This window comes from Megalobrama amblycephala, linkage group LG5, assembly GCF_018812025.1.
Source record: "Megalobrama amblycephala isolate DHTTF-2021 linkage group LG5, ASM1881202v1, whole genome shotgun sequence".
NCBI lineage: Eukaryota > Metazoa > Chordata > Actinopteri > Cypriniformes > Xenocyprididae > Megalobrama > Megalobrama amblycephala.
In genome coordinates this window covers 14,629,929-14,774,107 of record NC_063048.1, presented here as the reverse complement: position 1 = coordinate 14,774,107, position 144,179 = coordinate 14,629,929, and the positions used below count along the sequence as shown (strand labels likewise).

The following is a 144,179-nucleotide window of genomic DNA, read 5'->3' as shown; positions in this document are numbered from 1 at the left end:
ATTAACAATTAATTGCTTACATTAACACCACAATTATTTAAAAAAAGACCTATAATGCCCCTTTTACAAGATGTAATATAAGTCTCTGGTGGCCCCAGAATGTGTCTGTGAAGTTTTGGCTCAAAATACCCCACAGATAATTTATTATAGCTCAAATTTGCCCCTCTTTGGGTGTGCGCAAAAACACACTCTTTATATGTGTGTGTCCCTTTAAATACAAATGAGCTGCTGCTCCCGGCCCCCTTTCCAAAAGAAGGCAGAGCTTTAACAGCTTGCGCTTCCTTTGCTCAACAACAACAAAACTGGAGAATCTCATGCAGCCAAAATGACGATTGTCAGTAACGGTGTTCAGCCTTACATACAAATTTGTGACCCGATCTGGCGAAATGAGTCGGAAGTCGCAACGTTCTATTTTAAGATATGGGCCGATAATGTGGAAAAACAATGAAAAAATCGATTTTTTTTTTTAAGCTAATTTCAAAGAACAGACTTTCAAAAATAATCTCCCAAAGTTTCGTAGTCCAGATAATTGAGTAAAGGTATTTAAATGGCTATTAAATTTGACATGGTTTTACTAAATTCGCTGGAAATGAACTTCTCAACTCCTCTCGTCACGTATGAGCATTTCCCGGTATCCCCTGAAACGTCATTATCTCTGCTCTACAAATATGGTGTTACACGTTGTATAGAACCAATCAAAAAGCTTAGAAATGTGAACACACTGACCTAAACGCTGATTTTTAACAATGGGAAGCCCCGTTTCGACTGACAGGCACGCGATCGGTCCAGCCATCCTCCTGTCAGACTAACGCGCCTTATAAAATAAAACTCCCATTTGCGTGTCTCTCTTTAAAAGCCAATAAAAATTGAATCCATATAGGTAGCACAAAAATTCTTTTTGCATACAAAACCAAAGACTTTAAACTTTCATATAAAGCCTCCAACATGCTTCTGTTGCGTTGTTTTCACCCTCTAATGAGTCTGAGTAATATGCGTTTACAACAAAAATAGCACAGCAGCTAACTGAATACAAGTATATTTCACGTGCTCATAACTTCATGAAAAATGCACAGATCATAAAAATCGCACATCAATATTTAAAGCAGATTCTCAAGATTAAAATGAATCCAAAATCAATATAATATATTGCGTTGATCACAAGATATTACTCACGGAATGATTTAACATACTTGGCTAAAAGCATGTCTCTCATCTCTCCGGGATGCAGTAGGCTATGTATTCAATGTTCCCGGACCCATCCATGTTCGTTTTCCAACGTGGAATAACACAAAATAGATATCATTTTAAAGCTTAGAATCTCATCTTTTTAATGCATCTAACCATTTTGAAAAACTCCTAACGAGTGCTGACTGAGAAGCACCTCTAAACCGGAGTTTACCGCCCGTTGGCGCCACCTAGCTGCGGAAAAAATGAACAACAATTTTTCAAACTATTCTTTATAATATCACCACGAAATTTGAACCAGATGCAGCTCACATATAGGAGAGCATCACCAAAAAAGATTTTTTTTAGCGATCTTATTGTGTTTCTGAGTTATTCCATGTCAAATAAAAAAAAGAAAATATATTTTTTTAAAATTATATATATTTTTTGTCTTTTATCAGCTGTTTCTCAGCAAGAAAATGTCCAAATGTAATGTAATTTATATTTTCTTAAAATTTAAAATGTTTTGTATCAAATGATACCTACCTTTTGACTCTCCTTGCTAGAGTTTTGGAGTTATGAGTCTTTACTTTTGTGTGTGTCGCTCAGAAAAAAATAATAAAAAAGAACTCTAAAAAAAGCCTTCAGGTCTTAAAGGGTTAATTCAAATAAATACTTTAAAATATTTGAGCTTCAGCCTGGTTTAATAGCATTTATATATATATATATATATATATATATATATATATATATATATATATATATATATATATATATATATATATAAATGTCTTTGGTCAAATTAAGCTGTAAAATAAATAGTTTATCCCTTTAAATGCAATGGATTTTGAAAGATAACAAAAAAACGGGCAAAAAACTTTAAAAGCGATTTTCTCAGGTTTTCAATTGGAAAAAGAGGGCAGACGACCATAATTAAAATGGGTATATCTTTAAAACCATTCAAGGTATGACTTTGACTAGGATATCATTTTAAAGCTTATTATCTCATTTTTCCATTGATACCAAAATCTCAATTTTGAAATTTGGGTCACTGTGACTCATTTTGCTGGATCAGGTCACATTTATGTAGTTGCTGTGAGGTTGATTCAACTCATCAACTAGCATGTGCCGTCATGTTAATCTTTTGTGTAAATCCAGCGTTGAATTGACCCTCATTTGTGAAGCAGTCTGGCATAAAATGACGGCATGGTAACAACACTCTACTACCCAACATGGCCTCACCCCCTTTGTAGCGTGTTATCGGGGGCAGAGTTTATGCAAATTTTGGAGTTTGTGATGTCATCAACTCGGGAAGAAGCTCGTTGTAGTCCCTAACAGGTGTTTGTTGTAGTCCTTAAACAGAGAATTCTTTAAAAGAAAATATCTCCCGTTGCACTGAACTTTGAGCATGGTAACTTTACAGATGTTGTTTATGCTCAAGACATCAACATTACACACTAGCTAAAGTTAAAAAAAGTGAAATCATAATCAAGCACCCCTTTACACATAATAATAATAATAATAATAATACATTTTCATAAATAAAAATTCAAGATTTTCTATTATCAATCATGATTTAAATGAAAGATTAATTGCTTACCGTCACTGCATCTTACAGTGACCGCATCTGTAATTAGACATGGCCTTCAAGACAGAGGTAAGTCACTGGATAATGCATTACAATTAAAATGCAAGGCGTGAAATGCTCTGGCACAAAAGGACCTTTGAGTAACCAGCCTCACTGTAATTTTCGCTTAATTAGTCGAACACGTCCCGGAGTCAGAAACCAGGACGACAAAACATTGAGAGTGCCTCTCGATGAAATTTTTCTGGCATGCGAAAGTCTGCCACATTAATTCTTTCCACCCTTGGGCAATAAAGGGGGTCATGCCCAGTTTGTTATTAGCAGTCATGTTGCAGATGCTCAAAGACGTCTCAAGACTGGATGCTCAAAATGAAAAAGAAAAAAACAGACAAGAAACATGCACACACAGACACACACAGACAAGCAAATGTGTGACTAAATTTCTCATTAACAGATTAATTACAGAAGTTAAAGCGTCTGCCTCTTGTCAGGTTGTTATAAAACAGGAGAAGACTCTAAGGAACTTCTGCAAAATGAAGAGCTGGTGACTGCGAAATCTGCCCACAGGAGGATGATATTACGCATCTTGGCAGCGGATCAATACGTCCCTGCCTGGTAGACCCTGGCCATCGAGTTTTCAGCATAGAATTCGCCCAGCAAAAGCCACTGTAATGAGCTGAGCCATCTATTGGGCTCCTCCAAATTACCCCGCTGAGGTTCGTCTAGGGAATTAAACGGGAGAAGGAAGATGCCCCAAGGCAGAATTATGCTTGTTGGAACTCTCAATCACCACACATTACCATCTAATAACGCAACCCCGGTCTCCCGAGAGCCACAGAAATGTGCCATTGCTCAGCAATTAAGCTCTGAGTTGCATACTGTTGACACATAGCTGTTGTTTTTCCCCCAATTTTGCCACCTCATTCCCTAGTGTCCTTTTCCCCCTCCGCTCCATGTCAAGACCTCAAGGTAGCCTCTGAATGGGACAATTTGGACCATTCTGTCCCCCTAAAAAAATATATATTGTTGCACTTTTGACTCTTCACTTTACTTAATCATTCTCCAGCCTGCTGAGAAAGCATCAAGTTAGTTTGTAATATAGTGGAGCCTTTGAAGCCTCAGTTTTGCCCAGGAGGTTGGTTTAAGATAGCTTACTAAGACAACAGCATCCCAAATATCATTGTTTTTCATGCAACCACCTCACCCAAGCAAAAATGTAACATTTCAACTCATTTTCTCCAAAAATAATCTTCCATTCATTCACTTAAGAACTCATATAGCTGCATAAAGAAACACAGGGGACCGCGGAGTACGTCTGCACTGCATTTGATGATTCTGCCTCAAGGCTTTAGTTCCCATCAGAGAAGATGTTAGGAAATGCTAGTGAGCATATATCGCCTAAGATTTGACCTTATGACCTATGGTCAATTGCACAAGACCTTTTGATTGTCTAATGCTCTGTTCATACACACAGGGATTTCATGTTTGTTTGTGTTGTCAGTCATATGGGCGTTCCTGGATGATCTAATGTTAATAGTGGGCTTCACATTGGATGCATTGCCGATAAAAATAAGATGTCACATTCTGATGACAAAAAAATGTACATAGTGAAGGGGAAAGTGTTCGTATATACATTGAGGCAGAACAAGTTGAATTATTATTAAGGCATGAGTCAAATTTGCTTAGAATGTCTACAATTTCCGACACGGTCTCCAGTGCATGTTTTTTTATTAAATCCCTGTATGTTGGACAGAGACAAATCATAGAACAGCAAAATCAACTCACAGTCACATTACAGCCTGATCTTATTACTCCTAGGTACATATACATAACATTTACACATACTGTACATGTAAATTTCTGCATGTGTATTGAAAGCATTCGAAGCGTGAAAGTATTTACTCATACTGCACCATTTAATGTATACTGCACCATTTTAGAAGTGTGAAAATATTTATGAATTATTTATATTATAAATGTGTGCATATTTTTTCTATTACATTATAAAGATATATTTGAAACCTTATAAAAAAAAAGAAAAATATTAAAGGGTTAGTTCACCCAAAAATAAAAATAATGTCATTTATTACTTCAATTGTCGTTCCACACCCGTAAGACCTTCGTTAATCTTTGGAACGCAAATTAAGATATTTTGGTTGAAATCCTGATGGCTCAGTGAGGCCTGCATAGCCAGCAATGACATTTCCTCTCTCAAGATCCATTAATGTACTAGAAACATATTTAAATCAGTTCATGTGAGTACAGTGGTTCAATATTAATATTATAAAGCGATAAGAATATTTTTGGTACGCCAAAAAAAACAAAACAAAAAAAAAAACAACTTAATTAGTGATGGCCGATTTCAAAACACTGCTTCAGGATGCTTCGGAGCGTTATGAATCAGCATGTTGAATCAGCGGTTCGGAGCTCCAAAGTCATGTGATTTTAGCAGTTTGGTGGTTTGACATACGATTCGAATCATGATTCAACACAAAAGATTTATAACGCTCCGAAGCTTCCTGAAGCAGTGTTTTGAAATCGGCCATCACTATATAAGTTGTTATTTAGTTTTTTTGGCGCACAAAAAATATTCTTGTCACTTTATAATATTAATATTGAACCACTGTACTCACATGAACTGATTTAAATATGTTTTTAGTACATTAATGGATCTTGAGAGAGGAAATGACATTGCTGGCTATGCAGGCCTCACAGAGCCATTAGATTTCATCAAAAATATCTTAATTTGTGTTCTGAAGATTAACGAAGGTCTTACGGGTGTGGAACGGCATGAGGGTGAGTAATTAATGACATTATTTTCATTTTTGGGTGAACTAACCCTTTAATAGGCATATAAATGTACAGTGACTGTTTCTGTTGCAAAAAACTATTTGGGGTCATGATATGAGAAATCAAATTTCCTTCGTCTTTTTGCATATAAGAGTTCTTTGTATCATTACATCCTGCAAGTTCCATAACTTGAAACGGCCTCGTCATCAATAATATATATATATTATTATACATATACATATATATATATATACATACACACACACACACACACAATCGTACCATTAAAAATCTTTTTATTTATTGAACATATATAAAAGTTATTAGTAGACAAAGAACAATTCAAATAAAATAAAAAAACAAAACAAAGCTGCAAAAAAAGTTTGGAACAGAGATAGCATGTGATGTCACAGGGGCACAATCATTTGCATATGGCTGCCTCTGGAGCAAGACAACAACGCCTACTTTTACATCATCGCATAGTTGTCCCGCCCAATGGTGTTCAGTCGATGAGCAGCGAGTGGATCTAAAGTAGGTGTACTGTACATGTTTGTACTGTACATCTTACCAGCGATACGATACTGGCTTTAGCCAAAACATTTTGCTCAAAGATCAGAAATCAACTGCTCTGGAATCAGCAAGAACCCCTGCAAAAATTATAAGTAACATATTTCATTTTTAAACCTGGTAACGAGTTAAATTCAAAATGAATAATCCTAGTATTTTTACTTCAAAGAACGCCGTCTTTATAATGGCTGAAGCTGTCAATCACGCAGTGCAAGCTTGCCAAAACTTTCATTATAGTGACGTTCTTACAAACAGGAACACACTAAATACCAATACTGAATTTCATGCAAAATGGCAATAAATAAATAAATAAAAATACCATTTGCATGAGTGGAAAGTGATGAAAATGATGTGTTCTGAAAAAAGAAAACAGGTTAAAGAAAAAAAAGGCAATTTTAATTTTAAATAAAGCAATTTTCTTGTCTGCTGAGTCTATGGTTTAAAAGATCGAACAACTTTTATTGTTCTATTATTCATAGAAAGCCCACTTAGTTCCAAAATAGTTTATTAAAAACATAGTTGAGATATTCTCAGCACCTATTTTAGACATCAAATGTCTTTTTATCTTCATAATGACCTTTTACTGTCTGTTCATGGGCATAATTACATGCAAAGCATAAAGACTGATGTAGGAGCATTCCTGCTCCTTACTGAGAAGGGAGTTCTATCAGTTATTTAAAATGGAAAATTGTGCCAGTATTATACATGTCCAGATTAGCGAATCAAAGAGAACATATCGAGCAGGTGTGGAAATGAGTCAAGATGTCGCCTTCCCACCTTCGTTCTGTAACGTCGATCCCACATCTAGCCAAGTCGCCTACACTCTCAAGGTTAATGCGACAGACACCTTTGTCACCACAGCTCTTGTGAGATATGCTGTTCTTTTTTTAAATAGAGGTTAGAGTTGTTTTTATAACTCTGAAGTTAGACTGACATTCTGTATAAAAAAACATTAAATAAATAAATAGTTTTTATTATTATTATTATTATTATTCTGATTTGTGCTGACAATTTCTAGCCTACAAACTGTAGGAGGAAAAATGAAAAAGTATTTTATTTATCTACAGATAGAGCTGACAATGTTGAACAGTAGGAGCCTTTTCTTTTTGCCATTCTTTATGTCCCGATGGAATATTGTGCTTTTTAAACCCTCAGGCAATGCTCCAGTATGTTGACCTCATCCATATCTGTTACTTCTGTAGTGAAGCTGGGTGCAGGACGCAAGTCAGCGATAAGAGTTTCATTCTGCCTCACTCGATCACACTTCTGAAGCTCCTATTTTGATTTATGCTTTCTTGCATCCTAGAATTTATTTAAGGATTTTTTTAAGTATTCATAAAGCTGTGGTGTTGTTGCTCACATATTGATTGTCCAAGATGCCCTGGGGCGCCTTTAGAGAATTTAAAGCAAGAAAATAGCTCAGGTGGAAAAAAAAAAAAAAAAAAAACTAGTTTTTCCAGGTTTCTCCTAGTAAGGGTACCAGCCTGGAGTTTGTGTACTGAAACTCTGCTTTACTGTATATGCCAAAAATAGGAAGCATAAAATTAAAATCAAGACAGAACTGTAGATTTTTCTGCAAAAAGCTCTGCGATGCACATACACAACAATCAAACTTAAAGTCAACTGAATTTCACCATGCAGAACTCCAAAAACAGCAAGAGATAAGTGGTCCATCAATTTCACATCTTAATAATTTCTCCTATGTAATTTTTTGTTTGAGTCTGTCTCAGAGAGAAAAAAGACCCAGTTCAGCTGAAATGCTGCCCTGCAACCAATTTCATTGGCTGAGGTTACAGTGACGGGCACATGTCACACACACGCTAGTTTAAAAAAAGATCTTAAAGGGTTAGTTCACCCAAAAATGAAAATTCTGTCATTAATTACTCACCCTCATGTCGTTCCACATCCGTAAGACCTTCTTTCATCTTCAGAACACAAATTAAGATATTTTTGATGAAATCCGATGGCTCAGTGAGGCCTGCATTGCCAGCAAGACAATTAACACTTTCAACGCCCAGAAAGCTACTAAAGACGTATTTAAAACAGTTCATGTGACTACAGTGGTTTAACTTTAATATTATAAAGCGACAAGAATACTTTTTGTGCACCAAAAAAACAAAGTAACGACTGTATTCAACAATATCTAGTGATGGGCAATTTCAAAACACTGCTTCATGAAGCTTCAAAGCTTTACGAATCTTTTGTTTCAAATCAGTGGTTCGCCGCGTGTATTAAACTGGCAAAGTCACGCCCCCCAGTGGTGAACCATTGAAATTTCAAAACACTTATGATGTAACAAAGCCTCGTTTACTGAAATCATGTGACTTTGGCAGTTTGATACGCGCTCCGAACCACTGATTCGAAACAAAATATACAGTACAGTCCAAAAGTTTGGAACCACTAAGATTTTTAATGTTTTTAAAAGAAGGTTCGTCTGCTCACCAAGGCTACATTTATTTAATTAAAAATACAGTAAAAAACAGTAATATTGTGAAATATTATTACAATTTAAAATAACTGTGTACTATTTAAATATATTTGACAAAGTAATTTATTCCTGTGATGCAAAGCTGAATTTTCAGCATCGTTACTCCAGTCTTCAGTGTCACATGATCCTTCAGAAATCATTCTAATATGCTGATTTGCTGCTCAATAAACATTTATGATTATTTTCAATGTTGAAAACAGTTGTGTCCTTTTTTTTTCAGGATTCCTTGATGAATAGAAAGTTCAAAAGAACAGCATTTATCTGAAATACAAAGCTTCTGTAGCATTATACACTACCGTTCAAAAGTTTGGGGTCAGTAAGAATTTTTATTTTTATTTTTTTTAAAAGAAATTAAAGAAATGAATACTTTTATTCAGCAAGGATGCATTAAATCAATCAAAAGTGGCAGTAAAGACATTTATAATGTTACAAAAGATTAGATTTCAGATAAACACTGTTCTTTTGAACTTTCTATTCATCAAATAATCCTGAAAAAAAATATTGTACACAAATATTTTGTATAATTGTACACATTAAATGTTTCTTGAGCAGCAGATCAGCATATTAGAATGATTTCTGAAGGATCATGTGACACTGAAGACTGGAGTAATGATGCTGAAAATTCAGCTTTGCCATCACAGGAATAAATTACTTTGTGAAATATATTCAAATAGAAAACAGTTATTTTAAATTGTAATAATATTTCACAATATTACTGTTTTTTTACTGTATTTTTAATTAAATAAATGTAGCCTTGGTGAGCAGACGAAACTTCTTTTAAAAACATTAAAAATCTTAGTGGTTCCAAACTTTTGGACTGTACTGTACGTGCTGTGCGATTTCCGCTCAAAAACAAAATAAACACACTACAAAAATGACAGTAGTGTGAAAGCAGCAGTTAAGAAAGCATCTATAGCAATCTAGCTCTGTACTGACATCTTGTTAACAGATGAGGGTAATTAAAATTACACTGTTATGATAGTTTGATTGTAAAGTACTGTATATTATGAGACTATAGACCAGGGGGGTGTCCAATCCTGCTAATCAACGGTCTTACTATGCATTCTAGAAACTTCCAGGCAGGTGTGTTGAGACAAGCTGGAACTGAACTCTGCAGGACAGTGGCCCTCCAGGACCGAGCTTGGACATCCCTGCTATACATTATCCAGCTATATAAGACTATAGTTTGAATTAATCCCTTTTCTTTGCATGACACATTGACATTATAGTACAGAATAGCTCTTTCGGCATTATCCTGAACATTGTATAAACATTAATTGGGATAGTTCACCCAAAAATGAAAATATGATGTTTATCTGCTTACCCCCTGGGCATCCAAGATGTGGATGACTTTGTTTCTTCAGTAGAACACAAATGATGATTTTTAACTCCAACCGTTGCAGTCTGTCAGTCGTATAATGCATGGCAATGGTAACAAAATCTATAAAAGTAAAAAAAAAACATGCACAAATCCAAATTAAACCCTGCTGCTCGTGACGACACATTGATGTCCTAAGACACGAAACGATCGGTTTGTTGCGAGAAACCGGAACAGTATTTATATCATTTTTTACCTCTAATACACCACTATGTCCAACTGCCTTGAGCTGCCTCGAGGTGTGTACGTGACTGGCCGTAGTTTACGCAAACTCCGGAAGTGATCTCTCAAGTCAAGTCAAGTCACTTTTATTTATATAGCGCTTTTTACAATGCAGATTGTATCAAAGCAGCTTTACATTGATAACTGGTACATAGTTTTTGCTGCACAGCAGCTCTTCAAGAATTGTGTCAATGCAGGCAGATCAAAGCACTGTTGAATAAATGTCAAGAATACTGTTGAATATCAAATGTCAAGTCAAATGTCAAGTGTCCCCAACTAAGCAAGCCAAAAGCGACAGCGGCAAGGAACCCAAACTCCAACAGGTGACATCAGGTGGCAAACAAGTGGCAAATAGGTGTTAAAATGGAGAGAAAAAAAAACCTTGGCAGAAACCAGGCTTAGTCAGGGGGCCAGTTCTCCTCTGGCGAACAGTGCTTTGTTACGATTCAGGTTGCTATCATAAATCTGATAGGATCGCAACATTCAAAGTATTTATTTCAGTTCCGTCCAGTTGAGGATCGTATTCATCACGCCGGTATGGACGGTTTGTTGAGGAACTGTGGCTACTGGCTGTCGTGCCGATGAGGCCTTCACAGTGGATGATCTAGTCGACTCGATCTCTGCTGATACTTCAGGGCTGCGTTGTGGTCATGTCCAATTGAGGATCGTATTCATCACGCCGGTATGGTCGGTGTATACATCACTCATTGTTTACACAGTGCACAAACATAGGTACAACGGCTAAAAAAAAATGGTAATTACTTGCCCTTATCCGGAATGTTCAAACCGACTTAAAACTAAAAGATTACGTTCTCTCGCGCGAACTCATTCGGGAGTGGTGACTTTCCACTTTTTCCCAACTTCTGAGCCTGCTCGCCTGAAGTTATGGTTGATTGCTCTTTGGCTGGATATCAACACACTCATTAACGTACTAAAGTTGTTGAGGGTCTACAGCGATCATTTTTCCCCTGATGATTTTACATACCCAGGAGAGGATCACGTACGACTTAAACCATCAGTTGTGCCTTTGGTTTTTCCACATCCAACTGGGGTATGAAAACAAGATCTTTGCATGTGTCCTTTTTATTTGTAAAGCTGTCCTTATGAAAAGTAACAAAATAAAATGAAGTTTTGATGTAATAAAACCATGTTTTTTAGTGGTTTACTTACATTTGTATAACAACTGTTGTACTACAGGCTCCATGTTTAAACTACGCCAGTCGTGTACACACCGGATGCCATGCACGCACTCAGGCAGTTGGACATAGTGGTGTTTTAGAGGTAAAAAATGATATAAATACTGTTCGGTTTCTCACACAAACCGATCGTTTCGTGTCTTAGGACATCAATGTGTCGTCACAAGCCGCAGGGTTTAATTTGGATTTGTCTGTGCATGTTTTTTTTACTCTCATAGATTATGTTCCCATTGCCATGCATTATACGACTGACAGACTGCAATGGTTGGAGTTAAAAATCATCATTTGTGTTCTACTGAAGAAACAAAGTCACCTACATCTTGGATGCCCTGGGGGTAAGCAGATAAACATCAAATTTTCATTTCTGGGTGAACTAGCCCTTTAATTTCATGTGTCATAGAACGGAAGAGAGGCTCTCACGAGTGTGTGTAAACGTCACATCCTTTTGATTTTCCCAGTGAATTGTCCTCAGTCCTTCACATAAAAATCAGTCTACAGGCTTTCATAGATTACCTAGAAAGTAAGGGAAGATCTCATTTTTTAAGTTTCATTACAAGCTGTTCACACATTGGCAATAAAAAAGCGATTACTACATGAATATTCTTACATATAGCCCCTTGTAACAATGTCACAAGTCTGCAATCATTAGCCAGATATTTTAAAATAAACTAACTCAAATATTACCAAAACCAAACTAAATTCATTTTTATTTTATGCCAACAATTGCACATTTGTATCCATTTTCCCCCCTAGTGAACTGTACGTCTGAGACAAAGATATTTAACTGAAACAACAAACTGAAAATGCAAAACATACAAAGGCAATTTAATATCACAAAACATAAAAACCATATAACTATAACACTACAAATACCTGACATTGCAAAGACATGATCTTTGGAGGAATAAAAACAGCACACAAAAAGCACTGTAGGATTCATTAGCTTAATCCAGGATTATTGTGCTTGTTTTGATGGTTAATCAAGCATTGGCTTATGCCATGGCATGGGTTTGCATAATACTTCAGATTTAACAAAGGAAGGAAGAACTGTATTATCCAAATCGAAAAAAAAGAAGAAGACAGAAACCACATAAGAGCCATTCCCCAGTGTTTCTATCAGTGATATCAGATGTGAGAGCTACTGTACAATACCACTGGTAGCTCTCTTTCTTAATGACACGTACCCTTATCAAAATTCATTCTTTACACACAATTAAAACACTGATCCTCTCATCCTCATTACGATCTTAATTTGTTCGCCATGTTGAACATCTCTATTCTTTCTCGTAAAATCTAGCCTCATTGCTCAAAGAAGTCAGAACGTTATGTGTCAGCTATACCAACACATTAACAATCAGTCGTGAACCGTGACTGCTTTATAATGGTAATAAAATGTGCACATTTATAAAACAGAGAAATTTATGATCCAATATATGTCATGTGATCTTGCATCATCCATGTAAATGAGCATGTAATGTGTAGCCTATACCTGCTCCATTTACCTGTAAAATATCGATATACATACTGTCATACAACTAGTAAAACTATTGAGTCCAAGCTAAACTCAACATCATTGCAGAAGCAAGTCTACCTCTTTTTTGGTTAAAATTCATCTTGTTTTGCCTTTTCACATATTTAGCTGCCTAATATAATATGTAGCACAGTGTTTATGCATCATAATTTTAATAAATTCAATATTTTCATCATTTTGTTTACTTTTGTACAATAAGCAGCTTTGATACTTTGTTGCATCACAATTTATCATCGTCAGGAAAATCCAGGTCCTGAAGCAAAACCAGTCGAGAAGCACAGAGTATATATATATATATATATATATATATATATATATATATATATATATATGTAATATGTATATTATTTAATAAAACCCTTTGCACTGCATAATCTGTGGTGTTGCATGGTATAAGAAATGGCTTTTCATCCTCAGCATATTTTATTTTTTCACTACAAAATTACTGTAATATGTTTATGGCAGACAAGTAATTTGCACACATAACAGAGAGGATGCGGTGAAGATTAATACCCCACTTTATTTTAAGTGAAAATGCTTATTACCACGGAGACTGCCTGGGGAGAAACAGATACTCATCTTTCATTAAAACATCCACTGCTAAATGCACACGGCCTACAGCTTTGCACAACATCCATGGACCTGAAAACACACCGACTGTTGCTTTCTGAATGCGATCAATATGGTTATTCAGTTCAGCGCGATAACCAATGAAAGCTGGCTTGCAAAATGCAAAATCTGCTCAGACCAGTTGTATTAAAGACTTGGTTACCTTAATGAATTATTCGAGATCCAGATCATTAAAAAAAAAATAAAAAATAAAAACCACTGGATCAGACCACAATAATATAATATGGATAAGTAGCTTATAAAAATGCATCACTCCATTTTAAAGTCCAGTCATGCATTTATTTTAAGCCCAATAAATGTGGGCTTGTTAGTGAATATTCCACACTAATCAACATGTCTCTCAATGCCACATGGAGCACAAATCCTGAAAACATGAGGTTGAGGTGAGTCAAACAAGTCAGAATATTCAGTGTACAGTCAAAAAAATAACACAGTCCCATGAGTGAAGGACTGTTTTAATCACTCAAATGATCTTTGGTAATAAATGCTGACTTACAAGTCTAAAGTCTCACATTTGCCCTCCTCAAGTGTAACAAGTCATACTGAGATATGTCTTCTGGCACTCAAACTGTTCAGTTTTAATTAGTAACAGATATCGCCCCCACAAATACCCAGCATTCCAATTTTCCACAAGAGTGTTTCTCTATCAGCAAAAACGGCCTTTACCCAGATAGAAAGAACTGCAGAGCGCAATGGAGATTGCTCACATATGTGTATCAGATTCAGAACATCGACTCTCATGTCAAGAAAGGAAATGATTTTAAAAAGCTAGACATAAAAGCTAGATTGTTTCATTTGTAAACAGGTGATGATGCCAATAAAGCAGGCTAATGTGATCTATAGACGTTAAATGTTTATGTGTACGGTGCTCTAATGGCTATATTCCTTCTGAATGCTTCGATTGTGGTATTGGCGATAAAAACAATCATCAGTTCTTTTTTCTGCAATTCTTTTTTAAATCAATGTTAAGTGAGCCCATGTAAAACAAAATCTGCCATTTTGGTTTGTGCTGAATTTTAAAAGGAAAGGAAAACATTTACTTGTATTTGTAGCTCTTTTGTACTTTTACATTGGAATGGAACATCTTGTAAGGAAATTTAGTTCATCATCATTTTTTTTTTTTTTTTTGGACTATCAAGTCAGAATGAAGTATAGGAATAAAATTAACAACTGCTGCATGCAAATGAGCTGAAGATGATAAAAAGGCTGATGTACTTTGTAATTTTCCTCAAGTCATTTGTAGCGCATGAGGGCTGCTAATGTTTATTCAACAAGAAAATGCTCCAAAATTCCCAGAGTTCATTTTTTAAAACAGTTTGTAAGACATGTAAGGTTGATTCTTATACTGCAACAAGAATAATATATATTTATATTATTCTTATATATATATATATATATATATATATATATAACGAATGGAGACTCAGGCAGGAGATCCAAGTGCAGCATTTATTTACAAGTGAGAGTGGTCGTACTGGCAGGGTCAAAACAGGAACAAACAGGAACAGTGAGGAACAGGCAGAGTCATAGTCAAGGGACAGGCAATGATCAGGGCAGGCAGCAACGGGTCAATAAACAGGAAACAGGCAACAAACAGGCAGACAGGAATAATAATGCTCGGAAATGACACACTGGGTAATCAAGACTTCGCCGTGTGGTGGTGTGTGTGAAAGTCCTTTATAGTCCTGGTAATGATCTGCAGCTGGGTGTGGTGATCAGTGTGGAGTGCTAGGCTGTATGTGGCAACAGGTGATTGGTGTAGAGTGTGTGCATGTGACTGATGATGACTGGCAGAGAGGATGATGGGAAATGTAGTCCGGAACTTAACAGGATTCGTGACAATACACACACACACACACACACACAACCATTCAAAAGTTTGGGATCGGTAGATTTTTAATGTTTAAACGTAGTCTCTATATGCTCACCAAGACTAAATGTATTTGATTAAAAATAAAAAGAAATATTTTGAAATATTATTACAATTTCAAATAATTGATTTCTATTTTAATATATTTTAAAATGTACTTTATTCCTGTGATACTAAGCTGAATTTTCAGCATCATTACTCCAGTCTTTAGTGTCACATGATCCTTCAGAAATCATTCTGATATATCATTCAGAAATCATGCTTAATTAACATTTCTTATTATTATCAATGTTGAAAACAGTTGTGTACAATTTTTTTCAGGATTTATTGCATTCTTGCTGAATAAAAGTATTTATTTCTTTAATTTCCTTTAAAAAAAATCTTAATGACCGGTAGTGTATAATGTTTTATTTTTGCATCACAGGAATAAATTATATTTTAAAATATATTCAAATAGAAAATAATACAATATTTATATAATAATTAATGATAATATATATATATATATATATATATATATACAGTACAGTCCAAAAGTTTGGAACCACTAAGATTTTTAATGTTTTTAAAAGAAGTTTCGTCTGCTCACCAAGGCTACATTTATTTAATTAAAAATACAGTAAAAACTGTAATATTGTGAAATATTATTACAATTTAAAATAACTGTTTTCTATTTGAATATATTTCACAAAGTAATTTATTCCTGTGATGGCAAAGCTGAATTTTCAGCATCATTACTCCAGTCTTCAGTGTCACATGATCCTTCAGAAATCATTCTAATATGCTGATCTGCTGCTCAAGAAACATTTAATGTGTACAATTGTACAAAATATTTGTGTACAATATTTTTTTTCAGGATTATTTGATGAATAGAAAGTTCAAAAGAACAGTGTTTATCTGAAATCTAATCTTTGGTAACATTATAAATGTCTTTACTGCCACTTTTGATTGATTTAATGCATCCTTGCTGAATAAAAGTATTCATTCCTTTAATTTCTTTTCAAAAAAATAAAATAAAAATTCTTACTGACCCCAAACTTTTGAACGGTAGTGTATAATGCTACAGAAGCTTTGTATTTCAGATAAATGCTGTTCTTTTGAACTTTCTATTCATCAAGGAATTCTGAAAAAAAAAGTTTCTTGAGCAGCAGATCAGCATATTAGAATGATTTCTGAAGGATCATGTGACACTGAAGACTGGAGTAACGATGCTGAAAATTCAGCTTTGCCATCACAGGAATAAATTACTTTGTCACATATATTTAAATAGTACACAGTTATTTTAAATTGTAATAATATTTCACAATATTACTGTTTTTACTGTATTTTTAATTAAATAAATGTAGCCTTGGTGAGCAGACGAAACTTCTTTTAAAAACATTAAAAATCTTAGTGGTTCCAAACTTTTGGACTGTACTGTATATATATATATATATATATATATATATATATATATATATATATATATTTTTTTTTTTTTTTTTTTTTTTTTTTTTTTTTTAATAGATTCAGCCTTGGTCAGCAGAAGAGACCTTTTTAAAAAAAAAAAAAAAAAAAAAAAATTAACAATCTCACAGCCTATTGAATTCCATAGTTTTCTGTATCAAGACATAATAAAAAAATCATCTGGTCCTTGGCAAACCTCAGATGAACAACAACACATGACATATCACACTGTGTCATTATTTATTTAACAAAAATAAAGCCAAGATGGAAAAGTCATGGATGACAAACTAGGGACACCCTATGATTCAGTTTCTCATAGATCCACATTTAGCAGCAATAACTTAAAGTAATCATTTTCTGTATGACTTTATCGGTCTCTCGCATCATTCTGGAGGAATGTTGGCCCATTCTTCTTTACAATGTTGCTTCAGTTCATTGAGGATTGTGGGCATGTGTCTACGCACAGCTCTCAACACAGCTTTTCAGTCGGGATGAGGTCTAGACTTGATTGGGCCATTGCAACACCTTGATTCTTTTCTTTTTCAGCCATTCTGTTGTAGATTTCATGTCATTGTCCAGTTGCATGATCCATTTTTGGCCAAGCTTTAGCTGTCGGAAATGGCTTCACATTTGACTCTAGAATACTTTGGTACTTTGGTCTTGTCTGTCCAAAGAATTTTATTTCAAAAGTTTTGCGGTTTGTCCAGATGCAACTTTGCAAACCTAAGCCGTGCTATCATGTTCTTTCTAGAGAGAAAAGTCTTTCTCCTGGCAACCCTTCCAAACATGCCATACTTGTTCCATCTTTTTCTAATTGTACTGTCATGAACTTTATCATTTAACATGTTAACTGAGGCCTGTAGAGTCTGAGGTGTTGCTCTTCGGTTATTTGCAATTTCTCTGAGCATTACACGGTCTGACCTTGGGGTGAATTTGTTGGGACGTCCAGTCCTGGGAATATTGGTGTCTGTTTTGAATGTCTTCCACTTGTGAATGATCTTCCTCACTGTAGAATGATGGACTTCAAATTGTTTGGAAATGGCTGTTTAATCCTTCCCAGACTGATGACTGCAACAATTGCTTCTCTGTCATTGCTGATGTCTTTCCTCCTTGACATTGTGTTAACACACACCTGAATGCTCGCTCTATCATTGCTGATGTCTTTCCTATGTATATATATATATATATATATATATATATATATAGCTGTGTCTTATTTAGTTCATTGTTATCTCCTACATTTATCCTCTGTGTTCATGCATTCATGATTAAAGTCATTTTTGAATATGTTCCTATTTCGTGCATATTCTACAACACCAAACTGTTACTCATATTAGATTTGAGGTTATCTATATGAGCTCTTAAACATTTACTACATGCACTTTTAGTAGATATACAATTAAAATATATAGGGCCAGATTTACTAAACGGGGGGAAATTAGCATGAGAGCGCAATTCCACAAATGCACCTGGGAGTGGCACATTTTGCGTGTGATCTACTGCTGACGTGCAATTTAAAGAACAATCAAATATTTTACATAATGACCAACACAATCTACCAAGAGCAGTGCAAATTAGCGTTGGGTCACAAATGAGCAAAGCGGGTCAACACAGGAACAAATTGTTACATGTAATCTGTACACATATTTTACACACATTAGCAGCAACAATTGCAGCCATGTCGCAAAACGAGTTAAGACATGCTTTTTTTGAGCGTTAAATAATGGCGCGAATACCAGTAAATTGACTAGTGCGAACATTAGTAAATCACGTTGCGTGATTCATTTAAATACTCTCCTCCCATAAATGTTGCGTCTGAAAGGGAAACTCTTACAAATGCATATACAATAAGGTCAGCCGCAAAAACAACTCAGTCCACACCTTTTCAGCGCTAATTTTGCACTGCGTGTCTTTAGTAAATCCCAACAGTAGTTTTTTAATGCTAAAAGAGGGTTTACAGTCATTTTCTTCCAGACAAAAAAAGACTCTTCCTACACAATTTTTGTTCAATCAAATGTTCTCTAGAATGAGAATATCCCACCCCCTAATACAAGGGTGCAGACTCGGTCCTGGAGGGCCACTGTCCTGCAGAGTTTAGCTGCTTTGACACCTAATCAAACACACCTGAACCAGCTAATCAGTTAATTCAGGATTACTAGAAGGCAGAGATTGTATATTATAGTGAGATGATATAGGGGTCTGTATATCTTACCATTGGAGAAAGCGTAATGGCTAATTTAATCACGTGCACCTCTCAGCCTATCATGTAATGGCAGTGACATCAGTCGCAACATTCACTAGTCTGCCTTCTCTTAAAAAATACATTTTTATCAAGCTAAAATCTACATATAGTTCCCAACGAAGTATTATTTAGTGTAAAACATGTTGAAGTTTAGCAAACAGGCTATCGATTAATTGAAATGATTAAGCTATTTCACCACAAAAGTTGTTTAATCAGCATAGTGAAGCCTCTCATCCATTGACATCCATTCAAAAAACAGCCTCTGGTCTCCTTCCCTGCGTACCGCCAGAGGCGGAGCGTTAGCATTAGCCGTTACGCTTTTTTGGCTAAAGGTTGCAGGCTTGCCTTTCAGTGGTTTTGTATAAGGCTAGAGACAGGTGAGTTTTATCATGGTTGGAGCTAAATGCTGCAGGACAGTGGTCCGATTTTGCCCACTCCTGGCCTAATACCACCTACACTCTAAAAAATGCTGGGTTAAAAACAACCCAAGTCGGGTTGAAAATGGACAAACCCAGCAATTGGGTTGTTTTAACCCAGCGGTAGGGTTAAATGTTTGCCCAACCTGCTGGGTAGTTTTATTTAACTCAACTATTGTTTAAAAATGACTGTATTGCTTAATTAAAATTAACCCAAAGTATGTTGGAAATGAACATTTATTAATGTTCAATGAATAATTATTAAACAATAAACATTTATTAAATTGCTTATTAATAAATTTATATTAATAAACTATTAAACTATTAAATTTATATTAATAAAATATTAAAGCTTATTAATAAACATTCACCTTTTGTCTATTATTGTTGCCTCTAATTGCATCTGGTTTTTAATTTCCCAACTATTTTGGGTTCATTTTAAGCTAGCCATATAGCAATTTTTAAACAATAGTTGGTTTAAATAAAACTACCCAGCAGGTTGGGTACACATTGGGTAAACATTTAACCCAACCGCTGGGTTAAAACAACCCAATCGCTGGGTTTGTCCATTTTCAACCCAACTTTTTGGGTTGTTTTTAACCCAGCATTTTTTAGAGTGTACAAATGACTAGCAGTCATGTTTTGTGTCTGATGTTACTATTAAAATGAAATGGCTTGCCAAGTCATTTCATGCTCTCTCAACTGTATTCCTTAATCTTCAGTTATTGCCATTTAAAAAAAAAAAAAAAGTTTGTCAGTTTGTTTGCATGTTTGTTCATTTAGTTTCTTTCTGATTGCATGTAGATGAAAAAAGCCCATGTGACAGCCAATACTTTTAGCCAGATAAATGGCAGTAGTTTTAAAATGCCCAACGAGCCAACATGATTATATTGTTTTGGCGCCGGTATTGATTCATCAGCCTGTGACTCACATTGATCCGTAATGCAATTTATAGCAAGCGGCTCTGATGATTTGACCTCATCAACAGCTCTGCTCATCTGAGGGGATGAATTGTAATATGGTAGCAACAAAGGTTTTACAGATTTAAAGAGTACCTATTATGCTTTTTTACATTTTCAACCTTCTTTCGTTTGTAAATGTTGCAGTTTGAGAAAAAATCGCCTGCAAAGTTAGAAAACAGAAGTTTTAATGACTGTCAAGTGATATAAACAAAGTAACCACCTTGAATACACTTCTGTGCACAAAAATAACAAGATAATACATAAAAAAGAACATAACAGATATGCATAATGTATTTAAAACGTAGAAAAAATATTCTTGAATATAATATTCTTGATCACAATATTCATGATTCAAAAAATTTAAAACTACACTGTAAAAACTCTTTTTGTTTATTTTTGCATGGCGCTTTTATTTAACAAAATTTGAGATAACCTTTTTTAATTTAGTTAGTTCAAATACATTGGACATGTTTCTTTTTTTGAGACACTTTTTTTTCTCTTCAATTACAATCTCTGGACGGCTACCCCACAATGGCAATTAATTTTAATTAAGAACATGTTTATAGGTGAGTCATGGCACCATTGTGTATTTTTCATGCGCATTTGCATACACATTAAACATCTTCTCTCACATCTTATTCTTGCTGCACAGCATGTGCTGTCGCATTGTTTTCTTTTTATTTTCTTTTGTTATTTTCAGTTATTGCGGATGAATGATACATCCGTGTAAACTGCCAATCATATGTCAGTTGTAATCGTCCTTGTCATAAGTGCGGTTCAGCAATGTCAATCAAATTCACATTTCCTGGTGTAACCATGATAAATTGTGTGTATGACTGAGAGGTCTGATCCTCAGCAGACTCCAGCGGTACAATGAAGAAACCACTTCTAACCTGATATCCACATAGACGCTTCTGTCCCCTTCAACACCTGACAGATAATATTTCATCATTTTTTCTAGATACGGAGAGTGGCGAGACTTTATGTCCAGGGGCACATTGTGTGTTTACACCCCTGGGTTGAGGTTGAATAGTGTTCTGCACTGCCCTGCCACTGGCCATATGTACACTTTTAGATGGTGGTGCCCCTGAGGCATCATCTGCCTTGTATCCTGAAGCACTTTACAACAAAAATAAGAGGAAATCGAATGTCAATTGGGTGTTTTTTGCTGCCTCCTGTGGTGCTGTGCCACTAGTTATTTCTCAACATAGCCAACAAAACATCCTCATCAAGAAGCAATCATAATCAACCCTATGATGAAAAGGTTAAGAAATGCCCAGCAAGCTTGTCACTGCATTGTGCTGATATATTTATCTATACTTAACTTACAAAAAAAAAGAAAAGAAAAAAATACTTTTTTACAGTAAAAAAAAAAAAAAAAAAAACTGGCAGCTGTGGTTGCCAGAACTGTACCATAAAAAAAATATGGTAGCAACAAAGATTTTATGGATTTAAAGAGAAACACAGAGAAACGGGAATGTACACTTCACAATATTCTTCATTTAAATAATTCCTGCTGGAGGCATATGCAGGAGGGAGGGAGGGAGGGGGGTGGGGGCAGTGTTTCCCAAAAGCATCGTAAGCCTAAGTTGATGGTAGCTCCATTGGTGGCAATGGCTCTGCGATCAACTTGGGTTTACGATGCTTTTGGGAAACGCAGCCCTGGTTGAGTTGCATAGTGTGTTGAAATGCGCGGTTATGGTAAGGGGAATGACATTTCCAAAACACGCTTGAAGCGGTTGACCAATCACAACACACTGTCCTCAGCTGACCAATCAGAGCACACTGCACTTTTTGGAAGAATGGGTTTCATAGAGACAGGAACTAAACAGGGGTACGTTTACCGAAACTATTGTTATCCAACTAAAGTCGCAAGTCGTTATCAGCATATATCAACGAGTCGGTGTTTCCCAAAATTATAGTTCCAACGAACATTCCTTAAACAACATCGCAAAGTTGTGAGGTTGGAACAACAGCTCTCGAGCTGTGATTAGAAGCATAGTTTCTTGTTTGCATGACGTGGACTTAATAAATCCTTATGAGCAAAATAAGCAAGCTGACATTCAGTGCAACCCATATCTTTCATTTCTGAATATATACAATGTTCTGAATATATACAATATGTGAAGTTCACAACGTAATTTCAGGAGGAGTGAACCCATCTAATCTTTCAATTAGTGAAACTCAAACATAATCTCAAGAGGAGGGAACCCTAATCTTTCAATTACATCCAAGCATATAAGCAACTACTCACCCTGCTCTGGCATCAGTTGTTTCGTTATCCCTCCACCTCCCCAACTCCACCACATAAATTAGGCATCTCATCTATCATACTCCTCTTCCATGCACTAATAGTCCCTGGGGGGTATATCCAAGCTCGAGTTGAAGCTGCTTCCTCGAGCCCCTCCACAGCGGACAGCAAGCCAAATACGCTTAACCTTATTAGCTTAAAGATTTTATGAGGAAACGAACTCGTGAAATACAACGTTGGCTGGACGTCTGATGCATATGGCACACTTAACTGGAAACACTTAAGGATTTTCAAAGTCGTCATCTGGTTTGTTGAATTCTACAGGATGTCCAGGAGACGTGTGTGTCACGTTCTTTAACAGTCCGCCTGGAAACAAATGCTGTGAAGCCAAACCCCCTCATGGAAGAATGCCGTCATGTTTACAACTGTGACAACGAGCGCTTACTAGGATCAACTAACTGCTAGATTTTCAAAAGTATGTCAAGTCAAGTCACCTTTATTTATATAGCACTTTTTACAATGCAGATTGTGTCAAAGCAGCTTTACAGTGATAACTGGTATATAATTTTGGCTGCACAGCAGCTCTTAAAGAAAATGGTGTCAATGCAGGCAGGTGCAAAGCACTGTTGAATATCAAATGTCAAGTGTCCCCAACTAAGCAAGCCAAAGGGGACAGCGGCAAGGAACCCAAACTCCAACAGGTGACATCAGGTGGCAAACAGGTGTTAAAATGGAGAAAAAAACCTTGGGAGAAACCAGGCTTAGTCGGGGGGGCCAGTCCTCTGGCGAACAGTGCTTTGTTACGATTCAGGTAGCTATCATAAGTCAGATGGGATCGCAACAGCCAAAGTATGTGAAGTTTGCGGCTCTGTTGTTGCCGTAAACTTGCACAATGTTCTTGAATTAATAATTTATTAGATGCACACTGGTCTGTTATTGTAGGGACTTTGTAATCAACTTTTGAATGTAATCAACTTTACATTTTCACGCCCCTAAACAGGACGCGGAACAAAACAAACTGTGATTGGTTGCGTGACATGTCAGTCAAATGTCCTCTTGGGCGGTCTTTGGCCAATAAAAGCTGCGGTGGAGTCCAGACCTTCTGCCGTCAGTCTGAAGGTCTGGCTATGGGAGACTACTCCACCGCCTGCATGACATTAACCAACATGGTTGAATGACAAATACAGTTCCGGGAAACAGTCATGCCTAGCTAGTTGATTTCTTCAATGATGCATCGTACTATGGTAGTTAAGCAGCGAATTGCGTCGTTGTACAGGAAAACGCACCCCAGACCGATACAGACAGATTGGGAAGAGAGGTGCTGCAACAATATAAAATTTGAAAAAATAATGTTTTTTGAACATTTAAGAATGAAAACCTATTCTAGAGTCCAAAAACAAAATCAAGACTTTGTAAAAGAGCATAAAATGGCCTCTTAACTTTAAATTTACAGAAATAATTTGATATTTCATAAAATCATTAAAATACCAACCTACTAACTAAAGTATGCTGACATCTGTTTTTTACCTTTATAATACACAACCACCACCACCAAAAAAAAAAAAAAAAGCCACATGATGAATCAAAGCTCAGAAGGGAAAAAAACACAAAAAAAACCCATCATGTTAACAAACAACACTTAATTTAACAAGATAAGATGTAACATAAAGAAACTTGTATGTTATGCTTTGGTTTAATTCAAGTTTCTGTTTCCTTTGTTCTCATTTACCAGCCACTAGTTTGTTTCTATGGTTGTTGATTTGAATTACACACCTGTTTCATTTTCTATTAATTTGCTTCCTCATGTGTATTTAAGCTCTCAGTTCATTCAGTTTCTTGTTCAGTGTTATACGCTTCGCCATTATTTCCATTATTTCGATGAAAAAAAACATGACTTTTTTAATGTACACTGAAAAATGTTTTTTACACTGTAAATACACTGTTTTTTTGTTTGTTTGTTTTTTGCTTTTAGTAAACTAAACTTAATGTACAATGTTTATCCAACTGATTTTGTCCAAGTTTATTTGAATTGACAAAATTCTCAACTTTTTAAGTAAAAGTAAAACTCAAAAAAGCCTGTGCAAAAAAGAAACAAAATATGAGTTGAGATTTTTTACCTATTGCCACACTATCAAGGACTTCATTACCCATAACCCACTGCCTGGTCTAATCAGCCATGATTGTTCACAGCTGTTTGTCATTTGCATTGTTAACTCTGTTTATATAAGGTTGGTTCACTCTGTTATTCACTGTGAGATTTTGTATGTTTCACTGCATGTCTGAGCGTGCTCCCTGGTTTCATGGCTCTTGGGTTTTTTTTGTTGTTTTTTTTTGTTTTTTGGATTTCTTGCCTGTCTTTTGGATTATCCTTTTGCCTGTTCCCTTCCTTGTTTGCTTGATTGGATTGCCTGCCTGGATATTGACCTGTTGCCTGTGTTTTGGATTACATGTCTGGATTGTCCCTCTAATAAAAGCTGCATTTGGATCTCCAACCTTTTGAGTCTTAGAGCAGTACCTAACACTCTGATTGCTGATGTTGTAGTTCTAGCGCTTCTCCTCATGTTCATTTACTTGTTTTTGATACCTAATTTACTAAAGCATGCTTTTATTTCATTTCAATATGGATGTTGTCCAACAAAAAAAATTAACTATAAAATTAATAAATATAGCCAAATTGCGGAAACTGTGAAGACTTTCTGGTAAGGTGCTAGTCTACATTTTGCTGCTCACTTATGTGGGTTTATTATAAACAGCCACTCCTATAAACTTGTGTAGTTTTACTTAAATAGGGTTTTTATCATTAAAATTATATCAATAATAAATTAAAAGACATAGGCTATAGCCTACTTCATACGTGATGCAAGCACAGCAGATGACCTTCTGTAATGTCCACATCTAGAAAACACTCTTCCACCTCTGTAATAAACACAGAGATGTTAGTCCCATCCAAATTGGTACATAAAATCACAAATGGCGAGTGATAATTGTAACTCAAACGTCATTTAGAAAACTAGTCCCATCTGAATAGGGCTATATAAGGGAACATACCATAAACCAATTAAAGGTGCCCTAGATTCAAAAATTGAATTTACCTCAGCATAGTTAAATAACAAGAGTTCAGTACATGGAAATGACATACAGTGAGTCTCAAACACCATTGTTTCCTCCTTCTTATATAAATCTCATTTGTTTAAAAGACCTCCGAAAAACAGGCGAATCTCAACATAACACAGACTGTTACGTAACAGTCGGGGTGTACGCCCCCAATATTTGCATATGCCGGCCCATGTTCCCAACATTATGAAAGGCATTAAGACAAGGGCAGCCAGTATTAACGTCTGGATGTGCACAGCCGAATCATCAGACTAGGTAAGCAAGCAAGGACAATAGCAAAAAATGGCAGATGGAGCAATAATAACTGACATGATCCATGATATCATGATATTTTTACTGATATTTGTAAATTGTCTTTCTAAATGTGTTGTTAGCATGTTGCTAATGTACTGTTAAATGTGGTTAAAGTTACCATCGTTTCTTACTGTATTCACGGAGACAAGAGCCGTCGCTATTTTCATTTTTAAACACTTGCAGTCTGTATAATGCATAAACACAACCATTCTTTATAAATCTCTCCAACAGTGTAGCATTAGCCGTTAGCCACGGAGCATAGCCTCAAACTCATTCAGAATCAATGTAAACATCAAAATAAACACTGTACTTACACGATTAGACATGCTGCATGACGAACACTTTGTAAAGATCCATTTTGAGGGTTATATTAGCTGTTTGAACTTTTTTTATGTTGTTTAAGGCAAGCGTGAGCTCTTGGGGCGTGGAGCATGAGATTTAAAGGGCCACACACCCTGAATCGCCTCATTTCTAATTATGCCCCAAAATAGGCAGTTAAAAAAATGAATTTAAAAAAATCTATGGGTATTTTGAGCTGAAACTTCACAGACACATTCACGGGACACCTTAGACTTATATTACATCTTTTAAAAAAAAGTTCTAGGGCACCTTTAACAGGTTTTTACAGTAGCATTTTTACAGTCTTTTAATGTTAAAATTGCAATCTTTTTTGACAGTGTAGTATTTTAGCTCAAACCACACTGCTGAAGAGAGAGAGAGAGAGAGAGAGAGAGAGAGAGAGAGAGAGAAAGAGGATTACCAGCTTGTATTCCTGGTCAATACCTCTTTTGGATTCACAACATGTTAAGGTCATGAGGGAGCACAGATAAGCATATAGATTATTGTTAAATAGGAAATGCCAATACACGCAAGCCATGCCAACCCATGGCTGTTTTCTTTTAATGATCCTCTCAGAGATTCTAAAGAGCCAATAAATGACTGGTGATGGGTGGTTAATCCTGTCTATAGTCAACAGTCTGGCTTAGCAGGTCCTACACTCATCTCTCTTTATCCAGGTTTCATAATTTATTGATAGAAAAACTTACATCCGTTTTCCATAAGCCATCTGTAAATTGGAATTGTGCCTCTCATAAAACGATCTGTTGATACAAGTATCTATTGCATTCTGTGCCGCACATTCAAGCATTACATGAGGGAGTTTTACTCCCTGAACTTAATCTGAAATACTGATGTATACTAATGTTTAGTCTTTTTACCATATGAATTTCTTATGGTATATTACAAAACCCAAGCACACTATAAAAGTTTAAAATTAAAAGCATTTAAAGTGCATGTTTAAAATCGAAAGTGTTTTAGAGTACATAATTTCGTATTTTTCTCTTAAGCAAGACTGATCACACTGATTTAGATTCCTCTTTGTATTCATGACACGTTTATATAATCGCACCGGGTAGTAAAATGATTTACGTAATCATGATCAATGAGGGATATTCTATCAGAATATCCCTCTTGGCAGAAGGATGAAGGAAGTTCAAGCAATTTTCAGAGGAAAACTATCCATCACAGCTCATGTCTTTGGAGAAGCAAAACTAGGCTATATCCAACAGCCTGGAAATCTATTATTTTGCAAATATCTGCCAAGAAGGTCTTTGGCACATCAAGAGCATAATGATGTTGATTATGTTAATTAAATAAAAGATTTAAAATTCCCCCACACTTTTAAAAATCATTTAAACACCATTAGAAAAAGATGTACACTGTTGTTTAAAAGTGATAATATTATAAAAGATTTCTATTTCAAAAGTTTTTCTATTGAAATTTCTATATAGAGTTGCGCAGGTATGATGTCAGAACCTGGAAGTCTAATTCGCCACTGGTTCCTTCAAAATTTTCCTATGGGGTTTTTCAATTTATGAGTAAAATAAAGCCTGTGGTAAACATAACTTGATGATAATTTTGTTCTACAACGTATACTGAACACACTCAGACCCCAAACTGTCTTATCTATTTACTTAATAAAAAAATATGTTTAAAAAAAAGAAAGAAAAAAAAAAGAACATAACTTCAAAATTCACATTTTCTCTATGGGTGTGTGTAATTTCTGTTGTAAAACAAAACGTCAAAGTATCGTCAAGTTATGTTTACCACAGGCTTTATTTTACAGATAAATTGAAAAATCCCATTATAAAACCCCATAGGAAAATCTCAAAGGAACGACCAGCGAATTAGTCTTCTGGGTTCTGACATCATAAATGCGAAAATGAGTTAGCATTTTAGTACTTCCGGTTCTATCGTTCCGAAGTCAATGTTTTTGTTGTTGTTGTTTTTAAATGGGATTTTGGTTAAATGGCTGAAATAACGTCTGTGGTGAACACAAGCTCAAGACACTTTCACATTTTATTCTACATCATAAAATACATCAGTATTACCCCACTCGTGATTTTTTAAAGCTGTTACGTGTCTTGAAAAAGGCTGCTGCTAACAAGTGGCTAAATGGGACTCCAGATGCTGTCACAGAAACGTCATCATGCTGAACAGGTAAGCTCAGTCTGCATTTACAGCCTCATTATGCTTATAATTGTGCTCTCATAAACTATTCTAAGTCAAACTTTCAAGGAAAATGTTGTTTTTTTTTGTTGTTTTTTTAGATAAAAACTGAAAGAATTGTCAGAAGCTTAGTGATGGTGACGTTGAAGTCGTGGGACCATGGTGTAGTTCGTTTATAGCCTACCATTAGCTTTTTACTTTTAGGCGACTGTATTTAGGCTTCAAAATTCATAAATGTTGTGTTCATCTGTGAATATTATCTTGATGGAGAAAACGTGTAACTATCATAAACTTTTGTTGATAACAGAGCTTGTTTTTTTGTGATAATCCAAAAGCCTATGGAAAAATCCTATTGGGTTTTTGTAGAGGGAACCAGTGTGATGATATTTGCCGACTGGCCTACACAGTGATGTCACATTTACCAGTTAAAGGGTTAGTTCACTCAAAAATGAGAATTCTGTCATTAAATATGTCCCTCATGTAGTTCCCCACCCGTAAGACCTTCGTTCATCTTCGGAACACGAGAGTAGCACGACACATGCGTGCGATGCTGACGCCGGAACCGGCCAATAATGAGTCTGTGTTCTGACCTACAAACCCGATTCCAAAAAAGTTGGGACACTGTACAAATTGTGAATAAAAACAGAATGCAATAATGTGGAAGTTCCAAATTTCAATATTGTATTCAGAATACAACATAGATGACATATCAAATGTTTAAACTGAGAAAATGTATCATTTTAAGGGAAAAATAAGTTGATTTTAAATTTCATGGTATCAACACATCTCAAAAAAGTTGGGACAAGGCCATGTTTACCACTGTGTGGCATCCCCTCTTCTTTTTATAACAGTCTGCAAACGTCTGGGGACTGAGGAGACAAGTTGCTCAAGTTTAGGAATAGGAATGTTGTCCCATTCATGTCTAATACAGGCTTCTAGTTGCTCAAGTGTCTTAGGTCTTCTTTGTCGCATCTTCCTCTTTATGATGCGCCAAATGTTTTCAATGGGTGAAAGATCTGGACTGCAGGCTGGCTATTTCAGTACCCGGATCCTTCTACGCAGCCATGATGTTATAATTGATGCAGTATGTGGTTTGGCATTGTCATGTTGGAAAAAGCAAAGGTCTTCCCTGAAAGAGATGTCTGGATGGGAGCATATGTTGTTCTGGAACTTGGATATACCTTTCAGCATTGATGGTGCTTTTCCAAATGTGTAAGCTGCCCATGCCACATGCACTCATGCAACCCCATACCATCAGAGATGCAGGCTTCTGAACTGAGCGCTGATAACAACTTGGGTTGTCCTTGTCCTCTTTAGTCCGGATGACATGGCGTCCCAGTTTTCCAAAAAGAACTTCAAATTTTGATTCGTCTGACCACAGAACAGTTTTCCACTTTCCACTCATTTAAAATGGACTCAAAGTCCATTTTAAATGAGCCTTGGCCCAGAGAAAACGGCTGCACTTCTGGATCATGACCTTTGACCTATAGAGTTTTAGCCGGCAACGGCGAATGGCGCGGTGGATTGTGTTCACCGACAATGTTTTCTGGAAGTATTCCTGAGCCCATGTTGTGATTTCCATTACAGTAGCATTCCTGTATGTGATGCAGTGCCATTTAAGGGCCCGAAGATCACGGTCATCCAGTATGGTTTTCCGGCCTTGACCCTTAGGCACAGAGATTGTTCCAGATTCTCTGAATCTTTGGATGATATTATACACTGTAGATGATGATAACTTCAAACTCTTTGCAATTTTTCTCTGAAAAACTCCTTTCTGATATTGCTCCACTATTTTTCGCCGCAGCATCGGGGGGAACTGGTGATCCTCTGTCCATCTTGACTTCTGAGAGACACTGCCACTCTGAGAGGCTCTTTTTATACCCAATCATGTTGCCAATTGACCTAATAAGTTGCAAATTGGTCCTCCAGCTGTTCCTTATATGTACATTTAACTTTTCCTCCCTCTTATTGCTACCTGTCCCAACTTTTTTGGAATGTGTAGTTCTCATGAAATCCAAAATGAGCCAATATTTGGCATGACATTTCAAAATGTCTCACTTTCAACATTTGATATGTTATCTATATTCTATTGTGAATAAAATATAAGTTTATGAGATTTGTAAATTATTGCATTACTTTTTTATTCACAATTTGTAGAGTGTCCCAACTTTTTTGGAATCAGGTTTGTAGAACCTGGAAGCACTGAACGTAAACAATGTATGAGAATGACACAGAAGAGAAGATATTGTTGAATAAAGTTGTTATTTTTGTTTTGTTTGTTTTGTTTTGTAAGTTTGAACCACTGTAGTCACGTCGACTGTTTTAGTGATGTCTTTGGTACCTTTCTAGATCTTGAAAGTGGTGGTTATATTGCTGTCTATGGACGACGAGTTACATACCTCTCAGATTTCATCAAAAATATCTTAATTTGTGTTCCGAATATGAACAAAGATCTTACAGGTTTGGAATGACATGAAAATTAGTAATTAAAGGGTTAGATCACCCCAAAATGAAAATAATGTCATTTATTACTCACCCTCATGCCGTTCCACACCCGTAAGACCTTCTTTCATCTTCGGAACACAAATTAAGATATTTTTGTTGAAATCCGATGGCTCAGTGAGGTCTGCATAGCCAGCAATGACATTTCCTCTCTCAAGGTGAATCTCAACCATTTTTGAGTAATGGACCCCTGTCATATTTGGAACCATCCTCAAGGACCCCAGAATAAAAGTTGCTTATTGATATCATTAATTTCTTTGTGATGACCAAATGCAATAGAGTAAAATTTACTACTATATTAGTTGACTTGTCCTATATTTAGTCATATTGTCAGTTATATACATAATATCTTCTTCTTTTATGGGAACGTGTATCAAAATATCAAAAATTCATATTCAGATAAGTGATATAAGGACCCCCTGACATTATGTCAAGGACCACTAGGGGTCCATGGACCCCTGGTTGAAACACTTCAAATGTCATATTTAAAAGTTCATATAGTGGTTCAAAAATTAAAGCGACAAGAATATTTTTTGCGCCAAAAAACAAAATAAGACTTATAAGTGATGGCGATCAAAACACTGCTTCAGGACCGGAGCATAATGAATCCGTATGAATCATGATTCATTGCGTTCAAACCGCCAAATGTGAAATATGACTTTGGCGCCCCTCGCTGATTCAACACGCTGATTCACAATGCTCCAAAGCTTCATAAAGCAGTGTTTTGAAATCGGCCATCACTTTATAAGTCATTATTTTGTTTTTTTGGCACACCAAAAATATTCTCGTTGCTTTATAATATTAATATTGAACCACTGTACTCACATGAACTGATTTAAATATGTTTTTTGTACCTTTATCTTGATAGAGGAAATGTCATTGCTGTCTATGCAGGCCTCATGGAGCTATCGGATTTCAACAAAAATATCCTAATTTGCATTCCAAAGATGAATGAAGGTCTTACGGGTGTGGAACGGCATGAGGGTGAGTAATTAATTATTTTCAGTTTTGGGTGAACTAACCCTTTAATGACAGAATTTTCATTTGTGGGTGAACTAACCCTTTAACCACATGATGTGGCTGTGACACAATGAGATAATATCGTGTTTTTGTGTCAATTATGGCAAAACAGAATAAAAACAAAATCGTTTAAAACAGCTGACGAAAAGCAAAAACGAAAGTATTATTACATAAACTTATTGTTTAATGTTTTATGTTTATGCTCACTGGAAGCAGGGCTTGCCGATATCTTGGAAGTGATGTCAAATGACGGGTCACACTGAGGTTGGGGTTGATCGATATATCCCAAGTTCACAGGTAGAATGTCTGACTTTGAGTGGTGTTCCAGATGTTATTTCCAAGAATGAGGTTGAAAAAATCCAAATCCAGAGCTGTCTGGAATGCAGCATAATCACCAGGAAAAACTACAACAAACAATGGCACTCGGGACAAGAAGTAACATAAAGGTCCAGGGACAAACACAAAGAACATATGACACGTCGGTGAGAATAAAAGAATCTTTCGAAAACATTAAAAAAATCTTAAAGACCCCAAACTGTTGAATGTTAGTATAAACAAAAAATTTAAGATATGGTGAGGCTATATTTCATAAATATCAGGGCTATTTGTTTTACAATTTTATTGGGGGAAGTTGTCACATGCATTTCATATTTTGCAATTTTATCCAATTGAATACAATTCCAAAACAATAGTTGGATACTAGTTGGAAAAACAGGGCTTAGATTGAGCCAGGATTAGGCCATAGTTCAATTAGGACATTTAAGTAGGCTAGATTTTATAAACATGCTTTAGAAAAAAAAAAAGATATGTCAAGTTGCTTTCAGTTAAAACAGTGTCAACCTGTGAAAACATGCCCCACTAGTATCTTGTCTTCTGGATTATAATGGTTAAAATGTAATTTTATTTTATTTTTATTTTTTTTGGCAAAAATCTTTACAAAAATGTACAGTACTTGATTCAAGAAAATAAGTAAATAAATCACAGTCAAGGTTGGTGCTATAACTAAATCTTTGCACTGTAACTATTAGAAGTTACTTTTCATAACGACAAACAAAATATCTTTTAAAATTAACTAAGCCACGCAGAGTGAAAACACTCTGAAAGGCAATGAGTGAAAAGAGGAAGTGAGGTTTTTGGCTTGATAGAGCCTCCAGAGTCATAAACACTCAAGGTTGTCGGCCTTATGCACGGATGAATGTACTCAGGTCCACTTCACTAATGAAAGAAGTCATGACTATTCTTGAATACACACACACACACACACACATGAACACCCAAACACAAAAACTCACATAAACACCAGAAGCTATCAAATTAATTTCTGAAGCAGTGCAGTTTAAATCTGAATCCCTTCTGCAGCCCTGACCTGCTGCCAATGTATATTTAATCAAGATGAATGACCTTTTTTGCAGTCTTTGTGTTTTCTGCAGCCCGACCAATGAAATACATGGCCTTCGCTTTAAGTGATTGCTTCTGGAAGGCGAGGGAGCGGATTCATTCATTTCAGGACATTGAAATGTTTTCACAAGCACGGATTCACTGTTGTGGTAAGAAGATTATCACAGTAACCATTTGAACCAATAATGCAAAGAAGGTTGGGATATGTCTGAGGAATCTCATATCTGCCATCTCCCCCATTCTGCTTATAAGCTTAAAGACATGAAACAGAAAAACATCCAAATATAGCGGGGTGTTTATGCATGCTATTGCATGTCTGAAGAAATGTAGCCTACTCCTCTGCTACCCTGTCAGGGTTTATTTTGTGATAATGACAGGCTGACATTCCCTTATCCAGCTTATTACATGGCTACTCACCAAATAAATAAATACAAGGACATGAAATATTGATTTTAGTTGAAACTGGAAAGCGAGGGTTGAGTGGATATGACGTCACTGACATGGTCTGTGTCCTGGTTAAAATTGCTGATTTCTCTGGATTTAAACATTGTTGGAAACGTTTGGTATAATCCAATTACACAAGTCAACAAAATATGTAACATTGTTCTAGTGGTTTTTGGATATTTTAATCTAAAAATCTTACATATTGTACCTTTAAGAAAACAATTTGGAGGGCGCAGCCTAAGCCTCAACTTGCCAACATGTTAGTAAGAAAATATGGTGGACACATGCAGCATTTGTTTTGATGGTAAATGTGTTAATTTTTTAATTCACAATAAAACTAGTTAAACTGCAAAATACATCAGCACTGTACAATTACAATAAAATATATAACTCCATAAATTGAATAAAAACATAAAAATGCAAAAACACCTAAATGCACAGTCTTTATTCATCATTTTGTAGAAGTAGATTTTTTAAAAAAAAAATCTTGCTGAAGGTACATCACCATCTTGCTCAATCCAAAGTGACTTGAACGCACCTGACATCGTAATTACGACTTCCCAACTCGTAAATACGAAATTCCCAGAAGGAATTGAATGCACCTACATCGTAATTACAACTTCCCAACTCATAAATACGAACTTTCCAAAAGAAATTGAATGCACCCGACATCGTAATTAAGACTTCCCAACTCGTAAATACGAACTTCCGAGAAGGAATTTAATGCACCTGACATCGTAATTATGACTTCCGAACTTGAACGCACCCGACAACGTAATTACGACTTCCCAACTCGTAAATACGAACTTTCCAAAAGGAATTGAATGCACCCGACATCGTAACTCGTTACAAACTTTTTTCAAAAGGAATTCCCAACGTAATTACGACTTCCCAACTCATAAATACGAACTTCCGAGAAGGAATTTAATGCACCTGACATCGTAATTATGACTTCCGAACTTGAACGCACCCGACAACGTAATTACGACTTCCCAACTCGTAAATACGAACTTTCCAAAAGGAATTGAATGCACCCGACATCGTAATTACGAATTCCCAACTCGTAAATACGAACTTCCCAGAAGGAATTTAATGCACCTGACATCGTAATTATGACTTCCGAACTTGAACGCACCTGACAACGTAATTACGACTTCCCAACTCGTAAATACGAACTTTTTTCAAAAGGAATTGAATGCACCCGACATCGTAATTACGACTTCCCAACTCGTAAATAAGACTTCCAGAAGGAATTTAATGCACCTGACTTGTAAATACTTCCGAACTTGAACGCACCCAGAAGACTTCCCAACTCGAATACAAACTTCCCAGAAGGATGCACCTGACATCGTAATTATGTAAATACTAACAAGAAGGAATTTCCGACATCATAAACTTAAAGACCCGAACTGTTGCTTTGTCCGCACCTGACAACGTCACGGAGCAAAGAGGAATTACGACTTCCCAACTCGTAAATACGAACTTCCCAGAAGGTCATCTCTTCCCACACTGACATGAAAGAACATCAGAATGAATGTTGTTTCAACTGCGGAAAGACGTCAATACGCACCATTTTTCAAGTTTAAGTCTACCGAGGTTAATCTTCTAACTCCTGACTGCTTTGTCGGACAAAATGGCGGATTCGCCATTCTGATTGGTTAGATCGCTTGTCAATCAAACTCCCTGCAAAGGGTCAATTACGACTTCCCAACTCGTAAATACTAACTTCCAAGAAGGAATTGAATGCACCTGACATCGTAATTACGACTTCCAAACTAGTAAATACGAACTTCCCAGAAGGAACTGAACGCACCTGACATCGTAATTACGACTTCCCAACTCGTAAATACAAATTTCCCAGAAAGAATTGAATGCCCCGTATATAAACTTCCCAGAAGGAATTGAAAGTATCATGATTTATCCACCTTATTTTGCAATGCAAAAGTAAGCTATTTTATAGCTTATAGATAAGCTATAAAAGATAAGATAACAAGAAAAAAAATAACTATTTATGTTACAAACCAGTGGTTTTCTAACAGCAATACATTAAAATAAGAAACACCAGTTTGCAATATCATCAAGCAGCATAACAAGCTGTTTAGTACAGCTAAAATTAACTACAATTGGATGACACTGGAAGCCAGTCACATTCAATTTACAAATGGTCACGTCTGCACTTACATTAAAAATAAGGTGGACACAGCGTTGTCATGGGAGACAGTAAATATTAGGAAATATCTGACCGCTGAATTCCGCCACTGACCAATCAGAATCAAGCATTCCAGCACTTAAATAATCCAGGTGGCATACAGCATACCTCTTGCAATCCCCTATGCATTTAACCATCCATTCTAAAGATATTCCAGTCACACCCTATGCTCTGTAGGGAAAAACAAGAGGAACATGACCAGATCTCTGAACCAAGTCATAGGCTCTTGTATGGACACCTATCACTTCCTATAGTCTTCTGATGCTCAATATAGTGTAATTTCACACCAAGCCAGACAGATTACCCATGTGCATATAATAAAAAAAAAAATAATGAAAGGTATTTCTATAACATCTCTATACATAGCCTTTTCCTTCACAGTCAAAAAGGAGATAAGGGTAAGTCTTTCAAAGCTGTATCCATGTAGATGTACAGAAAGGTTATGACCCAAAGGGGGAAGAAAATGTGTCACGAATACACAACCACATAAGCAGAGAATAAAAAAGACAAATAAGTGCCAGTGTGAGCACAGAAAAGATGTCAGGCTGACATTAAAACATTTATTCATATTCAAGTGGAAACTGCTTCTCTCTTGCGCAACCCGCCTTACTTGCATACAGAGTCAGGCAATAAATTGTTGACCAACTGTATAATGCATCAATGTCTGACTTGAAATGGTCAAAGAGATCAAGACGACTCTCTCTGGAATAAAGAATAACCTGCTTTCTTCTGCAAGCGTGTTGCCATTAACATTTGAAAAGGGCACAGAGAAAGAATAAAACACAAAAAAAAAAGAGGTGAAGAATGGATGCAAGCGAGGTCACGGCGGTGATTTAAGAGCCATGTACACCTTCATGCTGCTAAAATTACATGGCAGAGGCTTTTTATTTTTGCACTATGATATCAAATAGATGAGACGTAAAAAGACGCCCCCTAAAACCTCATCTAAGCAAGGTAACATGCTGAAGTAATATACTCATCTACACCCAACAAAAACTGAGGCTCAGTGTTGACCTGGGAAATTACCACAAAAATATGTATTTCAGTGCATTAGATAAGCCAACTGCAAACAAGAGATGCTAAGGTTTTTTTCCCCCAATACTAGTTATTTTTGTTCTGTTTTCTCTCTCTCTCTCTCTCTCTCTCTTTTTAAAAAAAAATGCTGATTTAAATATAGTATCAGTTATGATTTGATCTAATGCAATAGCATTTATACATTTTTAGGTGTACAAATATTTTTGGGGGTCACAAAAAAGCCATTTAGAGAACCTAAAATGTCTTTGAAAATATCTGTTTCAATCATTTCTGATCTAGAAGTGTTTTAATTTGGCCTTGTGTCATACAGTTAAAAGCATCTGTTCTCTGAAAGTCATTGTAAGTACTTCCCAAATTATCACTGTATAATTAAGCTTCCCCCTTTGCTTATGCAACACAAGTTTTTGTCCTCTTCTTTCAGATATCCCCAGCAGGATAACATTGTCTGAGCAATTAAAGGAACCCCTGATGTAATTAGGGAGCTTGATACCAATCCTTGATCATAAAAATGAAGACGCAGGTTGGAAGAAGCCCATGGCAATGTCTGTGTAATCTCAGTTATGTCGCTTGTAAATGGCCTACTAAAAAAAAAAATAATAATAAAAAAGACAAAGAAGAAGAAGAAGGGAGGAAAAGAAGAAAAAATCAATTGTGAGTCACTTCTGCCCCCTTGTGGTTAGACCTCGCATTGGATTTACTAACTTGATATTAAATACATGATTTTTTTTTAGTATAAAAAGACATAATTATGCATTTAAGAATAAATAAATATATAGTTAGACATCTAAGGGAAAAAAGGTATGTATTCCTTTTACAGTATTTCAGTATTGAACTTGAAAATATACAATATAGCCTAAATATCTATAATCAACTACATGCTACAACAACAAAACAATTCAATTCCTATTGTCATTTTGCAACCTAAAAAAGATAAAATAGTTAATCTCTAGAAATAAAACTCGGCAGCTATTTTTCTTCCTACATTGCTATCAGATAGAAGCTCATATTTCTAAGATATCAAACCATCAATCAATAAACCAAAATCCTATCTCTGATGACCTTGCTATTCCTTCCCCCAGAGAAGGCTGATAAATGAGGTACAGATTGTAGAAGTTTAAAAATCAAATATAAGTAATCAATGTATGCTTCCAATTGTATTATAAGCCTCCACAGGAGAACGCTGTAAATAAAGTAGTCTGTAAAGCTGACTTGGCAGCCCCACAAATCTGAGAAAATTCTTACCATCTATGAGAAATCCCTTCACATCTGACTCGCAATGAAAACGTAGACTGAGAAATGAAATGGTTTATGAAAGATGACATGTTCTGTGTGGATACTATCAAAGAAAGAAAGTGAATATTAAATTTATGCAATGCTTTTCTCTCCTCTGAAATTGTTTCCCAAAAAAACTGAGGAAAGACCACATGGCTCCATCATGCCTTACCAATGGCTTATGATACAGGAAAAAAACATATTACTACAAACATACACCCCTCATGTCACAAGAAGGAAGTTAATAGGATGGGCAAGGTGAATCTTCAAACTGCTATTAGATTTCAACAGGCATTGTATATATTTTTCATCAAAACCGACCAAAGAAATTTCAATATTCAGTTGTAAGCCATCATCTTACATCAAGCATTATTGTATATACATTTTCTGTTCATATGCTGATCGACTTTGATGAAAAACGTTTGAGCCCAGAGGAAGCACAGCATGACTTTTTCTGTCTTCCAAATGTCTATCAAAGTCCATTTTAAGACAAGTCATTTCACTCGGCGGCCATCTTTGAAACACGTCTCGGGCATTCAAGTGCAGCGCCTATCTCTTTGAATGGGGAAACATCAAATTTTCCAAAGCTGTTTGCCAAGCTTTCGATTAAATTTCATATTTGAAGTCACCCATGAAATCTGACAAAAACTGTCTCATAAATTGTGTTTGTAAACGCTCAAATCATGATAAAAAAATATATTTTTCAGGCTGGATCAAGCTAATGCGCATGCGCAGTCCTAAATGCACGTCTCTTGTGTCGGAGGCATGCGTCTGACTGTTTCTAAAGGAACCGGAGCTTTTAACGGCCGCTGCAGTGACACGATGACTTTACCAATCAGCGATTGGGATGAAGGTGGGACTTAATCTGCCATATTGCGTGTTGCACTTTCTCCCATTCAAAACGGTAAGAGTGAGGTGTCTTGTGTTATTCTATAGTCTTTGTGTCTATGTAAACAAACCACAAAGCAACAAACCGACAAAAAGAGATGATTTTGATTCAACATGCTTTTAAGCATATTTTGACATTTTGATAACAATTAACATAATTTCTGCATTTATTTTCAAAGAGGACTGCTTTACAGTGACAACTAATACCACAAAACATCACAAATCCATCATCGATAATACTTACAGAGACTGAAATTGTTTACTGCTGTTTTCCCACCAAAACGATGTCACTTCCTGGAAGAAGATATCTTTTAATAATTAAAGGGATGTTGCAAACGTGACTACTCGGATAAAAAGTGGAAAGAAAACATGATTTATTTAAAACGTTTGACAAGAGAAAGTAAAAATGAAGAAACCGGGTTATATTTCTTTATACATGATTAGTTTACCATCGAAATGTGCATAGAACAGGGAACATGGCAGACATAACATCAAAAATATTTCTTCAAACAAAATGATTAATGAATGTTCTAATGATATTAATGTTCACTAAAATGTGTTCAATCTTTTCATCTTTAAAAACAATGAGTATAATATTGTTAATAATATTGTTATTTAAAAGGTCTATATTAACGTATGATGCAGTCATGAACATGTACATAACAGAATGACTATTTTCTGAAAGCAAACAATCTAACAAAATTAATCGTTTTCCCCAAAACGAATCATTTGTTTCCCCCCGCGACAAGCCACACCCCCGTAGATGACGCACAGCCACTGTGACCACAGACGCTTGAGAGGGGCGGTGTTATGGGCGTGGTTAGGCTCATCACAGCACCGCCTATCGCGGAACACGCAAGTCAGCTGATAACGCTGCGGGAGCGCACGAGATAGAATGAGCCTAGAAAACCAGCGTTTTGTGTTTTTGAGTATTTTTATCTTTATCAGTGTTTGTTTAGGCGAGGATTACGATATAGATGATAAAACTGGATTTGGACGATCGTTTGATGGAATTGGCGGCTTAAGCGGTGGTGGGGTGAGTGTTTTACTTTAGTGAGCTTCCTTTTTGAGAGTTTCTGAAGTGCTTAGTTAGTAAAACTGCTCACAAAAAAACGCTAACGTCTGTGTGAAAACCGATGTGTTATATTCGTTTTTTACAGGCAACCTCGCGTTTACTTGTCAATTATGCTGAACCATATCGGAGTCAGATTCTAGACTACCTATTCAAGGTGCGTTTGCTTAGAAAAGAATCTGATTTTAATTTTATGTATATATATTTACATCATGGACATGTCAATGTGTATTTAACAGCCTAAATTTGGAGCCTCATTACAAATACTGAAGGTCGAAATTGGAGGCGATGCTCAGACTACAGGTATATAGAGTAGTTTCAGTTTTAAAACCTCAGTATAGTGAAGGTATGTTTGCAGTATCCATATGACCTATTTAATGTAATGATTAACAGATGGAACTGAGCCCTCACATATGCACTATGAAGACGATGAGAATTATTTTAGAGGATATGAATGGTGGCTTATGAGGGAAGCCAAGAAGAGAAATCCAAACATCATCCTCATAGGTAAAAATGACCTGTGGTTCAAACAGGGAAAACATTTAAAAATACAGCTTTGTATTAATAGCAGCTTTGATGAACATTCAATCCCAAATTGTATTTTATTTACCTTTTTTATATCAATAGGTCTTCCATGGGCCTTTCCAGGATGGGTTGGGAATGGTGAAAACTGGCCTTATGATTTCCCTGATATCACTGCCTCTTATGTGGTGTCATGGATTCTTGGGGCCAAGCAGTACCATGACTTGGATATTGATTATGTTGGGGTAAATGCTTTTCATATATTCCATTAAAGGGTTAGTTCATCCAAAAATGAAAATTCTGTCATTTATTACTTACCCTCATGCCGTTCTACACCCGTAAAACCTTTGTTAATCTTCAGAACACAAATTAAGATATTTTAGTTGAAATCGGATGGCTCCGTGAGGCCTCCACAAGGAGCAATGACACTTCCTCTCTCAAGATCTCTCAAGATCCATCAAGATCCTCATTGCTCCTTATGGAGGCCTCACGGAACCATCCGATTTCAACTAAAATATCTTAATTTGTGTTCCGAAGATGAACGAAGGTCTTACGGGTGTGGCACGGCATGAGGGTAAGTAATAAATGACAGAATTTTTGGGTGAACTAACCCTTTAAATTGTCCTCTTTTTTTCCTGTGGCCATATTCCTCATTAATCTGAATTTTTTTTCATGTTTGTACAGATATGGAATGAAAGGAGTTTTAACAGTAAATACATAAAGGTAAGAGCTGTAAACATGTCAGATTCATAATAAACAATTTCCATAATAAATGTGTTTTTGTTGTTATTGTTGTTGTTTTACATTTAATCTTTTCAGCTGTCTGCATTCTGGCTTCTTAAATTCTTGTTCTTTTGCTTCCCTCAGAATGACATGGTTTAGCAATAGTTTGTTTGTGCTAATATAATCTTTTCTGCAGATTTGAACAACGTTTGCGAAAGTTCTGTGGGACAATTTAAATGTAGTTCATCTGAATGTGATGGTTGTAGACTCAAACCTACATTATAATATTACAATATGAAACAGTTAAGTTGATGTGGATGAAAGCATCTGTTAATTTAATATATGTATACTACTGTTCAAAAATTAATACTTCTATTCAGCAAGGACACATTAAATTGATCAAAAGTAGCAGTAAACTCATGTATTATGTATTATAACTCATAATGTTTCTGTTTATTTTAAAATTTATATTAAAAATGCTGTGCTTTGTGAATGTTCTGTTCACAAAATTATCACAATTATCAAATAATTAGAGCAAATCAGCATATTAGAATGATTTATGAAGCTTTGCATCACATGAACAAATTACATTTTTAAATATTTTAAAATAAAAAGTAATTTTAAAGGTGCCGTAGAATGTCTTTTCAAAAGATGTAATATAAGTCTAAGGTGTCCCCTGAATGTGTCTGTGAAGTTTCAGCTCAAAATACCCCATAGATTTTTAACTGCCTATTTTGGGGCATCATTAACTATGCACCGATTCAGGCTGCGCGGCCCCTTTAAATCTCTCACTCCCTGCCCCCGAGCTCTCGACTATAAGTGCAGTTATACAGTACATAAACAAAGTTCACACAGCTAATATAACCCTCAAACGGATCTTTACAAGATGTTCGTCATTCATGCTGCATGCATGCATCGATTCCTGTGAGTATAGTATTTATTTGGATGTTTACATTTGATTCTGAATGAATTTGAGGCTATATGCTCTGTGGCTAATGGGCTAATGCTACACTGTTGGAGAGATTTACAAAGAATGAAGTTGTGTTTATGAATTATACAGACTGCAAGTGTTTAAAAATGAAAATAGCGACGGCTCTTGTCTCCGTGAATACAGTAATAAACGATGGTAACTTTAACCACATTTAACAGTACATTAGCAACATGCTAATGAAACATTTAGAAAGACAATTTACAAATATCCCTAAAAATATCATGTAATCATGGATCATGTCAGTTATTATTGCTCCATCTGCCATTTTTCGCTATTGTCCTTGCTTGCTTACCTAGTCTGATGATTCAGCTATGCACAGATCCAGACATTAATACTGGCTGCCCTGTCTAATGCCTTGAACATGGGCTGGCATATGCAAATATTGGGGGCGTACATATTAATGATCCTGACTGTTACGTAACAGTCGGTGTTATGTTGAGATTCGCCTGTTTTCCGGAGGTCTTTTTAAACAAATGAGATTTACATAAGAAGGAGGAAGCAATGGAGTTTGAAACTCAACGTATGTCTTTTCCATGTACTGAACTCTTATTCAACTATGCCAAGGTAAATTCAATTTTTGATTCTAGGGCACCTTTAAATTGTAATAATATTTCACAATATTACTGTTTTACTGTATTTTTGATCAAATAAAGGCAGCCTTGGTGAGCATAAGATACTTCTTTCAAAAAACGTAAAAAAAAATGTCTACTTTGACCCGCCCTCAAACACTGTAGCTTGTTCGTGTTGTATACATGTTGAGAAGATGCTGTTTTCTGCTCAGCCAAAGCAAATTCTCTTTGTAAACACTCTCAAAGGATGAAGATGTGAAGAGTCCATGGTTAAAATAAAAACACAGCGATACAACAGCAGAATAAAATCTTTACGATTGCGTCTCAAATCTCTGTGAGGTCTAAATGGGATTTAAAAGCAAATTCTCTTTGTAAACACTCTCAAAGGATGAAGATGTGAAGAGTCCATGGTTAAAATAAAAACACAGCGATACAACAGCAGAATAAAATCTTTACGATTGCGTCTCAAATCTCTGTGAGGTCTAAATGGGATTTAAAAAAAAAAAAAAAAACACCATTAAAGATAGGCCAATAGCCACTTTATTTAGAGCAACTTGCTCCTCAGAATCACAGCCTGTAAGTGTTCAAAATTCGTAGTTTTGTGTTTTATATTGTGCTAGGTCTCCAGCTAACCGGCTAACGCGTTATCACTGTCTTACTGAAATACTTCTACAAATCAGCTGTGGCTCACTATTACCTAAAATTGTGTCCATTAATGTAGATTGTTTGTCGTTCTTACTACTCTGAGCAAGATTTGTTTTACAAACTTTAATGTTACATCAGTCATTCATGTTAGTGCTTGGCTAACGTTAACACTATTATTGATAGAGTTAATTATACAGTTCCCACATGTGCACCGCTATAAATTAGAAATGTACATATCATTTTGTTGATGGACATACACTTGTTAATGATGATCTAGAGCAGGGGTGTCAAACTCATTTTAGGTTGAGGGCCGGATGGGAAAAAATATAACCATGTATGGGCCGAAATGTTTTTTGTAAACCTTAGTGAGCTGACAATTACATTATAATTAACCATACAAACTACACATTAGTTTGAAAGAAAAAAAAACCCACTGCTCTTTGAAAACTGCATTTGTTTTTACTGCGAAAAGACTTTATTAGATTTCTAAAATAATGTTTTATTTAATATTTTTCATTATTGCTTTTTTGTTTTGTTTTTTTATGGCCAATTCCTTTTTTTTTTTTTTTTTTTTTTGGAGCAAATTTGATACTGGGTGCCCTTTTTTTTTCTTTTTTTATTTTTTTATTTATTTGTTGTTTATATGTTCTATAACAGGCCAAACTGGCCTTAAACAAAAATATGGGTAGCCATTTGGTATACAGGCACCACTGCATTTTGAGCATGAGCAGTTGTTTTTTATTTAAATTAGATTGTATAATTTCAAGATTTACAGAAGAAAGAAACAGCATGGTCTGACTTTATAGCTTTGTGAAATTATGCTACATAAGACAAAGATCATATTAGTATAGGGAGATAAGAGGGTCTATCTCTTACCATTGGAGAAAGCGCAATGGCTAACTTAATCATGTGCGGCACCTCTCAGCCTATCGTGTCGGCGTTCAAAACTCCTCCCTGCGTACCGCCAATGCATACCAGCCTGTACCGCCAGTTAGCATTAGCCGTCACACTTTTTTGGCTAAAGCTTGCAGACTTGCCTTCCAGTGGCTTTGCATAAGACACCTGCACAAAACAAAAATAGCAGATGGACTGAATGAAAATGCAAATTCACTCTCTAACAGTAGGTGGCGCTTGTGGAACAGCAGCGATATAGTGTTTCCTTCCAAATCAGTTTGTTTGCAAGTCCAGAATAGATATTGGCCAAAATAAAACTAATAACCGTTTGAACATAACTGTTTTATGTTATTGTTCAAATCATCCCCCGGGCCGGATTGGACACGTTTTTGGGCCACATTCGGCCCGAGGGCCGTATGTTTGACACCTGTGATATGAGATGTTGCAACTGTAATTCCTCTATAATATACTTCAATCAGAGTAGTGTATCGCTGAGAAATGTCCTGCTCAAGTCGTTCTTGCAATGGAGGTTCATGTGGAATAATTAGGTCTGCCATTGTTACATCATCAGACTCGTGCTCGGATTGATATGGTAAAATCGACGCCATTGTTACTGTCTTTACAGTGTGTACAATCGCTGAGCTCCGGAAGCCTCCAGAGCTGAATCGGTTATGGTAATGGGCTTTTGTTTCCGCACGTGGTGTAAGCGGTAGACCAATCACAACAGACTGAGCCGTCTGGCCAATCAGAGCAGAGCGAGAGGGATTTAGCATCGGGCGAGTTTTTTGAGAATCATTGAAAAATTTAGTGATGTGCAATGTATATAATGAGAAAATGAAAGCGTTTTTGCTATAGGAGACCACCAAAACAAAATTAAGAACCTTTAAAATAGAATAATAGGGGCACTTTAAATGAAATAATTTCCAGTCAGAAATTACTTTTTATATCTTCTCTCTCTGACTTGTTTGCTAGCTTTTGCGATACACACTGGATAAAAGTGGCTTGGAGAGAGTTAAAATCATTGCCAGTGATAACCTCTGGGAGCCGATCACTTCTGTTCTAATTGATGACAAACAGCTACAAGATGCTGTTGAAGTCTTAGGGTATGATGATTTTATTTTTTTAAACAAATGATTACTTATTAAAATGTACACATCCCATTTTTAAAGATGAATGAATGGAAATAAAATACACTAGCAAGACATGTCAATAAATGTGATGTAAGATCTTGCTGTTGGAATTGTTTGACTGACAGGGTTCATTACCCTGGAACCAACACTGTGCCTGAGGCCCTGAAGACTGGGAAGAAACTGTGGTCCTCTGAAGACTACAGCACCTTTAATGACAACGTTGGCGGAGGCTGCTGGGCCCGAATTCTCAACCAGAACTACGTCAATGGCAAAATGACAGCGTATGACAACTCTTAAGAAGTCATTTAGCATTTCCCTTTTTATCATGCATTCATTTCACAGAGATAAACATGCATTCGACATTGAGAAAGCAATAGTTTGTGTTCTCTTATAGGACCATATCTTGGAACCTCATTGCTAGTTATTATGAGGACCTTCCCTTTGGAAGAGATGGACTAATGACTGCAAATGAGCCATGGAGTGGAAATTATGTTGTCGAGTCCCCGATTTGGATAACGGGTAATGTATTTTTATGTACTCTGTATATGCATTAATTTCATATGCGTCATGTAAGATCATTTGTGATGTTACTAACAAAGTATCTGATTCATAAAATCCTATAAGCCCACACAACCCAGTTTACTGAGCCTGGCTGGACGTACCTGCAGACAGTGGGACACTTTACATATGGTGGGAGTTATGTTGCACTGACTGATAAGAGAGGAAATCTAACAATAATCACTGAAACTATGGTGAGGACTTTTTACAATTTACCTTCTAAACAATTAGTATAACATACACTACTGTTTAAAAGTTTGGGGTCAGTAAGATGTTTTTGAAAAAAGTCTCTTTTGCTCACCAAGGCAGCATCTATTTGATTAAAAATACAGTAAAAATAGTAATAAGCATTTTTTTCTATTTTAATTTGATTTTAAACTGTCATTTATTCCATTTATTTTCAGCAGTCATGATTTAATGTATTCTTGCTGATTAAAAGTGTTAATTCATTTTTCAAAAAAACGGTAGTGTACATACATCTCTTAATGGTCTTTATAGTTTTTATGTAAACACATTACTGTATTTTACTGGCTTTTTTTTTTTTTTTTTTTTTTTTTAGACCCATGACCATTCTGTGTGTATAAGACCTCCTCTGCGTCCTTATAATGTCAACAGTCCAAATTGTAACATTCCATCTGAAAGGGACTTTTGTAAGTGCTGTTTTTTATTTATTTATTTTTTTCTAAATGAGTTTGTAAATGGATAAAATGACTTTAAATTTATGGAAATATATGGAATAACTTTTTTTACACACAGGCTTCAATCAGTGAGCTGCAGGTGTGGCATTCAAAGTTTGATTTCAAGACAAACAAGACAGTCCTCTTCCAAAATCTCAAGCCTGTTAATGTAAGTACATACTCAAAATCAAGAAAATTAAAGAATGTTTTCATGATATAGCCTCTTTAAAAAGACGGAGATGTTTTTGCCTGGGTTTCATAAAAAATATCAATAGGTTCAGTAGATTGAATTTTCTAATAATTATTTACCGATGTGTGTTTCACGAAATGATATCTAATGTAATATTTTTGTGTGTGAATTGTGAATGGTGTAGGTAATTAACGGGTATTTCAGCATTGAGATTGATGTTGACGAGGTATACACATTTACTACTGTAACAAACGGTCAGAAAGGGAGTTACCCAGATCCTCCACCCTCTGCTCCCTTTCCTAAAACATACAAAGATAGTTTTGATGTTCGTAAGTAGCTTTGTTGTCATTTTTCCCCTTATTTGATAATTATTGTAATACTTTTCACACAACAGTATGTGTAACTCTAACAACTTGGCTTCCTATCTCTTAGCTGGAAATCCATATTTCTCAGAGGCTCCAAACTTTGCTGACCAGACAGGGGTCTTTGAATACTTCATTAATGTGTCGGATCCTGGACCTCATGTTTACACTCTGCGACAGATGGTCACTCAGCGTCCGGTGACCTGGATTGCAGATGCTGATCAAACAATAAGTGTTATCGGTGATTATAAATGGTGAGAGCAGCACTGTTCTATATGGTAGAGATGGGCGTTTTAGAAACTCTGCTTCATGAAGCTTTGAAACCTTACGAATCTTTTGTTTCGAATCAGTGGTTCGGAACATGTATCAAACAGCCAAAGTCATGAGATTTCAGTAAATGAGGCTTTGTTACATCATAACCGTTTTGAAACTTTTCGAAATTTCAATGGTTCGCCGCTGGGCTACGGTCTCTGTGAACCCATGAATCACGCGGAGTCAACGGTGAACCAACTAATCTCTGATCATTTTTATACATTTGTAGATGTTTTAATGAGACATTAGTATAATTAAAAGGAATAACAGTAGTTAATAGTCTCTTACTAGCTTACTTGCTTACTTACTTGATATTTAATCTTATTAGATGATTAGTTATTTGCATCTGATAGATTATACTTTCAATAAAACATTTGTAATGGGTTTGTAAAAGTTGTTTTTATGGATGTTTGGCCTGAGTTTTTGTTGCATTTACACTGTTCTGACCAGCAGGCGTCACCATTGTGTGTCTAATGTGTTTCTAATGGTGTTTTGATGTTTCCAATCTAATGATTGGAAGCTTTGAAAAGCTTTGTTTCTCCCATCGCTACCATATGGATAGCATTTGTTTTTATGACTATTATGTATAGGGCTGTCCCAAACATGGGGCGGGGCTCTGCGCGAGTTAGATTTGGGGTTCGCACAGCCCAAAGCATTTTGGACGCTACCGTTTAAAAGTTTGGGTTTTGTTAGATTTACTTCTGTTCTGCAAGGATGCATTAAATTAACCAAAAATGAATGAATAAATGTCATCAAGTACTCACCTTTATGTCGTTCCAAACCCATAAGACCTTCGTTCATTTTCAGAACACAAATTAAGATATTTTTAATTATTAATCCAAGAAAGCAATTAAAATTACCACATTCAAGGATCCAGAAAAGTAGTAAAGACATGGTTAAAATAGTCGACGTGACTACAGAGGTTCAACCTTAATGTTATGAAGCGATGAGAATACTTTTTGTGCGCAAAAACAAAACAAAAATAACTTTATTCAACAATTTCTTCTCTACCCGGTCATTCTCCTACGCTGTTTACTAGAGCTGGGACAATAAATAGTTGAATCGTGAATTGAGAAATGATCCTGGATCGATTCTGAGATTTTCCAAATACATCGGGATTCTCTCCCGAATTGATTCTGAGCTTAGTTTTTAACAGCAGATGGCACTCTGTGCTTTAGAAACAGCCGTACTTGAACTCGATACACAAAACTTGACCACCTTCTATAAAATAATCATTCATAAAGTTCAAAAAATGGTTGAAGCGAATTACAAGGGTGTTTGCAGTGCTGTTTACTCGCGTCATAAAAGAGCTTTGAGGTGTAAGTACATTGGCCCTGTCCCAAATGGCGCCCTAAACCCTCACGGTCTTCCTCTGAGTCCGCACTTTCATGACGTAATGCTGCTTTGACTGCCAGGTAATGTTCTCTGCGTAGCTCACAGTCTTGCGGGCTCAGCAGGAGTGGGCGCATAGCAGCCGCAAAGGGGGCGCTCACGAGCACCCTTCTTTAAGCTTAAATGATGAATGGGACACCCTACGGTCTTGTGGACTTAACGGACACACGCATGCAGTGGCCACAAGAACAAAAGTGCACATGAAGTGTGCCATTTGGGACAGGGCCTTTGTCGAACGCACGAGCGTTCTTCTTCATCAGCATTTGAGCGTGTGGTTAAAACTAGCCTAGAGCGCCATCTGCTGTTAAAAACTAAGCTCAGAATCGATTCGAGAGAGAATCGCGAAGCATTCGGAAAATCTCAGAATCGATCCACGAATCGAGATTAATCGATTTATTGTCCCAGCCCTACAGATTATGTTGAAGAAACATTATAGAGCTTCCAGGCTCTACGTCCGAATGCAGACATATTATTGGCCGGCAATTGCGTCATAACATTGAGCTTGAACCACTGTAGTCACATTGACTATTTTAACCAATGTCTTTACTACTTTTCTGGACCTTGAATATGGTAATTTAATTGCTTTCTATGGGAGATAAAAAAGCTCTATGTATTTTATGATTATCAGGCATGACCTGATGGTGTCATGTGACGTGTACATGGAGGCTGTGCAACACTGGTGGAGTCTTCATTGCTGTCAGAGTGGATAAAGGTGGAGGAGGAGTCCGAAATACAAAGGGAATCTTTTTCTGGGTGTATGCAGATGGCACCTTCAAAGTCACCAATGACCTCAGTAAGCATCTAAAAGAATTTAAGCCTTTTTCTTCCCCTACTGCTGTAAGTTTGACTAGGCCAGGTCATGTATGCAAAACCTTTGATCTAACAGGTGGAATGACAGTTCTTGCTGAGGGACTGTCTGGAACTAAAGCGTATGTATGGTACACACTGACCCTTACAGTCAAGGTTTGTTGATTTTTTTTTTTTTTAATAATATATATATGTTCCTAAATACATTTATTGCTGTGTTTTTCCTCTACTTTAAGTCTTATCTGCTGTGACTTGAATCTCATTTCACAGCACTGTTAGATTTGTACTTTTTCGGAAATAAACGCAGCTGATTCGGTTATTTCTTCTCTGTTTTTAGGGAAACTATGCATCAGCAGATCTCAATGGCTATCCCCTGTGGAAGAATGCAGTCCTCTGGGAGCCACGGCATGGATGGGCGGCCATTGGCACTAGTTCTTTTGAACTTGCACAGTTTGATAATTTTGCTATACAGGCTTTTGCTTGATCTATTTTGGTTTGCCATTGTAGTGACACTGTAAACAAGCAGACTGGAAGCAAACATATTGAGATGTGTGACTAATGTGATTTTTATGATGTTACACATAATGTGCCTTAATAATAATAATAATAACAATAATAAACGTAATAATATAATTTAAACCACTTCTGAAAATTGACAATAAGTATTCTAAAACCTTTAATGTTATTAATTTCATTTGAATGCACATTTTTTTCCGTGTAAATATGACTCTAAGCTGTAAAAAAGGTCTTGCATTGATTGTCATTTAAAGTAGAGTGAGCAGTCCAAAATTGTGAGTTTTTGGTGCAGGTATATTCAGAATTAAGATGAATATGATGAAGTACTGTATGATTATGATGCCACAACCCTCTTGAATGTAAATGTATAGTAAAGCAATATTTAATTTAATGCATATTTGCTGATAATGACTTTTGAACACATTTTTAAATAAAGACAATGAGAGAGAGTGAGCTTAAAATTGTTTTGTGCTGTTTAAATCTGCAAAACGAGACCAAAAAAAAAAAAAAAAAAAAATATATATATATATATATATATATATATATATATATATATATACACTACCGTTCAAAAGTTTGGGATCGGTAAGATTTTTAATATTTTTAAAAGAGGTTTTGTCTGTTCACCAAGATTGCATTTATTTAATTAAAAATACAGTAAAAACAGTAATATTGTGAAATATTATTACAATTTAAAATAACTGTTTTCTTTTGGAATATAATATAAAATGTAATTTATTTCTGTGTTGGAAAAGCTGAATTTTCAGCATCATTTCTCCAGTCTTCAGTGTCACATGATCCTTCAGAAATCATTTTAATATGATGATTTGCTGCTCAAGAAACATTTATTATTATTACAGATGTACAAAATATTTGTGTATAATTTTTTTTCAGGATTCTTTGATGAATAGAAAGTTCGAAAGAACAGCATTTATTTGAAATATAATCTTTTGTTACATTTTAACTATGTTCAAAAGTTACTGTCACTTTTGATCGATTTAATTGCATCCTTGCTGAAAAAATTTAAAAAATTCTTTAAATTCTTCTCAGCAAGGATAAAATTAAAAATTCTTACTTAACTTTTGAACGGTAAAGACATTGTAATAATGTTAACAAAAGCTTTGTATTTCTGATAAATGCTGTTCTTTTGAACTTTCTATTCATCAAAGGAATCCTGAAAAAAAATATTATACACAAATATTTTGTACATCTGTAATGTACAATAAATGTTTCTTGAGCAGCAAATCATCATATTAAAATGATTTCTGAAGGATCATGTGACACTGAATCATGTGACACTGAAGACTGGAGTAATGATGCTGAAAATTCAGCTTTGCCAACACAAGAATAAATTAAATTTTCAAATATTTTCAAATAGAAAACAGTTATTTTAAATTGTCATAATATTTCACAATATTACTGATTTTACTGTATTTTTAATTAAATAAATGTAGCCTTGGTGAGCAGACGAAACTTCTTTTAAAGACATTAAAAATCTTACCGATCCCAAACTTTTGAACGGTAGTGTGTGTATATATATATATACACATATATATTTGATTTATATATATATATATATATATATATATATATATATATATATATATATATATATATATATATATATATATATTCTACCTGCTCTAACCAGCTTGATCATTATTATATAGCGCAACATGTTTATTCTTATTGTTTGAATTTTGTTTATATTTTGAATTTTGTTGATTATATTCATATGATATTCTAAAATCTTACTGCAGTGTGCAACAAGTGTCTCATAGCAGCAGTCAAGCGAACACACAGAGTAACATTATAACATCATTTTCAACACTCTCAAATGTATCTAATATGATATAATAGAGCTGACCAGAAAAAGCGGAAGTGGCGCCTGTGATATAATAATAGGTTCCGCCCTGCTTTGCTTCATACTACAGTAGCGTTAATAATTTCATCCATGAATGATTTCTGCCTGAGTGAGTCCCGTCGGATTCTTTTCCCCTCGCTGTGAGGTGAAGATGACATCTCCCATGATTCCATGCTTAATCTCGACATCATCAAGCTACGCCTTTGTTTTGAATAGGCGACCTCTAGCAGCGAAAATTTACATATTGTGCCTTTAATGTGTTTTGAGTTGATCTGCTGATGAAACAATGCAAAAATATCTTTCCAAGAAATTTCAGTACACCAAAAAAAAAAAAAAAAAAAAGGAAACTTAATAAGTGAACTTGAGCTTTATACCGTTGTTTTTTTGTTTTTGTTTTTCTTACAGCGGATGCCATTAAAAAAGCCTATCCCTCACACACAGTTTTCATACCTGTAATGGCACTGCTCAAAATAAGGGCTATTGCCATATATATACATTAGCCTATATATATTATATATTATTTTTAACTGATTATTCATTACTTTGTCATCTAAACACCGCATTAAAAGTTTTTTTTTTTTTGTTTGTTTGTTTGTTTTATTTGTTTTTTTTGTAGATTATTTATATATCATTTATATAAATATTTATATATTAATTATAGAGGCTTTTAAGCGCCTAGGCAAATTAACTACGATGCGTTTAGTTTTATATTTTAGTTATGTAGACAGTGCGAACCATAGGGTGCGAACGCATCCGTTTCCTAGCAACAGGACAACAACAACAACACAGGATGGCGGACCAAACTGAGAAGAGACCGCCAAACTCTAGACGGGTTTTTATTAATGATGTTGATCAATATGCAACGAAAAATATCGCAAAGGTAAGATATTTGATTACTTTTAACAATATTGTATTATTACGCCGTAATTGTTACAAGCGTTACAAATGTAACGTTATTCCTCTAAATATACCACATAGTCGATCAGTTTATTTGAGAAAACTGTATGTAATGCCTAACGTTACTTAAGGTGGAGTTTGAAGAATTGGGTAGCTAGTTTCAGATGAATTATAACATGTCGCATCAAGAGACTGCTTAAAATTAGGGCTACTATGCCCACACTTTATTAACCTGTCTGTGTTTAGTTTTTAGACTCGTGTGTAGTGGGTGCATCTCTTGTGGAGTTCGGAGAGGCTGATGTGGAGGAAGAGGACGACAGGCTTCAGGATGAGCAACCAAAAATCAAAGATGCAACCTTCCAGATTGTGGGAACAGTTTCCAGCCAAACAGAGGAGAAGTGCAGTTTTATCTCTGAAGAGTACAGCGTAAATAAATCAACTATTTTACACAGCATTATGAAGAAGAAGACTTTTATAAGTTGTACCTTCTGTCACTTTACTATATAGGCTATTTGTTTTTTATTAAATTCCTTTTCCTCCCTACCAGTGCTTGAAGCGTGAAGAGCTTCTCCATCATCTGATGAAATGTGATGTGATAATTTATGATATTACTCAGCATTCTGATCAGATAGATGAAGCACAGTGGGCTGTCTCAGGTATCACATTTTTATTAAATCCATGTGCTGCTTACTGCTATGAACCTTTTTCTTGAGCAGATGCTAGTTTAATTATGATCCAATCACAGCTCTTCATGAAGAAATTGACACGTTTTCTGGGCACAAGATGTTTATCCTGGTGTCAACCATCATGACGTGGGCTACGACTAAACCAGTTGACAATGTAGGAATAATTAAATTTAAGAACACTGTTGTCCATTAAATACTTTCTTACGGAAGAGGATTAGGGCCAAGCAATAATAAAAAAATAAAACCATCTCGAGATTAAAGTTGTTAAATTTCGAGAAAAAACTTGTTAAATTTCAAGAAAAAAGTTGAGATAAAATGTTGAGAATAAACTCGTTAAATTACGAGAAAAAAACTTGTTAAATTTCGAGAAAAAAGTCAAGATAAAATGTTGAAAATAAAGTAATTAAATTATGAGAATAAAGTCATTAAATTACGAAAAAAAGTCGTTAAATTATGAGAACAAATTCGTAATTTAACGAATTTGTTCTCGTAATTTAACGACTTTTTTCTCGTAATTTAATGACTTTATTCTCAACATTTTATCTTGACTTTTTTCTCGAAATTTAACGACATTTTTCTCATAATGTAACGAATTTGTTCTCGTAATTTAATGACTTTTTTCTCGTAATTTAATGACTTTATTCTCAACATTTTATCTTGACTTTTTTCTCGAAATTTAACGACATTTTTCTCATAATGTAACGAATTTGTTCTCGTAATTTAACGACTTTTTTCTCGTAATTTAATGACTTTATTCTCAACATTTTATCTTGACTTTTTTCTCGAAATTTAACGACATTTTTCTCATAATGTAACGAATTTGTTCTCGTAATTTAATGACTTTTTTTTCGTAATTTAATGACTTTATTGTCAACATTTTATTTCGACTTTTTTCTCGAAATTTAACGAGTTTTTTCTCGAAATTTAACAACTTTAATCTCGAGATGGTTTTATTTTTTTATTATTGCTTGGCCCTAATCCTCTTCCGTACTTTCTTGATCAGCATGTAAACATGATTAAAATGTTGTACTAATTAATATTTTAACTTCTCAATAGGATGATCCAGATATTCCTTTTACAGACGAGCACTACAGGAAAAGAAAAGCACACCCCAACTTCCATGATCATATCAGTTTGGAGAAACTTGTGGTCAAATTAGGCAAAACTGTAAGCAAGAAGCCTTGCGGGATAATAATTTTTCAATTTTAGTTGGAAATGAATGCAATATTAAACACACTATTTATGGTAAGATAAACACTTCAAGTGAGCAGCTTTAAAAGTGTGAAGTTCATATTTATTCATGAATGATTTTCAGAAAAGCTCCCAGTTCTCTACATATGTTGTTGCATCAGGGCTACAATATGGAATGGGAGAACATATGTTTCACTTGTTTTTTAAGGTAAATCAGTGGATAGACTTTTAAAAAAAGATTACTTTTGTTAATACTTTGAAACGTTGAAAACAGTTTGTTGTGTTTTTTTGCTCTATGTAGATGTCATGGATGGGCGAAGTCTCCAAGGTGCCCATCTTTGGAGATGGTTCCAATATTATCCCCACTATTCACATCAATGATCTTGCGGGGTTAGTATAATTGTGGAGCTTTTTATGACATCATCCATGCAAAAGCTAAGTTACCTGTACATCCGTTTGATTCAAGGGTCATCCAAAATGTCATTGACCACAAGCCAAAGTCACAATACTTTGTTGCTGTTGATGACTCCAAAAACACAATGGAGGATATCATAAAGGTGATATTTTACACATTCAGTATATTTTTGTTTTGAAAATTAATGGTTCTCATGCAAGGAAATCTTCTTCCTCAAGGCAGTAACACTCGTGCTTGGACCAGGAAAAACACAGAATGTTTCAAAAGAGGAGATTTATCTCATACGGGAGCTGACCGTAAGAATCAATGTCAATATTGTTCTGACATTCTACAGCGAAGATTATAAATATTTACATTTCTGGTTGTGAATCAACTATGATATTTTTTTTACTTTCTTCAGCAAACAGATATTGATTCTTTGCTTGTCAACCTTCGTATTGAAGCACTGTATGTGAAAGAGAATTTTAACATCCATTGGGTGTCAGAAGATGGCATGGTTGAAAACATCGAGCAGATCACTGAAGAATACAAGCAGACCAGGGGATTGTTGGTATGCTGAAGGTTGAAATGCTCTAGTTATATGTTTATTTTTGATACTTCTTTTATGTTGAAAATCACTTTGTGCTATGGTGGGCTTTTTGAATAAATCTAAAGTTTCACAGTACAAGCACCTATGTTTGTGTGTGTCCCAGCCCCTTCGTATCTGCATCCTGGGACCACCTGCTGTTGGAAAGAGCACTATAGCAGAGAGGATATGCAAGCATTACAAACTTCATCATGTTAAACTTAAGGAGACAATCACTGAAACATTAGACAACCTGGTCAGTGTTATACAACACACAGCATTTATTCAGAAGAATCAAAGCATCTTTAAATAATTCAGATTTTATATAAAAAATAATAATAGTATTGATGTAAATAGCTCCTGCAGTGACCTTTTCTGTTTTTATACACTGAAAATATATAAATTATATAGATTTTATACTGATGCTTAACGTTAGTTGAATTATTCAGGAGTTGTGTGTTCATACGGAGGACGTGGAAAATGATGAGGGTGAAGCTCAGGAGTTTCTGGACACTTTGAAGGAAAACATGAATGAGAATGAAGGTTGTATGTTTGTAATTTTTTAGGTGCTATATGTAGAAATTAAATATATAATTTGAGAGATTTTTGCAATTTTGTTTAGCTCATATATACTATATATATGTATATATTTTTTTCTTTTAGGACGACTGGATGATCAATATTTGATTCGTATAATGAGGGACAAACTCAGAACTAAACCCTGTATGAACCAGGGCTTCGTTTTAGATGGTTTTCCGAAGACATATGAGCAGGCAAAGCAGTTATTTACTGGTGAGAAATTTGCCTTTTTTAGGTGATATATTAACAAATTAAATCATGATTCTGATTAAATAATACATGAGTTTTGATTTGCTGCATTTATTTAAATATTCAACAGGTGATGAAGAGCCTGAAGACTTGCAATCTAAACATGAGAAAAAGATCATCCCAGGTCTGTATTTTATTAATATAATGTATAATGCAGATTAGAAATGCCTCCCTCCCCCCGACTTTTCCATCATAATTATTAGCCTTAAGATTTGAATCTTGCATGATTGATTTGAACTCATTTAACTACAGTACTATTCAAAAGTTTCATGCTCACCAAGGCTGAACACAGTAAAAACCATAAAAATACAGTAAAATCAGTAATATTGTGAAATATTATTGCACTTTAAAATAACTATTTTCTATTTTAATATATTTTCAAATGTATTTTACTCATATGATGGCAGAACTAAATTTTCAGCATCATTACTCCAGTCTACAGTGTCACATGATCCTTCGGAAATCATTCTAATATGCTGATTTGAAACTTTTCTCAGTATTATCAATGTTGAAATCAGTTTCTTAATATTTTGTGATATTTTTGAGCCAATTTAGCTCTATTTTTACTCTTTAGAGATCTTTGCAATTTTGTTCAGCTCAGCTTTACATAATAGTACTAAACTTTTGTGAAAATGCTCAGCAAGAGATGTTGTATTTGTAGACCGAATACCCCCAACTAATTTAAAAGACTTTAAAAATCACTATGATACTAGAGAAACAATCTTCTGTCTGTTCTCCAGAGTTTGTGTTCTCTGTTGATGCCACTGACGATTTCCTGAAAAACCGCGTTCTGAATCTACCCGAGACTGTTGTAGAGGGAACTTCCTACACCCCTGAACAGTTCCTACACCGCTTGGCCCGTTTCAGAGAGAGAAATGTAGAGGATCAAACAGTGCTGAACTACTTTGAGGACCTAGAGATTCATCCTGAGCACTTAGGTAACACTGAAGGAGTAAACCAAATCATGTTTTAATGAATTTTAGTAATACTACATCTGTTGAGCTAGCTAATACAGACCAAGAATAAAGGTACGGTCACAAATTTTCATTGACGAAATCCAGTCATTTCAATAGAAATCCAAGCAAATTTTGCATAAGGGCAAAAGATTTACACATACAGATTTTGCAATGGGTTCAAGAGAAAGGTTTGTTTGGTTTATTAAACAGAAGTGACTTCTGTTTAAGATGCACTTCTTAGGATGTGTTCACACTTGGCAGGTTTGGTTTGATTGAAATGAAATCTAGTGCAATTGCTCTGTTAGTGTGCTTCATTTGAATAAGTGTGAATGTTGCCATCCAAACCTTGCTGTTAACATCAAAATGGAGAAGAAACGTGGTTTAAGTGACTGAATGTGACATGTTTATTGGTGCCAGACAAACTGGTCTGAGTATTTCATAAACTGCTGATCTACTGGGAATTTTACGCAAATGGTCTGAAAAAGAAAAAAAAAAAAATCCATTATCCAGTGAGATGAAGCAGATGAAGCCGGGTGCCACTCCTGTCAGCCAAGAACAGGAAGCTCAGGCTACAATTCGCACAGGCTCACCAAAATTGGACAATAGAAGATTGGAAAAATGTTGCCTGGTCTGATGATAACAGCAGGATAACGCCATGTCACAAAGCTTTAATCAACTCAAACTGTTTTTTTGAACATGACGAGTTCACTATAATCAGATGGCCTCTGCAGTGTGAACGTTAAATGAACCAGGACTAGATGTATCATTTTCTTTTTTGGTCCGGACCAAAAGAACCAAGAGAAGTGAACTACAAGTGTGAACACACCCTTACATCGCTACACTATTGACAATTAAAATAGACCTTTTTGCCGATAAAATTTCAGTAATGTGACCTCACCCTTAGGAGTGGTATTGAGATGTTTCAACAGTTTTGACAGGCATCACATGATACCTTGCTTGAAAAGTGTGCTTGTGCTATATTTCTTTACAATAAATAAGACTTGATTTGATTAACTAATGCCATTACTGTATATTAATTTAGTAATTAAAGTGTGGTCTAAGTTAAATTAAACATTTTTAGACCTCTGTATATCTATTTTCCTCTACTGTTATTTCAGACATTACAAGCAATGATGATAGTGAGTACCAGCTGGTCACAGAGAAGATTTGCAAAAAAATAGGCAAACCGAAGAACTATGGGCAGATCTCAGAGGAGGTGGAGGAAGAAGAGCGACGGCAAGCTGAACAGCAGCTAAAGGAACAGGCAGCACAGAGGGCCGAGGCAGAGCGGCGGGAGGAAGAAGAGGCGCAACAGAGAGATCAGCGTTGGGGAGAGTGGGTAAGCACCTGCCATTAATGATCTGACAACCACTGCGGATTCAGTACTTCATATTTATATATATATATATATATATATATATAATCATAGATTATATAATCATATAATCATCACTCCTCACCTTTCAGTGACAACTCACCTCTTTGAGATCAAAATAGGATTTTTTATAGATCCAATGAGAAAGTGTTTTTATAGGGTTGGGAGGGGGTCTTATAAGGGTACTTTGTTGTTTCAATAAGTACTGTACATTGTTTCCTTTACTCTTACTTTAAAAACAAATGTCTTTAAAGGGGAATATTTTATTTATTTGAGGTCTGAGATGTGGGAACGGTGAAGAGAGAGAGGGCAAACAGTTTGCAGTTTAGCAGTTTAGCAGTTTAATCAGCCAATATTGTCTTAAATATCCTGCATTACAGTTTTGGATATATACAGTATTAAAAATAAATAAAAAAATCCCTTAAAGTAACTACAAATGAGCATGCAAAGCAATTTTTTTTTAAAAATATTGTGCGAAGCATGCCCCCGCACCACACGATGTTCTCACCTTTTTTCCCCCTTACCTGTTTGCATCCCTATATATATGAAGAGTTCCATTGCAAAAACGTCAAAGTCCATCTGACATCTTTTCTTTTAAATGAGCATTTATTTATCAGGCTCCTATGTTTAGCTTCAGTAATTTCACTTTGTTGGCAATGAAAAGGTTGTTAGTCAGTTATTGAAATGCCTTATTTTCAAAAATGTCACTTTTGTCTTTTGCTGCAAAACCAGCTAAGTCCATGTGTGCTTTTTTTCGCAAAAACCTTTAAAGGGTTAGTTCACCCAAAAATGAAAAATCTGTCATTTATTACTCACCCTCATGTCGTTCCACACCCATAAGACCTTCATTAATCTTCGGAACACAAATTAAGATATTTTTGTTGAATTCCGATGACTCAGTAGCCAGCAATGACATTTCCTCTCTCAAGATCCATTAATGTACTAAAAACTTATTTAAATCAGTTCATGTGAGTACAGTGGTTCAATATTAATATTATAAACCGACAAGAATATTTTTAGTGCACCAAAAAAACAAAATAACGTCTTATTTAGTGATGGCTGATTTCAAAATATGTGTTTCAAAAAATGTGTGTGTGTGTGTGTGTATATATATATATATATATATATATATATATATATATATATATGTGTGTGTGTGTGTGTGTGTATATATTATACTTTGATTTGCACTAATATAATTTTTGCCATTTAAAATTACTTCTTTTTTTTTTAATTGTCATTTCATGTTTTGCAGTTGCAGAAAAATATGTTAGGCTAGCTCATCAATGAGATTTTGGTGGTGTGTGTGTTTTAAGAATCAGCATCTTGAGGAGGTGAGGAGACAAGAACATGACTTGTTGGAATCTCAGTCAGGACATTTCAGGAACTACCTGATGAGGGATGTGATGCCCACTCTCACCCAAGGGCTCATCGAATGCTGTACGATACGTCCTGATGACCCCATAGACTTCCTGGTAGGTTGGTCCTCCTAATAATAGCTGTACCTTATTAGTTTAATTGAAGGTATTTTCTGGAAATTGTAAAATTGTCTCCTTCTGTCATTTGTATCTTTCAGGCTGAGTACCTTCTCAAAAATAATCCTGAAGCGCAATAAAATGCGGACCTTTTTTTGCCCTTGGTTTCGTCTGCAAGTATAACTTCTGTTGTTTTTTGTTCTAGAGAGTTTTATCTCAGTCTTAATGTTAATTTAAAGTCTAAATCTTTAATATACAGTCCTTGATTTTTGAATAATAATTATGCAGTAATGCGGTAATTAATAAATACAATGCAAATCAAATTGAAAAACTCCTTTCTTCTTATTATGTTTATCTACTTGTACATTTAAAATGCGGAAAACATCATAATAAAATAAAAGCTTGGTAGAACGAAGCTGGTAATTGGAAGTTCATTTGTGGAAAGTATGTCCATCATGTCATGATTACTCTGATTTGTCCTCTGCTAAATGTTAAGGATAATTATTACAAATGGCAGATGATTACCAGACCCTTTTAGATAGAACATCATAAATTTCATTAGTAAAATAAACAAAATACTGCACTTCAGTTAGAGCCTTATTATGATAATAAATGAACATACTCCTTAGCTCTAGTTTCTCCTTTCACAAACAAAATACTAAATAATACAATTATACAATGCAGAAGGTCCACAAAGTGTCCAGTTTACGATAGGCAATATTATTCTCCAAGGCATGAAGAATTATATGGTAATCGTTTGCAGAAGGTGGAGATTAAAAATAAAGCAGGTAGGAATTTACAACAAGTCAAGTGGAACGATAATAGATGTACAGCTGCTAAGGATGATATTGTGTATGACAAAGCACAGGTGCATGAGGTTAGGCAGAAATATTGGCTGTCTGTAATATGGATGGGCCCCGGAGTGGAAACTGTTTATGAATCTGTTGATCAGCACTTTTGATGCTGCACAAACTTTTAAAACATCAGCCCTTTGGGTCTGTGAGAGTGTCAGTATTAAATTCAGCTACTCAAATAGGCAAACGTCAGTGATCGGAGATAGGATAATTTAACATAACCTTCTTTGACCTTTAAATGTAAATATTGCATTAGGAAAAATGAATAGTATGTAATATGCTAAAGATAACATTGTTTCAAAGTCAAAATACTTTATTTTTATAACAACATTTTATTGTAGCCTACATTGGCTTAGTTTACATAAAATGTTTACTCAAAAAATCTGTACACTTTCACATATACACTACCCTTAAAAACCGTCTGGTAATTCTTTCTCTCTTGAAATATAAGAATATATTTGAAATATAGTCTTTTATGCTCACCAAAGCTGCATTTATTTTATTAAAATACAATTAAAAACAGTAATATTCTGATATTATTACAAATAAAAAGTAAATGTCTTGTATTTGAATGTGCATTTGAAAATGTAATTTATTCCTGTGATGTCAAAGCTGAATCTTTACTCCAGTCTTCAGTGTTACATGATCCTTCAGAAATCATTCTATGATGATGATTTGGTTCTCAAACATTTCTAATAATTATCAACATTTAAAACTGCTGAGCTGCTATTTTTGTAGAAACCATGATATATATATATATATATATATATATATATATATATATATATATATATATATAAAATAATGTGAAAGTCTTTACTGTTACTTTTGATTAATTTAATGCATCCTTGCTAAATAAAAGTATCATAGTAAAATCTGTACTGTATACTTTTTACAGCCACAATGTTTTCAAGACGGGCAGGTTACTGAACATACCACTAGATGGCACTCCTCCCCAAGCAATATAAGACATTTACTGTCTTTTCCTTTAAGATTCCCTCCACGACCACTGAGATTGAGACAACTGAGTTGACCACATTCTGTACAAACATTTATGTACAGTATGTTGAACAATTAGTCCTAAAGAATATATATCTATAGCAAACTTGTACAAATATCAACATGCACTTTTTTTCTTTTTTTTTGCAGTGTTCATCTATTTGCACCTTTGTATCTATAAAACATGTCTATTGATGATTTAATAAAATAACCAATGCAGCAGCATGTATGAATTGCTCTGTTCTGAATATTATACCACAATGTTACAATTAATAAATACAATGCAAATCAAATGGAAAAGCACATTTACTTACTTAGCATAACAGAATTATGTACAAGTATGTATTTAATTACTTATAAACAGTGTTGGGGAAAGTTACTTTTAAAAGTAATGCATTACAATATTGCATTACTCCATAAAAAAGTAACTAATAGTGTTACTTAGTTACTTTTTATGGAAAGTAATGCGTTACATTACTACTTTGTTACTTTTTCTCACCTGGTCTGGGCTTGCTTATTTGTTTTTAATAACATTTTCTGTATATATTGTATATATATGAAATTATCCTTCAATGATCCTGTGCACACAATGCACTCTGCACCTTACTCCCAATTTCTCTCAACATGGGGACAAGAGAGGTGTCAGAAAGTAACTTGTGTTACTTATTTGAAAAAAAAAATTAATCAAACATTTTGTTGTAAATTTAAAACGTGTTACTTGAAAAAATTAATCTGATTACGTAACTCGTGTAACCACCAACATTGCTATATATATATATATATATATATATATATATATATATATATATATATATATAAACTAATAGTAACAGGAGCTAAATGTATCAATTTAAGTACAGAAGTCTGTACAGTTTTGTGTTTACCCACATCACTACATTGGAGGTCTGAATATCTGTGGTTGTAAACAGTAGTCAACCAAAACCCTGTCTTCATTTGGAGGGGGGAAAGTGTTTTGTTGCTTAGGAACAGTTGTGTCTGTGTCGCAGTGGGGGTCTCCTTGTGAATATCATTATGTTCCCTTCAATCGACAAAAATGACACATTTTTCTTGTCTGCCAATATTTATCATTGGCTGCACTCACTTGCGGGCCTGAAAAATGTATTTTTATTGATTACGGGGCAGAGTCTGGGATTATAACTAACTTTGTATCAAAATAATATTCTAGTTATCTACAATAAAAGGTTTTTTCATGCTGACAAACTACGAGAACATAAGTAAAAGTAAAATGCATATAATTCTTATGGTTGTTTTGTTCAATATACCTTGTTTTTGCCCATAAAAAGCTTGGCAAGTCAACAAAGTAGTTTTACTATGCTAACTACTAATAACTCTCACTGTCTGAAAGAGTGAAAGAAACAGAGATTGATCCATTTTTCCCTGCAACAATACAAGAGTGATATGAATTAAACATCATTTCGAAGTTGTAAGATGTAATTGCAAATGTTCTGTTGCTCACAAATAAAACAGACGGAGCAGGTGAGGCCAGAGGACGTGGCGAGGAGCGGAAAGGTACCCAGCGAGTCTGCACCCTGCGACTGATTGTGCGCAGGATCATGTTGACAGGAGGAAGGAGGAGATGCAGCCACACATACAGCAGGGATGCTGGGTGCCTAGGCCGGAAATTCATCAAAATGGGGGAACACCTCCAAGAAATGTGCGTCAGACGGTGTGTGCTCCTCTCGCATCGTCCCTTTGGAAAGTCAGTGAAATTTTCCAGTGATTGATGATGGCTTGGAAGGGGGTCAGTAAGAACAATGTGCATTATTAATGGAGTTGGACTGTCCTCTATAATTGCTTACCTTGAAGTCAAAAATATGATAACTATAAATGTACCTCACCAACACATTTGAACATATCATAACAATATATATATATATATAGAGAGAGAGAGAGAGAGAGAGAGAGAGAGAATTTTGATGAATAATGATTTCTGTATATATTGAAATATTTTTTATAAATATATATTTTAGGAAAATCTTATACAGCAAAATTGAAACAAACCAAATTAAACACAAAACTACTTTTTTGTAGCTTTTATATATATATTTTATTTTTATGAATTTTGTTTCATTTTTTGGTATTTTTTCTGAAAAAGCTATATTTAATATATTATTATATTTATTAATATATTATTATATATTACAGCTTTTCCAGCAAAATGTATTTATAAAAATATATATATTCATATTATATTTAGGGTAGGTTTTAATTGTGACAACTTACCCCACATAGTAACAACATGTGTTAAAAGAAAAAAAAAAAAAATAAATCCTAAGCCATGACAGTAGCTACATTTTATTTAAATTCATTTATTTTAGCCAAGATTTTATTGAATTGACTCCCAAAGATAAACCTACACTGAGAAATATTCACTGAAGTAAAAAAGTGTGACAACTAGCCCCAGTCTATATATATATAATAGAAAACAAGCCCCCAATATCCTCCTGTCAATTACAAGTAGGTGCTCACTAACAACTGTCCAATTTCTTGGGCTCCGACTGAAAAATGTTTGACATTTTATCTTTGAGTACAGCCGTACACGCTGCATCATTCCCAGCGTCTGTGCATCTGTTCCCAACATCCTTGCGATCAGGTTTCAAAGTCTGTTTGTTCCAGAGCCGGGGTGGGTTGAAGCTGGCTGGGCGATGTTCGGCAGCAGAGTTGGTGAGATGGAAGCCTTTGTTAAAAACATCAGGTAGAGCGTGGGGGGGCTGTTGGCACAGCGGCGCTTGCCCCCATGCTGTTCTGTCAATCTGCCCCTGCCCCGTGCCGAGAGGAGGAGGGGGGCAGACACCAGGGGGGCCAATCCTCCATGAGACCCAAATCACGCCAGATGAGGAAAGATGGTCCCTGGCTAAATACAGTTATCCCCCCTCATCTGTCAATCAAGAAATCTTTGAGTAATTTGGGATTTGCCAAGAAAAGCATTCAAATCTCTGAGTGATATTACTGTAGTTTTTGATATGCAATGTGTGTGGAACAATTCACATTACTGACTTTCTTATTTTAGAAAGGTCTTTATTTTATTTGTATTTTTTTTATAAAAATATCTTTAGTTGCATTTTTTTTTTTTTACAGTTTAAAGTTTTTCTTTTGAAAAATTAATAGGTAAACAGAATTAATTAGAAATAAATGAATGGCATGTGTTGGAGAAATTAAATCTAATTGATTACACACACACACACACCAAAAAAAAAAAAAAAAAACAAGCCTATTTTTAAACACTGTAATTACACACTTTAGTGTGGAAATGTTAACGGAAATTCAAATCAAATTTACAAACCCAATCTCACCGTTAACTCATTTAATGCATTTCACAAAGGTTGTTTTTCATTTACCAAACATATTCTTAATTACTTTGAATTTAAAGTCACGGCAGATGGGCAGATTTAGTGCGACTTCCACAAAAGCCGCCTATATTTTCAGATATAACACCTTTTCATGTGCATCCACAACTTAAACCGCACAAAACGGCGATTCGTCCTTTGTTGTCGGCTAGCGCCGAGCAGTGCATGTAAACTAAGACCCGCGCAGAGGTAAATCCCAGCTTCTTAAATTTAACATATGTTCTCCTTCCCACACATTGTGAGAAACTCATCGATGTCGTCTTGTCATCCAGACGACGATACGCTACATTAGCAGACGCAGGCAGGGAAGGGGCCTCATACAAGAGTGTGAATATTAGGGGAGATGGAACCCGAGCAAACAGGATTTAGAGCACACCTCTGTATCAACACAGATTTAGTCAGCGTCACCCTCCGGGGACACGAGGAGAGATGGAGGGAGATGCTTCTCTTCGTTTCGAGATGATTCACGTTGGGAGTGGGCTTGCAAAATTGCTTTATGGAAAGTGGAGGAAGCCTCGGCGGGAACATTAGGCAGGAAACAGCAGGAGGGCCACTGTTTCATTAGGGAGAAAGGCTTCGGCTTTATTACAGGGATTTGGAGTTTTATGGTTATCGTTATTTGCCATAGAATTATTATGCTTATATGTCTTCTACTCGGCTGTTTGGGCGGGGAGTGAATAGGTGGTCTCGGCGCAGTCGGCCGGGTCCGGAGGAGCAGGCAGCAGAGCCGTCCCCTTGGCGGCCGTCGCGTTCACCACGCACAGATCGGAGATCCTGCTCAGCAGCGTCTTCTGCGTTTCAACCAGGAAGTCCTCCTATGAGCAACAGAAAGGGATAGAGCTGTAGCTTATTCATATTTAATGCAATACGGCCCTGTTTCTTCATCAATGCTCCATCTGACATGACTTTGCCATTAGCTTGTGTGGAACTGACATGCGAGAGTGATAAGCGAGAGTAGAGAAACAATCCCTACTCTCGTTGGCATGTTCAATTTGGTGGTGACGGGCTACTACAAAATATGGGAAGCAAATCACAGCTGGCTTGTGAGGCTTCAGATGCGGTCACATTTACCATTGCTCTACGAAAATTTGCGGGCAAAATCAGTCATTCCAATAGGAATTTGAGCAATCGGGAGTTTCGTGTATGGGCTAAAAAGTTTGTCACACAGATTCTGTTCATATTCAACAATCGTGACACTAAAGAATGCAGTAATGGCTGCATCTTGAAGACTTCCACAATCTACTTTTTAAGCGAATCGTGGAGATCGTGATCTTTATGACCTTCGTCATAATGTTACAATACAGCAATGACTGCCTACCAGATGACTGTGCTGACTAGCCAAATTATATCATGTGTTTTTCATGCGTGGTGATGCGTTTGAAAAATCAACAGCAGTAGAGCTGTGCAATTAATCAAATTTTAGTTTCGATTTCGATTTTGGCTTTCAACGATTATGAAAACGTGATAATCAAGATATAATCGTGATCATCGTGCCACATGCCGTTCCTTTCCTTTTTCTACTGCGGAACATGCTTTATTTAAAAAAAAAAAAAAGTTATTAAAAGCACATTAAACTGCAAAAGAAACTGATCCCCACACGCTTTTTGTGTGCGTGCTGCGAGATGGAGCGAAACACGGCTTGGGGTTTCAGGCGCACGCCTAAGCGGTCAAATGTACACAAAAATATGCCAAAATGTTTCTCTTGGCAAGTATTTACATAAAGACAGTCAGATATGTCTTCAATGAATAAACAGTGAAATAAACAGGGAAGGAAATCGGATGCTTGTCATATTAGTCTTAAAGCCTAAAGCCTCGGTCACATTAGACTTTGAGCATGCGAAATTTCTTCGGACACTGATGTGATGTCACTCTTTGCAGCGTCTTTTTTATAAACATGAAATCATGTAACAAATAGTAATACATTCAAAATGTAAAAATATACAATCTATTCAACTTTACTGCAAAAAAATATTGTTCTTTTAAAGACCCCCTGTGGTGAAAATCAAGTTTTTAATGTTGTTTATATGTCTATGTAGTGTTTTAATATGCTTTAAGACAAACCATGAGCAAATTCATAGGACAGCACCATTGCTGAGTATTTTATGTTTAAAACTGCAGTAAACCAAAGACAGTCTAAAACCCACGGTTTGAAATAGTGGGTGCTTGTGACGTCACAGACTACCTTGTAACCAATCAAGACAACATGCCGGCAGGCTTTAGCATATCATTAATTATGACTGCTCTGAAGCAGAAGAGAGAAAGCCAGGTTATTTACTGTTGATATGAAAAATTGTGTAGATTTAGTAATATAGCGAGTCTATGATGTATATTATGATGTTATGATGAACTATTTGGTGACTTAACAATTTGCCTTTCTCCACTGACGTTCAGAGTTGTTCAAAGCATTGTGGGATACTGATTGTAGAAGTAAGTTGTCTAAATATTTATTATTAGCTGTTTGATAACGTAGTCAAGCAAAAGGCTAATAATTTGAATTAATGTTATGTGTCTGACAGAACCGTTGCAAGGGCTGTGCCAAGTGTGTGAGTGCATATCACGGCAAAGTAAAGTGACAGCTGATTTTAAGTAAAGCCAATAAAGCTCATGTTTTTGACCTTCGAAATATTTTAATATTATAAAACATAGCTAAAACAATATTGCTCTGGACGTGTGACCATAATTTGTGTGCATATGTCAGTCAGTGTGGCATCACATGTCAAGTTCGGAGAAAGCTTTATTCAGTCCATTTTAAATTCTTATTTTGGCTAGGTCTGGAATGGATCAAACCATAGATATTAGCCTACCTGATGAGTTCAAGTAAATACGCTGGAAATCCTCACTCATTATTGCATGTCGGCTACGGAGAAGGCACAGGCGCCTGCAGGATTTAAAGTTAACATTAAAGTTAAAGTTAAAACACTATAAAGTTAAATAAGCATATATAGCTTAGCTATATATATATAAGCAATATATAAGCATATCTATGTCACTACAGCAACAGTATTTAAATTCTTTATTGATCCATGAATATTAAATTAGGCAAGGGTGTAGAGCTATATTCAAGCTATTTTAAGGCATGAAGAATTTTTTCACTGAAAAAAATGTTTAAACGTCATTTTGGTGATCAAAGATGAGTTTTAAGTGATAAAATAATTGACTACAGGGGGACTTTAATTCAGCCAAGGGGTCACACCATGACATATCAATCTTCTACTGGTCACAGGTCTTCACATGATGCAAATTCGCAGATCAGAGTTCATCAAACTTAAACTTTTGAACACAACGAAACTGTTCGCATGAGCTTGCGTTTTTGGTCCGATGCATTTGCATACATTTGAATGGAAGTCAGAGGAACGAAATCTGCAGTGTGAACGCTCCTTAATGCAAATACCTGCTGCTGTCTGTGTCATTAAAGGCAGGGTAGGTAAAAAATGTATAAAAAACTTTTTTTTCAAAATTTGTTTAAACTTTATTTATATATCAATACATATTTAAAATGTAAGTACTCTGAAAAAGAAAGTATAAAAATCGAGTGTCTGTAGACCTCTCACGACTGTTTTAAAGACAGCTCATTATTTCCATTCACTCCACCCCCTCCCTTCTGGGCTCCTTCCAAAGCCACGCCCCCAAAACGCATGAACGTGCGACTCCGACCACTGAGCTGGAAGACGCATTATTTACCTGAGACGAGCGGAGAGGAAGGAGCACAGTGCATGTAGTGACATCATGTCAGAATCACATGTAATAAAAATAACTTTATAATTATGAAGATAAACATAATTTAATTCGCTAACGAGTTAGTTATCTATAAGGCAAAGCTAAAAACAGGTTGCATGATACACGTTTTTCCATTACCATCATTTACACTGTGATGAAGATGAATTTCGTGTAAGATTCATAACATATACGTTGTTCTACAGATAAACAGAGTAACATACACTCAAATATCAACTCACAACTGCATTGCAGACACAAAATAATAACACACACATACAACAAAGTGTGTACGACACACACAGATACAAGATAAAGACATCAGTAAACATAGGTAGAGAATATAAAAACAAAACAAAGGCGAAAAAAACGTGCAGGTAAACTTACAGGTGAACATGGTAAAAGAGTTAGACAGAGGGTAAATATAGTTCTAAGAAAAGTTCCTAGATGCGGAGTAACGTTAGGCCTACTATCTGTTAAACATGTATTTAGTTATCTAAAGCAAAATTATGCACAATTCAACACTATAGCTATCATCTTGTGCTAGGCCTATAGATTATTTATCGTCTCTACTACGGCTCGCTAAGTAATGTTATGTTAGCTATATTACGCAGCTACGTGTGCTAATGACACATGCTTCATGAAAAAATAAACAAAAAAATATGTATGATCAAAATACAAAAAGAAAGATTTACCTGTCCAGCAGAAATAAAGCCATCAAGGAGTCACTTTTCAGCCCCTTGAGTTCCCTCAGTTCTCGCCATTGCTGGAAAGCCACGCCGATATTAACTCGCATTTTATTTCTTTGTTTATCCAAAGACTTTTTGTTCATTGCCTTTTCTTGTACTGTTACTGTCTTCCTTTTTTGCCTGGTTTGCCTTCACTAACTGCATAGGCCGGTACTGTGAATTTTGCTTGCTGTTTCTCTGCCATTGTTTTGGTATTCCTAGGATCCATGCCTCTTGAATTCCCCAAATCAAACGTGCGCGCGCAAGTGGGCAGGTCATGTGTGGCAAAAGGGTGGTTGCCATGGTTGCGAGAGAGTGACAGCCGCCTAAGCCAATCCTATGTTTCGTCCCGGATGGAAATAATGAGCTGTGTTTAATACAGATTAAACGGTCTAGAGTCACTCGATTTTTATACTCTTTTTATCAGAGTTCTTACATTTTAATTATGCATGTATATATATAGAAAGTTTAAACAAATTTGGAACAAAATTTCTTACCTACCCTGCCTTTAATGCTACACAAAAGACAGACAAAATCACTCACTGCTCTTGACTGAATAACTTTAGTAGTTTTAATAAGAATCAATGTATGTTTAATTCATAATTAATTTTAAAGTTTAACTCAGGGTTTAAAGGTGCTGTATAACGTCTTTTTAAAAGATGTAATATAAGTCTAAGGTGTCCCCTGAATGTGTCTGTGAAGTTTCAGCTCAAAATACCCCATAGATTTTTTTTTTTATTCATTTTTTTAACTGCCTATTTTGGGGGCATCATTAAATATGCGCCAATTCAGCGTGTGGCCCCTTTAAATTCTCGTGCTCCATGCCCCCCGAGCTCACGCTTGCCTTAAACTGCATAAACAAAGTTCACACAGCTAATATAACCCTCAAAATGGATCTTTACAAAGTGTTTGTCATGCAGCATGTCTAATCGCGTAAGTATGGTATTTATTTGGATGTTTACATTTGATTCTGAATGAGTTTGATAGTGCTCCATGGCTAAAGCTAACATTACAGACTGTTGGAGAGGTTTATAAAGAATGAAGTTGTGTTTATGAATTATACAGACTGCAAGTGTTTAAAAATGAAAATAACGACAGTCTTGTCTCCGTGAATACAGTAAGAAACGATGGTAACTTTAACCACATTTAACAGTACATTAGCAACATGCTAACGAAACATTTATACATTAGACAATTTACAAATATCACTAAAAATATCATGATATCATGGATCATGTCAGTTATTATTGCTCCATCTGGCATTTTTCACTATTGTTCTTGCTTGCTTACCTAGTCTGATGATTCAGCTGTGCACAGATCCAGACGTTAATACTGGCTGCCCTTGTGTAATGCCTTGAACATGGGCTGGCATATGCAAATATTGGGGGCGTACATATTAATGATCCTGACTGTTACGTAACAGTCGGTGTTATGTTGAGATTCGCCTGTTCTTCTGAGGTCTTTTAAACAAATGAGATTTATATAAGAAGGAGGAAACAATGGTGTTTGAGACTCACTGTATGTCATTTCCATGTACTGAACTCTTGTTATTTAATTATGCCAAGGTAAATTCAATTTTTAATTCTAGGGCACCTTTAAGGACTATAGGCTATAGACTATAGGCTCCATAGGCTTGTTCCAGTCTGCATATTTTCGATAGTACATCTCAAAATTTGGAATATCGCGTTTGAGATTGTGAATCGTGATTGTTTATTATAAGTTGAAGTGATTTTTTTTTTTAATTTTTGGAAAGATCACCCACCCCTAAGATGAGCTAATAAAAATTTGGGAAGCAAATCACAGTTGGCTTATGAGGTACGGCTTCAAGTGCTGTCACATTTACCGCTGCTCACCCAAATTTTGCAGGAGAAATCCAGTTATTGCAATAGGAATTTGCGCGATCTGGAGGTTTGTGTGAGGGTGAAAACGTTGGCCACTCAAATTTCGCTTATGTTCAAGTTGGTCATGCACATTCTGACCAACAGAAAGCTGCTTGATTTGAAAATGCTTTATACACGTCTACGCTATTGACAATGGACCTTTCTTTGCACATTAAATTTCCCCAATGTGACCGCACCTTTCCTCTTCATAAATTATCACTGGGGACGATCGGGCCACACCGGTGTGATTCCTAAAGGCAACGAAGATGGGCCCTGCCTGGAAGCAACGGTGTCTTGCGGTGCCAACCTCTCCGACCCCAGCGGAGCACGGTGCTGCGGTGTACCGTGCAGGCTGCCCACCCTCCCTACCGGGCGGGCCGTCTGCAGCAGAGCAGTTAATAAAGAGATTGATTATCAGCCTGTCAGGAAGTGACAGTTGGACAGAGCCACTCCCCATGAATGACAGAGGGCACGCACCGCTCGCAGCAGCCAAGAGCGCCAGAACCAGCACCGCGCCACCAGCACCTCCACACCGTGCCAACCTTGCTACGGGGAGGAAGAGCCCCGCCGCGAGCACAGCCATCGCCTTCTGGAGCAGCAGCTACACGGCTGCTGACTTCACTTCCTGTGCCAGAGTCAGAGTTCAACGCCGCTGCCTGCAGCATAATGACTGCCGGGCTCCGAACACAACACATGAACATTTTTTTTTTTTAATGAGATGCAACATTCACACAAGAGTAAAAGAAAAGAAGTATTAGTATTATCTACAAAAGTATCTTTTGAGTAAATATCTGAAGTGTTTCTTCAACTTTGAGTATGTAAAGGGTGGGGTTTTATTAAAAGTGTAACATTTTATTTATATGATTTTATATGGCCTGGGAAACCTTTCAGTGCTTAGTTTATTTTTGTAACTTTTCAAATTACTTTTATGCATTGATTTTATTGATTCAAGTTTCCAATGTTCAAATCCATCATTAAAAAATTATTACATTTTTTTTCACTATTTTTTTTTTTACACAAATCAGCAGATTTGTCATTTCCATCACAACCAATAATTTTGCATGTTTTTTTTTTTTTTTTTTTTTTAGTTAATGTTTTTAGTTTTAAAGTTAATGTACTTAAACCTTGGTGACAACAGTGGCAGTGAAAAACATTATAATTTTAATAATACACCATGAACTCTTTATTTCATAATAATCATAATCTCTTCATTTTCTAAAAATTCACAATGACAAAAGTCCCTGTTGAAGAAACAGGAAAATTTATTTACAACAAAATGTTGAATAAATGGTTGGAATTTATTATACACACTCACTAACACACATGAGTTTTCAGTCCAACCAGTGGCCTAAAAAAGAGCTGTTATATATACAATGATACTGCTGGTTACCCATCATGCATTTGGCAGGAGTTAAATCAGACATTGTTTGATATGATTACCTGCTAGGACTATAAAATTATATGAAATGTTTTGTTGTTGTTGTTGTTGTTGTTGTTTACATTTCTCTGTAATATTTTTTAAGTCCAACAGGTTTATTAACGTGCTGACTTCCCAGTCATGTTCATTATTGTATTAGTGTGACTTCAATGAAATAATCTAAAATGCAGAACTTTAATACATTTTATATTTAAATATTGTTCTTTTGATCTTAACATTTATCAAAGAATCCTAAAAACATTTATCAAAGAATCCTAAAAACAATCTATCACGATTTCCACAAAAACATTAAGCAGCACAACTGGTTTCAATATTGATAATAATAAGATATGTTTCTTGACCAGCAAATCATGACATTGGAATGATTTCTGAGGATCATGTGACACTGAAGACTGAAGTAATGGATGCTGAAAATTCAGTTTTGCCATCATAAGAATAAGTTATATATTTAAATATAATAATAATAATAAAAAAAAACATTTAAAATTGTAATAATATTTCACAGTATTACTGTATTTTGGATCAAATAAATGCAACCTTAGTGAGACTTTTTTCAAAAACATTAAAAAAATCTTACCAACCCCAAATTTTTGAAGGGTAGTGTACATAAGAGACTGCATTCCTACCAACAGCCTAAAAAGAACAGTTAAAAACTGTAGCTGGAGAGACACTTTTGCTTGCATAATGAATTATTCATATCTAAATAAATGTAGCCATGCCAATAGGTGTCAGTCCAACAACATTGTCATGTCACATTTTTTCCAAGTGTAATTTTAATTGAAATTTGGTATAGTGACACTGCTAATAAAGTTGCTTGTGACTTAAGTCACTTTGGATAAAATAACATTCAATAATATTAAATAAAGTTTCTTGGATAGGTGATCTTAAACATATTCTAATTTAAACATCTTTATAGTTCTGTTCGTTCTTTTTTTTTTTTTTTTTAGCTGATTGTACGCTTCAATGTATGGTGACCTCCACGAGTATACATAACTGTTGACCCACTCAGCCTGTTGGACTAGCTCGAATGTGGGACCATATGTTTCAATGTTCATGGATTAGCAACAGTGCATTAGAGAGGCAGAAGTGGCTTCCTTCTAATTAATGATTTAGCACCTCACAGGTACACACACACACACACACACAGTTCTACGCCTCATCCGGCCCTGCTTTGTCAGTCCTCCCGAATGAAGGGCTGTCTGCGCGCTGTGGCAATCTCTAGACTGACTTTGTTTGAAGTCACTCTTGTCTGTCTCTTCACCGGTGCGCCTGTCTGTTGGTCGCGTCCCCCTTTTTTAATGAAACAGAAGCGTTAATAGAATCACTGGGAAAAGCAGGTGATAAAAGTCGATCCGTCGAGCGCGCCTGTATCCTGAGTTGCGAGCGCACTGTTCAAACAGAGCATTGTTCAAAGACAATGCATGCAAAAGACACACGCGCTGCCGAAGGAATAGAAAAAAAAAGAGAGGGAGAGAAAGGGAAACGGAAAAAAAGCTGCTCCCTGTCTTCAGCGAGATCAAAACAACTCCAAGGTAAAATATACAATGAAGGGCCCCCTGATCTGACCAGCATCTCAGATGAGAGGAGGATGCAGTCTTTCTGACATGTTACAGAGGGAGAGAGAGACGGAAAGCAAAATAAAGAGGCCTCACAAAAGTTTGAGATATTCAGGCCTTATGAATGCATTCATGGAACATTGTACATGCATTACAAATGTCAAATTAACGCCCGCTTGAGCCGAAATGATATTCCGAGCATATGAAATGACCCTCAAAGAGATGAAAAACATCCAAAATGGGAGGTAAACGCGCTCGACTCGGTTCATTTCAGCCCTAATAAAGATATCGCATCCCGGCCTGACAATACGAATGAATTTCGGTCACATTCTGAGACGCATTTTTGAAACGTCACCCCGGGATATTTGCGATCGAGTGCTTTTTTCATACGTCGACGGAGCGAGCTGTCATTTTCTCATTGCGGGAAAAACAGAAGTCTCTTTCACACTTCATTGGCCATCGCGGAGATCAATACAGGCGCCGGTAAGAGGAATATCAACCGGGGATGGTGCAGAAGTATCTGTAGAAACAGCACCGGGGAGAACAAAACGAAAAAGAGGAGGAGTGGAGCTGCGTTAGAAGGCGACACAGATGGACAAGAGCCTTTATGGTGGCGGCTCCTGCTGGCATGGTGCCACCAGCCCCAGACTCCCTTTGTTTGCCAGGCTACTAAACTAATAGAGATAAAAGCAGGTTCCCGCTGGCCAGGAATTATAAAGTCATTAACGAATACAAATAAGGCTGAGAAAGAAGGGGCAAGGAGAGGAGGCTTTCTCTGACCAGCTGAGTCTGAGAGGAGGGACGCGGTTTTGGGGAATCTGTCCGAGGTTGGACGTCTCTGAGTGTGTAAACAACCCTGATTTCCTCTTCTGCTATTCGCTTGTCTCTAAAAACATGGGTTGTCATGTGGTGTGACATGATAGACCTAAGTTCAAACAGCATTTTTGCAAATTACTGTGCTGTACTTTGTAGTGAACCATGAATTGAGAGAATACCTGGAATATTTATGCTAACTATATATAAATACCTTTAATAAAATGTAAAAAGTTCAAATTTGTTAATTAAAAAAGAAGAAAATTTTATTAAAAAGTAAAAATGAATAAAATAATCTCATGTACGCGTCGGATTTCCATATATACTTAAGCAAAATGTGAACAAAAATTCACACACACACACACACACACATATATATATATATATATATATATATATATATATATATATATATATATATATATATATGTGTGTGTGTGTGTGTGTGTATATACATATATATATATATATATATATATATATATATATATATATATATATATATATATATATATATGTATATATATATATATATATATATATATATATACATTTACACACACACACACCTATTTTAAAAAAATGCATTGAGAGAATATATGGAATATTTATGCTAACTGTGTATAAATACCTTTAAAAAATGTAAAAAAGTTAAAATGTATTAATTTAAAAATAATAAAATTTGTCATAAAAAAATCTCATGTACACGTCAGATTTCCATGGACACTTAAGCAAAATGTGAACAAAAATTCACACACACATACACACACACCTACTTTAAAAAAAAATACCTTGAAAAGTAAAAGTGATTAAAATTGGTTTAAAATATTATTACAAAAAATAATAATAAAAAAAAACAAAACATAAAAAATATCATGGACATTCCCATATACATTCAAGCTAAATGTAAACAAAAAATGATCTAGTAATCATAGCAATTTCTGGTTTATATCAGACAGATCAGTATATATCAGCATATCATACATAGACAGTATTCTGTTTCATTATCTGGTCACACAGGCATTCATTTCTATTTTCTTTCTCCTAAAATCTTTTAATTTCCTTTTTTACTTTTATCTGCACAATAGATCCTCAGCATGTCTTCCCTTCCCTCGAGTAATCTCAATATTATTTAAGGTAGCCATTGCACAATGGCTGTGAAAATGGGAGTCATTTAAGCCCTTCTCCCCAAGCAGTGGTCTTGGCAACTAAACTAGCTCATTTGTTCACTCTGCATTCCCTTGGACAGCCTTATAAATGGAGGCACTATCCAATTATTACAGGGGATAAAACTAGAGCTCCAGCAAACCATAGCAGAATCTATTACCAGCGAGAGTTTGTGTGTGTATGTGTGTGTGAAAGAGAAAAGCTGTGCCCATATGCCTCAAAAACTACTCCATACAGGACAAGTGACACATACCTAAATACATGAATATTCTTCGACCTCGATGGCAATATGTTGGCTTATGATGTATTGGAATAAATCATTATGACGCTTAATCTTTAGTTTACCTTAAATGTTGTGGTTTATTTTTTATTTTTTTTAATCCCAAAATTAAGGGATAGCACGAAAGTTCATGATGATATTTGACATCTTTCAAGACCTATACAGTATGCTTGCTAAAAGTTGCCTTAATGCGTTTATGTGCGCACATATGAAGGGACTTTTGGGAATGAATATGGATTCTTTGCATATTTGTATGAAGCTGGCTTTAAGTTGATATTCAATGATGAAAAAAGGGTTACTTTGAAAACTCTCTGATAATTGGCTTCTTAAAAGCATCTCATTTTTAACAATGTCACTGTGGCTGGTGGATGACAATTAATCTGTTTTCCAGTGTTTTCTTGGCATCTGTGCCAATTACTTTATATGCTAATATATGTAAATTAGTCAGCATTTGAGATGCCAGTAAAAACTATGCTTGTATTGTATATTATTTTTAATTCATGCAATACCATTGAAGTCTATTTTCAAAGATAATATTTTAAATCTTAAATAAATAGTTTTTTAAAATATATTTTAGGATTTGGACAGTAACACTTACATGCCTTAGTAAAACAAATATAGCAGCAACTAAGCTCTTAAAAATAGTTTAATACTTTTCAAATAATAATTATTTCATACAACACAATCAGCTAATGCTTTGCAACAGAAAGAATCTTTGAAACAATCGGACTTGCTTGCATCATTTCTTTGTTTACCACTATGACAATGAGAATTAGTCACTCCACGTATGAACGCAGCTCCAAACGCATTTATTTCTGACTCGAACAGTCAAACTGCATTTTCACACTCACCATACATCCTATTTAAGTGCGTCCTGGATTTTGTATTTGTCATTGTGTCGGCACATTAATATTTTTTTTTTCTTTTCTTTTCCATCTCTGTTAGTGGGAAAGAGGATAATGACTTCACCGCTAAGTAAATGTTAATGAATGCACTTCGCCATCTGACTAGGTCTTTTCTCTTAACATAAATAGCTATAATTACCAACATATTCTCTCTCTCTCACTCCATCTCTCTCTCTCTCTCTCTCTCTCTCTCTCTCTCTCTCACACACACACACACACACACACACACTATGACCTGCATCAAAAGTATGTTCTCCAGTGTCCTGCGTTAAGTAAAGATGCTTCTCATCTCTGAAGGTAGATGTCACTCTTGCACACTAAATGGATCTGTAAGCTTCAGCCTGAGAGATGATGGATGTTTAATGTTGGGTAAATTAGTATTAGATAAAACAACAACAACAAAAAAACAAAACACTTGTGATCTCAGAAATATATTAGAAAGATGTACAGGATGTTTACTAATGTGAGCAATATTTTAAAATAAATTATTAAAAGTATTCATTTAGAAATGTATACAAGTTTTATTTAACATTTTAAATTCATAAAAATAGACACTGGACTTTGAAAGAAATATTTTAGCTGCATTAATGAACGCTTTTATGTAATATTTTCCTTGCTAATTAAGATTCAAAATTCACTAATAATTTATTTGAATCTGTGTTCTCTTTCTCTGCAAATAATCATTAATTAAATCAATGTTTAAAAATTAATTAATAATAAAAGCTGCAAAAAAGTCCATGCCATAATTTAGCTTATTAACATCTTCCACCAATATATCAATTCCTTTCAGACAAAAATCAACAAATCATTCACTGCCAGTCATAAGGAACTAGTTGGTTCTCTCATAGACTACTAAACTAACACATGTGCGTTCATAAATCCTGATACGCTGTTCCAAACCTACTGATGCAATAACAAAAACAAAAATCATAATAAATATTTTGTTCTGTGCAAGTTCTTGTTTTTTTTTTTTTTACATTTGTGTGAAACTGCAAAAATAATTATTCGATTTAGCTTAACAACACATTTTCATAATTACCACATATTACTCACGAGAAGTAAAATGAATGCGCAATCTGATAATTATAATAAGTACACTCACATTGGAAGTGTATCAGACAAATGTGACATTGTGTCAAACTAAAGTTACAGCGCTAAAGATGAGTGGCTCAGTCCTGAACATCATCATAAACATATTCAAACACACACACACACAGTGAATCATATGAATATATATCTCCTGTGTCAGTGCCGTGGAGGATGGCAGCGAGCTCTGCGATCCGCAGCTCTCCCGGCTGATTCAAAAATGTATCTTTCAGGCGTTTATTATCAATTTGACTTTATCTTCTCTTTACCAGAGGTGTGAAATCTCAACCTCATACGTGTAATTAAGGTGGGCCGCCGTGCTTAAGAGAGGCTTGATTTGAAGCGATTACCAGAGGCGAGAGCTGAAAAGTACACCGCTGTGACCTCAGGGGCAGTCTGGAGAGCTGCTGGCTGAAGCCACAGCTAATTTAATTGATCTCCTCAGCTTTACATTTAAATATCATCACAGTAGCGATGAGCTCCAGATAGGCTTTGTTCTTGTGTGTGGCTGAAGAGAGATTATTCGCCGTGCAGATCTGACCTGATGGCTTCCCTCCCCACTAAACTCTTCTGTTTGTTCAGCGCACGAGACATCAATCCAGCCGTTTGGAAAGATGCCGTTTGGGTGACAGTAGTTTCAACTGTTGTTGCTACATGAATATGACTGTTGCTCTAAAAGGTGGATTTGCGGACGGAGGACAAGTCGAGTCAAGTCATGTTTGTTTATATAGAGCTTTATACAATACAGATTGCTTCACAGCAGCCAACTTTTTATACAACAAATTATTCTTGAACAGTACTAAACAAGAAAATAGCTGAATCAATGATGCAAACGTCATCGAATATGAGACAAAATCTAATTCTGCTGTAAAGCAGCTCTAAAAAGACAATCATGTCATTATTCAGCTCAAGTCAGTTCAGTGTTGATATAATTCAGTTCAATAACTGTAAAGTTCATCAATTTTGAAATGAGTTCAGTTCAGCTACAACCCCCAAAAACGTTCTAAGAATGTTTTGCTAACGCTCCCATTAGGTTATGAAAACATTATTTCTGAATATTCACTTTGTCCAGTTTTTGAAATGATGGTTATGCGAACATTAAAGGGATAGTTCACTCCAAAAATTAAAATTTTGTCATAATTTACTCACCCTTAAGTTGTTCCAAACCTGTATGAGTTTCTTTCTTTGGCTGAACACAAAAGAAGATATTTTGAAGAATGTTGGTAACCAGACAGTTGATGGCACATGAAATATTATGGAAGTCAATGGGTGCATTCAACTGTCAAGTTATAGACAAACTTTAAAATATCTTCCTTTGTGTTCAAAAAAGAAGAAAGAAACTCATATAGATTTGGAAAAACATGATCATTTACATGAGAAAATGGTGACAGAATTGTCATTTTTGAGTAAACTATAACTTTAAGGAAACATTCCATTTTATCATTCTGCAAAGATTACGGGAATGTTACTTTTGAATGTTCTCTGAACATCCTGAAACAAGTAGAACATTTAAAAAAATGTTACAAAAAACGCTCCATGAATGATGTAAATAAATAACTTTTTTCAGCTAATGTTTTGATAACTTTTCATCAATGTTACAGGAAGAATGTTCATATGTAACTTGGTCGATTTTGGTCGATCGGATCACAAGTGGACGAGGGAGACACATACCCTTTTACACCTGGTGTTTTAATCCTCTTTTGTCCAATTTTGACCACTTCTGTCCTGATTTCTTCAAGCGGAGTTTCTATAGGCGAATAAATGTATGGGTTTTTGCAGATCTTTCAATCTAATGGACAAAATAGACTTGCGCGATTTACAAATGTACGCGCCCGGAGACAACACACGGAGAGCAGCAGCTTTCGTTTTAGCTGACAAAGTTTAAATCCTGTCTAGCTAGCGCGCTTCCATAATGTTTACACATTAATATTTAGGCGGAGAGTCTTTAGTGGCTGTTTCGAACACATTCGACCACATGAGCGTTTCCACTATGAAAGCAACAATACGTTTTCGACTACCTCTGGATGTGGTCGAAAGTGGAGAAGTTCAAAAGGTTTCACACCTCATTTACACATGTATTTAGTGTCATCCACTTGTGATCCGATCGACCAAAACGCATCTTAATACCAGGTGGAAACAGCGTCTTTGAGAGAACCGTGAAAGTTTTGAGAATGTTCACTGTTAGCTGGAAAGCTCAAGTCAATGTTGACTCAATTCAGTTCAATAACAATGTCGATGTTGCAAAATTCATCAATTATGAAACAAATTCAATTTAGCAATAGTATAAAGCAGCTCTACAGAATGGGGGTTATGCGCAACAAACTTCCGGATTCGGTAAAACAGGTTGCATCGCTTTCACTTCAGGTCTTTTGTATGTGCTTCGTTAAATATAGAGCTGTTTTACTCAAGATGCCTTCCAAATACCAAAGCATAACTGATATCCATCACATAATTTTCTTCTTCCCACTAACATTTGGATATCAAATATGAATAAAACACAACAATAAAAATAACTATCTAGGTTAGCTGATTACACCAACAAGCGGATGCGATGAGACTTCTTTTCCAGTTTGTTCATGTGACATTCAACATAAAGCCTATAGAGTAATTATCCAGCTCAAGTCATTCGATAATATCATAGTAGACAAAACAATATTATAGAATATTTAGGAAGTCGAAGGCAACAGTGGCAAAGAACCACTTCATCAGGTGACAGAAATAAAAAAGCCGAACTGCATAAATATGAAGCCGTGCTGTTGCATTTAAATATAAAAACAGAAATGAAACACTGCCTCTAATTCAAAATGCATTTCCCTCTGCTCAACTATGACAATAACATTCAATCAAACAAAGGGGGAAGCATTGAAATTCCACATTAAAAGAAAGAGAGAGTGAATTTAATAAAAGGACTAAGACATAGTAGAGGAGGAAGGAAAGAGGAAAACAGACACTGCCTCCCGCACTAGCCGCATTAGCCCGCGTAGTGCTGGGCGTCCTCTCTGCCGGTTTTGCCTGTGCTGATTTTAATGAGTCATTTCGATGCACGCTATGAAGATTAGGTGCCGGTGACGGCACTGCGCCATCTGTAAGGTAGCCGAGCGGTCACAGTAATCCATCTCACGCTCTCTGTCGAGAGTAGAGAGACGGCGGGACAAGGTCACCACAGGTGGAACCTTTAACGCAGTGACAGAACGCGGACCGGAAACCTTTTCTGAGAAGCCGCTTCTCAAAACCTCCAGGAGATTTGTTTTTATTTTCCATGAGGTGACTGTGTTTGAGATCAAAAACGAAAAAAGCAGTGTTTTTCTTCTTTTCAGGATCATTGTGCATCAATTTAGGGTCTGGGTGACCAGTTAAGATGAGATGTTATGAAAAGTTACAGCTTGAATTTCTTTCAAAGCATTAAACTAAGCCTCAATGTATATATGGAGTGTTTTTCAGTCGCTAAGTGGTGTCAAGGATCTTTGAGCAAGCTGTAAATCAAGGGTGCACCTTGGCTATTTACAGCAAATTATACAGCATGAATGATTCAGTGATTAGAAACATTCTGGCATTCATTACTTTCGCAAGGTCTGAAGGACTTAAACACTGCTAGCTCTTCACACTGTACAAATGCCCAAAACCTTGAGAGAGAGACGGAGTGAATCACAGGAACAAATTTATTTAAAATATGTGCCTGAAGCGGTATTAATAACACTTGAGACTACAGATCCTCCTTATTAGAAAGCGTTAAAGTTTTTGTTAGTAAGAAGCTTGCAAAGCTTACTCTTATACTGGCTGTTGCTTAATGTGGACGTGTCAAAAAAAACCTCACTTTTACCCACATGTATGTACACTCCTAGTGGAAGGTTATTATTTTTCTTTCTTTCTTCTTCTTTTTTTTTGCGATTAAAAACATGAGGAAGAAGGTAAGACAACAGCGGTAAAAGACGAAACCCTGACTGTCTGCGTAAATGCATACAAATTGCTGCTGATGAGGTCTTTACTGGGACAGTGTTTATCTCGTAATACCTCTAGTTTTAAAACAGCACACTGTCCCCGCTCTTCCGGTGTTTATTTGAATAGACCTAGCTGAATGAGTCTTTCTGTAATTGATCCCTGGGGGACGGGAATGTCTAGGCCCACCGAATCCACATTTCCCCCAATTACGGATGCCATCGCGCTCCAAAAACAGAATCAGAGCACACATCACAGTCAGAAACCCTGTGTTACTGACACAACCTCACAAACACCGGCTGCCTTCACAGGGTCCCTATGCAGTGTTCACTGCTGCCTGCGCACTAAGCAGAGTATAGATTTAGAAGTTAAATTGTTTAAACACACAAAACACTTGATTCACACAAATTATGGGTTTTGAGTAAGATGACAGACTTAAAATTAGTACATACTTAAATATGCATATAATACATGCGTTGTTTTAATATATCAAATATTAAAGTATTTTGCATTTTACTAGTATTATATATAAATATAAATTATGCTTATATTTCTTGTAATTTATGTCATTCCTCCAGTCTTCAATGTCACACAAACTTTCAGAAATCATTTTATGATTTTCTTATCATGTTGATTTGCTTCACAAGAAACATTTTATTTATTAGCATCATTTATATATTTTTTTGTGGAAGTTGACATTTTTGTCAGGATTCTTTGATGAATAGAAAGTTCAACAGAACAGATTTTTTTTTCTGTAGTAATTTAGGTCTTTATTTTTTTTTTTTTGCTGAAAAAATATACATTTCTTAAAAAAAAAGAAAAATATACTGACCCCAAACTTCTGACCAAATATTAGGCCTATTGAAAATCATTAAATATTATTAGTATTATAGAGTATATAATATTATGACATTAAAATAAATTATATTATACAAATTTGAAATGAAGTAAATTTACAATTTAAAGGATTAGTTCACTTCTGAATGAAAATTTCCTGATAATTTCCAGGATTTTTCTCCATATATTGGAATTCAGTGGGGTTCACTGGGTTGAAGGTCTAAATTGCAGTTTCAACGCAGCTTCAAAGGGCTCTACGTGATCCCAGACGAGGAATAAGGGTCTTGTCTAGCGAAACAATTGGTCATTTTCTAAAAAAATAAAATAAAAATGTATATACTTTTTAACCACAAATGCTGCTACAATGTCTTGCATTAGCTCTGCGATCTGCACTCATCATGAAATCATGTTACAGAGGTCATGCATGACGTAGGCAGAAGTATCGATCCAGTGTCTACAAAGTGAACATGCAAAGATTAAGGTAAAAAAAGGTAAAACAATGATATGGGACGATTTTGAAGTTGGAGGAGAAGTTTTTTGCCCTACCACGGTACTTCCACCTACGTCACGCGTGACCTTTCAACGTAATGTGTGGCGCATCACAGAGCAGTGCAAGACAATATTTGTGGATAAAAAGTATATAAATTTTGATTGATCGTTTTGCTAGACAAGACCCTTATTCCTCATCTGGGATCGCATAGAGCACTTTTAAACTGCACTGAAACTGCAATTTGGACCTTCCACTCAGTGAACCCCAGTAAAGTTCACTAAATGGATACAAATCCTGGAATGTTTCCCTAAAAAAACCTTAATTTTATTTTTGATTGAAGAAAGAAAGACATGAACATCTTGGATGACTTGGGGGTGAGTAAACTGTCAGGAAATGTTCATTCAGAAGTGAACTAATCCTTTAAATCACTAAATAAGGTCAACTAAGCAGAATAAACTTTATGTGCAGTGATGTATCAATATGTTCTGCAGTGCCATATGAACTAAACATATACACCCCCTATATTTTAAATTGACTTGATATGGCCAAATACACTGTGAAGACTTCTAAGGGCACTATTGTACTATCTTCATCTGCCAGTGTTTAAACGACAGCGACTGTGTGCTTACTGAATGGGTATGGATAGGCTTGCACTGGACGACAGAAAAATGGAAAACAGCATGTGTGGATTGTTGACTGGAGGTCAGTCAGACAGTGGCAGGACTTCCAGTTATAAATATAATTCACCTTGCCGTTCCACTGCAGCCACTGAACAGCTCTTCACTGAAGTCAGAACAGAGACAATCTTTCAAAAGTCCCTTCAAAAGTTCTTACACATGTGGAAAAGGGTTTTTTTCCCCTCCAAGACTGAAGCTTTAAAAATAAGGCCAGAAGCCCTCGCTGCCACTCTTTGCTTTCTGGACAGTCTTGCAAATAGACTCCCAATAAGACAAAAAAGCAAAACATATTCAAACAACCGATAGCATCTAAAAAAAAAAAAAAAAAACCTGATGTTATCGGGGCATGTGCAAGGAGTGTTTGGAGGGCATTAATGTCTGTAGGACATGGCAGCGGTACTCGATTCAGGCCCAAAGCTGTGGTGATGGAGTGGCTTTGAGTTAATTACTGATTACCTCTGGGGCTGTTCACCTGTGAGCCCATCATTACCTCACACCCACGCCAAGCAGGTGCCATCCCTGGTTGTCCGCCACGCTTGTCTGCTGTGGCATGATTCCCTGGCCTGGGCCTAAAACCCTTTCGCAGGAACCACAGGGGCACATGGCACAGCTCGAACCTTAACATCTAGCGCTATCCGGCCAGAGGTCAACTTCTCCTTTCTCTCGGTTGGATCTGGAGCTCTCTCTCTTTGGCCTGGCCTGAAGTCACGGGCAGGGAAACAGCTGGCCAACGCCTGCCCGCTTGGACATGGCAGTTCTAGAGCATCGATAGTAGTGCCCACCACACCAGCTGATCCTCTCCCAGGGTCCCTGTCACGATGATGTCTTCATCGCTAACCGGAGCAGACGCCCGCTCCTGGCAGCAACTGGAGGTGACAACAAATCCAATTATCTCCCCTCCATGGAGCCCAGGCAGCCCATGCCGGTGTGACAGAGATGAGGACGGGGACAGGCAGTGCCCTGCCCACCTCATCCCACCCCTCCCCCTGATTTTAGTGGGCAAACACACAGACTACTGCCCCGTCACTCCAGTCACAGGGACAAGAGGACAAACAGAGGGCTCCTGTGGTCTACACACGAAAACAATGAGAGAGAGAGATTTCCTTCGTTTTTGACTCATTGCTTTTTTATTGTAACTGCATGTACTTTCTTCAGACTTTTTTATCCTTCTTTTGAACAAGAAAGAAAGAAAGAAAGTCCTACTGGTTTAGAACAACATGAGGATGTGTAAATAAAGAGAGAATTTTCAATTTTGCGTGAATTACTTATTTAATTTTATTATTTTGAGCACAGCATGATAAATTGGTCGACCATAATCCTGTTGTAATCCTGCTGTCAGTCATGGTGGCTTGTCATTGACACAAATGTCCCAACACATGGATATATAAATATATATAAAGGCATTAGCCAGAAAACTTGATTTGTGATGAGTGTTTTTTTGTGACATGCCCTGAGTTAACCTATATAAACCAATTAAATATCCATATACAAAATGAGCTTATACTGGAAGCATTAGAGGTGTGTTAAATGCATATTAAAGAAAAAAGTATTGATTGTTTATAGGTCATCTTCACCTGAGAGGGTACGATAGAGTGAGAAGGGCACTACAAGACTTTTACACTAGTATGCAGTGCTAGCGCTGCACAATTATGACACAATTGATTATTTTTCTTGATACTGTAATCATTATTAATTTTGATTACCACAATTGGCATTAAAATGCTTTTTTGTTAGGCTGTATATTGGTGGCTAATGGGTATTATCAAAGTCCCTTTCAAGGAAAGTCTGTTCACTCCGCAGCCATATTTGCAATGCCTCCGCTATTTCAGGCATCCAAGACCAAGTCCTATCTATTTCAATGGGGGAATCCTGAAATTAACTCACAATTAAATAACACATTTCAAATCAACAAAATCTGACATGAACTGTCCCATAAATGTTGCTTCATATGCTCAAATAGCATTAAAAAAATCTTATTTTTCAGGCTACATGAGCCAATGCATATGTGCAGTCCTAAGCGTGAGTCTCAGGTTTATTTGGGAACCAGAGCTTCTAACGGCAGCTGTAGTGACGCAATGACTTTATCAATCAGCGATTGGTAACAAATGTATTGTTACCAGCTGAGCTCAATCAATAGGTGGTAGATTATTTTACAAAGAAAAAAGAACATACAAAAAAATCATCTTCTTTACCTTTAATCATTCTCATTTCTCATAGTTGTCACTAGTCTATAGGCCTAACAATAATTGAAACGCTTCATTCATGTGCACAACACTCAACTGTTGAAGGTGTTAACAGAAAATAGAAAGAGCACTGCACACCAACAAAAACCTAATAGATCCTCCATATTCATATTCAGGCCATGGCACTGCAGTCCTGTTTATTTGAAAGGGAAAAGAAGATTCTCCTGGCCAAAGTCCTTCTGATAAAGCCAATGACTCACGGCTTTCATGATATTCAGATGAGCCTTCAATGTGGGTGACTGATGACACAGGGCGCTTGAGCATGGAGTTGGTGGACATGCCCAGAGGAAGATTCTGAAATTCTGATGGACCAACTCATCCAATGGGCCATTTCTAGTGGAGTAGAGGGAAAAGATAGCATCCAGTCCCATCAAAATATGAGCCAATGTGTTCCAGGCAAAGGCTTCTGAGACAGCTCAACAAAGAACCACTGAAGCAAGGGCTTCTCACACTTTACTCTACGTTTACCGCACCTGTCTATATGGACACGTACAGTGGTGACACTATGCATTAGTATAGGAAATCAAACAGATAGTTCACCCTAGAATGAACATTCTGTCATTATTTTCTGATCCTTATGTCATTTTCCTTTCCGACAGAGCTCTCAAATTTTATTAGGTTCAGATTTGTTCTCTCACTGAGAAAAAGCATATGGGTTTGGAACAACATGAGGGTGAGTAACTGATGACAGAATTTTTATTTTTGAGTGAACTGTCCCCACAAGTGGCTATGTCAAGGCTCAACAAAAAGACAGTTTTGACAGTCAGACCAGTCGTTCTGATTTTTACTTGCTCTGCATGCCATCATTTTCATTGGAACCACTACAAAAATGTTAAGCAGCACAAATTGTTTTCAACATTAATAATAATAGTGTTTTCCTGAGCACAAAGTCAGCGTATTAGAATGATTTCTGAAGGATCATGTGGCACTGAAGACTGCAGTAATGATGCTGAAAATCCCAGAAATTAATATATATGAAGAGTTCAGATGCAAAAGCCTCTAAGTGCCATCTGAAATTTTCTTCTAAAATGAGCATTTTTATCAAGCTCGCATGTTTATGTTCAGTTAATTCACTTTAATGGCAATGAAAATGACCTATTAATTGACATTAAAGTGAAATTACTGAACCTAAACATACGAGCTTGATAAAAATGCTCATTTTAGAAGAAAATTTCAGATGGCACTTTTGGCTTTTGCATCTGAACTCTTCATATATATATATATATATATATATATATATATATATATATATACACACACATACATATATATATATATATATATATACACACATATATATATATATATATATATATAAAAATAACATAGAAATATAAAAACATAAAAACAATTTAAACAATTATTTTAAGTTGTAATCATTTTTTATAATTTTAGTTTACTGCATTTTTGATCATATAAACAGCCTTGGTAAGACTTCTTTAAAAAAAAAAAAAAACTTACCAATGTTAGAGTATATTTATTATTTTACAAAATGTTATTTTTCTTTTACAAAATGTATTTATTTATTTATTTTTTTAAATAAGCAAGCAGCTGGAAATGATACAACTACAGTATATTGTAACTCCATAAATTAAAAAAACGCACCTTGCTGAAAAACAATGGAATATGATTATTCCTTGGTTTGTTGACTTTTCTGTCAACTTACTGTTGAGCCCTGTCTGTGTGTGTGTGTGTGTGTGTGTGTGTGTGCGTGTGCGTGCGTATGTGTGTGTGTGTGCGCGCGCGTGTGCATGCGTGCGTGCGTGTGTGCGTATGTGTGTGTGTGTGTGTGTGTGTGTGTGTGTGTGTGTTCGTTAGAATATTCACTTATTGGAATCTTACTAATAACAGGGTTCGTAGACATTTTTACCACTAAATTTCCATGACTTTTGTGGCAAATATTTGTATCCAAACAAACATACCACGAAAGCCTATGTATACATGAAAAATAAGAATAAAAATCCATGTTCACATTTATCATAGCATATCTTAACTAAAATTAATGACTATTAATGCTATTTGTTTGCTTGCTAGTTTCTTTTAATAAGCAGCACAAGCTTATTGTTAGAATTCATAAAAATGTTACCGGTCATCTGGCGAATGACAGAGTTTCATATACTCGCCAACACCGATTTTTACTCGCATTCGATTCTTGGCGAGTGTTAATTTTAGGCCTTGTACATGGGAATTTCTCACATTATAAGCCTGCAGGACCTGATTAAACATATATTCTATTATAAAGATATTGTGAAACAAAATTCCATTACTTTTCCATGTACGAAATGTAGTTCCAAACGTAGGTTCGGGAGGAGCCTAAACATCCAGTCCTGTGTATAATCATTACGAGCGTATATAAACAGCAGTCACTGCGTCATCCCAGTGACAATTCTTCCAGCATCCCTCCTCCTCCCCATCTCCTCCTCTATTTCTCGTATTCTCCCTATGCGCAGTACTGTTATAGGGGGGTTTAGCTTGGAGCTTGAGCCTCCTTCGAGGACAGCAAGCCAAGTTTATTTACCATTAACTATTAAAACTGAATGGGCATGCAAACTCGTGAACCCTGTAATAAGATTAAGTGTCATGTTCAAAGTCACTTATGTATTTGAGATCATCCACATGATTTGTGTCCATTTTGTATTGCCGCCACAATCTCTGGAACCACAAACTCATAAACGGCCTTTGCATTTCATCAGTTTGTTTTTCATATGCTCTACCCACAATCCTCAACCCCCTTTTTACCCTCAAATGGAAAAGAGGATGAAAAAAAACAACAACAACCTCTACTTCCTGTGAAACTGTTGGTCGCACCTCTGACTGCACTGACGGGGGAGAGTAAAGCCATTAAAATGACACGGAGACAGATCATGTGTGACACTTCAAAGGGTCTGGAAAAAGCTGGAAAACTGAGCAGCGCAACCTCCTCATCCACCCTCCGGCGGGGAAGAGAGGAAAAAAAAAACAACACAAAGCCGACAAGCACGCGCCGCATGGTCAACACAAGCACCCAGAGACTCCCGCGCTCTCCTCTCGGCCTCCCCCCAGACCCAAACACAGACTCGTCCCCCGCGACTACACGTCCAATGATTACACTATTCCCGCTCTTGCGCTCAGAGGGGCTAATTAATGCTTTAATATGCAAATGAGTGCCACAGTAAATTACACAGCTGGCAAATATGCCTGTTTTGCCCCCAAAACTACATCAGGAAATGAGCAAGACTGTGTGTGGATTGTGAATGCAAAGAGACAGAAGGTTTATTTTGAAACTGCGAAGATAATTTCACCTCAAAGTTTTGATGGCAAAAGGGTAAAAGTTTATCTGCAAGATCTGAACAGGTTTTAACAGCGGACGGGTCTCGGATGGCAGTAATTAAGGACAGTAGAAAAGTCACTTCAGATGCTACATCAATAAAATGCCGTATTTAATTTAACAAAAATGAAAGCAAGGCTGTAAGGGAAGTAGATATAGTCTGTTTAGTATGTCATACAGCTGATAAAATGCTCAAAAAAATATAAGATTAGATGTGACCTACAGTAGGACCTAATTTTCAAACAATAGTGCAACATATTCTCATTTTTGCTCACATCAAGTTAAATATAGTGTCTAGTAAGTATATAGTCTAGTTTCTAAGCAGACTGACTTCTTCAACAAGATATTGGTGACAAGTGCTATTTTTTTCCATGACAGTGAGAGCAGATGCAAAGAAACAGAGAGATGTGAGAGTGTGATTTGGTTTAGCTTTGATAAACATATGACACTTGACTGCTTTGCTATATACGGCTGTTATTTTCATGCCCTGAAACCATGTTAAGTTGATGGGAGAAGATTCTGTGAAAGTATCACTAAAATATTGAACATGTTACTCACAAACTCCAATTCTCTAATTAAAGTTCAGGCCACAAAGAACTTTAAAGGTATTTTTTGCAGTCACTGAATCTGGAAGGTAATGGAGAGGTAAAAGCAGAAACAAATATGAAGCTGTGGAGCAGAGGTAGCACTTGCAATGCATAAGAGCTTTGAGTTTTATTCAAAATAAATGGCATAAAAAGCCTAGAACTACAAATTAAAATGAGACAAGCACATGTTTGTTTCTCAGAGGCACAAATCCTATATTTAGATATGTTTAATGCCTATCACACTGGCGGTTAAAAAACAAAACTGCATGCATTTTGTGGAAGAACATTGTTTTGGTTGTGCTTCAGCTTTTCGTGACTGTGCGAATGAATATGGATATCCTACTGCTCATAAAACATTCACTACTACACTTTAGAGATATAACCAGTAATATTGAATGGCAAAAAAATAAAAAAAAATAACGACTTTATTCAACAATATCTAGTGATGGGCGATTTCAAAACACTGCTTCATGAAGCTTCGAACCTTTTACGAATATTTTGTTTCGAATCAGTGGTTCACAACGTGTATCAAACAGCCAAAGTCACGTGAACCATTGAAATTTCGAAAAACACTTGAGATGTAACGAAGCCTTGTTTACTGAATTCACGCGACTTTCACGCTCCAAACCATTTATTCGAAACAAAAGATTCGTAAAGCTTCAAAGATTCTTGAAGCAGTGTTTTGAAATCGCCCATCACTAGATATTGTTGAAGAAAGTCGTTATTTAGTTTTTTTGCCGCACAAAAATTATTCTCGTCGCTTCATAACATTAATGGGTTAGTTCACCCAAATATGAAAATTCTGTCATTTATTACTTACCCTCATGCCGTTCCACACCCGTAAGACCTTCGTTAATCTTCAGAACACAAATTAAGATATTTTAGTTGAAATCCGATAGCTCCGTGAGGCCTCCATAGGGAGCAATGGACACTTCCTCTCTCAAGATCCATAAAGGTACTAAAAACATATTTAAATCGGTTCATGTGAGTACAGTGGCTCAATATTAATATTATAAAGCGACGAGAATATTTTTGGAGCGCCAAAAAAAACTAAAATAACTTATTTAGTGATGGCCGATTTCAAAACATTGCTTCAGGAAGCTTCGGAGCACAGATGAATCAGTGTGTCGAATCTGCTGTTCGGAGCGTACTCACATGAACTGATTTAAATATGTTTTTAGTACCTTTATGGATCTTGAGAGAGGAAGTGTCCATTGCTTCCTTTGGAGGCCTCACGGAGCTATCGGATTTCAACTAAAATATCTTAATTTGTGTTCTGAAGATTAACGAAGGTCTTACGGGTGTGGAACGGAATGAGGGTAAGTAATAAATGACAGAATTGTCATTTTTGGGTGAACTAACCCTTTAAGGTTGAACCACTGTAGTCACATGAACTGTTTTAAATACGTTTTAGTAGTAAAAAATTGTAAATGAACTTGCTGTCAATGGGGGCCTTTCTGAGCCATCGGATTTTATCAAAAATATCTTAATTTGTGTTTCGAAGATGAATGAAGGTCTTACGGGTGTGGAACGACATGAGGGTGAGTAATAAATGACAGAATTTTCATTTTTGGGTGAACTAACCCTTTGAAAGGCACAATATGTAATTTTTCACCACTAGAGGTCGCCTATTCAAAACAAAGGCATATCTTGATGACGCCAAGATTGAGCGAGGAATCATGGAAGATGTTGTCTTCACCTCACAGCTGGAGGAAAACAATCCGATGGGACTCAGGCAGAAATCATGTTCACAAATGAGATTATTAACATTACTGTAGTATGGAGCACACCAGTCACTTTCACACCATACACGCGTCAAAGTAGCCGGAGCAACTTTTCTCTATTTACAGCGCAGGCGAGTGACGAATGTATGCAATTTCCTGTGAAAACGCATCCCGTTAGGTCTAAAAACACTTATAATTGGCTTACCATAAGCAAGTCAGGGTAAGACAAAAACACGTTTTAGAAGAAGGTTTGATGATGATAGAAAATAATGTAATCATTTTAAGAGTTTCAGGCAAAAGAACAAAAAAAAAATCTGAAAACAGCAATTTAGTGCCAAAGGTTGTATCTATGTAATTATTCACAAAAGTTAAAAAACTGAGCTCGCTGCAAGAGCGCGCGTGTGTGTGTGTGTGTGTGTGTGTGTCATAAGCAGCTCATCAGAGGTCCCATGAGCAGGACCTGCTCTCTGTCTGCTCACTCATTCAACTCCAGCCATCATAGAGTCAGACACCATGACCGACCACAAACACCAACCCACTCTTAGTTCCACTTGGAGTCTGTCCCACAAGACCACCTGCCCCTCTACAGCCCTACCTGCATCTCTAATGATCCTTAATGAGAGACATCAAGAGCAACCTGAGTGTGCCATGCACAACAACAGTGACTTTAGGCAAACAGCAAAGCAAATAATAAGATACCATTGTTGTATATCATTGTCTTAAAGAGACAGTTTACCACAAAATAAATGTAAATCAGTGGGGTCCAATGTTGTATTGGGCCCCATTGACTTTCATTTTATGGACAAAAACTGTTGTTCTTTTTTGTTCCATAAAGATGAGTGAATTATGACAGAATTTTCATTTTGGGGTAAATTGTAGCTTTAAGACAAGAATGTTTTTTAAGATTTTTAGGGCACCGATAGTGTGAGGACCCTATTGTAATTGCTCGGTCAATTATTCTTCCTCTCCAAAATGAATAGCATTTTTGAGGGCCTAAACATGCTCGAAAACTCATGAAACTTTGCACAAACATCAGAAGTGGTAAAAAAATACGTCTGATATGGGTTTCAGAATTAGGTGTGGAAAAATGGCTTGATAGCGCAACCTACAAAATTTCAATTAAGGGCCCTTCGCACTACATTTCACATACAAGTATGAAATTCGTTAGACACATGTTCAATAGCTATAGAGATATAGCAACAGCTCAATAACTATAAAAAAGTCAGAGGAAGCAAAATCTGAAAACCCAACAGAAAGTCAGATATTTAGAATTTTCTCTGCAAAATTTTCAAATGTTGTACTTTAACAAACTCCTCCTAGAGCTTTAATCAGATCAATGTCATATTTGGTCTGTCTAATCTTAAGGTCTTAGCGATGTTTCATTGCGAAGATCTAGAGTTTTCACTGAAGGGCGTGTCCGTTGCAGCCTGACAAAATCTGATGTTTCACCATGAAACAGGAAGTTGTTGTAACTCAGTCAAACAATGTCGGATCTGCCCCAAACTTCACATGTGTGATAAGAGTCCTGGCCTGAAGACATCTTCATGACAATATTCAGTTAGTCATAGCGCCACCTGCTGGCAACAGGAAACAGCATGCTTTACACTGTAATTCAATCCCAGGAACACATTTCAAAATGCCATGAAGTACCAAACATGCTAGAAACACGTTAAATCATGCAACACTTGGCTAAGTGCTAAAGTATGCGATTAACGCCACGAAACAGGAAGTTGTTGTAACTCAGACATACAATGTCCATTCTGCCCCAGAACACGTTTGATAATAGTCCTGACCTGAAGACATCAACATGGCAAAATTCAGTTATACTCAAAGCGCCACCTGCTGGCAGCAGGAAGTGTGGTGCATCAAAATGACTTTGCCATATTTCTTCTCTATTTATCCGCTTAAATGAATATCGCCCGCTGTTCACTGTTTTGCCTAAGGCCCCTGGGTGAGGGTGAGCCTGGGTGCGAGGGCCTTTTCATCACTGCTTGCAACTTTCCTTAGGAGAAATAAAAAAGTGCACATACAGTAAGAGTATACAGCTGTGGAAAGCAGAGCTCAGGTCTGATTTGATAAAAATTTGATAAAAATTTTGTTAGTTCTTACTAGTGTTGGCAAAAACATCGATATTTCAATATGTATATAGAAATATCTGAAATATGTCTGAATTTCGGCGCGAGATTGCTCATAATTCTACTCATTCCCGCAGATTTCATGATCACACGAAGCACAGACACATAATAAAGCCGCCTTTGATCTACAAGTGCCAAAATGAGCTCTTTTTCGTGGTTTATTAATGGTCAAATACACTCAGAAACAATGTCACAATGCCCATTTTGGTGAGTATTAACATAAACACAGTCGTAAACAGTTCAGGAAGAATGTGTCCGTGCGTGCGTCAGGTCTTAAAGGGACAGTAGCCAAATAAACGTGCAGCTCTCTATGTTGTTAATGTTAATCAAACAACTAAAGACAAAGAGAAAATCACTTACTGCTCTTGATCGATTAACTTCTGTAACTTTAATTAATTTATTTATTATTTTTTACAAGTAAACAGTAATAAAATACGAACAAATAAACAAACAGTACAAATAAATACAATAGAATAAAGATAAAAATGTTGATTATCCAATAATGAAGATTATCCAATGTTATTTTACATTTGATTACTTAATTTCTTTATTCAGTTTCTTACCTGAATACTACTGTTAGATTTAGACCTACCTGAAAAAAAATAAAGCAGTCTATTTCATTTATATCTTTATTCTATTGTATTTATTTGTACTGTTTGTTTATTTGTTCGTATTTTATTACTGTTTACTTGTCTTTTTTAAATTCAATTTACCATTTGAAATCAAGCTTCCTTGTGCTGTGTGTAAGATACTGCAACAAAATTACCCCATTGTAAAAACAAATAAAGCAAGTACATTGATCAACGTTTATATATGAGAAAGATTAAAAACTGTATCATATAAAGTTATCTCTGCAGAAGAAATTTTTGATTGCCTAGACTTTCAATAGATGGGAAAAAAAGAAATAATATTAAAAATATCTATATGACAGTATATACAGCGTTTTTTCCCAATGGTATCGAAAATGGTATTGAATATCAAGGTATCGTATCGAAGTTAGAAATTCCAGTATCGTGACAATACTACTTCTTACAAAGTATGACCTTAAAGCAGGGGTTCCCAACCACATTCCTGGAGCATTCAACATGGTATTTTTGTTAACCACTAGGGCATGCTGATGACGTTTTATTCTTCTATAGAAACTTGCATCGTAGCTTACGAGTCAAAAGGTGTCATCATCGTACAGTCTACATGCATGTCGTGCCCGAGTTCAATGGATCCATGTCGCACAGTGTGATTTGTAATAATCTTAAAGGATTGCAAAAATCGTGCAGTGTATCCTGGGCTTTAATCAAACACACCTGATTCAGATCATCAGCTCATTAGTCGAGACTTCAAGACATGAAATGGGTGTGTCAAACAAAGGAGACAGGCAAAATGTGCAGTGTTGGGGGGCTCCAGGAATATGGTTGGGAACCACTGCCTTAAAGGATTAGTACACTTCAGAATTAAAATTTCCTTATAATTTACTCACCCCCATGTCATCCAAGATGTTCATGTCTTTCTTTCTTCAGTCGAAAAGAAATTAAGGTTTTTGAGGAAAACATTCCAGGATTTTTCTCCATATAGTGGACTTCAATGGCTACCAATGGGTTGAAGGTCCAAATTGCAGTTTCAATACAGCTTCAAGGGGCTCTACATAATCCCAGTCGAGGAATAATGCTGTCATCTAGCGAAACGATATGTCATTTTCTAAAAAAAATAAATAAAATGTATATATTTTTTAACCACAAATGCACTAGTACTAGCTCTGCGATACGCATCCACAACTTAAACGTAATCGCGTTGGAAAGGTCACGTGTGACGTAGACGGAAGTTTAAAATGTGAACGTGCAAAGACTAAGTCAAACACCCTTTACAAAAAAAAAAAAGTTAAAACGACGATGTTGGACGATTTTGAAGTTGGAGGAGAAAATGAGAGTTTTTCGCCCTACCTAACCCTGCTGCTGGGGTCGGTCACACGTGACCTTTCCAACATGATTACGTAATGCGCATCACAGAGCTAGAGCAAGAAGAGCATTTGTGGTTAAAAAGTATATACATTTTTATTTTATTTTTTTTTTTAATTATCTATCTTTTCACTAGATAAGACCCTTAATCCTCATCTGGGATCATGTTGAGCCCTTTGAAGCTGCACTGAAACTGCAATTTGGACCTTCAACCCGTTGAAGTCCACTATATGGAGAAAATTCCTGGAATGTTTTCCTCACATGGGGGTGAGTAAATTATCAGGAAATTTTAATTCTGAAGTGAGCTAATCCTTTAACTAAGAGAAATAACTAAGCACCTTGCTAAAGAGATGGAAAACATGGTCCCAAATTTCTGGATTTCCTAAGAATTCGACAATGAATATTTTAGATCAGTAAGTAATCAATAATTAACACCAAATAGGCCAATGATCAAATGGATTTGAGCTTCAACAGACACGCCAAATCAGATGTTGTAAACAAAGACCCAAGGACCTACATTCCCTCCCTACCACCTTCCTCTCGTTTAAATATGCGCATGTAAAATTGTGCCACACACACATACTCGCATACACTTTTCTTTTGAAGAATGAAATTTTCGCTTTTCTCAGTCCCAGGGAATTTTACGAAACTGAATCAGAACACTTGATCTGACCACCCACTGATTTCTGATGGAAAGATTTGCTTTTTAATACAATCGTCAGTCGTTCTGCCACGTTGTGCCTGGCCCAGACAAATCCCAGCAGTGTGTCTTCTTGTTCTGCCACAGTGAAATGTCTCATTCTCCATCGGTTAAATACCACCCTGCTGTAATCTATCACGGTGGAAATGTTAATAACATCGTCCTCTGTTTCAGCTGAGCTTAAATATGACACATTTATACACATTTAAGACAGATGGCATGTTTTCAGGCCGTTTATCGATGAAAATATATTTCGAGGTGTACTGATTGACAAGGTAAAAACATCAGAATCCAAACTAATGACTGATATAAAAAATAAAACAAGTTCTGTCAAGCTTCTTGAATCTGTTTTAAAGAAAGCATTCTGTCCTTTCACGATTTTAATTAACGCTTTAATATGCAAATAAGATAGAGGAGATAAAATCATGACAAACAGATGGCAAGTGAACTTTTTCTGTTCTGGCATGTTCTTAAGATCTAATATCATTTTTTTTTTTTTGCAACAATGTGTGAAGCAGCAGCTCTAAGAGGTCAGCAGCAACTTGTATCTTTGCCTAACTTGGATGGTAACCTCTGTCTTTTGAGTTGAAATCATTGATACAGAAACAAGCAAAGTCATTAGATTTACATTAGACCTAGGCTGACAGGGCTGTAGCCACCAATTTTTTGGGGGGACGGGTAAAGAACGTACAGAAAATTAAATTTGACTATTATTTTTGGGTCATCAATTATGGAAGCTAGTTTCCGCCACTGAATTAAAAAAAAAAAAAAAAAAAATGTAATTGCAACTTTTTATCTCACAATAATATTTTTCTCGCAAGTCTGACTTTTTTTCTCAGGATTGTATTTTATAAACTCGCAGTTGCGTGTTATAAAGTCAGAATTGCGAGATAAAGTCACAATTGCATGTTATAGTCAGAATTGTGTGAGACAAAGTCGCAAATTCATGTTATAAAGTCGGAATTGTGCAATATAAAGTCGCAACTGTGGGTTTTTAAGTCAGAACTGTGATATAAAGTCACAATTGCGAATATAATAATACACTCAGAAATTGTGTGATATAAAGTCGCAATTACATGTTAAACGTCAGAATTGCGAGACAAAGTCACAATTGCGGGTTAATTAAGAATTGTGAGACAAAGTCACAACTGCGTGTTATAAATATAATATAAATATAAAAGTCGCAATTGCAGGTTTTTAAGTCAGAATTGAGACAAAGTCGCAATTGTGTGTTATAAAGTCAATAGACCATACAAAAGTATACAAAATTAACTGCCAATATTACTCTTTTATAGCCCTGTGAATGATTTTTATCATTTTTATAGGATTTGCTGGGCAGATTTTAATTTGTCAGATACAAACCCGATTCCAAAAAAGTTGCGACACTGTACAAATTGTGAATAAAAACAGAATGTAATGATGTGGAAGTTTAAAATTTCAATATTTTATTCAGAAGACAACATAGATGACATATCAAATGTTTAAACTGAGAAAATGTATCATTTTAAGGGAAAAATAAGTTGATTTTAAATTTCATGGCATCAACACATCTCAAAAAAGTTGGGACAAGGCCATGTTTATCACTGTGTGGCATCCCCTCCTCTTTTTATAACAGTCTGCAAACGTCTGGGGACTGAGGAGACAAGTTGCTCAAGTTTAGGAATAGGAATGTTGTCCCATTCTTGTCTAATACCGGCTTCTAGTTGCTCAACTGTCTTAGGTCTTCTTTGTTGCATCTTCCTCTTTATGATGCACCAAATGTTTTCTATGGGTGAAAGATCTGGACTGCAGGCTGGCCATTTCACTACCCGGATCCTTCTTCTACGCAGCCATGATGTTGTAATTGATGCAGTATGTGGTCTGGCATTGTCATGTTGGAAAATGCAAGGTCTTCCCTGAAAGAGACGACGTCTGGATGGGAGCATATGTTGTTCTAGAACTTGGATATACCTTTCAGCATTGATGGTGCCTTTCCAGATGTGTAAGCTGCCCATGCCACACGCACTCATGCAACCCCATACCATCAGAGATGCAGGCTTCTGAACTGAGCGCTGATAACAACTTGGGTTGTCCTTGTCCTCTTTAGTCTGGATGACATGGCATCCCAGTTTTCCAAAAAGAACTTCAAATTTTGATTCATCTGACCACAGAACAGTTTTCCATTTTGCCACAGTCCATTTTAAATGAGCCTTGGCCCAGAGAAAACACCTGCACTTCTGGATCATGTTTAGATATGGCTTCTTTTTTGACCTATAGAGTTTTAGCCGGCAACGGCGAATGGCACGGTGGATTGTGTTCATCGACAATGTTTTCTGGAAGTATTCCTGAGCCCATGTTGTGATTTCCATTACAGTAGCATTACTGTATGTGATGCAGTGCCGTCTAAGGGCCTGAAGATCACGGGCATCCAGTATGGTTTTCCGGCCTTGACCCTTACTCACAGAGATTGTTCCAGATTCTCTGAATCTTTGGATGATATTATGCACTGTAGATGATGATAACTTCAAACTCTTTGCAATTTTTCTCTGAGAAACTCCTTTCTGATATTGCTCCGCTATTTTTCGCCACAGCATTGGGGGAATTGGTGATCCTCTGCCCATCTTGACTACTGAGACACACTGCCACTCTGAGAGGCTCTTTTTATACCCAATTATGTTGCCAACTGACCTAATAAGTTGCAAATTGGTCCTCCAGCTGTTCCTTATATGTACATTTAACTTTTCTGGCCTCTTATTGCTACCTGTCCCATGAAATCAAAATGAGCCAATATTTGGCATGACATTTCAAAATGTCTCACTTTCAACATTTGATATGTTATCTATATTCTATTGTGAATAAAATATAAGTTTATGAGATTTGTAAATGATTGCATTCCTTTTTTATTCACAATTTGTACAGTGTCCCAACTTTTTTGGAATCGAGTTTGTACAAATCTTTCTCATTCATTTAAACATCTATAGTTATTAGTGTAAATTAGTATTAGATATTAGTTAGATGTCTCCAATTAAACCCTCAAATATATACACACACTTTAAAACTGTTCATGATTGTTACATGTGTTTTTAAGAGTGAATTTATTTCCATGATACTCCAGTCCTAAAATCTACAATTTCAATAATTCCCTGTTATTTTCAATTCGGATCCAAGAACCACCTGTATGCAAAATTACTTTTCTACACACGGAGATAATCAGAATTAGACATCTCACCTTTTCCTCTTTCAGGTGTTGGTCCAGATCCAGTCTGATGAGTGAACGGTTGATCTTTAGGGCCAATGAGAGAGCCATGAGGCCCCCAGCGAGCACCTGGTTCTGCCGTACGTCCAAACGCTGGATCTGTGGACTCTCTGCAAGGATCTCAGCCAAAGTCACAGCACCTGGCATGATGGGTAGAAAATACAGGCATAGTTATAAGGTGAAACAGAAATGAATTCCAGAAAAAAGGCAAATCTATAGAGAGGATGTGCCACAGAGGTAGAAAAGCAATATTACGAACCCTACCCTCGCATGTTATTCCTGTGGCAGCTAGGCCAAGTTGCAATAAAGAGCGATTGATCATGAGGGACTCCTTTAACGTGTGAATGCCTCTGTTCTCAAGGTTGTTTTTGCCAAGGTTTAACGTTTCGAGGGTTTTTAAGCGGGGCTGAAAAAAAAAAGAAAAAACAGGATGTTTAAGAAAACATGCACTGATGAGCTTGTTTTTAAATCACTTTTTATAATTCAGAAGTGTCCTTTTTTCTGTGCATTTGAATCCAATTATGGATGGTGAATTTGTGTCACTTTGAGAGCTTTAAGTGTCACACGCCGTGCCATGGCAATAGATTGACTCTCAAGAGCATATTAGCCGCGTCATTTATGAAGCACGATTAGCAGCCATATAAAGCAGGAGATAGCGGAGCACATGAGGGAAAAGCCATGTTGCATAACAGAACGTACACCATGCCAGCTCGCTACACTCATTATTCTCATTTAGTCTCCTGCTTTAAATGAAAAACCACAGACAGCTAAAAAAAAAAAAAAAAAAAAGCTCAGAGATCAACTGACAGTTCATTTGCGTCACTGTTACAACACTCAAGCATGTAAACACCCACACATCGATATATACAGTATACGTACACAGACACAACCAACAAGCCTAATCAAAGATTCAGAGAAAGAAACAAACTAAAGAAAATGTCATTTCAAATGCAAAACACTTAATAATGCAACAGTTTCATGTAATCAGTTTTTTTTTTTTTTTTTTTACCTGTAAATACTAATACAACTTTATGGAATAGTTCATCCTGAAAAATTCTGAAAATGAAAATTGTGCCATTCATGTCGTTCCAAATCTTTATAACATACAAGGAGATATTTTGAGAAATGTCTCAGTGTTTTATTTCCATTACAATGGAGTGGAATGCCCATTGTCAATGGGCTTTGTTACCAACAATCTTCAAAATATCTTATTTTGTGTTCCACAGAAAAAAATCAGTCATACAGGTTTAGAATGACATGAGGGTGAGTAAATGATGACAGAATTTTCATTTATGGGTGAACTATATAATATATGAAATATATAACATAAATGTATATTATGTATATTTTACTATAAATAAGTGAGCCTGAAAAAAATAACAGGGTGTTTAAAAAAAAAAAAAGCAAACTATTGAAAACAATCAATCAATTAATTACTTTTTTTTTTTTAAAGTCCAATTAATTTTACTACAAATATCGCAAAGTGTTGTTAACATAATAAATGTGTCAAGTTAACTGAAGTAGCATCATTCCAACAGCCTATGGTTGACAGTCATTCGATTTCCAATTGGTCAGACAAGGATCCGCTGTAAAATGTGGATAACATTGTGATTTAATTATGTTCCGCTGACATCAGAGAGTTCTGTGTCTGCCCAAATAACCCATTTATTCGCGCTCTCTCTTCTTCTGCCTTTAAAGAAACCCCAGGGGAAAAAAAAGAAAGAAAGGTTAATAACAACCCTTCCTGTGTCATATTCGACACGACCAGCCATTGGACTAATTATATTCATTATGGCCGCATGGATGTCTACTTATCCTTCTTAATGACAGACCACATGAAAAAGCCCTCTAAACACATATCTATTATTTAATCAAACTGTTCCCATTTGGTACAGGCAAAATGGAATGAGCAGGCTTTATTTTTGGCCTGAATGAATTCTCTGTGAACACGCCAAAGGCCGAGAGAAGAGAAAGCGGGCCTTTAATTTGTAGCTTTTGATTTGAATCGCCATTCAGATGACAGAAAGGTACAGTTTATTCTGACAATCAGAGCTGCTGAAGAGGAATAGATATTATTAAGGATTAGAGATGAGCTTTCCAGTGAGGATGAGACAAGCCATTTTCTTTTGTTCTCTTCTCTTTTCTCTCTGTGTGTCAAACTCTGCCGTAGACCACAAAAAAAAGAGATATATCCAGTAGCTGTCGTGTTGACGGCTTGGGTACTTCCTCTCCACAGCCAAGCAGGGGCCACATGCAGTGTCACTGTTCGTCTTTAATCAAAGCAACACTCAGATAAAATAGGAATGAATAAATAGCTGAAAAACGTACTGAGTGAAAATCATTGTATTTACTATTATGTGCAACCGGCAGTTTATTCTAGACCCACTCAAAAATTAAACTTTCCTGGAACAGAAAAGGTGAATTTTTAGGTGAACATCCCACTCTCAGGAATTCCTATCAAGAATAGGGCTGTCAAGATTTCCAAAGCCATATGATAGCTTTTTGTAAGGAAGAGATTGAAATTTAATTGTTATACAGTGAAAATCTTGACATCCGTTTGTGAATGAATCATTCTTTTAAGTCAGATCTTTTCAATGATTCAGCTGATCCAGTTCACAAACCCAGTGTGAATGAATCAGACTGATCTGGTTCACTGGCTCAGAGATCCGCTTGCAACAGTACACAAATTTATCAGTGAATAAAAATTTGTATCTGTAAGTCACATATACAGTAGCTATTGTATGGCTTCAAGTGACTATAGAGCAACACTAATAAATGCTGGGTTGTTTCAACCCAAAATTGGGTCAAATATGGACAAACCCAACCATTGGGTTAAAATTTTAATTTAGGGTGTGTTCACACTTGTCATGTTTGGTTCGATTAAAATATACCATGGTGCGATTGCTCTGTTAGTGCGGTTCATTTGAACATGTGAACGCTGCCGTCATCGCGAACCATAGTCGCACCAAACAAGCGGACTGAGACCGCTGAAAATATGGGTCTTGGTTCGCTTCCAAACAAACTCTGGTGCAGTTTGAAAGATATATGAACGCAACACGGACCAAAGACATGTAAACAAACCAAAAATTTTATAAGCTCATCAAAAATACCAAAATACCATCATATGCAAGCTACACACACACAACAAGCGCATTTACCTCAGCACACAGCATTGTTTTGGATGTTCAGTAAGTTCCGTCTCAAAATAGGCAATACGTCATAAAATCCGACCAATCAGGTTGTGAACGTATCCCTATGCCTTTAGGTTCGGTATATTTTGGTTCAGTGATAAAATTGGCAATCTGAACGCTAATCGGACCAGGACTATGGTTTTGGGTTTTTTTGGTCTGGGCCAAACAATCCAAACAAATCGAACTACAAGTGTGAACACACCCTTAAAAATTTTACCCAACGGTTGGGTTTGACCATTTTTGACCCAAATTTGGGTTGATACAACCCAGCATTTTTTAGAGTAAAAAGACATAAAACTACATATTGGTGCTTCTGCATCTTTTTTTAATCTTGACACCTCCAGTCCCCATTCATTATAACTGAATAGAAAAGAGTGAATTTTGAATTTCTTCCAAATTTCTCCTTTTCTGCTCCATACAGGTTTGGAATGAAATGGAAACGAGTAAATGATGACAGAACTTTCTTTTTGGGGAAGCTTTTTTCTTTAAATATAAAAGCAGTTGTGAAAATGTTCCAGCAAATTACTGATGCACAATCTTCCATATGTGTGTTACTTTTTTTCTTTTTTTTCTCCTCTGCTTTTTTTTTTAATCACACTTCTTAAGTCTAGAGGTGCTGTTGTAATGATTAAAATTGCACATATCTCTATTATACTTCCCCGAGAGAAAATCTCACCAAAACATTCTGTAGATGGCTCATGCCAAGATGAGTGATGTGATTGTTACTCAGTATCAGATTCCTCAAACCAGTCTTCTGAAAGCTCAAAGCATCACAAATCTCCTCCAAACCTGTGGAACAAAGAGAGATGACTACACAAGAACAAAAAAAAATTGTGCATTTTAACCACTTTTTTTTTTTTTTTCCAACCATGCTATTGGAAAGTGCACAATACATTCTCAAGCAAAATAGGTGTACCTGAGTCAGATGTGGAATTGTTGCTTAGGTCCAAGGTTCTAAGAGTGTTGTTGTATTTAAGGAGGTCGGCAAGTTGCATGGAGTCCTGGTAGCCGTTGAGGTTGTTTTCAGAGAGGTAAAGCTCCTGCAAAGCGACGTTCCTTTTCAGAGCACCGACTAGGGCAAGAATTGAGAAAAACCTTCAATAAGCATGGTGCTTTGTCCTTGTCCGAGATATGTGTACCACAGTGCAACAACAAAAGATGTCATGTAAGACAATCTGGAGGAAAAAAGAAGAAGAACGGATTTCTGTGAATGCCCACAGCGGTTCATCCAAATGACAACAAAGGCTTATTGAAAACTTTGAAGTTGTATAGGACTAACCCCATTATCATTTTTATTTACATCGCTGTGATTATCACGGTCATCATTTTAATCGTCAACATCATTACGTGTCCCTTTTAGGGCCAGAGAAGCTTTCATGGGCTTTTTGTCTGTGGCCTCACAGAGCCGCCTGTCCAAATCAATGCGGCAGATTTGATCAGACCCTTTCGGTTGCATGCGGAATGCCAACATCGTCATCATACACAGTAGGAACCAAACAGGGGGATCGTTGAATTGATCGGAGGGACTCCACTGTGCGAGTCAGCGAGTCCCGCAATCAGGGCCCCACCGATCGATAGCAATGATCAGAAGCTGGGCGTCCCGCTGGGATGAATGAGGGGGGCGGCCGAGTGGCCCCAAAATATCAAATGGATCCACTTGCTGCTTAAAGAGACAGAGCCATGAAGACACAGGATGTGCCACTCCACTCCTCTGTCTCATTTAAGGTCATTTTACTTGAGTTCTGTCAATGGCCTATGTCTGCAACATCTCTTTATCGTTCCTTTGGCCAGTCATTTTCAAGGGCTGCCATTTCCATTCAGACATTAGCGTAAAGATACAGCAGTGACAGCAAACTGTTTCTATGCATAATCTGATGACCAAAAAGTGCAGTATAATATGCTTACTGCATATTAATACTACATCCCACAATGCAAATACATTTTCAAGTGCATTGACCATTCATCGTGATGAATGAATTTAGCCACAATTTTTCATATGTACAATAGGTACAATATGTAAGAACGGTACAATATGGTATAATATGTAAGAATTCTGTCCGCTAGAGGTCACTAGAGGCCTATTCAAAACAAAGGCGTAGCTTGATGACGCCAAGTTTGAGAGCGGAATCTTGGGACATGTGGTCTGCAAAAGAATAGGGATTGGACTCGGGAACAAATCATGTTCATGGATGTGATTATTAACGTTACTGTAGTATGAAGCAGAGCAGAACCGAGTGTTGTGGGAGCTGAACGAGGCCGCTGAAGCGATTGCACAAGCACACGCCTCACGAGCAGCGGAACTTTTATTACTTTTGACACAGTCGCCGGCACCGCTTCCGCTTTTCCGGTCATGAGTATGAGGTAACACAGCTCTGTTTATCATATTAGATACATTTGAGTGTGTTGAAAATGATGTTATGACGTTACTCTGTGCGTTCGTTCGGTGGCTGCTGTGAGACACTTGTTTGAGACACACTGCAGTAAGATAGATCGATTTTAGAATATATATTAAATGCTGGATGGCTTGTGTTGATAAATGGCATGCAATTCATTTTAAAACGTATTGTGGAGAAAAAAAAGAATAAACGTGTTGAGCTATATAACAACAATTAGTTTTCTGTCTATAAATGTATCAAAACAGTTGTTCCCTTGTCTATTAAAACATGTAAATATTAAAGCGTCTTTGGTGTTTCCATGGTTTCTACAAAATAAAACCGGAAACCGAGGGTTAAAGCGAGTATGATGCAATTGACAGGCGACTCCTCACACGTCCCGGAGCCTTGGTTAAAATTGCAATTTTCTCACAATTTACAAATAGTTGGAAACATTTGGGATATTGTAAGTACTCAAGTGAACAAAATATATAACATTGGCCTAGTGGTTTTTGGATATTTTACTGCAAAAATATTACATATTGCACCTTCAAGACATTTTTACCTAGAACTGGATTAAAATGTAAAATAAATAGATATTACAATGTGGTCGCACCCTTTTATATTAATTATAATGACCTTGCATGTTGATGAATCGTTCTCTTAATTTATATATGCTGGTTTTGCATAGATGTAAAGATTGACAGTGACTAAAAGCTTGATATTTGCTAAATATTTTAATCTAAACGTAGCATAAATTTAAAAGACAAAATATTAAAATATTATCATATAAAACATATACAACAAAAGTATTATTGCCATGGAGTGTTATTTTATTAATTATTAATATTATGTTCATGGCAACGCGTCATTCTTGTCTTATGACACACATCAGCCACAATAGCAGTGTTTGGCAGATGTATTGCTTTTATTTGTTTTTTCTTTTTTATTCAAAATATTCACAAACTTGTTGGCTATGTCATCAACTACCTAATATTTCGAATTGTCAAATACATGTAAGTGAAAGGGTTTTGTTGTAGAAAAAGCTTTATAATGATCATGTTGATCTATAATGTGTGATGGGTGCCGCCATGTTAGTTTGCGCCGCAGTTCAGAGAATCGGATTTGTCGGATTTACAACACGTCAATTCATCCACTTCTACCCAAATGCATGAAAGTACGTGGCCGGTGAAGTGGGACAAGAACAGAGTAAACTTTATAGTTACTTACACAAAGTGTATCTGATATGAATGAAACACCTTCAATTTATATTTGAATGGATTGTTACTGCAACTTCCATAGACATCAGTGTGTATTTTACAAACTATAACTGTATTGTTTTGCTAGTACTTATTTGTATTTAAATGTCTGAAACCTAAAAATAAAACTTATGTGTTTGAAAACACTGAACAGTTATGTCAAGCGCTGAGCTTGTCCGTCTCTGGCTCAGCGCCAGCCAAAGTGCGAAAGCACATTTGAACTTAGCAGTCGATCATGTGATGCACTGAACGTTCTAAATCACACCGGTGTGATCGTACACTCCAGGGACCAGCCAAGACTGATCACACTGGTATGATCATATGCGTCAAAGAGTTAACGGAATACATGTGCCAGCCATGTAAACAACCTGAACATTTTGCACTCGTACCAATGTGACCTTGTGAAATTTTTACTAACACATTATCAAAAAATGATCACATTTGCAACCTTTTGGTCGCAGCCCTGATGCCATTCAAGAGGACAATTCAAGAAAGATGAGTTTTGTTGCATTGTTTTGTCATTTTATGTCATCAAATTCAATTCAGATTGTAAACTGTCATTCAGAACGAGAGTATATGATTTGTTTGCTGTGGCCTTGGTGATTGAGCAAAGTGGAAGCAATGCAGGAAACACATACTGCACATAATTCAAGTTGTAAGCAAATACTACATTAGGAAAATAAAATTATTTTAAAAGTGCTACTTTTAATGGAAAATATTAAAGTTTAACCAGAATGCATTGTTTGCAGGTGTAGACTATACCTCAGCCACACACCATTTGCACTTGTAGACAGCTCAATTATCTAGCTCTGTTGTTTCTTGTCACGCACAATGCATGCATAGGCCTACGGGGAAGTTTTCATGGAAGTCAGTTTCTGCCTCATCAGTAAAAAAATAAAACAGGATATTATCATTGTAAAATACACTACATAGTTGACTTTTGACCTACTGTAAGTCACACTGTAAAATACAATCTCAAAATTTTAAGGAAATAAAGAAAAAGCCAAATTTATACATATAACATATTCACAACTGTGATAAAAACAAATTGTGAGATCACAAAAACAATAAATAAATTCACAACTACCTTTTTTTATTTTTCTAAAGGCTTCCATTAGGTTTTACATGTTTACATGTATAAATGACAGTGTCTTTCACTTGACTGAAGGGCTGCCACATCTCTGTAAAAGCTGTGGCTGTAGAAGTCCTGTGTCCTTTTTAGGAGGCAAGTTCTATAGTGCCGTGGGAAAGACTCCATCTCACAGTGAGCTGGCCGAAGTGTCCTGAACGGATCGGTGCAGCAATGTGTAAAGTGACAGGAAGAAGATTACGACATCTAATCCAAGCCCAGTCTAGCTGTTAGGGTCACTGGGCCAAAATCTGCCACTCCTTCCCTTGTCCTGCTTCATCTGTTCCTGCTGGCCAGGGCCGCTCATGGAGAACGCTCATTTCAAACACATGCTATCTGTACTTTAGTACTGACATATTGCAGTATTCACACTAGATCAAGTGAAGCAACTTGTAGACTGATATTAGCACTTTCTGTATTGTTAAAAAAAAAAAAAAACCCTTTGAAAATATTAGGTGTGATTTTTGAAGATAACGCACCCTTTGGGACAGTATGTTGTGCTGTCATGACATGACTCAAAACTCTGCCTGCCCTTGGGTAAATGTACTTATGCAGTGGGAAATTTTGCACAACACTTGCTAGACCAAAACCAAGCCAAATGTCACAAAAAGGCCCTCCCTAATATGAGTTTATATTAGCACATAAGCAGTTTGCTGCGTTTTTTATGATTTAACCACATGGTCGAACATTAAAGTTACCATGAAATCAAATGTTTTTTTTGTTGTTGTTGTTGTTTTTTGTTTGTTTTTTAAGGATTATTGCAGTTATTATAAATGATTTATCAGTTCATATTAGGGGTGGGAGAAAGAAAAAAAAAATTTGATCCATCAATGTATCGCTATTCTCTCTCCAACGATTCTGGATTGATTCTGAGAATTTAAGAATTGATTCTGAGCTCAGTTTTTATTCAGATGCGCAATGACGTTGGAATGTGCTTTAGAAACACCCGGATTCTCTCACACACATACACCACTCGAACATTCTGTAAAATAATCTTTCATAAAGTTCGGAAAGACTGAAGCATATTACAACAACATTCACAGGCTTCACTGCACAGGATGCGCTGTGTGAGACGCGCACTTTGTTTGATGTTACATTTGCAGTGCACGGTCTCGCCTGCTGGTATTTTCCTTACAGATGCTCTACGAAGGCATCATTTATGTCATTTGGAATGCAGTGGACTTTATATATAAAATGATATTATACTATATTTAAAATCTGAAACTCACGTACAGAAGGCTGCTTTCAATTTCAAATGCTGACGCTTTGTTTGTGAAGAGTGCTAGCGTATGCGGCTGTGCGTGACTCAGTCTAAGTGGTTTAAAGGATTAGTTCACATTCAAATAAAATTTTATTCCTGATGATTTTCTCACCCCCACGTCATCCAGGATGTTCATGTCTTTCTTTCTTCAGTCGAAAAGAAATTAAGGTTTTTGATGAAAACATTCCAGGATTATTCTCCTTATAGTGGACTTCAATGGCCTCCAAACGGTTGAAGGTCAAAATTACAGTTTCAGTGCAGCTTCAAAGGGCTTTAAACGACACCAGACGATATCAGACGATGAATAAGGGTCTTATCTAGCGAAACGATCGGTCATTTAAAAAAAAAAAAAGACCTTTTATAAACAAATGATCACCTTCCAAGTGCTTCCGCCAAAAAGCTTACGCTGCATGTCCTACGCCTTCCCTATTCTACTTATGGAAAGAAAAGAGCAACTAGGCATACAGCGTTAATTTGTGCTTGAAGAATACAAAACTTGGAAGGCGATCTTTTTTATTTCTTTTTTTGAAAATGACAGATCGTTTCGATAGATAAGACACTTATTCATCGTCTGGTATCGTCTGGTGTCGTTTAAAGCCCTTTGAAGCTGCACTGAAACTGCCATTTGGACCTTCAACCGTTTGGAGGCCCATTGAAATGAATGATAATGGTGAAAAATCCTAGAATGTTTACATCAAAAACCTTCATTTCTTTTAGACTGAAGAAAGAAAGACATGGACATCTTGGATGACATAGGGGTGAGTAAATTATCAGCAAAAGTTCATTTAAAAGTGGAGTAATCCTTTAATTTCTTTTCGACTGAAAAAAGAAGGACATTAACATCTTGGATGACATGGGGGTGAGTAAATTATCAGGAAAATTTTATTTGAAAGTGAACTAATCCTTTAATGTACTTGCATTTCAAAATGGTTTTATGACGCACAATTAATGTAACCTAAACACAGCCAGTTTTGTCTTAAGGGATTAAATGGACAGGACAAACCGCATTACTTATTATATTTCAAAAGAGATCCGTGCGTGAATGCAACTTATTAGATCTCCCACTATCTATGATGTAACAATCAAACGACAGTAAACATGACAAAGAAAATGTTCAGATAATCTTAAATACTCAAAGCACTCTTTGTTTATTGCTTGTAATATATTCCGTTGCTCCTCTTTATTATTTGCTACTTGCTTGTATGTTTTGAAGTTATATTAGTTTAAAATTCCTTAACATACAATTGTTTTAATTACATTTTTTCAATTTGTAATTATTTTAAAAAGTACTTATAATTACTTATGAAAGGATATGTAAATGTTAGGGTTTTAAGATTTAAGTCGGTAAACTAATTAATAATAATAATAATAATAATAATAATAATAATAATAAAAAAAGTAGATCAAGAATCGTTTTGGAATCAGATCGTCACTCCCGGAATCGGATCGGATCGTGAGGTGACTAAAGATTCCCACCCTTAGTGCATATAATTTTTTTTTATTCATGTGCCCTCATAATCTTTATTCAAAATACCTTCCTCTGCCTCTTGCAACCTCTCAACCTCCCTCTCTTCTCTTCTCTGCTGACGTTAATCGGTGCGAAGGCAGGACAACCTGTCACTCACATAAGATCCCAGCATTAGCAAACCACAACGATCCAATCAATTCCTTAATACTGATGGACAAAATCAAGTCCCGTCCTACATTTTTTCTTGTCCGAGAAGCCGTTTCACTTGGATATACGTCACAATAGAGAAGAAAAGACTATCGCAACTTAGGGCTGCACGATTATGACAAAAATCATAATTGTTGATTATTTCCTTTAAATTGTAATTGCGATTATTAATTATGATTATCACAATTACATTGAATGATGTTTTAAAATAGCTTTATACCATTGTTTGAAACAACTGCATGCCATATTTTTATGTAAAAAAAAAAAAAAAAATGATGAAAACACTCTTCCTAATTTTTTTTTATTATTATTAGTGCTTTTCTATAGCATTAGGCCTCAAATGTCAACTATGTATTGGTTTGGTTTCTTCTTTAAATAAAAAAAAGTAAACATATGCATGTAATAATAATAGGGGCTTTCACATCACGTTGTTCTAGGAACTTAGTTATAGGAAGTAGCCACCAGGGTGGTTCCCTGAGAACTAATGTTCCCCGAGGGCCATTTTCCTGGTTGCATTCGCACCGCCAGTAGGAACTCTGAAGTGTCGTCAACTGCGTTTTTTGCTGTGACTTTTATTTTGACGGCACTGAGAACAGCTCAGCCAAAGCCTGAGCACACAGTGCTTGCATTCTCAGTCTTCATTAGTTTATGATCTTTAGTTTAACATCTCTTGTTAAACTAGTCTTGTCGAATACATTATTAGATAGAACTGTTATATAAAGAAAGTAGACAGTATATGAAAATGCATTAGCTTTTGCCGTGTTGTTGATGCCCAACGTGGCTAGCTGAGCAGAAATACATAATCATGTTTCGCTTGGACCGTTCAAAGTAGCGCTTGATTTTCTCCATAGCGTAAGCTTGAGTGGTCCATCTATCACCGTTTTCCATAATTTCTAGAGTTAGTTCGTAGAGTAAATATACTGTGTACACAGCTTTTTAAAAATGGCGGGTGCTGGTGTTTTGTGTTCATTCGACCAATCAGCATACAGCATACACCTCACAGCATAACATGCTCTAAACATACCTCTTATGCACGCAGAATAATGTAAGTAGATTTTTTTTATGTAATCGTGCCTTTGAATGATTATGATATCGTGGCACCCGTAATCGTAATCACGATTAGAAATTTGATTAAATGTACAGCCCTATCACAACTCCATTTCATGCCAACTTTAATGGATAGTAAGCACATTAAGAGTCAAATAATGTAGTTGACCCCATTTCCCACAATGCACCTGTTAGCATCATTTGCATTTCACAGCACAGGGTCATATTCTCAGGCCGCTGGCACCCAAACTTTCTTCAATTGTTAACTCGCATACACTTCAAGTGGATGGTGTGTGCTGGGCATACCAAGTGTGAAGAGAGGTTTGCCGCTCAGGCAGGTGTTTTCAAGGTGTAGCACTGTCAGCCTGCTGGTGAGAAGGGCTTTTGACAAGGCCTGTGCGGCGTAGTCCACCATGGGCATGTTGCAAGCATCTAGCCTCCACAGGCATCCACTCTGAAGAGACCAGACAGCAAACCATCAGAGAGAGAGAGACAGAGAGACTCAGAGGCCTGGTTTTGCCCTCGCTGCGGACTGGCCTCTCTGTCTCACCCTCTCTCATCAAAAACCACCCTGTCTACAGAAGCAGAAATGTCAAAACCGGAAAACAATTCTGACGGGAGGTTCCCAAAGATCTGCAGGCCATTCCGGAGTTTCATTTTTAAGTCCACCACTTCAAAAGTGTCCAGATTTTTTTCTTCTTTCCCTTTCTTGGGAGATTTTGATTGATCTCATATAATACTGCCTGAGAGCATGCCTTTGGTTTTTACCATTGAAGTCCTCATCACCATAAGGTGATGCTGTCTTTCATCTAGAGCTGTTTCTAAATGAACACATATTGTCAGGAGTTTTATGAGGACTATAATGATGTCCATTAAAATCAAAGTGTGAATGAGGCTTTATTCAGCAGTGCGGACATTTTCATCTTTGATGCATGGTAATTCATTGCTTCCAATTCAATCTGAATACCACTATGAGGCATCGGTTCACACTTGATGGCACATTTAAAACATGAGGTGTTACTGAACTTTTAAAAATGAAGGCAACGTTTACATAGCAGTTTTTTGTTGTTGTTGTTCAATTCATTTACTTTTAAGATAAAATATCAATTTAAGTTGCCATAACTTAGAATCTGCCATAATGTTAAGATAAAATAAATTGAATATTAAAAACAGAACATTTTTAAAAAGGCGTTCGAAATGCAAATCGTTATAAGTACTTACATGGTTTAATTATTCAACTTATTTTGTTTATTAACAAATCAGTTTTTGGAAGACTCTTTTAAATGTAAGACTCATTTACACTCATTTTCATTTACACGGAATTATTTCCTTATTTATAGAAAGCATTTGCACTGTGTAGTGTAGGCTACTTATAAAAATGTTTAAACATTTTAGCATATAACTGAATTACCCAGGTGGAAAAAAGTACATTTCAATAATGTACTTAAAGTGCTCTATTTTTGCGCACTAATTTTGTACTTAATATACAAAAAAATCTTCTTTAGTACTTATAATCTTCAGAACATCTAAGTGTACTCAACTGTGCTATTTTGAGACACCATGAAATATGAACTAAAATATGCTTTTAATATACTATCTCTGTATTTAAAAAATATATTTAGTTACCACTTGTAGTACACTATGGGTTCAAATGTACTATAAGTAGTATCTAAATACATTTTTTTTTAAATACAAAGATAGTATATTAAAAGCTCATTTAAGTTCATATTTCATGCCGTCTCAAAATAGCACAGTTGAGTACACTTAGATGTTCTTAAGATTATCTTAAGAAGTACTAAATAAGAATTTTTAGTATATTAAGTACATAATTAGTGCACGAAAATAGAGCACTTTAAGTACATTATAGAAATGTACCTTTTTTCACCTGGGTACATGTCACGACCCATTGGGCAGTAGGATTATATGTGCAGTGTGTAAATATTTCAGTCTTACCTGTCGAAGGAGGTGTGACAGTGAAAGCCAACCTGAGAATCCCATGCCTGAGTTTGAGGACACGTCGAGGTGCGTGGCTGATTCGTAGTACAAAAACATATCCAGCAAAGATGATGCTCCCTTATATGAGAGAACATAAATCAATATCAACAAGTAAACAGATGCCTGACATTAAAAATTAATATTTTTGACAAAGTGTTTGGGGCGGACACGAGTCTGGCGTCAGAGTTTCGTTTGCTTTGGTTGGCGGCGGCGGCGCGGATGCTGCAGGGTACATCAACATCATCGGCACGCGCCCGCTGATGATGAATCAACAGCGCCACTGCAAACAAGTGCTGCAAACAACACCTATTTTACCCGATTATGAAATCCTAATGTAATGTAACGAGATAAAATGATCGTCTAGCGTGAAATATTGGTAAGAAAACACGTCTTCCAGTTGCACGCATTAACAACGTAGTCACAACAAATGACTCGAGCCGCTGCCTCTTTTAATGAATCGTTCAAAAAGACTCTCAATCTCGAGATACCATCGGAATCATTATCAAATCAAGTTAGTAGTCTACTTTTAATGATAAATTGTAAATGTATGTTAAATAAAATTAAAATTATATATTATTAATTTTAGCCTTTCATATTTATTTAGGCCAATTAAAAGGTGGTAGTACTTGATGATGCTATCATACTGCAGTTCAGAAATAGACCTATTTTTGAAAATTAAAATATACACGTGACCCAGCAATTGAACAAAGTGTGAAAACAGCCTTTGTGAAAAGCAAATGTTGAATATACTTACATTTTCCTCAAGCTCGGCCCCCTGCAGACTGATAAAATCAAATTGCAATGATTTCAGGATCTCTTCAAGAGATTCGCAGGAACAATAATCTAACCGTTCACCTGGAAAAGCAATCAAAATGGAGATACCACTTTTTAGACTTTAAGTGACCCCTGGACCAAGTATCAAGCGCATTTGCTGTGACAAATTTCGTATAGCACTGGATAAACTAACATACACACAATCTCTGCCCCTCCATATAGTGAGACATATTAAACACTAACATGATCACGTCTGATCCCCTCCCTTCAGTGGAGGAGACAATCAAAGAGCTTCTGATTATGCAGGAACAGATGACTTTTAAACAAAGCCCTGAGAAATACTTTGATGGCCACAGCAGTCCGTCTATATTAGACACGCGTTGCAAAGGCCCCCTTCCCCTCATAAACTCTTATCTTCCTGGTCGGGGAGAAGCCAGATCGCTCAGAGCTGCATGTTGGGGAGATAATAATTTATTCATCATTAGCATAATCATTTGTAATTTTTTTTTTAACAATAATCACTTAACTGTACCATAGGAAGGGGGGATCAGAAATCCAATTTTTCTAATCCCCTCTGCCATGTGCAGATAATGACACTGAGAGTTGGAGTTAGATGCCATCAGTGTATGACAGGGCGCAGGAAGCCAGAACATGCTGACCCGCACTTCAAGCTCACTTCTACTGGTATCAATAACCGCTGTTTCAGTCATCAAAGGGACAGCATTTTAATCCCAAACTAATGCCCTTCAGCATCGGCATGTACATTTCAATTAACAGGCTCGTCAAAGTTCTGATCTTATCAAAGTGTGGTAGCTAAAAAGTACATTTGCGGTTCACTTAAACCACACTTCAGGGATAATGGGAATAGGCTCTCTTTCTACAGCTAAGCAACTTAAAACACACAATACAAACTAGTTTAAAATACAGATATTGTATCTAAATATATATTATATCTAAATATAAAAATCAGATATGGAGCATAAATCAGTTTAGGTTGTCAATATGACAATAGTCAAACTTATTACAGGGCTGTCTGAAATATGTGATTCTGTTTAGTCAATTGTGGCATCCAGCCGAAAAATATTTCCTAATAGACGTGTTAATGACGTGTTTTTGTAGGCAAAACCTGGAAGCGAGTTAGCATTTTAGGACTTCCGGTTCCATCGCCCTAAAGTCTATGGGTTTTTTGAATGGGTTTTTGCTAAATCGCCTGAAATAAGGTCTGTGGTTAACAAAGCCTCTAAATATTTTCACGTTTTGATCTATGACATTATGACATATGTGATTTTTTTAAACCTTTATTGTGTCTTAAAAACGGCGGTTGCTAACAAGTTGCTAAAAGGGACTACTTCTTTGGTGGGGACTTTAGACGTCATCATGACAAACAGGACATTTGGACAGCATTTCTCATGAAAAAGTGGATAAGTATTCATACACAGCGCAGACCATAATCAGCGAGCGTGTTTTTAAAGAAAGTTGTTTTTTAAATTAAGTTTTTAAAGATTATCTTGTTAGACAAAACGTGTCATAACCCTTTGTTAAACACAGAGTTTATTTTTTGCAATTTTCCAAAAGCCTATGGGAAAAATGCATAGGCTTTCGATCGAGGGAACCCGTGCGCCGCTAACTTCCGGGTTGTTCTATAAAAACACGTCATCTCTGAGGTACTCTATAACTGCCGCCGTCCATGACCAGTATCAGCAGGGTTGCCAGGTTTTCACAACAAAACCTGCAGAATTACTACTAAAAACTAGCCCAATCGTGTTCCAGGGGCTAAAATCTGCTTTTTTGTCAGGGTTCCTCTTGTAAAATTCACATTCCAGGAGCTAAATATCATTATTTGAGGTCTCTTCAACCTGCGGACATGAAAAACAACCAGCTGCAAAAGTGTAAAAGTAGCCCAATTCCGCGGGAAAACTGCGGACTTGGCAACACTAAGTATCAACCGGTATCTAAAACTCAAACTCTCATGGACATTCACATTCGTAACTAAATTTTACATTTTGGCTAATTCATATGAATTCGGACAATTTCATTTGTAAGTTTTTGTACAATCTGCTTACGCCCCACTGACAGTTTATTTTTAGGGGTAGACCTTCATTCTAAAATTCTTAGATTCTTCTAAAAATCGTATGTTTCAGTACAAATAACATCATATAAATTCTTACAAAATCACCACCTCATAAAACTGTTGAGTGTTTTTTGTTTTGTTTTTTGAGGAAGCTTAATTTGGCTCAGTCAGTCATTTATATAGGGTCAAACAATCTCTCAACCAATGGCATTAGTTTGGGGCGCACTATTATTCTGGGATGCCTCAAACTTGATTGAGACAATGTCATTTTTTCAAGATGTTTATTTGTGCTCTATCTTGTTTTGTCTCAATTCCAAAAGTAAAGGGTGTTTGGGGCAGTGTTTTACTTATTCATCGTGTTTACAATTCTGAAAGAATTAAAGCAGTTATGACTACATATTCTTATGGCCCCGTGATTTCCATAGCTTCCCAGAACAAAAAGACTCATAGGCTACGTGATTCCTCATTTTTGTACAGCACAAAAGGGCAAATTACTTGAGTTTTACAACTGAAGAAAAGATAAACAAAACATCTGATTGCTAAAATGCATGTTTGAACCTTCCATTATGTTGTCACGGTTGGTGTGCGTCTCCTCCCAGAGTTGTGTCTATGAATTTGAAAGATGTTCTGTTTGTTTTAGGATCGCGCAGTAGAGCGTTTACAGCGGGTCAGACTAGTGATTCCAAATACGTGCTGATGGAAAGATGAATAAAGCTGAAATACCTGGACGGATGAAGGAATGAACATCTCAGGTGTAATGATAGCACTGAGGGATTTTTTTGGTGGTGTTTAGCTTTAAAAAAAAAAAAATAATAATAATGCTGTTCAAGAGGGATAGCAAAATAATAAATAGTGATTTATTGAACTTACCTGACAGGTCAAAACACCTGGCTCTGTCTGTAACACAAGTAATTTGCTGCATGAAAAAGAGACAGACAGATCAAAATCAAGAGATGTTTGTACTCAGAAAAGATTTTCATGGTTTCAGTATTTGCCATTATTGAATATTTCAATATTAAAAGCAAGAATTATGAATTTCACCGATGCTTATGACCAGCGTTGGGGGTAGCGCATTACAAGTAACATGAGTTTCATCAGATCAGGTTACTTTTTTCAAGTAACTAGTAAAGTAATGCATTACTTTTAAATTTACAATAAAATATCTGAGTTACTTTTTCAAATAAGTAATGCAAGTTACTTTGTTTTCCCATTTATTGATTGACAGCTCTCCAGTCTCAGAGAGAAATCGGAAGTGGAGAGGAGTTGTGTGTGTAAACATGATGGTTATTCTAGACTAGATCTAGACTAAATGTGAGTATTCATTTACTCATTTACTTCTGCTGCATCCTATTCTGTATTTCAAAATGGCAGCACAGCTGAAAGTCTTGATTGTTTGAGCTGCGCCCTCTAATGTACAGGAATGAATTTGCATTTCCTACAGCCTGACGCTTATTCATTTCACTTTTGCGTGAAAGGGCCTTAACATTTGCCAAAAATATAGATTTTTGTTGTTATAAAAACAAATAAACAAACAAAGCCGAGATGAGAAAAAGTAACACAAATGTAATGTAACATTGCGTTCCATAAAAAGTAACCAAGTAACACAATTAGTTACTTTTTTAGGGAGTAACGCAATATTGTAATGCATTACTTTTAAAAATTAACTTTCCCCAACATTGCCTATGACAGCTATTACTGTAAAATGTTTGGATTTAACAAACTATGATTTGTACAGTAACATCTAAATACAATTAAAATAACATTTTATTAAAATAAAAAAAAAGCTGCAGTCTGTAAGTTTTGCCTCTTTGTCGCCATCTCTGTTTGAAACCTGCGATTGCAGTTATTTGCGGAATTATCATCTTTACGTGGGTTGTGCATCGGCACAGCTTCTCAATGCAGATGAATCTGTTTGCTGTCAGTCACCGCACCAATGGATACTGTACTTCGAAATCACAGATTGTAGTATTGGAAGTATGACCAAAATAAGAATTTTCACCGGAAAATGTCATCTGAAGTAAGTAACAAATCTGCCACTGTCTAACTAAGAAAAAAAACATTACAATAAATCGCGCTACTAGTGGTGATTAAATCTAACTATCGATTAGCTCGGATCACGTCAAACCGTGCAAATTATTATTATTGTTACTTTGTTCTAAAATTGTTAATGTTGACAACATCAGCATTGTGTGACTATGTGTATTTAGTGTAGATTTCAATTTCTGTAGCCACTCCGCAGTCTGAAGTCTTTTGCTTTTGACAACGGGTGAATCTCCAGTTCTCCTAATGATTGTCATTTGGACATTTCTGGATTACAATCCGCCATCAAAATAATAAATTTAATTATTCCAGCTTCTTTATGTAAACAAACATGACGTAATGACACAAAGACGAACGGCGGCATGCTCGAATTTCCCGCGGAAACCTACCAGTACCACTTGAATTAGAAAACATTATTACAAGCTTACCATTGTAAATCAGGCTCAGGTAAGGAGATAGTTTTGAACACTGGCTAGTTATTGCTCACAACTTGATTTTGGATGATTTTTAACCAAAAAAAGTTACGGACTGCAGCTTTAACAAAACTGTATCAACCTGACTACACTGACCAAAGGTCAAATTTAGAATTGTGTAAAAGAACATAACACAGTCAAAATACTTATTGCAGTGGTCTCTATTTAATAAAGATTACACACAGGATGTTTCCTGTACTTGAAAAAAAAAACATACAGGTCCCGATTTATATTACAGTGTTCATGTTATTGTGCATTTGTGTGGTAGGCTACCAATGAGCTAATGTTTTTAAGCATGTTGTGGAGCCTGTAATTATACAGTCGCCATTACACCTCAAACAAAATGTAATCATCAACATTTGAAAGTGACACGAACAGTTTATGTTAATTTCAAGTACGTCACAGCACAGATCATTTTAGCTCAATCTGGCAATCTAGCCGCTAGACTGTAGCTAGCAGATGGCAGTTAGCATCTATCAGGCAACGGACTGATGAAGTCCCTCAGTCAACCTGCTGTAAACACGAACGGGACGTCATATGGGATTTTGCATTTAGAGCAAAACAAATTAAGCATCGCAATGTGCGAACGAACACTCTCACGGTTTAATGTTGTTCCGAAAGAAAAGTCTCAACAAGGATGACTTAAGGCCATGGATTTGTACCTCTCTTTCTTTGTTTGATGTTTTCCATCTTAATAAATGTGGAAACTTCTGAAGCCCTTTGCTGCTAAGCAATGTTCTGTGCTGTGTATTGAGGAAAATGAAATGACAAAGTACAAAATGCATTGATGTGTCAGGAGGGAGAGGACAAAATGAAGTGATAAAAAGAGCTTTGCTTCCTCCAGGCAGAACGGGACACAGCTTATAAACTTGACTTCCACAGACGGCATCTCAAGTGCATTTCCAATTCTTCACTCGAAGACTCCTGGAGACCCACTCCAGCGCTCTGCAGTCTGGGTGGCTTTGTATTAGCAACTGTTTGAGAGCATATATTTCTCCTTTTTTCTTCATTTAATTAGTTGAAAAAATGATTTCGAAACATTTTATACAGTAAAAGCTCTCAGGGATTAAAATCAGCCGCACATTTTCCTTTCAGCATCTTTTCTGCAATAAAGGATAAATTATTTAAAATAACACGACCTTTTATCTCACACCCTTTGAAGGCAGCAAATTAAAAATGTAAATTGGGATCTAATTAATATGCAAATATATTCATTCCCAGTTAACAATTAGCAATTAAACCTGCAGTGTCTAGAAAGAGCATAGACCAAATTAATAACTTAATTTATCATTAACAAAATGAAAATGTACACAATTTTTTTTTATTTTTAAAAATGTTACGCTGTCTCCCTGGCTCTTCATCAGCACCAGAGCCAATAATAAAAAAATAAAAAAACACACATTTAATTGAACAATTTGGTGCTTGTCAGAGAAAATGATAAATAACTAGCCCTAAAAACAACATGATTGGCTACATGGACGGTGACTGCAGCGTTGCATCTTCAGACAACTGGGAAAGAAATAAACATGGCCATTTCATGCAGTAAAGAAAGAAATCATTGTGAATCCTCACAGGGTGCGACGGACATTAAAGATTAAAAGTGCGAAAGTTATTTATACTCTACGGTGTTTAGATGTGAGAGATTGTGAAATTCTACTCTGTGTCGGGGCGGGGGGAGGACAGTTATTTCACTTCAGACACTCTGTGGCTTTCTGATGAATGTTCATCGCTCAGAGCTAAGCAGCTCGACAGAGTCAGGCTGGGAGCAAGGATGTTTTTGGGGAGCTCTGCAGCGCTGCATTCGCTCTAATGGGAGGACGGTTCAGTCTGAAATACAAACTTCTCACAAAATCTACGCCTTATACTGCAGGGAGATGTGAAATGCTGAATCGTTTGATGATGCTTCCTCGGCTTCTGAGGCGAGCACTCATACTGTATGGGGCGCTTCTGTAAGTCTTTTCTCTTTGTTATTTTCTGTTACTACAATTGCCACCACCTCCGACAGGATTTGCACTTCAGTGGCGGTGACACTTCAACAAACGTTACTCATTTACAAGCCCCTGGGATAGTAACTCATATCAAGAAGTTTCTGTGTTCTGAGACGGAGTGGACACGGAAAACTTCGAATGAGGAAACTTCAAGACCGAGCTTACGAAGCTAAACAAAGAAAACGGGGTATATGTGAGGGTGAGGGGGAAAATAGTATTAAGCGCGTTTAGCCTGCGTTGAACTAAGGAGGCCTGGGGTCCTTCGCACAGGCCTTTTGTTTGTTTACCACTTCTATGAAGACGTAACCAAAAGCAATACTGTTTTCTCAAAAAAAAAAAAAAAAAAATCAAAGAATAGAGAAAGCCCACGGGTACAATAAAAGCTTTAAATAGATTTCAGCAGCCATCCTCTTGGGATGATCCTGCCTGAAAAAAAGCACCTAATTTGATAAATATGCTCTTTAAGCAGCAAATTTCATTTAGCAGTCTCTTATTAGAAATTCACACGCAGTTCTCAACTAAATATCCTTCCTTTTAGCTTCTGCTTAAGCATACATATTTCACCCTTTTAGGGGGACCACCTACATTCCTTTCAAATGCAGTGGGGTTCATTAGCGGCGTGGAGATAATGCCGAGAGTCTGTTTAATGTAAGCACTGCTAAGTCCCTAATTTTCCACAAATAATTCTCCTTGATCTAATCGTAAATTTATGCAGAAGAGAAACTGATGCTCTTAACGTTGCTGGTCAATGTAAAATAAGTGCGGAGCTTGAATTATGCATGCATGCTTGTGTGTGTGTGTGTGTGTGCTTCTCATTTTCTTTCATTTACCTGTTTGTTATTGTCTTGCTTTTTTAGTTCAATAAAACGTGGTTGGCTAATTAACCTGCTCCCTAAGAGGGATTAAAATGTGTTTATTTTCTTTTCATCCTCTTTCTTTCTTTCATTTCAAAGTTATTTTCACCAAATAATGTTCATTACACATAGCTATTTCAAACCAAATCTTCTGCACAAATAACCTAATATTAGCAAGAAATCAAAGCGTGAGAAGTGCCGTGTTTGTTTAATGCACATTATTCCACTGTACAGTACCTTTAATTGATCAAGAGCCTTTGGGTTTGGTTTCACGTGGTTTTTTTCACAGCTCTGCTTGTAGGCCAGAATTATATCTGTCAGACTGAGACTGTCAGCTAAAACAGAACAAACGTTAAACACACATATTAGAGCCACATCAAGAATATTCCATTTTTAATTAAAAAAAAAAAAAATGGAATGAAATAACTCCATGAGAGCATGCATGCATATTTTTACATTAATTTCTTTTCTTTACTTTTTATACATTATGACTTAAGATAAGAATATACATGTATATTATACTTAAGATTGTTTTAAAACAAATTAATAATTTTAGTCATCAATAATTGATGAAAAGTGACAGTATAATGTAGAATGCTACATTACTACAAAAAGTCTATTTCACATAAATACTGTTCTGTTGAACTTTATGTTCATCAAAGGATCCTGAAAAAATCCTGGTGTTCTGTGATTCATATAATGGAAGTCAATGGGTGCCGTATGGAAGCCCATTTCTGCCACTAAATAAAAAACAAAAACAGTAATTGCGACTTTTTATCTTACAATTCTGACCTTTTTTCTCACAATTGCGAGTTATAAAGCATTGGTGTATAAAGTATTTGAAAACCATACATGAGTAAAAGTATAGATATCTTACCAGAAAATTACTTTGGTAGAAGTTAAAGTCACTGTTTAGAATGTTACTTGAGTAAAAGTTTTAAAGTATGTGACATTTTTTGTACTTCAGTACGAAAAGTATTTTTTTATATATATTAAACGTACTTAAGTATTGAAAGTAAAAGTACAAGTAAATGTAAAATACAAAAGGAGCAAAAAAAAAAATATTAAAAATTGTTCTATACACAGTTTGAGCAGCAAAATTGTGTTCAGTTTTAACTTTCTTACATTTTGTTTCTTTGAATTAAAAAAAATGGCTAAATGTTCATTGTAATTTTTAAATATAAAAAATACTAATATATTAATTATACATTGATTGTTCATGTTAATTCATAGTGCATTATAACTAATGTAAGAGACAACTTTAAAATGTTAAAATATAAATGTTGAAATTAAAAATGAACAATGCCTTATTTAATGTTAACTTATTTAATGTTACAAATGGACTCTTATTGTAAAGTGTTACAATTTCATATAAATCCAAACAGTCATGGTTAAAAATTATCATCTTTACACACAAAGGCATAGCCTAAGTCTATTATATGTATACTTTCACACATTATTTGCATCTATTTTAGAAAACTTGATGATCATCTAATCACAATATGTGTTACAGTGCCGATAAAAAAAGAACTGAAATCGAATATATTTCTGATTTGTTATGTTTCTGTCGCTGCATGATGAGAATACAGTTTAAATATGCAACTTCGCTGGATAATGAATGAACTAATGCAAATGCATGGCAAATCGTGACATTAAACAGTTTGTGTTTTTGTTTTTGTATTGTTTTAACCGCTTGAGGTACTAATGTTAGCATCCTCTCAGCCTCGACAGCAAACAAACTACTGTTCTCCACTAATGCAGCATCTACTCAACAAACTAATTACTTTATAATGATATGAAAACATGAACTGTAGTGTACGCTGTATAACATACCGTTTTGTTGTCCTTTTAAATCCGTTTTTAAAGTGTCCCGCTCTGTGCAGTGCGCAGCCTCACGTCACGTGTCAAAACAAACTCTACGAGGCATCAGTGACAGTTTTTATGTCGCCTCTAGAGGTCGCTCTCGTACTGTATAATGACAGTGCACTCTTCTCAGCCGCTCCAGCAACGGACCCAACCCGGAAAATGAAATCAACCGCAGTTGTGCGAGCACTTGTTTGTAAATGCTTACTTGTAGTCTGTGTTTTCCGACTTTATTTTGTAGTAAGTGACGAAAATGCTTTGAGAAAATGTATTGAAGTAAAAGTATACATTTTATTTAGGAAATGTAGTGGAGTAAAAGTAAAAGTTGACAGAAATATAAAAACTCAAGTAAAGTACAGATTCTCCCAAAAAATACTTAAGTACTGTAACAAAGTATTATTACTTTGTTACATTACACCACTGTTATAAAGTCAGAATTGTGAGATATAAACTCGCAATTGCGTGATATAAAGTCAATTTTGACTTTTTTTCTCACAATTGCGAGTTATAAAGTCGGAATTCTGAGATATAAACTCGCAATTGCGTGATATAAAGTCAATTCTCGCAATTCTGACTTTTTTTTCACAATTGTGAGATATAAACTCACAATTGTGTAAAACTTTTTTCTTGCAATTATGATTTTTTTCTCGCAATTGCAAGTTTATATCTCAGAATTGTGATTTTATAACTCGCAATTGTGAGAAAAAAGTCAGAATTGTGAGGAAAAACGTCAGAATGTTGAGATATAAATTCGCAATTGCGGGAAAAAAAGTCAGAATTCTGAGATAAACAGTCGCAATTACTGTTTTTATTTTTTTATTTAGTGGCGGAAATGGCTTCCATAGTAGTGCCGTCACTTTGAGATAAAAAAAAAACAAACAAACAAACAAAAAAAAAAACAACATTAAGACAAAACAAAATGAATACCCCAGATGATTGAGGTCTTAAGAAGAGAAACGATCAATGTGTGCAAGAAACTTATTACTTATAACAGCATTATTACCTGTAATCCACAGCCTCAGCAAATAGTCCTGAGTGAATTCACAAAAGTCTGGAGTGCGAGCTTCTTGTTACATAATGACGCAGGAGCTCAAATGTTGAGAATCAATGAAAAGTCAAACTTCCCAATTGAGATCATGCAAATAGGTTGCGGTAAGCACAAGTAAGTACAAATTTGACGAACAATACAACACATTTGTGTCTTCCCTCCTGTTGTAAACAAACACAACATCAGCTCACGTGTGAGTTTGCTCCTGGCATACGTCATTATGCGACAAGACCATTTGCCAAGGTTTTGGATTAGAGGTAAAAATGTTGTAAATAATGTTCAGTTTCTTGCATAGACCGATTGTTTCACTTCTTAAGACCTCAATGTCAGGAGCCATGGGTATTCATTTTTGTTTTGTCTGCATATGTTTTTTTTTTAATCTCAAAGTGACGGCACCCGTTGACTTCCATTATTTGAATCACAGAGGGCCACGGTTTCAGCTAAAAATCTTCTTTGCTGTTCTACTGAAGAAAACAAGACACCTACATCTTGGATGGCCTGAGGGTGAGTAAAGCGAATTTGAAATTTTTTTGGGTGAACTATCCTTTTAAGCAGCACAACTGTTTTCAGCACTGATAATAATAAGAAATATGTTTCACCAAATCAGCATATTAGAATGATTTCTGAAGGATCATGTGACACTGAAGACTGATGCTAAAAATTCCGCTTTGCCAACACAGGAATAAATTACATTTTATAATATATTGAAAATTGTAATATAGCCTATAGCATATTAACAATTCACAATATTACTATTTTGAATGTATTTTTGCCAAATACTTTTAGCCTTGGTGAGCATCGAGGCTTCTTACAAAAACATAAACAAAATTTACTGACCCCAAACCCACCAACTATTAATATATAACTATTAATGTTGCTTTTGTGACATATGTTACATGAACAAAGTCAAGCACAGCTGTCAGCATAACATCAATGCCATCTCACCCTCTTGAAGCTGAACCCTGCTCTCCACAAAGTCAGACACCATCTCCTCATCTGGGGGAAATGATACACGTTTTTCTCTGCCCTCCTTCACAGACAGAGATGTTGTGTCTTCCTCTGAGTGCCCTGTCATTTTTCTGCAATGAGCGATGTCCCGCAAAGTTGACTAACCAAAATTTCCATCAATATGTAGCTCTGATGTCATGTACTTCTATGTCAGACAGCCCATTAGCTCAGACGTCAGTCCTCTGAACTATAAAATCCATCATATATGATAACATCTCTGGACACATCATGTTTCCCTTATTGCTGCAGAAACCAAACCATGAAATGTCCTCCAAAGTCTGCTTCTGTCAATTCTTGTGTCATTCTTTTGTAGCCTAATAGTCACTAGCCAAAAGAAAACCTAAACTCGCAGCATAGCACTTCTACAAAACAGTTACAGGATACCACATTACATACTCAATTATTCATGAATGATGTGCCTCTCAACGCTAGTAGAACTCTATATAAGTCAACATCAAATATGCACAGGGGGAAACAGAGCCTAAAATATTTTTTTGAGGGTTACACACTGTTGTAAATACACTTTAGATTAAATGTGTAACAGTATGAGAGAGTAAGACAAACTCAAATTGGACTAAAATATATGGAAAGCGCTCTATATATATATATATATATATATATATATATATATATATATATATATATATATATATATATTAAATTTTATGGTTAAAGTTGACAAATATTGTATTTTTCTCTAGCCACAAGTAATGTTATTTTTAAACTTTCTGAGAAATAATTTATGCTAAATTTATATTCATGTTATGTTCATATTACAGATTTCCACCACCTCCAAAAACACAACTGAATCAATGACAATATAATACAGTCATTCGGTAAAGAAAAAGAAACACTGCAATACATTTTCTAAATGACATTTTTTTTGCAAAATAGATAAAATACTTTCCAGCACTTTTCAAATTTTCATATTTATTATATTATATACTTTGACTACTGTAACTGTTTGTGGAAAAACAAATGAAAAATACATATCCCATAAAGCATTGCAAAAACCCGGAACTACGCAGCTCTCTTTCCAACCAATCGCATTCGCTGAGCTTCACTCTGAAGAGCCGTTTGCGGGAACTTTGGAGAGGAAGAGCTGTTACAACCTGCTACTTACGCGCGGAAAGGTTAGTAGAATATTCTCGATCTGCATTGATAAAGCGTCATGTCCGTATGTGTTTACTAGAGGATTATGAGTACAAATCATCAGCTCTGCTCTGATACAAAGCCGTAATAAGGCAGCTAACTCTGCTAGCATAGCGAGTTGAAATTAAGTCGCAGTTTCCCCTCAAATACAATATAAATAACTCTGCACCACTTACATTGATAATATTGTGTGACATAACTGCCTGTTTATCACTCTTAAATACTTGTATCATTCCTAAACAAAGTTAAACTATGAAAAGCTATTAATGCCTGTCTTTCTTTTAAATATAAAAGTGAAACAAACAGCATCATTGGCAGGACTGCAAACTGAAACTGTATCCCTAACACAAATGTTATCACTGACATTGTCATTAATTGTAGTGCTCATACGAATACATCTGCCATGCTGAAAGTCTGGCTATTCAATATATGTACTGTTTTTAAGACACAAAAACTTGCCTTTGTGTCAGTCACACGCCCTAGTCTTGTTTTTACTTGTAGTGTAACTGTTAGTAGGCCTGTATCTCTGAAAGCACATGTGTTCAGTGTAGCTTAAGATTCTATGTCCATAATCATGAAGAGACTACATCTGATGGTCAGGCTCATTTTTTATTGTGATGTCCAAATGTCTAAGACCACATTAACAATCTTAGAAGTTCTTTTCATTCTACCCTATATATATATATATATATATATATATATATATATATATATATATATATATATATATATATATATATATATATATATATATATATATATATATATAGGTGTTTTATTAGTATTATTTTGGAACAAAAAAAAAGAAAGAAGAATTTTATGATTTTGCAGTATTTGTTGGACACTAAACAAACGTAAGCAAATATTTGACACTGGCTGGGTTGCTATGGTCATAGAAAATCTAGACTTGTTAGTGATTTTTCAAAAATGTGATTTCAAGGTCTGTAAAAGTCATAGAAAATAAAATATTAAAATGTCATTGAAGTTTGTATATAATAAAAAGGATTTATATAGACATTCTGAATTTAAGTGAAGTTTTATGTTAGATTATTCACTCTATATATAATGTTTTAATGAAAAATGTATAAAATGAGAAATAAAGCTAAATAGGCTGGGTCATATGGACAAAATAAATGTTTAGGACAAAAAATATACAGTATATATCTCTGTATTTTCTACTTATATCTGTTTGAATAAAAAAAAAATGTTATCTAAAAGATTAGTTCACCCAAAAATGAAAATAATGTAATTAATTACTCACACTCATGCCGTTCCACACCCGTAAGACCTTTGTTCATCTTCAGAACACAAATTATTTTTGTTGAAATCCAATGGCTCAGTGAGGCCTGCATAGCCAGCAATGACATTTCCTCTCTCAAGATCCATTAATATACTAAAAACATATTTACATCAGTTCATGTGAGTACAGTGGTTCAATATTAATATTATAAAACGACAAAAATATTTTTGGTGCACCAAAAAAGCTAAATAAATACTTATATAGTGATGGCCGATTTCAAAGCACTGCAAAACACAAGTATCTGTCAGAGCAAGCCACTTTAAACTATAAGCATTAACTATATTATATCTTACGAATTATTTTGAAGCCCTTAATATAAAGCATGTCTCATGTTTAGGACAAAGAGGATTATGCACTTTCCCCACAGCAGCTCACTCTGTCCACTATTTTTCAGATGTGCAAACTACTGTATATATAAACTGTATCGCCTCATTCTATATCGTTTATAAAAATATATCGATGTATCGTACAAACTTCGATATACCGCCCTGTTCTAAACCTAATGGTCCTCAATTCCGTTGTAATAAAGCTTGGGTTTCTCTTGTTTGATACTTTAAAGCATTTGGTAAAATGCCACCCAAGTCCAAGGCAGCTGGGTTGAAGAAGGCGAGAGCTCCAGCCAAGAGGAAACTGGCTGAAGAATTCCCACCTGGAGAAGTCCTGACGGATAACGGAAAGAAAAAATGGAAGCTTGGATCTGCTGTTGGACAGGGAGGTTTTGGCCTGCTGTACCTCGGTAAGATTAAAAAAAGTAGGAAGTTCTAATGCTGTATTTGGATTTATTTATCAGTTGGTCAAATGCAATTTTGTCATCCTTATCCTTTTTTATCCTTTTAGCTAATGAAGACTCTTCAAGAACTGTTGGCGCTGATGCACCTTATGTCATTAAAGTGGTAAGTGATGATAACTTGAACAAAAAAGTGCCATAGACTTACATTAAAGGTAACCATACTAATATCAAAAAGAAGCATCTATCCAGCAATCCTAACAAACATCTAGCTTCCTAGCAACTTTTGCATGAGCATGTACCAATCACATTTTCGAGGTTTACATTTTACAAGCAAGCCAAATAAGATAATTAATTTATTGCTTTTTAAAATGACATATGTAATATGGACGTACACTTTCCTTCTGCTGTCTTTTTTTTTTTTTTTATGCATGTGGGTTCACGTGTGTATATATATATATGTATATGTATATAATATTTTTTTTTTTTTTTTCTAAATGTCAGATATTTTTGGTGTGTCTTGCAGGAGCCAAGTGACAATGGCCCTCTTTTCTCTGAACTGAAGTTCTACATGCGGGCTGCCAAACCTGATCTAAGTATGCCCTTGTGACTGCAAACACACCCTCATATGATGAGCCAGACTGAAAAAAGTCGAAGAGCAACTCTTTTAATTAAAGAAAGTTCTGAGCTCACCATTGAGGGCCTTATGGAGACAGACAAACCGCAACTCTCTGCCTTTAGTGGCTCTTATGGCTGCCCCAAGGCCACAGTATTGCGCTTTATTTAATAACAATCCAAATGTCAGTCTCCCTTGACAATTAACTGCTATATTACTAAGGAATGCTCATGTTTTATTCATTGGAATATTGTAATGTTGGTAAATATTTGTCCCACCAGCAGATTACCTTGCGGCACACTCGCAGTTTGGTCCCCAAGGAATACTCTTATATTACTTTGAGCACCAACAAGTTTAAAGAATAAAAGTTTTCTATAATTTGCCCACTTTATGAATTGATCATGTGATTGCAATTAACTGTTAGTGTGATTGTCTTAGTTCAGTTTGAACTGATGTCTCACTGTAGTGTTCCTTCTTTTCACTGTTTGTGTTTTGAATCATGTTTGTGACAGATTTTTTTTAAATATTTTGATTCAGTTGGGGCTTGGATGAAGTCAAGGAAAATTGAGTATTTGGGAGTTCCAAAATATTGGGGCTCTGGTTTTCATGAGAAAGGTGGTAAGAGGTAGGAAACTTCACCATTTTACATAATGATTAACATGACATCTTATGTGATTTTTTTTTTTTTTTTTATTTTTTTATTTGTATTGCTATTAATAAAACACACAAGAATGCCACTTAAAGGGATAGTTCACCCAAAAATTAAAAATGTTCCATGATTTACTCACCCTCAAGTCATCCAATGTGTATATGACTATCTTCTTTCAGACGAACACAATCTATATTTAAAAATATCCTGGCTCTTCCAAGGGGGGGTGTGTTTTGAAGCCCAAAATAAATGCATTAATCCATCATAAAAGTAATCCATATGGCTCCAGTTGGTTAATAAAGGCCTTCTGAAGTGAAGTGATGGGTTTTTGTAAGAAAAATATCCATATTTAAAACTTTAAAAAGTAACATAACTAGCTTCCGCCAGACGATCGTACGCATACTGTGCAAGTCGACTTGCGCCAAATGAGTAACCCCATGACGTGATGGCTTCAAAACACGCCCCCATTTACTACCATTATAAAGCTTGTAAGAGCAAGGATATTTTTAAATATATCTCTGATTGTGTTTGTCTGAAAGAAGATAGGATGGCTTGAGGGTGAGTAAATCATGGGATAATTTTGAACTATTTGAACTAACCCTTTAAATGTAATGATTTCACATTAATCTTCATGACAGGTACAGATTTATGGTCATGGATCGATTTGGAACAGATCTACAGAAGAAATTTGAGGAAAACGGAAAGAAATTTCCAAGGAAACTGGTTCTTCAGCTGGGCCTCAGACTTGTAGGTTTCTTCCAACTGTACTTTATCAAAAGAAGTAAACTATGCTGGGAGGTTAATGGTGCACCAAGTTTTGTTTGTTTTGTTGATCTTTATAACAGATTTCTTGGTACTTCACTTTGACTTTTTAACAAGGCAAATATTTCATGTTATTGCTGTCATTGAAATACCCACTTGTCACTCATGATTAATTTATTTCATTTCAATATCCAATAATAGGTGGGGTTACCAAAATAAAATGAGCAATGAGGGAGGCCCACTGTTCTGTACAAAAATATACTAATAATTATCAAATATATTTGTCAATAAGCATAATCAATTTCACAATCAAAGTTAAACATGCACAGAATATTTCAACATGACTGTTGTGGCATTGCAGGCAGTGGAAGGAAAATCTTATATTCCTGTTTTAGTATTATTATTATAAAATCTCATATTCTAACAAATCTTTCATCTCTCTAGCTTGACATTCTGGAGTACATCCATGACCATGAATATGTGCATGCAGACATCAAAGCCTCCAACCTTCTTCTGTCCTACACCAACCCCAATCAGGTTTGTTTCAAGCCTTCCACAAGTTTAACAGATCTCTGTTGCCATGGCTGTACAGCTCTAACTGTAGAGATGTAGAAAGCAGTGTGTGTAGACTGCAGGACTACTTCTTTTAATTGGAGTACCAGTGATTTGCAATGTAAGAAACTACTTGTCTTATTTTTTTTTTCCATCTGTTAATGAGATTTGGGTGGGAAAAAACGCAAAACAATTTAAGCCTTTAATGCGGCTCATAAACTGGAGAGATTAGAGACAGTATTGAAGCTGTCTCTAGCAAATAAGGTTTGGGGGCTGGGCAGGGGCAAATATTTAATTTGAAGATTAATAATGTATCAGTGGTGTATTATTAAGCTGCTATTTTTAAAGTCACAATTTAAAACTCGGCCTCTTGGGATTAGCTGCTGTTTACTTGGTGACTGTGTGCATCCTTTTTTTTTTTTTTTTTTTTATAAATTGCTTGGGTCTTCTCTTTGCTTCTGAATACATGTATTTCTATGATTTATAAATGTGTGAATAAAGTGCACAGACACTGAAATGCACCGGTTGTAGACTAAATAGTAGAAATGTCTAATGATAGTTTAATTTCAATCGGATATAGGAATTTGAAATATTATTGTGTGATGGGAACATAAGATAATGGTTTTTAAAACTAATTGTAGGCTCTTCCTTTGAATTCTGAACTGAATGTAAATAACTTATGAACTAGATCTTATAACAAATGAGTTATCAAACTCATGAGTTACCAGTTAAAAGTCTGATGAATCTTTCACAGAGTAAACTCACAAGTTATCCAAGTGGTTTCTAAATTAACATCTCAAATAATGTTAACATACAGTTTAGTAAGTCAGGTGATCAATCAGTAATGGATTTGAATGGATTTGAGTTTTTTACAAAATGAAACATGTTTTGTTTTCTTGAGAGTTTGTGAATGTTTTTGTCTAGAACTTCCTGAAAAGTTCAGTAAAATGCAGATCTTTAGATTACACTGGAAATAAAAAGGTTTGGCTCATCTGACTATAGAGCTGCATGATTTGAGAATCACATTTTTTTTTTTTTTTTTTTTTCAAACAAAGATCATGATTTTCAACAGACAGCTAAACAAAATAACAATTTACTAGAGATTCTGACAAAATGTTAATTGCTGCAGTCTATTTAAAATGTAATTAGTCTGAATGTATTATTTTAAAAAAACAGTTTGAATGAATGATTTAATGACTCACTCATAAGGACTTCACTTGTTTTATTACTGGATGAATCAGCATTTTTGAATGAATTTCTTGAATGATTCAATGACAAATACATTCTTAACAGTCACTTGTTGCCACCAGGTGGAGATTGTAATGATGTAATCGATACAATCATTATTTAAAGCGCTACGTTTCTTTCAAAAGGTGATTTGCTCTATTTTGATCTCTACTGTAGACATCAGTGTTTATATCCAAACTATAAACTTTAATAGAATAGAATAGCTTTTATTGTCATTGTACAGCTGTACAACAATTTTTTTTGCCTCTCACACTGAAAGTATACACACACACACACACACACATACAAAACAATGGTAAGAAAGCAATGTAAACCGATTCTTAGTATTCTCACACCCTCTGAAGCTTGTGATTTATCCCATTATCCCATTTCTTCTGCGATTTAATATGAATATATGTAACACAGAAATAACAAAACTATGCAGTTTAAAAGACTGTGAAGCTGTTTCATACCTACAGTACATGATAACTGCTCTCTGGTTCAGTGGCAGCGCGAACACACATTTGAATCTTCCGGTGTGATTTTGTCAAATGTTTAATAGACACAGGCGAATCGTTGTCTTTTAGGATGAGATCGTGTGGGTGTTTGAATCAAGATCGCAATCTTTTGAAAACATTTGCAGTATTGGAACATCATTAAGGAAGAATGTTAACCTTGAAGCATTCACCTGGTCCAGTAAAATGGTGTTATATTTGTACAACCTTGTTTGTGCAATCTTGTAGAGGAATAATGACTCATGTGAGAGAACTGACCATCCTACAAACTGTTTAACAGTTGGCAGTGTGGGTTGAAGACATTTTGATCTCCAAATGTAAGCATGTCCAGATGTAAAACGCAGAGTAAAAAGTGACTCATCAGACTGTATAAATTTTCAGAAGCCCAGGGTGTTTGTCATGTGTTTGTCATGCAGCTTTGTACACCGCATGACATAAAGTTTGTTTAAATAGTTTTTTTCTTAAAAGTTAGCGATGTTTGTCACTGTAGGTGAGCTGTTAATCTTGAATGTTGCAAATTGGCGTATGCAGTTATTTTTGAGACACTTTACCTGGACACATCAAATAATTTTGCACTTTTTGGGGGTGTAATTGGTGCACCTGCAATTTGTGCACTGACTGTTTTAGTATCTTTGGAACTCTGTTAGCTGCTTCCTGTTGCTTTGAAAACTCTGCTATCAAAGTGCTAATTGTCAGACCTCTTTTAAATGTGACACATACTGCTAATTGGCAATCAGTCTGTTTGCAGCTGCATATGTGAATTAACCTTAAAGATTCTGTTGACTTTATTATCTTGGATGTGTTGTATCGGTAAATAATATTTATTTTCCAATTATAGCAATGATTTACATTTGTTGCACAGGAAGCATTTGATTCTGACTTGTTTTGTTTTTTTCTGTCTCATTTGTTTAACCCAGGTATATTTAGTGGATTATGGATTGGCCTATAGATACTCTCCTGAAGGAGTGCCAAAGGAGTACAAAGAAGACCCAAAGAGGTGTCATGACGGGACCATTGAGTTTACTAGTATTGATGCGCACAAAGGAGTCGGTAATAAATTAGAATTATCAAATCTATCGGTCACTCTTTAACTTTAGACTAGGCAAAAAATTTATATTTTTTTAACCCCTCCCCTGCAGGACATCCTTACATAATTATTTTCATGAAGCTTGTGATGGAAAAATTATACAGAGAAATAATGTTTTTAAATGTTGATGTAATGATACTTTGCATCAGATACTACAAAGTTAGGAAACCCCTTAAAAATGGCCTGTTAATGTTCCTCTCTGTGGGGAAAAATATTACATTTTCAGCCCCTTCAAGAAGAGCAGACCTGGAAATCATGGGCTACTGCATGATCCAGTGGCTTTGTGGCCGTCTGCCCTGGGAGGACAAACTTCAGGACCCACTGTATGTCAGAGACTCCAAACTCCGGTGAGAAACTTTAATCTCACTTTAAGGTTTTACTTTTTTTCTGAACCAAGATGTAATATACCTTATTTTTTGCCAATGAATAATGAATAATGGCTAATGAATATTAACTTGCATGGGGAAAAAAATGCCTCTTTGCAATATAACTAATTCTTTTTTCCCTTAATTGCCTTACAACAAATTTCTGGATACACATAATAATGGGTTAGATTTAATGAATTATAATAGATACTTTTCCAAGATGTTGTTTCATTTTTAAATATTGTTCTCCTCAGGTGTAGAGACAATATTGATGAGTTCTTGAAAAGCTGTTTCACTTCAGAAAATAAACCAGGTGAGAAAAAACAGTGCATTATTTAAGTTCTTAGGAGAAGCTTTCATATATTGAAAAAGATGAATGCACTTTGGTTGTAAAATATCTATTATATAGTTTGTATTACAGTTAACGGTATTGAATCTTAAGCAGTTTCTCACAACTAAATGGCAATTAAGCATATTTATTTTTTAACCGTGTTGCGACCGCACAAGCACCTGTGAATTCTGCAGTAGTACTTTTTGTTTGTCTGCCAAGCTGTAATTGGAGTGACGCACTTTCGAGCTCTGATGTACAAACAAGAGCGTGAGGGCCTCTTCTCTTTATAATGAGTGTGGACCTGGTGATTTAGCCTTAATTAGAGCTAATCTATCAGCTCTGTGCTAATTCCTGCAACTTCGCACGCTAACTTTAAACTGGAGCGTGATTAATTTCCACTTTTTATACATATACACATTTTCTGTTGACATTTTAGTGAAATGTTAAGTAAATCTAAAAATAAAGTGTGCGTAACCATTGTATCAGCTACCCCGCTCGACCACAAAGCAATGAAATAAATAAAAGATGAAGTTTTTAAACAAACTTGTTTTTCACCCATCTCCGTTCTCGACCTCTGCATTGCCTAGTTATGCAGTCAGTGTGTGGCAGTCTGTACTTTTGCAGAACTTTAGGGCGTTCTTTCTTTGTGTCATTTAAAAATCAAAGATGTCATTGGCTCCCTTTGCTCAGTCGCTGATGTGATGGCAGTTCTTAAGCCCTGTGACAGCCGCGCGGCAGACGGCGAGATCCCTCCTCAGGCTGTTGTCTTGTGCGTACACGGTGCATCACAACACCGGGGTGATGGGAGGCGGCACTGTTAGCACGGCCATCACGACTAATTCTGTTTGGTGTGACTATTTTAGCAGCCGACAGTAAACAACAGTTTGTGAGCGGAGAAGTATAAGGAACAAAGTGACAAATGTCAGCCTCTCTCCTCTAAACTTAGCCTGAAGGTTAAAGTGTGAGCGTCTGCTGTGAAGACCTTGCCCTACAGGGACTGTTCTGTCTATGCTAAAAGCACAAACCTACATGCGCCTTATAAACGTTGGACTTCTTGCGTGTTCGTGTTGAGATGAACTTTAAGACAGAGGTCCAAGTAACTTGCGCTTAATCACACACATAATTGCTCTTCATTTGTTTATTGACCCAGAAGTGTCTTTAGCTGTGTGCGTCTGTATCGCTATGTCTGAATAAATAAATCCATCTGCATTAAGATTTAAATGTTGTGCTTTAATGTCTTTTTCGATTTCCAGAGGAAATGGGGAAGTTCATGCAAGAGGTCAAGGCTCTCGGATACACAGACAAGCCAGATTATGCAAAATTGCGAGGTATTTTCCAGCAAGGCCTGAAGACCATAGGGGCAACAGATGACAAAAAGCTGGACTTCACCGTGTCAACTAATGGCACTGGCCCGCCCTCTGTCAAGGTGAGAGCCACCTTCAGTAGAACATCAAACAACCGACCTCTGTCACTCTCCCTCGTTCACGGCGCATTGAAAATGCTCTTACAGTCCCTTTTTGAAGCCCAGCATTTAAAACAAGCCATTTCAACATCCTATAATTTGTTTACCTGTTGAAAGCAGATTCAAATTTGAAAATGCCCACACACGATCCAAGACAATTGCTCGGGTTAGTAGGAAATGCGGTCGAGTGCATTGATTTTCAAATACGATTAACGTGCAATGCTTTTAACAAGCTTTTCTTGAGCTTATTTGGACACACAAATGTGCCCCTCGCTCACCTCATTTTACCTCGGAAGTGTCACGATGTTAATATTTTTATGAATTGTTAGTTTAAAATCTTCATTTTTAGTATTTATCTCTATTTCAAGCGGAAGAATGTAATTTGACCTTAGTTTCTTATCTTATAGTGCAGTCAACACCCTCAAGGTGTCAGCTGGTATGAGATCTCACTCTGAAATAATACCGCATCTCTGAAGACTTGCAAAAGAGGTTGTTAATCATTGAATCGTGTTATCTGGATTTCAAGCGAAATGATCTTTAGATGTGAATTCTGCAGCCGTCATGTATTTTGTGTAAAACAAACTGTCCGAGTCCTCAAAGATGCCCTCGATGGCATATACTTTGTGAAAATGATAAGACTGTGGCTTCATTCATGGGGTCCGGCACAAAGAGCTCTTGGCAACAAAGCCGTCTGCATCTCAGGTTCTCTCCAGCGCCCGGGTGTTTATCCCAGTGGCCCCTCCTCTTCCTCCCACAGACAGGTCCTGAGTGCCTGTGTTTATTCCCTGCTAATGTATCACAAATTTGCTGACACGGTAACCTTGGAGTCGGCGCGGGCCGACAATCAGCGAGCCGCACTTACGACGGGAGGGGACGGACTCTCCGCGCTTCCCACAATGCAGTTTGCATATGGAAGGTGCCACCAGGGAGCTGGCCCATGCCAGCTGAGGGTTACCTGCCCACTGCCGTTATTGTATGTAATTATCGAGCCAATCTGTTCAGCTCAGCAGGGTCTGGATGGTAATCATGAGGCAGCAATTGGCAAAATGGAAGGGAAATGTGAGGGGGTGTTGGGGGGGGCTAGTAAGGATGATAGTTCAAGTCCGAGAGAGGGGCGAGCATTCATTATGCAGTCTGAGTGAAGAAAAGGGAGAATTTGATTGCTGTCGTTAAGTGCATCTTCTTCATAACCCCTGGTTCGGTTAGCATGATTTCCTTGAATTGAGGACTTGAGCTTCCATGTTAGAGTTTTCATTGAGGAGAAAAAAACCAAAGGATTTTTGATTGATGAAATTGTTCATATTAACTCATAGTAGGTTTTATTATTTGGAGTTTTAAGAAAGATTCTCAATATTGAATTCAAAAGTTTGGGTTTGGTAAGTTTTTGAAAGAAGTCTCGGTTGCACTTTATTTTACAGTCTGTGTACTTACTGTGTACTTACCTAAGAAAGTACTGGGATTTATAAGGTAACTACATGGGTTAAGGTTAGGTTTAGGGGTAGGTTCAGGGTTAGTACGTAGTTGTTACCCAGTTATTGCAATTATGATAATAAGTACATAGTATGTACATGGGGAACAGGACTGTAAAATAAAGGGCTACCGAAGTCTCTTATGCTCACCTAGGCTGCATTTATTTGATAAAAATAAAATTGCGAAATATTATTGCTGTTTTAAATAACTGTTTTCTATTTTAATGTTTAATGTGTTCCTGTGATGAATTTTCAGCATCATTACTTCAGTCTTCAGTGTCACATGATCCTTCAGAAATTATTCTAATATGCTGATTTTCATTCAACTTTTATTTCCAGACTCAAGGTCCATTAGAAAAGAGACATACAATATGCATACAAAATTTTTAAAAAAGACAATTATACCAATATTTTCTCATAGATGACTGGTATTGGATCACACTTTGCCTAGGATTCGACAACAGCATAATAATAGCATTCTCTGAATTATCCAGCCGACAAATAAATTTATACATCAGATTTCTCATTAAAGCCATAAAAGTTCTTACTCTTGACATACAAAACAGATTACTTGCACTGCTCCACCTTGGTTTTTTCAAGAGAATTCTCATACAATCATTGTAAGCAGTCTGAAGCTTACATAAACTCACTTTTTTAAACTTGACCCATAAAGGAGCAGTATAAAGAGAAGTACAAAATGTTCTAAAAAGGTTTATCTTAATCTGATCTGAACACATATAAAATTTTCTTACCAACATATTAGCTTGGACATGGCGCTGCCTGTACATATCCTCATCATCACCCATTTCATCATTAATGATATGTCCCAAATATTTTATTTTAGTGCAAATATTTAGTACTTGCCCTGCCAGATAAAAATCTGGAAAATCCAGATCACCTTTTGTTCTACACATCATATTTGATCCCATAATCAGAACATATATTTAACAGCTGTTGAAAACCAGCACTGCTTGGAGAATAAATAACCGAATCATCAGCGTACAGCGTACAGAAATTATTTGGTGCTCAAGAAACATTTTTTATTATCAATGTTTTAACAATTTACTGACCATACATTTTTGAATGGTAGTACACATGTATTGCATGTGACATTCAAATAATATTATTTGTTCCTGTCAGATTTACTGGATAGCTGAATCATAATTAAATCTCCTCAAGCGTTCACAACGCTGAAGGCGCATGCAGTCGTTTTCATGTGCATGTAGAGCAAAGGGTCCCTTCTTAATATTTGATTTGAACTTCCTCCAAGGTTGCTGTAGGCAAGTGAAATGACCACTGCTCTTCCATCTTTTTATCCCCATGTTTGTGTCTTTATTTTTGACTGGTAGACTCCCAAGCGAAAGAAGGCCGAGGAAAAAGACCAGCCTGCTGATGAAACCGAAGGCGCTCCGGCAAAGAAGAGGCGAGCTCCACAGAAGAAGGGTAAGCCATATTTATGGACCTTAGAGTAACCTCTAGCTGAACTTTTTTTTTTAGCTGTCCTCGTCAAATTTAGTAACAGTGGTTATGGTAAATATTTTATAATGAACATGTAACCTGTTTAGAAGTGAATGGGGCCAAAAAGGCGGCGAGTCCTGCGAAGCGGCCGGCGAAGAAAGAAGCTCAGGCCTCCTCTGAGCCAGCGGTGAAGAAAAGCAGAGGAAGGCCTAAGAAGAACTCGTAATCCCCTTCGCACTCTAGTTCAAGTTGTTTCCTTTTTGTATCTTTTAAATTGTCTGGTCTGTATTTGTTCTCTGTGGTTGCATTTTCTTAAACTTTAGCAGGGTGTTGGGCACACTCTCTCGCAGTGAAATGATAATAAATAAGGGGTATAAAAAAAAAAACGACAGTGGCTTTGAGTTGTGAGTTATTTTCATTCCTTTGTAATGCCTTGAATAATCAAGCCTATGCGGATGAGGTCCAGAGGGGATTGCTTTGCCCCCGATAAGGAAATCCCTGAAGGAGCTCAGAGTCCCGACTCTTCCCCCGCCACATTTTCCCCTTGTTGTTGTGCTATGAAAGCCGCCGTGCGGCTGGCACTCCGACGTCTGTGGGAGAGGCGAGCTGGTCTTTGATACCTGCATCGAGGCAGGCGAACGTGTGGCAGACGCCACTGAGCCGGGTACGTGCGTTTGGAGAAGGGGGCTCTGCGCCTTTCCGCTCGGCTGCCATTTGATCAGGTGGAGACAAAAGACTAGCACTTGGGTCCTACTTTCCATGTCACTCTCGCTTGAGTCTTTCTTAACTTCCTGTTCTCCGCTAGGAAATGGCTTCAAAGAGCTATCATTAAAAGTTAGTTGTGGCTGCACCACTTGTTATGCATTGTAACTTTATCGCTGGTTTTGATAACACACGACAGCATTCGCAGGCGTATTTTTAGGTCCAAATGTCATATTGAATTGTTTGCTTTGTAATCGCAGTAAAATTGATATGACATTGAGGGGACAGGAATAATTTGATGAGGACAGGTTAGAATACATGAATAATAGATATGGCATGTGTACAGGGTCGTGATTGGAAGAGCAGAGTTATGTTTTCCAGGAGTTTGGGGAAATGCACTTGTAATGAATAAAACCAAACTCAGGCATGTATTTTTTTTTTTTTGAGCACAAGAAAGTTGCCACCACAATTTAAGAAAGAATCAATGCACTGTATCAATACAGATAATGCTGATTCAATTCTGATTCACAGGGTCTAGTTTAGATTTGATACTGATTCTGATTTATTTGGTTAAATTTCACTTAGAATGTGCATACAAATGCAGTTTCATACTGATTCAAACCGGTAACTTGTGTTTTGAAGCCATTAACTTAAAAAACTGGCTCGTAAAAGCCATTCATGAGTTGGACTACATTAATCATGTTGCTTTTTTGGTTTTTGAAAATAGGCATGCATATATATATATATATATATATATATATATATATATATATATATATATATATATATATATATATATATATATATATATATATGAGCAAATATTATTTTGGATTATTTAAATGAAGATCACAATTAAAGGATTAGTTCACCAAAAAATGAAAAATTCTGTCATTAATTACTCACCCTCATGTCATTCCACACCCGTTAGACCTTTGTTCATCTTCAAAACCCAAATTGAGATATTTTTGATGAAATCTGAGAGGTATCTGACTCGTCCATAGACGGCAATTTAACCACCACTTACAAGGTCCAGAAATGTACTAAAGACATAAAATAGTCTATGTGACTACAGTGGTTCAATTTTATAATTTCATGAAGTGATGAGAAGAACGCTGACTCATTATTGGCCGGCTCCTGCGTCAGCATCACACAAAACGTGGCACTTGAGGTAAAATCAGTTCAATCAAATTTTAGAAAACAGTTTTTCCCCATTCCACTGCCACTTCTCGCATTTTTCAAAGCAAAAATGCATTCTGTGTGAACGATCCCTAAGAGAATGACACAGAAGAGAAGATATTATTGAATAAAGTCGTTATTTTTGTTTTGTTTTTGCTCACAAAAAGTACTCGTCGCTTCATAAAATTAAGGTTGAACCACTGCAGTCACATTGGCCTATTTTAATGATGTCTTTAGTACTTTTCTGGACCTTGAAAGTTGGTGGTTAAATTGCCGTCTATGGACGAGTCAGATACCTCTCAGATTTCATCTTAATTTGTGTTCTGAAGATGAACAAAGGTCTTATGGGTGTGGAACAACATGAGGATGAGTAATTAATGACAATTTTCATTTTTGGGTGAAGCTAACACTTTAATTAGAAATTAAGTGAGAAATGTATTATTAATTGGAAAATAAGACTGTGGCTGAGCCCTAGATTGAATTTGATTTCTCAATGCTTCAGCATGCTCTGTAAAATTTGACGTATAAAGTCAAATCGCTAAGTAATCAAAACCTGGAGCGAGGCACGGTAAATGGATGCACTTAAGTTTCCAAACCTTTGCAACTTGTGTAGTTCCCAAAAACCCTGAGTTGTGCTTTCTTTTAACACTAAACTGATTGCAGTTGTCCATCATCATCTGCTCTAGGGCCAACTTAGCGATTCTCTCTCATGTACACAAAAAACATCTTTGATGCTGTTATACCCAATTTGCCCATTTCATAGCACCTCTGAGGCCAATCTCCCACCTTTCACCCTCTCTGGTTTCCGTTGCTGAGGGGGGACCACAGCCTTGGTTGCCTTGTTAACTCTAGTTAGACTCAGTTGGCCCAGCAAGAACAGTGAAAGGGGAAGATGTTTCTCCTAATGTTTGTTTTCAGAGCGGAGCCGCGTGAGCC

General features: G+C 36.1%; 4 protein-coding genes across 5 annotated transcripts; 3 read left to right on the top strand and 1 right to left on the bottom strand.

Annotated features, from left to right (window-relative positions):
- The first annotated feature begins 40,243 nt into the window (after window positions 1-40,243).
- On the top strand, window positions 40,244-51,243 carry galcb (galactosylceramidase b). Its single transcript, XM_048190804.1, is given in 19 exon segments — window positions 40,244-40,458; window positions 40,583-40,651; window positions 40,734-40,797; window positions 40,888-41,001; window positions 41,122-41,261; window positions 41,701-41,739; window positions 45,811-45,941; window positions 46,094-46,249; window positions 46,363-46,487; window positions 46,593-46,720; window positions 47,086-47,142; window positions 47,144-47,176; window positions 47,283-47,372; window positions 47,578-47,722; window positions 47,826-48,009; window positions 50,088-50,130; window positions 50,132-50,252; window positions 50,346-50,422; window positions 50,604-51,243. Coding segments are annotated over 19 exon segments (2,004 nt in total). The 5' UTR covers window positions 40,244-40,317; the 3' UTR covers window positions 50,751-51,243.
- A 2,178-nt stretch (window positions 51,244-53,421) lies between these two features.
- On the top strand, window positions 53,422-64,714 carry ak7b (adenylate kinase 7b). Of its 2 annotated transcripts, none has more exons than XM_048190802.1 (18): window positions 53,422-53,526; window positions 53,790-53,969; window positions 54,091-54,199; window positions 54,289-54,383; window positions 55,286-55,396; window positions 55,545-55,628; window positions 55,722-55,810; window positions 55,887-55,977; window positions 56,054-56,131; window positions 56,236-56,385; window positions 56,528-56,656; window positions 56,850-56,943; window positions 57,064-57,192; window positions 57,299-57,352; window positions 57,969-58,166; window positions 59,303-59,523; window positions 60,876-61,034; window positions 64,376-64,714. In XM_048190802.1, exons 1-18 carry the CDS (start codon window positions 53,437-53,439, stop codon window positions 64,445-64,447), a joined length of 2,133 nt encoding a protein of 710 aa, XP_048046759.1. In that variant the 5' UTR covers window positions 53,422-53,436; the 3' UTR covers window positions 64,448-64,714. The 2 variants fall into 2 exon arrangements, with proteins under 2 accessions (XP_048046759.1, XP_048046760.1); XM_048190803.1 differs by lacking the exon at window positions 64,376-64,714 and adding an exon at window positions 61,136-61,449.
- Window positions 64,715-65,183: 469 nt separating this feature from the next.
- si:dkey-288a3.2 (protein phosphatase 1 regulatory subunit 37) lies at window positions 65,184-128,150 on the bottom strand. Its single transcript, XM_048190251.1, has 11 exons — window positions 127,628-128,150; window positions 123,915-124,106; window positions 116,868-117,042; window positions 116,326-116,464; window positions 115,530-115,649; window positions 113,883-114,030; window positions 105,750-105,905; window positions 105,510-105,622; window positions 101,907-102,048; window positions 101,616-101,782; window positions 65,184-67,070 (listed from the first exon to the last, which is right to left on the bottom strand). The coding sequence occupies exons 1-11, from the start codon at window positions 127,755-127,757 to the stop codon at window positions 66,906-66,908; spliced, it is 1,647 nt and encodes a 548-aa protein (XP_048046208.1). The 5' UTR covers window positions 127,758-128,150; the 3' UTR covers window positions 65,184-66,905.
- A 520-nt stretch (window positions 128,151-128,670) lies between these two features.
- vrk1 (VRK serine/threonine kinase 1) lies at window positions 128,671-141,736 on the top strand. Its single transcript, XM_048190800.1, has 13 exons — window positions 128,671-128,823; window positions 130,702-130,878; window positions 130,980-131,035; window positions 131,396-131,465; window positions 132,023-132,110; window positions 132,773-132,881; window positions 133,341-133,433; window positions 136,108-136,240; window positions 136,504-136,624; window positions 136,897-136,955; window positions 138,227-138,399; window positions 141,254-141,347; window positions 141,470-141,736. Exons 2-13 carry the CDS (start codon window positions 130,713-130,715, stop codon window positions 141,586-141,588), a joined length of 1,281 nt encoding a protein of 426 aa, XP_048046757.1. The 5' UTR covers window positions 128,671-128,823; window positions 130,702-130,712; the 3' UTR covers window positions 141,589-141,736.
- The last annotated feature ends 2,443 nt before the right edge of the window (window positions 141,737-144,179 follow it).

What these genes read in the sequence shown, in the direction of transcription:
- vrk1 (XM_048190800.1), top strand. Translation starts at nt 130,713, where the DNA reads ATGCCACCCAAGTCCAAGGCAGCTGGGTTGAAGAAGGCGAGAGCTCCA. An exon ending in CACCTTATGTCATTAAAGTG is followed by an intron (nt 131,036 to 131,395) that starts GTAAGTGATGAT and finishes TGTGTCTTGCAG; the next exon opens with GAGCCAAGTGACAATGGCCC. An exon ending in TGATGCGCACAAAGGAGTCG is followed by an intron (nt 136,241 to 136,503) that starts GTAATAAATTAG and finishes TTACATTTTCAG; the next exon opens with CCCCTTCAAGAAGAGCAGAC.
- si:dkey-288a3.2 (XM_048190251.1), bottom strand. Translation starts at nt 127,757, where the DNA reads ATGACAGGGCACTCAGAGGAAGACACAACATCTCTGTCTGTGAAGGAG. An exon ending in CAAACCTCTCTTCACACTTG is followed by an intron (nt 105,906 to 113,882) that starts GTATGCCCAGCA and finishes TTCTTGCCCTAG; the next exon opens with TCGGTGCTCTGAAAAGGAAC. An exon ending in CAATTCCACATCTGACTCAG is followed by an intron (nt 105,623 to 105,749) that starts GTACACCTATTT and finishes TTTGTTCCACAG; the next exon opens with GTTTGGAGGAGATTTGTGAT.
- ak7b (XM_048190802.1), top strand. Translation starts at nt 53,437, where the DNA reads ATGGCGGACCAAACTGAGAAGAGACCGCCAAACTCTAGACGGGTTTTT. An exon ending in AGCACAGTGGGCTGTCTCAG is followed by an intron (nt 54,200 to 54,288) that starts GTATCACATTTT and finishes ATCCAATCACAG; the next exon opens with CTCTTCATGAAGAAATTGAC. An exon ending in CGACTAAACCAGTTGACAAT is followed by an intron (nt 54,384 to 55,285) that starts GTAGGAATAATT and finishes ACTTCTCAATAG; the next exon opens with GATGATCCAGATATTCCTTT.